General features: G+C 47.9%; 1 protein-coding gene across 2 annotated transcripts; it reads left to right on the plus strand.

The window, feature by feature from the left end:
- The first annotated feature begins 17,162 nt into the window (after positions 1-17,162).
- On the plus strand, positions 17,163-80,526 carry MAP3K9 (mitogen-activated protein kinase kinase kinase 9). 2 transcript variants are annotated; one of them, XM_060175541.1, is made up of 12 exons: positions 17,163-17,581; positions 29,213-29,626; positions 56,554-56,734; positions 59,159-59,307; positions 59,665-59,840; positions 63,295-63,535; positions 65,344-65,466; positions 66,995-67,148; positions 70,770-70,838; positions 72,241-72,353; positions 75,236-76,039; positions 78,929-80,526. In XM_060175541.1, exons 1-12 carry the CDS (start codon positions 17,245-17,247, stop codon positions 79,414-79,416), a joined length of 3,249 nt encoding a protein of 1,082 aa, XP_060031524.1. In that variant the 5' UTR covers positions 17,163-17,244; the 3' UTR covers positions 79,417-80,526. The 2 variants fall into 2 exon arrangements, with proteins under 2 accessions (XP_060031524.1, XP_060031525.1); XM_060175542.1 differs by lacking the exon at positions 70,770-70,838.
- The last annotated feature ends 38,758 nt before the right edge of the window (positions 80,527-119,284 follow it).

Genomic DNA, 119,284 nt, shown 5'->3' on the forward strand with positions numbered 1-119,284 from the left:
TGACCTAGAAGTCTCTCCCATCATTAAACAAACGGTAAAACTAACAGGGAAAGTCCTTCTAAACAAAATCCCAGCAAAGTGTGCACTACTTTTCATCCATGCTAAACATTTCAAATGGTCTTTTCAAGTTAAAACAAATTTTGAAGAATGGAAGAAGTTAGGAAGGCTGGGAGAGAAGGGGTTACAAAGGAAAACAAACTCCAAGGAAGCACTGAAGGGAGCCGCCTCAGGTTGGGCTCTCGCCATGCCCACTGTGAGTAATCCCAGGCTTCCTCTCGGCTGGGGAAAAAGCACAGCTGCAGAGCATAGAACTTGCAAGCGTGTGGTCCTGCGTTTGGTCTTTGGCACTGCGTATGTCAGTCATGCTCTGGTCTCTCTCATGCTCAGAGTCATACTCTGGTTCTCTCTCTATCTCTCTCTCAATAAAATATTTAAGAAAAATACAGAAGCCAGGGAGTCTAGCGCAGCAGGTTAAGCGCACGTGGTGCAAAGCGCAAGGACCAGAGTAAGGATCCCGGTTCCAGCCCCTGGCTCCCCACCTGCAGGGGAGTCGCTTCACGGGCGGTGAAGCAGGAGTTCTCTGTCCCCCGGTGTCAGCGCAGGGCCCCCCTGCCACTACTCCGGATTCTGAGGGCAGTAGCAATGGAGACTCACAGTTGCATTTGGTGGGTCTCCGGGGGAGTCCTCTCCTCCCTTCAGCCGCCCCCTTGTTGGTGAAACAGACTGGAGGTGGTGTCCTAAGTGGTAGGTTGCCGGACTGTTGCCAGCAGCTTGGTCTCTGCCTGGGCTCCTCTTTGTCCACAGGCCACACGTGTTTGCACTCACAGGTGATTTGGTGGGTTCCTGGAGTAGTTCTGGTCCGGTCCTGTTGCGGTCCGGGTGGTCGGTCTCCTTTGGTATTCCTAGTTTACCCAGGAGAGGAGAGAAACCCAGCTGCTACTGCTCTGTAGCCCCACCTCTGGAAGTCCTCTTTCTTCAGTTCTCTGCACAACTTGAATTTTCTTCAAATCTCTGTAGTGGAGGAAATCTTGGCATTTTGGACATGGGTGTTGTGCAGTAACACAAGTTCTGAAGTGGATCCTTATCAATAAGTAGTTCGGTAAGACAATGTTACCTAAGTATTTGCAATATTAAAAATAAAACTTTGCTCAAAAGAAAAAAAAAAGCAAGTGGTGAAACAGGTCTGCAGGTGTCTGTCTTTCTCTCCCCCCTCTGTCTTCTCCTCCTCTCTCCATTTCTCTCTGTCCTATCCAACAATGACGACATCAATAACAACAATAATAACTACAACAATAAAACAACAAGGGCAACAAAAGGGAATAAATAAAAAAAAAAGAAAAATACAGAAGCTGCTTAGTAACACAGAGAGCAGGCAACCATGATCCTAAAGGTCTAACCAGCTTCAGGAGACTCCTCTTGTCTGTGAGCAAATTGTTATCAGACTTCAACAATTCAGGGCAGAGTAGTTTACCTGGGCTAGTGGTAGGAGTGGTGTACGGACAGACACCTGCTGGAAACGGGGAATCTGAACAAAAAGCCATGACACCAAACGTGCAAGAAAACAGAGTGTGTTGGCACCAGCCCAGAATTAGCTCTTGCTACAAGTTCTGGGTGGGCCCCGAATCTCAGCAGTTTCTTTCTCTCTCTCTCTTTTTTTTTTTTACTTTTATCTTCTTTTTTATTATCTTCACTTATTTGATAGAAACAGCCAGAAATCAAAGAGGGAGAGAGACAGAGAGAGATACCTGCAACACTGCTTCGCCACTAGCAAAGCTTTCCCCCTGCAGGTGGGGACCAGGGGCTCAAATCTGGGTCCTTGAGCATTGCAGCATGTGTGGTTAACCAAGTGTGCCACCACCCAGCCCCAAGAGTTTCTTTTTTATAGTTTTAAAAAAAAAAGTTCCAGTTGGGTGAGGACCAGGGCAGAGGCAGTAAAAGGCTTCAAGCTCTCGAGGCCATACAAACACCAGAAGATGGAGGGTGATTAAGCTTGGAATATTTCGATGTCCTGAAATGCTAGTACAGATAATTGCAATTGTTTTACACACTACTTCTCTACCACAGGGAGAAAAAAACAACTGTACTCATGTATCAATACATGGCATGACTGGAGGTGCTTATGATTAGCAAAATAAATGTTGAAGAAATGAAGGGCCAGGGGCCTTTGAACCCTAGTTACACAGGGGACTACCTGAGACTATGGCTCTTTTGTTTTTGCTGTCTGTTTCTCCTAAGAGACGAAGGAGCATTTTATTTTATTTTTTTTAATATTTATTTATTCCCTTTTGTTGCCCTTGTTTTATTGTTATAGTTATTATTGTTGTTGTTGTTGATGTCATCATTGTTGGACAGGACAGAGAGAAATGGAGAGAGGAGTGGAAGACAAAGAGGGAGAGAGAAAGCTAGACACCTGCAGACCTGCTTCACCACTTGTGAAGTGACTCCCCTGCAGGTGGGGAGCTAGGGGCTCAAACTGGGATCGAGCTGGTCCTTGAGCTTTGCGCCACCTGCACTTAACCCGCTGCACTACTGCCCGACTCCCGGAAAGAGCATTTTAAGAGAGCACCAGGAAGGGATAATCATTATAGGAAAGACTTTAGAGGAAGCACTCACACCTGGCAAACAGAAGGTGATCGTGATAGACCAATGAAAAATTGACTTCAGGTGGGATTAAGACAGGTCATAAATTAGGGAAGAAAACTCAAGGAAGGGACACACTTTCCATGATCCCAACACAGCTATTTGTACTTCACTGGTAAGATCTGTTCCTGCACACAGTCTACCTCGCTTCTTGGAAATAAAGTTTGCAAGCCAGATCCTTGGAGTCATTCATGATTCCTCCAAAGTGATATCTGTGAATGGACCAGAAAACTCAGGCCATCCCCTATCTGGATATATATATATATATATATATATGGAATTAAAAAAGAAACTCTGGCTAGAAAACATGCCCCATGCCCAAGGATCCACGTTCAGCCCCCTGCCCCCAAACTTGGGGGGCCTCACCAGCAGTGACACAGTGCTGAGGCTTGTTCTCTCTCTCCTCCTCCCCTACTCTATCTATGCCTCTCAGCTTCTGTCCCATCAGAACAAACAAAGCAAATAAACAGAAAAATAATAACTCAAAAAAAGTAAATTTTTAAAAAAGAACTCAAAAGGAGTTGTGGATACATTAGGATGTTGTTTGTGCCCTTGAGGTTTTGGGTTCTTTGGAGATTAAATCAAGTGTTAGCAGTAGACAGTTCCTTTTTTAAAGCATATTTTTATTTAATATATATTTTTTTAATTTATTTTTTATTTAAGAAAGGATTAATTAACAAAACCATAGGGTAGGAGGGGTACAACTCCACACAATTCCCACCACCCAATCTCCATATCCCACCCCCTCCCCTGACAGCTTTCCCACTCTTTATCCCTCTGGGAGTATGGACCCAAGGTCATTGAGGGTTGCAGAAGGTAGAAGGTCTGGCTTCTGTAATTGCTTCCCCGCTGAACATGGACGTTGACTGGTCGGTCCATACTCCCAGCCTGCCTCTCTCTTTCCCTAGTAGGGTGTGTCTCTGGGGAAGCAGAGGTCCAGGACACATTGGTGGGGTCTTCAGTCCAGGGAAGCCTGGCCGGCATCCTGATGGCATCTGGAACCTGGTGGCTGAAAAGAGAGTTAACATACAAAGCCAAACAAATTGTTGAGCAATCATGGACCCAAAGCTTGGAATAGTGGAGAGGAAGTGTTAGGTGGGTACTCACTGCAAACTCTAGTGTACTTCTGCTTTCAGGTATATATTTTGCACTTGTTTATGGATATGTGTGAACATATGCTCTCTCTCACAGAATCTCACAGATTCCTGGTGTATATCTAGGTTTGGGGACTTTGTTAGAAAGTGATCGAACTGGGATGGAATTAGAGAATACTATGAAAGGAAAGGTCTCACCTGAGTAATGAAGCTGAAGGGTTGTCATTCCACACGTGAAGTCTCTGGACACAGTCTGAAGTGAAGCATGTTGAGGTGGCAATCATTGTGTTGATTAGGTTGCGATTGGCAGATGCGATATTATTTGATATGGATTGGGAGAGGCATGCGGGAAAGTGGGCCCTATCCTAAGGTTCCAGGACTGGGGGAAGTAGAGGCTCCATAGTGGAGATGTGAGGTTCCTGCTGTCTTAGGGTTCAAAAAGGCAATCGATAGTTAATGCTATCATCACATTATTTTGTAATTAGGTTAACTTTGAAAAGTCCTTTTGTTAGGGTTTGCTGTACAGTACCCAGTATCTTGTATATAGCTGTGCTATTGCTTGCTTCTGATCTACTTGGTCTAGGCTTTTGAGAGAGTCCGCATATCAAATACACAGCCTATATATTAAAAAGACTCAGTCTGTGTTTTAAAAACTTTGAGACATACACTTAATTTTCCCCTCTCATATTAATTAACTAGTGATTTATATGACTACACTTTACTAGGAGTGTACATAAACACCATTCCCACCACCAAAAGACTGTGTCCCATCCCTCCCACCCCCACCCCCCACCGGCCCAGGAAGCCGCATGTCTACCCCTCACCACAGGGTTTTTACTTTGGTGCTCTACTTTCAATTTGGTCAGATTCTGCTTTTAGTTTCCCTTTCAGATCTTCTTTCTCAGCTTCTGTTGATGAGTGGGCACAATTCATAATAGCTAAAACCTGGAAGGAACCCAGGTGCCCAACAACAGATGAGTGGCTGAGAAAGCTGTGGTATATATACACAATGGAATACTATGCAGCTATCAAGAACAATGAACCCACCTTCTCTGACCCATCTTGGACAGAGCTAGAAGGAATTATGTTAAGTGAGCTAAATCAGAAAGATAAATGTTTATATATATTTTAAAATTTTTATTATCTTTATTTACTTATTGGATAGAGACAGTCAGAAATCAAGAGGGATAGAGAGGGTGTGAGACAGGGAGACACCTACAGCACTGCTTCACCACTTGTGACGCTTTCCCCCTGCAGGTGGGGACTGGGGCTCGAACCTGAGTCCTTGTGCATTGTAACATGTGTGCTCAACCAGGTGCACCACCACCCGGCCCCTATTTATTTATTATTTTTTAAAGGAAGTCTTTTTTTATATTTTATTTTTATTTTATTTTTGAGAGAAATGCAGAGAGAGAGAGAGAACCGCCAGAGCACTGCTCAGCTCTGGCTTATGGTGGTGCAAGGGATTGAACCTGGGACTTTGGAGCCTCAGGCAAGAGAGTCTCTTTACATAACCATTATGCTATCTACCCTTGCCCTTTATTTTTTTTAATATAACATTTATTAATGAGAAAGATAGGAGGAGAGAAAGAATCAGACATCACTCTGGTACATGTGCAGCCAGGGATCAAACTCAGGACCTCCTGCTTGAGAATTCACTGCTTTATCCACTGTGCCACCTGCCGGACCACAGCACTAGACAGTTCTAACTTTTCCTGGAGCGGACAAGCAGACATCCTTGAGTTAATCTGCAGACCTGGAAGTGTGGCAGAAAGACTGAAGATTTGGATTCTAGCTCAAACTCTAGCACCAGTAGGGGATTAGTTTTTACAAGTTGAAAGAGTGCCACCTAGCGACCACTATGGTTACTTACAGCACGACAGAGAGAATGGTGTATTTATTCCTCGATGCCACATGGTAGCGCAATTCGGCTACTCTTGTCTGTAAGAGGACATTGCAGGGCCAAATCATGAACTAAAAGCAATAAAATAGCTCTGGCTATTGTGAACCCCCCTCCCCCGACAACTGTAGGGTTGTCATTAAGCAGGTCTTCTTGGGTTGTTTAAATAACAAAAAAAAATATTTTACTTCTCCAGGGTTATCACTGCGCTTGACGTCTCGTCACCCAATCTGGTCCCCTACGCCTACACTGAACTTCTCTGTTCCAGTCTCTTGGAAACAGAGTTGGCAGTCAGCTGAGGTCAAGAACAAACACCTCATCACAGACCCCTGCGAGCGTCCACCCGGCTTTGACCTAGCACGTTATGATCGGGCCCTCCTCAATCGCTATGGAACAGGCCATGGCCGGTGCGCTGCTATGTTCCATCGCTGGGGAGCCAGAGACGACCCGAACTGCCCCTGCGGCTCCAGACAGACTATGACCCACATAGTCAACGACTGCCACCTCTCCAGATTCAAAGGAGGTCTCGAAACTTGACATCAGGCTCAACCTGACGCTGTTGACTGGCTACGGAAGAAGGGCAAACGCTAGAAGAAGAAGTGCCTGCACTATGAATCCACTGCCCCTAGCAGCCTTTTTTTTTCTTTCATTTTATTGGATAGGACAGAGAGAAATTGAGAGAGGAGGGAGAGCTAGAGAGTGAGAGAGAAAGATAAACACTTGAGGGGCTAGGTGGTGGTGCACCTGGTTAAGCTCATATATCGCAGTGTGCAAAGACCCAGGTGATGGTTCTTCATTCTCATCACAAACGCATCAGGGAGTCATTTTTCAGCCATGTGGAAATAAAGAAAAGTAAAATGAAGGCAGTACAAATTGCCCATACTCTGTCAGATTTGGATGTGCACAATTCATCATCATAATGCATAAAGGTTTTCTCACTACTTTTTTCATTGTGATATGAGCATCATTAAAAAAGCTCGTGATGGGGCCGGGTGGTGGTGCACCTGGTTGAGCACACGTGTTACAGTGCGCAAGGACCTGAATTCCAGCTCCCGGTCCCCACCTGCAGGGGAAAGTTTCACAAGTGAAGCAGTGCTGTGGGTGTCTCTCTGTCTCCTCTATCTCCCTCCTTCCTCTCAATTTCTGGCTGTCTTTATCAAATAAATAAAGATTTTTAAAAATTTTGTGATATCTGCTACCAGGATGCAGATGCTATGAGGATTCCATCCTGACTTCCCTAGGCAGGTGACCTCACCAATGTGTCCTGGAACCTCACCTCTCCAAAGCCCTGCCCCACTAAGGAAAGATAGAAATAGGCTGGACCCAACCACCAACACCCATGTTCAGCAGAGAAGCAATTACAGAAGCTAGAACTCCCACCTTCGGCACCCCATAAAGAATTTTGGTCCATCCTCCCAGAGGGATAAAGAATAGGAAGCTTCCGGGGCCGGGTGGTGGCACACCTGGTTGAGTGCACATGTTATAGTGCGCAGGGACCCAGGTTGGAGTCCCTGGTCCCCACCTGTAGGGGAAAAGCTTTGCAAGTGGTGAAGCAGGGCTGCAGGTGTCTCTGTCTCTCTCCCTCTCAAACTCCCCCTTCTTTCTCGGTTTCTGGCTGTCTCGAATAAATAAATAAAGATAATTTTAAAAATAGGGACGTTTCCAATGGAGGGCATGGGACACGGAACTCTGGGGGTGGGAATTGTGTGGAATTATACCCTTATTGTCTTACAATCTTGTAAATCTGGTTTATGGTGGGGCTGGGGATTGAACCTGTGACTAATGAGTCCCAGGCATGAAAGTCATTTGCATCACCTATATGCTATCTCCCCAGCCCTCTCCTTTTCTTTATTTAGTTGAAGAAACCATGAGTGGGGGGAGAGATGGAGAAAAGAGGACATAGTAGCATGGCTTCACCTCTCAGAAGCTTCCCCCCTTGCAGATGAGGAGTAGGGAGTTGACACCGTCTTTGCACATGGTAAGTGTGCACCAATGCCTGGCGTTTATTTATTTTATATATAGAGAGATCAAGAGGGAAGAGGGAGACAGAGAGGGAGGAACGCCTGTAGTATGTGAATGTGAAGCGTTCTCTCTGCAGGTAAGGACTGGGGGCTTGAACCTGAGTCCTTGTGCAGTGGAACACATGCACTTTAAGAGGGGCACTACTGGATGTTCCCACTCCCCCAATGTGTGAATTGTAGGGTTTGTCCTGCTGTTGCATTTATTTACAAGTGAAGAATTGAGGTGAACCAGGTACCTTGCCCAAAGTCACCCGGTTTTTAAAGCACTGCATGCCAAGTTGCATCATGGGTGGATATTTCCTTGTCACGTGAGATGGGCTTCGCCAGGGTGGCAGGCTCATTGGCAGTTACACCTTTTCAGTGTGGTAGAGAATTTTTTTTTTTTTTTTAAAGCAGAGCACTTCTCAGCTCTGGCATATTGTGGTGCAGGGGGTTGAACCTGGGAGCTTGGAGCCTCAGGCATGAGCGTCTTTTTGCATCACCATTGTTTCTCCCCCACCTGAGAAAATATTTCTTTTCCCGTGACATTCTAAAATGCCTGCTCAGGAATGAAATTAGGGTGGAGTCTTGGTAAATTTACCTGGCTTTCAAAAGTCTTTCATAATCTGCCTTTTTTTTTTTTTCTTTGTTAATTTTATCTCTCATCGCTCCCTTTTTGCATCCTCTCCTCTTCTCAGGCTGGTATTTCCAGTATTGCTGTTCGCCGCATTAATCTTCATGTCGGGGCTTTCTGTTCTCCACCAGTCAAGCTGTATGTGCCCTCCATCACCTCACTTTGTTCTTGTGTCCTTATGCATTCCTCAAGTACTCGGAAGTCTCCCTACAAGCTGAAGTTTTATTTACCTTCACAGAAGAGGGAAAAAATAATGTCACTTAATGATCTCTCCAGAAATAACATTAAAAACTATTTTATTAATGATAGAGATGAAAGGAGACAGAGAAAGAAAGAGGGGGGGAGGAGAGTGGAAGGAAGGGAGGGAAGGAGGGAGGGAGGGAGGGAGAGAAAGGAGGTATTCGAGTATCATTCTGGTACTTGCACTGTCTGGGATAGAACTCAGGACCTCCCTGGGGCCCCGTCTCCCCAGAGCCCCGCCCCACTAGGGAAAGAGAGAGACAGGCTGGGAGTATGGATCCACCTGTCAACGCCCATGTTCAGCGGGGAAGCAATTACAGAAGCTAGACCTTCCACCTTCTGCATCCCACAATGACCCTGGGTCCATGCTCCCAGAGGGATAGAGAATAGGAAAGCTATCAGGGGAGGGGATGGGATACGGAGTTCTGGTGGTGGGAGTTGTATCCCTCTTATCCTAGGGTCTTGTCAATATTTCCATAAAACAAATAAATATATGAAGAAATTTACTCCACAGCAACAGAACAAAACAAAACAAACAAAAAATTCAGGACCTCCTGTTTGAGAGTCCAAAACTTTAACTACTGCACTACCTCCCAGGTCACCAAAAATAACCTTTTAATTGGAAAAATTGATCTAGATTTCAGGGCAAACAAAATTACAAAGAAAATCTGGTCTGTGAGTTCCTTCTCTTCCTTCTTGAAGCCCCAAATACCTGTTCCATTTCTTAGGTCAGGAGACAAGTCGTACCTCTGCCCCACTCCCTCTTTTTTAAAAAAATTTCTTTATTGGGAATTAATGTTTTAATTCAACAGTAAAAACAATAGTTTGTACATGCATAGCATTCCCCAGTTTCCCATATAACAATACAACCCCCACCAGGTCCTCTGTCATCCTTCTTGAACCTGTATTCTCTCCACCCACCCACCCCACCCCCTCTTTTAATCATTTTCAATTATTTTATTTTAAAAGAGTGTTTAGTTGAAGTGATGCTGCATTATAAGAGCACATACATTTCACATGTGTGTACCACTGATGACCAACATGGGGTCATGCTAGGTTACGTCCACAACTGAAAGGCCAGTGCGATTCCTCCCGACAGACTCCCATCTCGGTTCTCTGTACGTGTGTATCAATTTGTCCCTCATCCCACCTCGATCTAGCTGAATGTAATGTGGTTATTCCACCAGACTGAGGGGAAAACACAGATATAGATGAAAATTTCTGCTGTGTCTCTACATGTTCTACTTCTTTAAGATTGTAACATGTGATCCCTTGGAAGTCCTGCTCCAAAATCTTCAATGATAACATTTTACTGGTTCAACAACAAAAAGGATCTGAAATGGCCCAGACCGTGAGGTGTGTTTGGCTCTGGGTCCCGTCCCTGATCCTGCACATAACAGCAGTGCACAGATGATGATTCTTTCTCCTCCTTCTCTTTCCTCCTCCCCTTCTTTCTCTTCTCCTTTTTCATCTTCTTCTCCTCATTAAAATGTTAACTCTCTTTTCAGTCACCAGCTTCCAGATGTCATCAGGATGCCGGCCAGGCTTCCCTGGACTGAAGACCCCACCAATATGTCCTGGAGCTCAGCTTCCCCAGAGACCCACCCTACTAGGGAAAGAGAGAGGCAGACTGGGAGTATGGACCGACCAGTCAATGCCCATGTTCAGCGGGGAAGCAATTACAGAAGCCAGACCTTCCACCTTCTGCATCCCACAATGACCCTGGGTCCATGCTCCCAGAGGGATAGAGAGTGGGAAAGCTGTCAGGGGAGGGGGTGGGATATGGAGATTGGGTGGTGGGAATTGTGTGGAGTTGTACCCCTCCTATCCTATGGTTTTGTTAATTTATCCTTTCTTAAATAAAAAAAAAATCAGTTTCCCACAACAACCCTGGATCCATACTCCCAGAGAGAGAGAGAGAATGGGAAGGCTATCAGGGAAGGGGATGGGATATGGAGATCAGGTTATGGGAATTGTGCGGAATTGTACCCCTCTTATTCTATGGTTTGGTTAATGTCTCCTTCCTTAAATAAACAAAAAAATTTTTAAAAATCTATTTCTTTTTTTTAAAAATCTTTATTTATTGGATAAGGACAGCCAGAAATCAAGAGGGAAGGGAGTGATAGAGAGGGAGAGAGACAGAGAGACACCTGCAGCCCTGCTTCACCACTCACAAAGCTTCCCCCCTGCAGGTGGAGACTGGGGGCTCGAACCCAGGCCCTTGTACATTGTAATACATGCACTCAACCAGATGCCCTACCACCCGGCCCCATATTTCTTCTTTAAAGACTTATTTATTGGGGCCAGGTGCTGGCACACCTGGTTGAGCCCACACATGACAGTGCTCGAGGTCCAGAGTTTAAGCCTCTGGTCCACACCTGAAGGGGAAAAGCTTCATGAGTTTTGAAGCATTGTTGTAGGTGTCTGTCTGTCTCTCTCCCTCTCTGTCTTCCCCTTTTCTCTCAATTTCTGTCTCCATCCAATAATAAATAAATTAAATTTAAAAAATAAAGACTTATTTATTAATAACTTGGGCTGGGGGCAAGAACCAGAGCATTACCCTGGCGTATGTGATGCTGGGGATCAACCTTGGGGCCTCGTGGTGCTTGTGAGTCAATCAACTGATGAACACAAAAATAAAAGAATCTTGGGGGCAGGGCGGTAGTGCACATGGCGCAAAGCGCAAGTACTGGTGTAAGGATCCCTGTTTGAGCGCCCGGCTCCCCACTTGCAAGGGAGTTGCTTCACAAGAGGTGAAGCAGGTCTGCAGGTGTCTGTCTTTCTCTCCCCTCTCTGTCTTCCCCTCCTCTCTCGATTTCTTTCTGTCCTAACAACAGCAATGCGCCACCCCGTCACGAACGTCAGGGAGCCTGACATGGTCATCTCCTCTAGACCTGCATTCAGACTTCAAGGAAGCTGGGCAGGAGGACGGGAATGGGACGACACATTTTCTCCCCGTTATTGTTACAAATAATTATACTGTCACAATTGATTAATAATGCTTTGGCAGTGCCTGGTAGGAATGGAGAGTCAGAAGCACCCCCTCTTCCTTACACAGGGGCATATTTGAAAGTTACATTATGAAAGTGGGGAAGGTGGGTCAGCATAGACGGACAAAAGAAGTCATGTTATGACCTGCCCCTCAAAGAAAGAATACAGAGATTGAGGCCTCCCAGGTACAAGTTGACGTATTGAAACAAAGAAAGATTAATAGTTAAACTGTACCAGACCTAGATGAGCAGTGGTCCATGACTAGGCAAAGATCCGTGTGCCCCCCATAGAAGATTAATGATAGAAATAGCCCTCAGCAAAAGTCAAAAACAATTCTGGCTATGACCTCCCCTGAGAACAGGGTGATACTAAGTATTGTACCCATTCTTTACAGTAAAAGGGGAGTAACATATAGCCTGCCAAAGCCACAAGACTATGATGCTTATTGCTACTTCCTTATGAGCTGGTTGTTTAGGCAACCTGAATGTAACCTGAAAAAAGTATAAAAGCTACTGCAGTTTCACTATTAAAATGAGTCCAGATTCACCCTCCAATAGAGTGTGGTGTCTATCTGTTCTCCCTCACGCCGACTCCTGACCCACCGGGGAGGTCGCCTTCGAGACCCCTGACCCTCCTGCTGCTCATCCACTGTGGTGGTCCGCGGCACAACAAGGACAACAAAAATGGGGAAAATGGCCTCTGGGAGTAGTGGATTGGTAGTGCAGGCACCGAACCCCAGCAACAATCCTGGAGGCAAAATAAATAAATAAATAAATAAATAAATAAATAGAATCTTTAAAAACTTAAGGAAACTGTTAAGTAATACCCCAACTTCTTAGCCCGGTATTCATGCCAGCTATCTAATCCCAAATATGTCCCTGGATCCTGGGCACCAGCTAGGAGCTGGGAGAACATTGAACCAGACAGACAGGTACCTTTCCTTGTGTGAGCAAACTGGACATTAAATAATTATAAACACTCAATTCATTATGAGTGTGAATCAGGTAATTATCAGATCTCTCAGAGCTGTGGCTCAACCTTTCTATTCTGAGTTCTTTCTCAGCCTTTTATTCCACCTCATTTCAACCAGGTGTCCATACAACAAACACCTCCTCTCCCAGCTCTGCGCTCACGGGCTCACTGCTCCCTACTCCCACACCCCAACTTTGGCGCCTCTTCCTGGACGCCGGGATGGACAGCTTTAGCCTAAAGGAGCTTCCCTTCTCTTCTGAATTCCTGGCACCTGCCCATCCAACAAGTAATTACGGGATGACTTCTTGGAGTGACTCTTTAGGAGGGTCTGAACACGTGCTAGGGCACTAAAGATCTAGGTCATGTGAGCAGTGTTGGCTTTTCTTAACAGAGAAGGATCGAGGGTTGTTTCCCACTACATCTTGTTCTCCCCTCCTCCCCCCACAAAACTCTATGATGAAACTTCAGAATTTCTTTGGAGGACAGAGACTATCAAAATTGGCCCATCACTTAGAATCGTGCCACTTCAGAGAGAGAGAGAGAGAGAGAGAGAGAGAGAGAGAGAGGCTACTTCTTCTAGTGTTTGCCCTTCTTCCGTAGCCAGTCCACAGCGTCAGGTTGAGCCTGATGTCAAGTTTCGAGACCTCCTTTGAATCTGGAGAGGTGGCAGTCGTTGACTATGTGGGTCATAGTCTGTCTGGAGCCGCAGGGGCAGTTCGGGTCGTCTCTGGCTCCCCAGCGATGGAACATAGCGGCGCACCGGCCATGGCCTGTTCGATAGCGATGGAGGAGGGCCCGATCATAACTAGGTCATGCTAGGTCAAAGCCGGGTTGATGCTCGCAGGGGTCTGTGATGAGGTGTTTGTTCTTGATCTCAGCTGACTGCCAACTCTGTTTCCAAGAGTCTGGAACAGAGAAGTTCAGTGTAGGCGTAGGGGACCAGATTGGGTGACGAGACGTCAAGCGTTGGACAGGGTGGGCGAAGATCTCCGCGTATATTGGCAGGTCCGGTCGAGCGTAGACGTGGGAAATGAACTTAGATGATGCCGCATCCCGACGAGTATCTGGCGGGGCGATGTGGCTGAGAACTGGCAGCCATGGGACCGGGGTGGAACGGAGGGTTCCAGAGGCTACTGATGTGTGTCACTATCACTTCCTAACATTTTATTTTCTATAAGTCTCTCCCTGTATGTACCCTGTAAATTTTCTGCCTTCAAATTAAGATTTTTTTTAATCAAAAATAATCTTATAATAATTTTAAATGAATTCTTTTTTCCCTTTCTCTCTCTCTCTTTTTTCCTCCTCTTCCTCCTTCATTCTCTCCTTCTTCCAATAGGGCTGTCAACGGGATCCCTGACTACACAATCCACCCCTCCCACTGGTCCTTTTCTTTTCTTTCTATTTTCTTTTGATATGGATAGAGAGAAATAGAGGGGGAAGGGGCATGAGAGAGGGAGAGAGGCACCCCTGAAACACTGCTCCACAGCTTGAACCTGGGCTCCTGTCCTACCAAGTGTACCACTGCCCAGTCCTTCTTACAGGTTTTTGGTATTGCCATTAGTATTATTACTGTGGTTGGTGTCCGGATGACAAATCCACCATTCCTGGAGGCCAATCCTATACCCCCCACCTTTGAAAATTCTTTATTTGATAAGACAGGTAGAAATTGAGAGCGGAGGGGAAGATAGAGAGGGAGACACCTACAGCATTTGTTTCACTGCTTATGAAGTTGCCCTACATGTTGAGACTGGGGGTTTGAACCTGGAACTTTGCACATGGTAGAGTGTGTGCTCTGGTGTGCCATCACCTGGACCCCTTACAGTTGTCTGTTTTAACACAGAATATCTCTTCCTCCACTGTTCTGATCTCTCTCTTAAAGAAGGGGAAGGAGGAAGAAGAGAAGGAGATGTATCTCCTTTTTTTTCTTAATTTTCTATCATCTTTATTTATTTATTGGATAGAAACAGCCAGAAATTGAGAGGAAGAGAGAGACAGAGAGACACCTGCAGCCCTGCTTCACCATTTGTGAAGCTTTCCCCCTGCAGGTGGGGACCAGGGGCTTGAACCTGAGCCCTTGTGCACTTATAACAAATGAGCTCAGTCTGGTGCATCACCACTTGTACCCCATTCTGATCTCTTTTGCTTGTAGTTTTGTCTTAAATCAACTTTAGAGAACAGACTGAAACACTTAGTCATAGATTTTCCAGTTCACTGACCCTATATTCGATAAGAATACGAACATTGATTTAGGGCATTTGCTCAGAAGTCCTCTTCCAAAACCTAGTCTGGAAACTTGTCAGAACATTAGCCTCATCTTTCACAGAAGTTTAGTGGCAGGAGTGGTGTGGAATTATACTCGTATTGTCCTATAGTTTTGTCAGTCACTATTAAATCAATAATAAAAACACAATAAACAAGAGAGAAAAAAGAAAAGGTCGGAATGCTTGGTAGAGATGGAGCTATCACAAGAAATATCAGCACTGACATGTTTTTGAAACATTGAAGAGTTTTCTCAATGGAAATGCACTTTACTAAGATCAGAATAAAGCACAGAAGGAAGGGTAGGGGCCACCTGTCTCATTCTTTCTGCATGTTTAAGAAATGGTAGCTAGCAAACACCTCTAGGCAAAAGGTCAGGTCTCACTCAGGAGCTTGTCAGTACATTCTGCTCTGGTTCTTAAGCTGATTTTTAGTTGTTTCCAAGATTCAAGGTGAATTCCATCCAACCTAGGTTGGTCTGTCTCTCCAGGGTGATCAAGCCCATTTTACTGAGTGCTTTCCCATCCTCAGTGGAAAGATCTTATTAGTGAGCAAGCACTGTGTTTTCTCTCTCTATCATATAACTTCTCACTCCTCTCTGTCCATTTTACTTTGTTCCTTGACATCAAGGAATGTTACACTAAGAGCTGTATAGACATCTGGGGTAAAGGTAAGGCTTAAGGACATGTTTCTTAGTTTTACAAGGAACAGATCACCAGGTTCCAGTGATTCAGTCCGGGACAGAACCGCTTCCAGTGGGAGTCCCAGACTGGAAGCAACACATCAGCTAGATGACTGCAGGACAGGTCCCCTTTCCCCTAAAATAAGCCCTAGCTTAAGATATATATATATATATATTTTTAGGCACGATTCTGCCATCTTAGGTTGTTTGCACCTGATTCGATTTCTGGCACCAACTCTTGTTTCATTGGCCTTCTGAGAGGCGAGCAATTCGAATTTTCAATTTGCTAACAGCAAAATCTCATCTTTCTGAATTCTAAAGACTTCTTTTCAAGAAGCCAGGAAAGGGCGAGTAGCGCTGGTCTTCATAAAGGTGAGACTGGAGGCTTTAGGAGTTCTTCTAAGGAGTATTCCAGTGGGTTAGAAACCTTAAAAAGGAGGCGAGAGGACACAGGAATGCAGGCTTGCTTATTCCGCTGGGAGGGGAAGCTGATCCACCTGGTTGGACTGGGGGCAAAAGCAGATCCAAGAGGGGATAATCCAGCCAGAGAGGGATCTAGAGGAGAAACCGCTTCCCCGTAGGCGGCGTGCATGCTTGCGAGGACGTGTGTGTAACTCAACTCGCTTCTCTGCTCTCAGAAGTTCAATTTAGGATCAAGAACACAGATGCTGCCATGTTGGTGGTGGGTGCAGTGTGGAACTCTAACTTGGTAATTTTGGAAACCACGATTAAATCAAAGAAAGAAAGGGAGGGAGGGAGGAAGGAAGGAAAGAAGGGAGGGAGAAAGAGAGAGAGGGAGAGAGGAAGAGAGGAAGAGAGGAAGGAAGGAAGGAAGGAAGGAAGCAAGCAAGGAAGGAAACAGGTGCTCTGCAACAGAGCTCCAAGCTACCTCTGCAGGCAAACAAAGAGAACAGCCAACCTCCAGCCTTCTTGGGACTGAATGAAGGCTTTGCTTTACCTTTCAAGACCCACCCTCCGCATGTCAGTTATCCAATGAGACCGCAGCCTCCTCCAGCCTGGAGGTGCAGAACTCTTCCAGAAAACAGACAGGTAACTCCCACCCAAAGGTTAGCGCCGCGGTGGACCAATGGGAAAAAGAAAAGGGTCGACTTGGGGTTTGAGAATGAGAGGCTGCAAAAGGGGGGCAAAGACCCGAGCCGCAGGGCCGGGGGTGGAAATGGGCGGGGCCTACGGGGCGGAGCTCCGGAGTCGTCCAATGGGAAGACGGGCGGTGCAGGGGGCGTGGCGCGCGGCAGGAGGCAGGCCTGGGGCTCTGACAGCGGCCAATGGGAGGGCGGGCGGGCGCAGGGGGCGGGGCGTGCGGCGGGAGACAGGTGGGCGGGGCTCCGACAGCTCCCAATGGGAAGGCGGCGAGCGCAGGGGGCGTGGCGCGCGGCGGGAGTCCCGCCCCCTCGGGTCCGCAGGGCTGGGGCGGAGCCAGGCCCGCGTCAGGTGGCCCCGGGCGAGCGGCGGCGCCGGGGGCGGGGCGCGGCGCGCTGAGGGGAGCGGCGGCCGGCGGGCGGCGGCGGACATCGGCCGCGGGCAGGTACGGGCGGCGGAGGTGCTGGGGTCGCCCCCGGGCAGCGCCACCGCCGGGCTCGGGCCCGCCGCGCCCCCATGCCGCGGTGAGCGGCCGCGCCCGGCGCCGCAGCGTCCGTCCGTCCGTCCGCCCTCCCGCCCGCCGGCCGGCCGGCACCCCCGGCCCCGCCAGCCCGGGCCCTACCTGCGGCCGCGCCGGGAAGCCGGGCCCCGCTCCGCGGGCCGCATGAACAATAGGCGGCGGCGGCTCGCGCGGGCGGCGGCGGCCCCGCACCCTATGGGTCGGCCGCTCCATGGAGCCCCCCAGCGCGCTGCTCGGCTGCCCGGCGGGGGCCGCGGCCGACGACGACGAGGACGACGAGGAGGAGGCGGCGCCCGCCGAGCCGCCCTTCTGGACGGCCGTGTTCGAGTACGAGGCGGCGGGCGACGACGAGCTGACCCTGCGGCCGGGCGACGTGGTGGAGGTGCTGTCCAAGGACTCGCAGGTGTCGGGCGACGAGGGCTGGTGGACCGGGCAGCTGCGCCGGCGGGTGGGCATCTTCCCCAGCAACTACGTGACCCCGCGCAGCGCCTTCTCCGGCCGCTGCCCGCCCGGCGGCGACGACCCCGGCTGCTACCCGCCCATCCAGCGTAAGGCGACGGGCTGGGGCTGGGGGACATGGGGGGGGTGGGGGACATGGGGGTGGGGGACATGGGGGTGGGGGACATGGGGGTGGGGGACATGGGGGGTGGGGGACATGGGGGGGTGGGGGACATGGGCGATGGGGGACATGGGGGGATGGGGGACATGGGGGGGGTGGGGGACATGGGGGGGATGGGGGACATGGGGGGGTGGGGGACATGGGCGATGGGGGACATGGGGGGATGGGGGACATGGGGGGGATGGGGGACATGGGGGGGTGGGGGACATGGGGGGATGGGGGACATGGGCGATGGGGGACATGGGGAGTTGGAAGACATGGGGGGATGGGGGATATGGGATGGGGACATGGGGGACATGGGATGGGGACATGGGGGGATGGGGGACTTGGGGGGTGGAGACCTGGGGGGGTGGGGGGCCTGGGGGGATGGGGGACATGGGCGATGGGGGACATGGGGGGATGGGGGACATGGGGGAATGGGGGACATGGGAGGATGGGGGACATGGGGGGATGGGGGACATGGGAGGATGGGGGACATGGGGGGATGGGGGACATGGGGGGATGGGGGACATGGGGGGATGGGGGACATGGGGGACATGGGGGGTGGAGACCTGGGGGGATGGGGGACATGGGGGGTTGGTAGACATGGGGGGATGGGAGACCTGGGAGGATGGGGGACCTGGGGGGATGGGGGACATGGGGGGGTGGGGGACATGGGGGGTGGAGACCTGGGGGGCTGGGAGACATGGGGGGATGGGGGACATGGGGGGATGGGAGACCTGGGAGGATGGGGGACCTGGGGGGATGGGGGACATGGGGGGGTGGGGGACATGGGGGGTGGAGACCTGGGGGGCTGGGAGACATGGGGGGATGGGGGACATGGGGGGATGGGAGACCTGGGAGGATGGGGGACCTGGGGGGATGGGGGACATGGGGGGGTGGGGGACATGGGGGGTGGAGACCTGGGGGGATGGGGGACATGGGGGGGTGGGGAACATGGGGGGTGGAGACCTGGGGGGCTGGGAGACATGGGGGGATGGAGACCTGGGGGGATGGAGACCTGGGGGGGATGGATACCTGGGGGGATGGAGATCTGAGGGGATGGAGACCTGAGGGGGTTGGGTCCTGGGGGGGCGTGGAGACCTGGGGGCTGAGGGAGATGAGGGCTTGGGAGGTATGGGGGTCTGGGAGCTGGTTGGGTCTGTGTTTTGGGGAAGGAGGCCTGGGGGGGCTGGGGTGATGGGGCCCTGGTGGGGCTGGGGGCTAGGGCATGTGGGATGGAGTCTTGGGGGGTATAGGGGACCTGCGGGGTTGATGGGGACCTAGGAGAGTGTGTGTGAGAGAGAGACAGAGAGAGCTGGAGACCTTGGCGGTGGGGTTTTGGGGGATGTGTGTGTGTGTGTGTGTGTGTGTGTGTGTGAGAGAGGAGAGAGACCTGGGGGGAGAGAGTCTGTGTGTGTGTGGTCTCCGAGGGAGGGAGCCCTCCTGGAGGGTTAGGTGGGCTGGGGAAGTGCCTGCTCTGGGGGTGTCTGAGTGCCTGGCCACTGGCCTTGCCCGCCTTGCCCGCCTTGCCCGCCTTGCCCGCCTTGCCCGCCTTGCCACTGGCCTTGCCCGCCTGCACCGGGCTTTCTAACCTTCATCTTCACCTCAGCTGCAGCTCCTGAAGCCCCATTGCACACTCTCCCCAGCGCCCCCACCCTTCCAAACCCCCAAACCCTGGGGGGTTGCAGGCTGGCTGGTGTCATCTGCCTTAACCTTAGTCACCAAATCAGAGCCCTTGCCCGACCTCTTCTGCCACCTGCCTCCGCCCCTTAAAGGCATTTGCTTTGGAGGAGATACGGGGTGTCTCCTGGGCTGGGCAGGTTCTCAAGTCCTGGAAGCTAAGGTGCCTTTGAAACGTGTTGGTTTCTTGGATCCTAATCTTGTATTTCGGGAGTTGTGTCTTTTGGAACCCACTGAATAGTGTACCAGGAAGGGTCTTGGTGGGTCTCTCCCCCCTTCCCTCTGGCCCTGGGTGGAGAGGTAATTAGGGAGAAGTATGTCATTCACCCATGAGCCATCAGGAGCACACGCACAGTTGCAAAATCCCAGTCCTTGACGCTCAGGCTGCTCAGACAATACACGTCCCTCCTTCTCACCTTAAAACTTTGCCTACATTTGGTATTTACCAAATCTCACTGGGATCATACCCAGGGTTTTTCTTCCACTGTCCTGATTTTCACCATTTTCCCAGGAGTCCTCTGTTTCCACACTCTTTAACGAAATACCCAGTTTTCTTCAAAGGAGTTGAGCTACTGCAGATATTTCCCTGTGCAGTTTACACTGCTCTGCACTTTAGGAGGTCCGTAGTTTCTTGCCTATTGGAGTGGTATTAGTAGTAAATACTTACGCCATATTTTTTATGGTTTTCATCTTTGACATTTAGTTTTAAAATTTCACTTATTCCAGTTACCTTTTGGACCCTATAACTTATTTTCACCTGCACAGTTATGACATTTTAATTTAAGATTTTTCAAAGTACTGCTACTTAATGTCAAAATCATTACATCTTTCTTGTTTTCCTACTCTCCTTTTTAAAAAATTGCTGCTTTGACTGTGAAATTCATGCTTGAATCTCTAGCTCTTTCTCTTGCCCTCTTGTTCTGTTTCAAACTGGTTGTTTCTACACTTTGATCATCATAATACCAGGAGCTGACAAAATCCTTGAAATCTTTTTGAGGGGCTATGTCTGGCACTGGTGTAGGGAGATGAAGGTTAGTGATTGTAGCATAATATGTGAATTAGTGTTAAAGATGAACTTGGTCACAAATTGGAAGAATGGCTGGATGTGTTGAAAAAAAAAAGCAATGTTGTTATAAACATGTCAGATTTCAAGATTCTTTATGGGTGAAGCTTTGTGATTTCCCCCCCACCCCCACACCTCATATCAGAGTAGAAGAGTTATGTGAAGTTGTTGAACACCTGTATTCCTGTGATGGCTTTACTAGCCGCCGTCAGTGAGTATGAAGTACTCTGAAGAATGCACCTGCAGAAAATCCGACTCCGGAACAGTCTGCTACGTTATAAACTCCTTCATGACTTGCTGTGACTTACTCTTTTTTCCCCCTTGCTTTAATTTTTTGTTTTTTAAGATTTATTATATCTGAGAAAGAGTTAGAGAGAGAATGCCAGAGTATCACCCCAGCACATGTGATGCCGGAGATTGAACAAGAAACCTCAGGCATGGAAGCCTGGTCTTCTACCAGTTGAGCCATCCATCTCCCCAGCCACTGTTGTCTTCATTTATACTGGAGAAATGCCCTACAAGACAGGTCCCCAAATATGTGCCGACACACCTCATTCACCATCAGAGCGCCGCCTCCCTCCACCACAGGGTGCCCCCAACTCCCTTGTAACCCTCTGGCCTCTGACCATTAGTGTCCTTCAGTCTGCTGATACAGGGCAAAGGTTTACTGATGCTTCAGCCAGCCTTTGCCTGCTTTGTTTCTTAGTCCCGCGCCCAGATCTCATTTTCACCTTCAGCTGAGTTACATCCCATGGTGTTCACGGAGCCCTCTTCTTACCCACATCTCTGCTGTTGGGCACTTGAGTCATTTCCAAATGTTGGCTCGTGCGGTGAGCGCAGGCGCACATGTATCTTCTCTTCTGGTAGGCGCCTTTGGATAGACACCTAGGAGAAGACTGGTTGGATGGCGAGGAAGCTCTGGTCTTGATATTTTGAGCAGCCTCTGTACTGTTTCCCATAGGGACTGGAGCAATTCACATTCTTCCGACAGTCTAGACAGTCTAGCAGAGCCCCCTTCTCCCTACCGCTTGGGCACTATTTGTTGTTTCTGTGCTTTGGATAGTGCGGGCTGTTCTCACAGGTGTGAGGTGGTATTTCATTGTTGTCTAATTTGCATTTCTCTGATAACAAGACGTGCCATCTGTTTATCTTCTCTAGTGAAGTGTCAGTTTACATCCTCACTTCATTTTTGGACGGTGGTGTCCGTAGTTTGATGGTGACTTTGTACTACATGTGATGTATAAATACTGTTCTTCATTAGTAAGAGGGCTATTTCTTTTGGTGATTTTTTTTCTGTGCAGAACCTTTTCAGTTTGATGTCATCCTCTTGGTTTATTTTTACATTTGTTTTTCTTCCTGTTGGACTCAAGTCTGCAAATACATCTCTCAGTCTAATATTACGGAGTGTTCTGCTGATGTCTTTTACAGATTTTTATGACTTCCAGTTGGATATCCACCTCCTTAGCCCATTTTGTATATGTATATTGAGATAAGTGGTTCTGTTTCATTTTTCTGCACCAACAACCCAATTTTTCCAGCATCATTTATTGAAAAAAACAAACAAACAAACAAACACACTCCCTTATCCGTTTTGATGCTGTGGGCGGCTTTCTCATACATTTTATTGTAGCGAAAACTGCTTTAGATAGATTCTTATCATCTAGAGGTTTCATAATGAAAAGGTAGGGATAACTGTGCTGACTGAGAGAACTGACTTGAAGAACATGATATTGGATGGCCATGCTATGTTGTTGTATTTAATCTTAACAAGAGTTCTGAGCTAACTCAGTAAATTCAGTTCTAGTCAAAATTCATCAGAAGATCTAGTGAAAGACAGCCCCTGAAAGCTGGGCAGAGATAGCTTTCTAGGTAGGGTGCATACCTTGCTCTGCACTTGACTCACATGAGAGAGCCCAGGCACCACCTGGGGGTGTGGTAGCACCTGTGGTGTCACTCTGAAATAAAGGCGGGAGTCGGGCGGTAGCGCAGCAGGCTCAGCACATGTGGCGCAGAGTACAAGGACCAGTGTAAGGATCCCGGTTTGAGCCCCCGGCTCCCCACCTGCAGGGGAGTCGCTTCACAGGTGGTGAAGCAAGTCTGCAGGTGTCTGTCTTTCTCTCCCCCTCTCTGTCTTCCCCTCCTCTCTCCATTCCTCTCTGTCCTATCCAACAACGAACGACATCAATAATAACACTGATAACCACAACAAGGCTACAACAACAAGGGCAACAAAAGGGAATAAATAATAATAATAATAATAGAAAATAAAGGCAACCGATTCTCTTGTCTCTAAATATTCAGAATGAAATTGACCCACTGAAAATACTTCCTGTTGCCCATATGAAGTTTGGGTCATGTACTGGGACATCAGATCTTGAACAGGAGGTAGCAGGCTCTGAAGACAGCATAAGGCTTTTATGCAAAAAACTTTCATACCTGAGACTGCAAGGCCCCAGGTTCAGTCGCTAGCACCACCATAAACCAGAGCTGAGTAGTGCTCTGGTTAAAGAAAAAAAAAAAAAAAACAGAAAAGAAAAATGAATAGGAGATAGTAGTAATGGTGTTACTTGGTTTTCTTTTTTTTTTTTTTAATTTTTTATATTTATTTTCCCTTTTGTTGCCCTTGTTTTTTATTGTTGTAGTTATTTTTGTTGTTATTATTGATGTCATCATTGTTGGATAGGACAGAAAGAAATGGAGAGAGGAGGGGAAGACAGAGAGGAGGAGAGAAAGACACCTGCAGACCTGCTTCACCGCCTGGGAAGCGACTCCCCTGCAGGTGGGGAGCCAGGGGCTCGAACCGGGATCCTTGTCATTTGTTTTTCTCTCAGGGTTATTGAGGGGCCTCGGCACCATCATTCCTGGAAGCCATTTAAAGATTTAGTTAGTTATTAGCATAGGAGAGAAGCATAGTTTCAGTCTGGCACATAGGCTACCGGGCCAAACTCAGAACCTTACATTCTTCAGTCCAACACACTAACTGCTGTGCCATTTCCCTCCCAGCTTTAAATATTGCTTTTCAAGGTGAAAAATTCATTTCAAATGCCGTTCAAGACAGGGAAGGGAGAGAGTACTAAGTGTTGTAACAATGAAAAGGTTTCAGAGCAATAGTAAAAGTCCCATAACATTTGTATAAAGAGCAAATAGTGCTATTTAAAGTCTTCTAGCATTTATACAGTGCTTTCATCACCTGCAGTGTAGGGATTCGTCTTTAGCTCGCTTGAAGCTGATAGGTATAAATAACTCAGGAGCTCTCTCATCTCCCTCTGCTAGTGAAAGATGAAAAATATACAGTTCCAAACTTACCATCTTGGGAGATACATAGACATCTCCTGGGCATTAAAAAGTTTCTGGCAATGGAGAGTTGTGTTTTTTTTTTTTTTTTAATCTGTTTATTTACTGGATAGAGACCACCAGAAATCGAGAGGGAAGGGATGATAGAGAAGGAGAGAGACAGAGAGACACCTGCAGCCCTGCTTCACCACTTGCAAAGCTTTCCCCCTGCAGGTGGGGACCAGGGGCTCCAACCCAGGTCCTTGAGCACTGTAACTTGTGCGCTCAACCAGGTGCGGCACCACCTGGCTCCAAGTTGTGTCTGTTTTTAAGCAGGTAAACATGAAGGTTATTACTTATTTACACTCTTTTTGTTGTACCTACTATAAATACAAAGATGTATTTGCATTTGCACTTAAGATTTTTAAATGAGTGATCTATGTACTGTTCACTTGTCCAAAATTCCCCAGAATATGCCAATAATATGTTTGGTTTCCAAGGACACCATAGAGAGGTAATTATATTGTGATTTAAATGAAATGAATAAGGTTTTCTTTCTTTTTTTAATTTTTTTTTTTTTATTTTTTGTGGAAGACAGAGAGGTGGAAAGAGAGAAACCAGAGCACTGCTCAGCTCTGACACATGGCAAGTTCTTCATTTTATTTTATTTTAGCTTCCAGACTGACTACATTGCTTCTGGCAGCCATCTTTTTCCATTGTTGTTGTTGTTGTTGGCTAGGACAGAGAGAAATGGAGAGAGGAGGCGAAGACAGAGAGGGAGAGAAAGACAGACACCTGCAGACCTTTGTGATGTGACCCCCCACCCCCCACAGGTGGGGAGCCGGGGCCTCGAACTGGTATCCTTGTACGATCCTTGCGCTTTGTGCTTAACCTGCTGCGCTACCATCCCAGCTGCCAACACGTGGCATGTTCTGTGCTCAATTGTGGAGCTATCTCCCCAGCGCAGGAATCACGTTTTGTTCTTGTTATTCCTGGAAATATCCTCCTACAGAAGCTGAAAAGTGTGAGAGTCTAACCTGACCTGATTCTTACTTAAAACCAGGTCTTGATAGAATCAGGGAAGGGCAGAAGAGCCCCAGAACCTCTCAGCTGCAGCTGAAGGCCTCATTTCTTACCCAAGGGGAATTCTTAGCAAGAAAGGAAAGAGCGAGCACCTTAGCCCCCACTGTTCTGCACTTTTCTTGAAGGCTGATGATGATATTTCCTTCTGTAAACAGCAAGAACTTGCAAATTTATATTTCATTACGGGAAAGGCTGCTGGCACTTGAGCTTCCTCACAGAGGTTTTTGTCACATGTGAAATGCCATCTGAGGAGCTGTTCTTTCAGCACTCATCCTTGAGTTGCATCTTCTGAATCCTTATGCACCTAAGTAAATTTTCACACCTATTGTGTGTTTACAGCCACTCGTAAGACCCAGGGAAGTGAGAGAATACAGCAGTTCGTGCCATTAAGGAGAATTCATAAATTCAGTTGAAGAAATAAGATGTGCAAAAAAAAAAAAAGAAAGAAGATGTGCACATAGAAATAGGTACATACTTTTGCCCAGTGTTACAACTGGTAGGGGGGAAAAAGAGTCTTTCTAGTGAGGAGACTTCTGATATAACTTAGATGCTCGTCCAAGAAAGATTCTAATATCTCCTTAACATAGGCATATTTTTCTCATTCAGGAAAGAATTGGTAATCACTCACTTTAGAGCCCAGAAACACTCAAGCTATTTTAAGCAGAAAGTGATTTAGCACAGGAAATTAGGATCTTTCAAGGGGCTGGAAGGGCAGGGAGAAGGGACTCTCAGCTGGAACAGTATCTAGAACATTGCAGACCTGACCCACCAGGTGAGTAGCTGCTTCTCTGACTGGGAGGACAAAGAGTCAGGGGTTGCCATGGAAACTGTTGACTTCTAGAACACCCTCTTGTAACTAGAGGCAACCACTTGGTCATGCGCATTCCTCCCTACATCCCTGGAGCTTAACCTTGGGTTTTGACACACCATTGCCGAAAACCCTATTACAGCTGTAATTGTAGAAAAGGCAGCAAGAATATGGTCTCCATTTAAAAATCTACCTTCCAAATCGTGTGCTTTTTCTTGTGCCTTATCTGCATCTAGCGCTCTGGTTGATAGGGCATCTGGGAGATGTAGGCATTTTAAAGTGAATGCTGATTGCCAGGCTGCAGGGTCTGAGGAAGAGTGTTGGGTGAGGTGACAAGCTTGCACAGGCCAGATGGACTGATTTTTGTATAGTCCAGCTGCCTTTTTATTTTCTATTTAGAGGGAGAGGGAGAGGAGAGAGGAAGAGGGAGAATGAGAGAGAGACGAGAATCACAGCACTGAAGCACCCTTCAGCGTGCAGGAGGCTGGACTTGAACTTGGTTTGCACACATGACTGTCCAAATGAGCTCCTTGGCTGGTCCGGTCCAGGCATCTTTTTCTAAAAATTTTCTTTTTGGAGACTTCCAGTCACACTACAAAACTACAAACTAATATTAACACCCCCTCCCCCCCCCCCCATAAAAGCACTACAGTTAGGTACAAGCCTTGTTTTGACTCCCGCCCGTATCTGAGTGGAGCTGACTGAGTGAGGATAGGCAGAGGCAGCTGTGGGCAGTTCCACTTTAGGTCCTGGCAAAAGTTGAGAAGTTACATCTTTGTTTTCTTCATGTTTAGAAAAAAAAAATGTGATTGCTCTCTGTATTTGTTTCAGGAGGTCCAGTTGATTCTTTTTCTTTTTTTTTTTCTTCCATATCTGAGTTTGGTTTATTTCCTCCGACCCTCCCCCCCACCATTGAATCACCTCTCTCTGTTGGTCACTTACTGGCTGAAGGTTTGTCGTGATGAGTGTGGTGGTGAGTAAGGCAAGCAGAATCCGCCCTTTGTCAGCTTGACAAGCACTGAGCAAGTAAATTACAACCTTAATGTGTCTTACTAAGTAGAGACTGCCATGGAAGTGTTTGATGGAGGCCTGACCTCATTTAGTCAGGGGTTAGGAAAAGTTGCTGTAGGACACTGATGTTTAAAATGAGACCCAAGGAGTGAGTCTGAGTCATCTAGGTCAAGACAAAGAAACTGAACAGATGTGAGAATCTGGGTTTTAATGAGCGATATATAGCCGTACCACACTATCCATGGAAAACTTTCCCAGCAGAGTTAACTGTATAATCAAGAGCCTGGGGGGGGGGGGGATGGGCGGTGGTGGCTCCCTTGGTAAGACAGATATGCTACTGTGTATGAGGACCCAGGTTCGAGACCCCATCCTCACCTGCAGCGGGAGGCTTCAGAGTGGTGGAGCAATGCTGCAGGTGTCTTTCTTTTCCTCTCTGTCTCTTGTTCACACACAATGGCTGTTGTTAACAATGGAGTCATGCAGGTATGAGCCCCAGTGATAACTCTGGTGAACAAATAATAATAATAATGGAAACTAGAAATGTGGGTTTTGTTTGTTTACGAATTTTAAGTTCAAATGAAGGGAAACTTGTGAAAGTGAATGAGTGCTTGGCTGTTACACTGGGAGCATGGGTGATGGCAGCTGTGGCCCAGATGCCTGCCGGAGTAACATGTCTTGTGCATGTATCTTGGCTACAAGGATATAATTCCTGCCTCCCTCCCTCCCTTCCTTCTTTCTTTCCTTCCTTCTTTACTTCTTTTATTCCTTCCTTCCTTTCCCTCCAGGGTCATCACAGGGCTCAGTGCTGGCACTATGAATCCACCGCTTCTGGCAGCCATTTTTCACCTTCATTTTATTAGGTAGGACAGAGAGACATTGAGAAAAGAGGCGACAGAGAGGGAGAGAGAAAGACAGACACCTGCAGACCTACTTCACCGCGTGTGAAGCGTTCCCTCTGCAGGTGGGGAGCCGGGGCTAGAACCCAGATCCTTGCACAGGTCCTTGTATTTCATACTGTGTGCACCTAACTGGGTGCGCCACCACCCGGCCCTCTACAAGGAGAGAATTCCAAAACCAAACTTCCAGTCTTCTGCCTTTGGCCATCCCACCTGCCTTCGCTGTTGCTGAGGTGCAGACCTCACACTCATGTGCTCGGGCAGCTGTAGCAGCTTCCTTTGAGGGTCCTTTGGCTGCAGACACTGCCCTCCAGCTTTCACTACACAGAGCTGCCAGAACTGGCCTGACAACGTGCCTCTTCTGAAAGATACACAGCCCCTATTCCGTGTAAAATGCAGTTCAAACAGAATGGCTTTGAAAGCATTTACAGGGCTGGGCAGTGGATGTGTTATGATGCTCAAGAGCCCAGATTCAAACCCTAGTCCCCACATGCAGGGAGCAAGCTTCACCAGCTAGGAAGCAGTGTGGCAGCTATTTCTCTCTCTCTAGAATTCTAGATTTCTCTCTGTCTCTAGCCAATATATAAATAATAGAATGCTTACTAATAAGCAGGTGACGGGGCCGGGGAGAGAGTGCAGTGGTAGTGCATCTGACTTGCCTGTCTCAGCCCCAGAAGGCCCAGGATTGGCCTCCTACCACCACCACCACATACCAGCACTGAGCAGTGCTTTGGTGTCTACTGTTTCTCTCATGAAAACAGGGCATTTTAATTTTATTTTTATTTATTTTTACCAGACTTCGGATGGTGCCAGGGATTGAACCTGTGCTTCATTCGCGATTTAATAATGATCAACAAGACTGTAAGATAACTAACAGAGGTACAATTCCACACAGTTCCCACCACCAGAGTTCTGTGTCCCATCCCCTCCATTGGAAGCTTCCCTATTTGTTACTCCTCTTGGGGGGTATGGGGAGCAGCAGAAGGTGGGAGTTCTGGCTTCTGTAACTGCTTCTCCACTGGACATGGGTGTGGGCAGGTGGATCCATCCCCCACCCTGTTTGCGTCTTTCCCCAGTGGGGCAGTGAGCCTCATCTTCTGCCCCACTGCGTCTGTTCTCCTTTAACTCCCTGGAGTTCTTAGTACGCCATAGAAGTCTCCTGCCCCAGGCTCTTGCTCATGGTCTTCTCTCTGCCTGAGTTCTCCTTCTCTGCTCTGGTCTTCATCGCCTGATTGTTCTTCTACTCATTCCTGAGGGCCTGTTCTCTGAGAACGCTCTTCTCACCATTGTAGAACCTGTCTTGTGGTGGGAGTTACCGACTGCCCTAGTCCTCTGCTCAGGGCGCCTCAAAAGGCTCTTCACACTCTGGCTTGACTGCTGTGTCTGCCCTGGCTCTGGACCACATGTTTCCCATCAGGTAGCACAGGGTAGAGACTTAAGTCTCATCAAATAGCATCTCCCCAGCTTTCCATTTACAGAAAACAATTGAACTTGGTGTAAGATTCAGTGCTATTCCAAATGGAATTTGTTCCCCCATGGATATTTGTTGGGTATCTACTCATGAAGGACAAGTAACATGAAACAAGATAATCACTTTTCCTGCCCTTACAGAGTTTTACTATGTCATGGGGGAAGCAGAAACCCCAGTGAGTAGACAGCTTGCGGTGTTTGCCACTTAATCACCCAGTTTGTAGATGGGTGATTAAGTGGCATTTTCAAAATGTGTGCTGACTTACCGCTTTCTTTTTCCCTTCTCTTTCTCAGTGTTAGAGATTGACTTTGCTGAGCTAACACTGGAAGAGATCATTGGCATAGGGGGCTTTGGGAAGGTCTACCGCGCTTTCTGGATAGGAGACGAAGTCGCCGTGAAAGCAGCCCGCCACGACCCCGATGAGGACATCAGCCAGACCATAGAGAACGTTCGTCAGGAAGCCAAACTCTTTGCCATGCTGAAGCACCCCAACATCATTGCCCTCAGGGGGGTGTGCCTGAAGGAACCCAATTTCTGCTTGGTGATGGAGTTTGCTCGCGGAGGGCCTTTGAATAGAGTGTTATCTGGGAAAAGGGTTCCCCCAGACATCCTGGTCAGCTGGGCTGTGCAGATTGCCAGAGGGATGAACTACTTACACGATGAGGCCATTGTCCCCATCATCCATCGTGACCTGAAGTCCAGCAACAGTGAGTATGAGGTGCTGGGAGTGGAAGGGCTCCAGACACTCACACGCAGTCCATGGCTCGGCTGGGAGTGCATTTCTCGTGGGCTCTTAGCGGGCAGCGGAACTATGGAGAGCCAGTCCACCCTCAAGCTGAGGTGTGGGAGTGGGGTACATTCTAGGAACACTGGCTTAGGAAGAGAGAAATGAGAAACATGAGGGGGTGTAGATTAGTCCTGAGCTCATACTAACAGACGAGGCGACATGTTTCTTAAGTTAGTGATTTAGTAGTGGCTTGCAAAATCGTAAGTTTTCAGGGGGTATAGTTTCACACTCACACGTGTGTGTAAGTCGTTGAACCAAGATTCTATGCCCCCCCTCACACACCTCTGATAACCACCATAATTCTCACAAACTCTGAGACCGTTTGGCCTCCTATATTTTGGTAGGTGCATGTGCTCTGAATATCTATACTCCAGATAAGAGTGAAACCACCCTGGAGTTGTCTTTCATCTCTTTACTTATTTCACTTAGCATGATCACCTCCAGCCCCACCCACCTGGTCCAGAATAATACAATCTCTCTCTTTTTTTTAAAAAAAAAAAATTGCAGGGCAGTATTGTATGGCGTATACATCCCATGCCTTACCCAGTCATCTGCCAGTGGGCGTTTAGGTGGCTTTCACATTTTGCCTACCGTGAATGATGCAGCTATGCACCTAGGGGTGCATCCATGTTTTCATGTCCTTTGGATATGTGCCTACGAGAGAGATGGCTGGATCACAGGATATTTTCTCTTTTTTTTTAAAAATATTTTATTTTATTTATTTATTCCCTTTTGTTGCCCTTGTTGTCTTATTGTTGTAGTTATTATTGTTGTTGTCATCGTTGTTGGATAGGACAGAGAGAAACGGAGAGAGGAGGGGAAGACAGAGAGGGGGAGAGAAAGATAGACACCTGCAGACCTGCTTCACCACCTGTGAAGCAACTCCCCTGCAGGTGGGGAGCCGGGGTTCGAACTGGGATCCTTATGCCGGTCCTTGTGCTTTGCGCCACCTGCGCTTAACCCGCTGCGCTACAGCCCGACTCCCCCACAGGATATTTTCATTCTTATTTGCTCAAGGCCTCTCTGTACTGTTTTCCATAAAGGGCTACACAAGGCTGCTTTCCCACCAACAGTAGACTAGAGTTCCGTTTTCTCTACATCCTCATTAATGCTTCTTATGTCCTGTTGTGTTGATGTGAGTAATATTCAGAGCTGTGAGGTAGACTCTCAGTGGTCTTAATGTGCATTCTCTGCTAATGATACGGACCGTGGTGTGTGTGTGTGTGTGTGTGTGTGTGTGTGTGTGTGTATGTGTGTGTATCTGTGGGCATTCTGTATGTCTCCTTTAGTGGAAAAGTCTATTCAAATCTTTTGCCCACTGTTAGTTGGGTTGTTTTCTTCAATGTGTAATCTAATAACTCTGCAAAAACATGTAAATTATTACTTCCTTTTGAAGGAAGTGTATCTGTAATTGCAAAAGGGGTCTTACTCTTAGGTGTGGCTACAGGTAAGGCGAGTATTCACAACTGGTGTGAACTTCTACCTTAATGTCACAGTTTGAGGCACCCACCCAAGATGGCGCTGTATGAAAAGGAGGAAGGTGTTTACACTGTGAGGTAATTCAGGGAACAATTCGATGCAGAAAGCGTGACTTGGTTGCCAGTGTTACAGCCTCCTGGTAGCCTAGGGGTGGTTGGTATTAATTCATTAATTGCTTTAACTGCTTAGTGTTTAATGACAGGAAACTGAGAAGTAAATGTTCATTAAGTATCCAAAGTCCATAAACTAGACTGTAAAATAAGTGTTAAGATATAATTAAATGGTATGTTGGGGAAACCTCAGTCTCTTTCCTTGGCTGAATCAGCAGGGACTTGGAATGTATTGCTTTGTTCTGTTTTCTGTGAAGATTTGCGCCCCTTCCTGCTTCAAAGGAGTAATAGAGTGGAGAGAGTTTGCTAAATGGTATATGCCTATGGTTACTCTGACGACCTTATCCAGAGAGTAAGGTGTAAGGATTCCCAGGGTGTTGTGGCTTCCAGGAACTTGACTCTCCCTGCATCCTTCCTCCCTGAGCAGTCTTGCAGACTGTGTTCAGAGCAGTTGTGAATCTGTTTACTAAATGTCAGATGTACATCTAAGGACTGGGAGGACAGCTCGCCTGGATAGGGCACCTGCTTCATCCTGCACCTGGTCCAGGACAGAGCCTGGGCCCACTGCAGTGGACTTCATGACTGTGGTGTTTTCCTCTGACTCTGTCTCTATCTCTTTCTAAAAATGTCTGTTCAGAGTGGTAAAGTCCTATAAATACATTTAAAATTATTTAAGTAGTATTTTGTTGTTCCACAAAAACTAGAACATATAGATAAACAGAGAGAGCCCATGGTGTTTTCCTTTGAAAAGTGCAGATGTTAAAATTGGCATCTCTTTCCTGATAATTATTATTTTAAAAAAAATTTTATTTATAAAATGGAAACAATGACAAGACCACAGAATAAGAGGGATACAATTCCCACCAGCAGAACTCCATATCCCACCCCCTCCCCTGATAGCTTTCCTATTCTTTATCCCTCTGGGAGCATGGACCCAGGGTCATTGTGGGGTGCAGAAGGTGGAAGGTCTGGCTTCTGTAATTGCTTCCCTGCTGAACATGGGTGTTGGCAGGTGGATCCATACTCCCAGCCTGTCTCTCTCTTTCCCTAGTGGGGCAGAGCTTCGGGGAAGCTGGGCTCCAGGACACATTGGTGGGGTCGTCTGCCCAGGGAAGTCCAGTTGGCATCATGCTAGCATCTGGGACCTGGTGGCTGAAAGAGAATTAAGATATAAAGCCGAACAGATTGTTGGCTAATCATGAACCTAAAGGCTGGAATATTGCAAATGAAGATTTGGGGGTCTCTGTTTTGGAAAAAGCTGGTAGGTCTATTTTAGGTATATTCCAAAGGGCCTATGACTTTACTAACTTTTGCCTGAGCCTGACATCTAATAAGCAGTAGTGGACCCAGGTTATTGTTAATTGTTAAAAATATTTTATTTATTTGTTATTGGATAGAGACAGAAATTGAGAAGGGGAGGGGGCATATAGAGACAGAGAAACACCTGCAGCCCTGCTTCACCACTTATGAAGCTTTCCCCCTCCCTCTCTCCAGATTATTAATTATTATTATTTTATTTATTTATTTTTAGATAGAGGCAGATAGAGAGAGATTGGAAGAGACCACTGCACTGAAGCCTTGCCTCAGAAGAAATGGAGAGACAGAGTCCTGCATCTAGATGCTGTTCTGGCCTGGTCGGTTCCCACCAGCCTCCCTGAGGGACGCTGTAGGGAGCCTCATAAATTCACATAGCTGCAGGGGGCTGGGAAGCTAGAGCATTTTATTTTGGGTGGCAGAATTAGCAGCAAAAGGGTCTATTACCAAGCTCAAGGGAGCATGGTGTTGGTAGGAGACAGATTGTATCTTAGCAGAGTCTTAATGCAGAGCAGATGTCACCAGGAAGCGTAGTCTCAGTATGTAGTGTGTCGCCAAGAAAGTTAGCTGGTTCCTTAGGTAGATGAGTGGCTTACACCCTTCATTTAACTAATGGTCTCCACTGCTTTACCCCACCGCAGAGTTCATTTAAGCACCGCATCTTAAACACTTGTTGAGAAAACAAAGGAAACACAGCCACCCTGGTTGTGAAAACCTGGACTGATATTTCACAGGGTTGCGGAAAATCACCCGTGTGGTTAATGAGGTGTTAGTGCAAAGATCACCTGTGGCAAGGTAGCTGGAATTCAGCACTTCATGTAGTTGACTGCTTGGATCATGGCTTTGGGCAGAATAGTGGTTTAGCATTGACCTTTAATAGTCATTAATAGCAGTGGCGGCCAGGACTTGGTGCAGTCAGTGGTGTTAGGCATGAGGCCATGAGTCTGATCCCTGGCCACACATGCCAGAGAGATGCTCTAGTTCTCTCCTCTCTCTCTCTCTCTCTCATATTTGTAAATTGGTAAATGTTTCTTAAAGACTTCAATTTTGGGGCTGCACGGTAGCGGTTAAGCGCACATGGTGCAAATTGCAAAGACCGGCGTAAGGATCCCTGTTCAAGCCCCAAGTTCCACACCTGCGGGGGTAGAGGGTTGTTTTGCAAGTGGTGAAGCAGGTCTGCAGGTGTCTATCTTTCTCTCCCCTTCTCTGTCTTCCCCTCCTTCTATTTCTCTCTGCCCTTTCCAACAACAACAACAGCTATAACAACAACAACCACAACAAGGACAACAACAAAAAATGGGAAAAATAGCCACTCCAGGAGCAGTGGATTTGTAGTGCTGGCACCGAGTCCCAGCGATAACCCTGGAGGCAAAAAAAAAACAAAAAAAAAACAATTTTTATTTATTTTTATAGAGACAGGGAAATTGGGAGGGAAGAGAAAATAGAGCAGAGAGAAAGACACATATCTACAGCCCTGTTTCACCACTCGTGAAGCTTCCCCCCTGCAATGAACCAAGGTCCATGCACATAGTAACATGTATGCTCTCCTGGGGCTACTCCCACCCAACCCCTAAATAGATAGATCTTTCAAAAAATATTACTTTATTTATTATTACTATTATTTGGGGGGCCATTTTTGAAGTGCATTCAAAACCCCACCTTTTTTTTTTTTTGAATTATCTTTATTTATTGGATAGGAGCAGCTAGAAATCTAGAGAGAAAAGGATTAAAGAGAAGGAGACAAACACTTGCAGCCCTGCTTCACCACTCACAAAGATTTCCACCTGCAGGTGGGGCGTGGGGACTTGAACCTGGGCCCTTGTGCACTGTAACGTGTGCTCAGCCAAGTCCGCCACCACCCAGCCCTCCTACTTTGCTTCCCTGCACTGTCCCAGAAGCCAGCCCTGTTGACACATTCATTGGCCCCATGCCAGCTACCGCTGGGTGGTCTGTCTGATCCCCCTGCCTCTGCTCCTGCCGTCTCTCCCCTGTGAGTTCCCTGTCGTGCTGCGTCACAGTGCCTGCCCCTGTTCTGCTGAGTTGCTGTCGCTTCTCTCGTGCCCGGAGCCCCAAGCAGACACCCTCCTCTCCCTGCTGTGCCCCCAGGTGCCTCAAACACACCCACCGTTCTGCTTTCCTGGCTGCCTGTTGGGCCGCACTGGACCTATGCCAGGCAGAACTTTTCATTCTTCGTATTTTACGTAGGGAGAGGAAGAGAGACAGGGAGAGACACGATCGAGCACTGCTGCACCACCACTGGAGCCTGGCCCGGCCTGGAGCTGCCATGTGGCCATGGGGCTCGAAGCCCTTGGCCTCATGCAGGCTACACACTGTACCGAGTGAGATGTCTTCTGGGACCTCGGGTGCCGAGGTGAGACGGGGGAAGCCGGGCTCAGGTGGAGTGTGACCTGACCCCCGCCTATCCTGTGCTCTACCAAGACTCACCTCCCTGGTCACTGAGATTTTTCCCAGCAGAGACACACAAGTACACTCCGTACACTGAATTTCTTCTCTGTTTGCAGGTCGGTATGCTTAGACCCTCCCCAGAATATTGGATTCAGTGGGCACATCCCGTGATTTCTTTGGGCATCAGCTTCTTGGTCTGTCAAAGGAGAGGTTTGGTGAGAGCCTTTGAGGCCCCTCAGTGACTGACATTACGTGAACCGGAGTGTGAATATGTGTGTCTGGGCATCAGGTGACAACTGCACAGTCTCCCTGAAGCCGTGTCAAACCCCAGCATGCCTAGAGCTCCTGGTGGGAGCAGTTAATGGAGGACAGTTGACAGGAAGCTGCAGGTGCATCGTCCCCCTCTTTGCTGCTCAGGGCATGACAGATGGCCTTTTGGAGAGAGCTGGTCTGGTCACTTGAGTCGTGAGGGGGAGTCACAGTGAACCAAGGGCAGCCTTCACCCACCAAGTAGGACACAGTCAAATGCCCCTTGTGTCCTTAGAGCTGAGCAAGGGGCATCTTAGTGTCTCAGAACTTGGCTGCTGGCTTTGTACTCACTTCAGACTGCAATTCACTAGACACTGATCGCGAGGCATAGAAACCCGGCAGACGGGCCAGCAGGCCGCTACCTGGTGAGGCACCTGTGTGACTGCGCTCAAGGACCCTGCCAGCCACCGCACGGGAGCCCTCAGCTGTTGGAGCAGTGCTGCCGCGTCTTTCCTTCTCTCTCGCCTCTCTCTTCCTCTTTGTTTCTCTGTGTCTCTTACTTTATGGTGGGGAAAGACTGCTGGAAGTGGTGGAACTCCACAGGCACTGAGCCCCAGCGACAGCCCTACTGGCAAGGAAAAAAACCATAAAATACAGGCCAGGTGGTGGGGCACCTGACTGAGCACACGTCATAATGTGCAGGGACCAGGTTCAAACCCACCGATCCCCACCTGCAGGGGGAAAGTTTTGCGAGTGGTGAAGCAGGGCTGCAGGTGTCTCTCTCCCTCTCAATTTCTGGCTGTCTCTATCCAAAAAATAAAGATAACTTTAAAAATAAATAAAATGCAAAAGAATGAGGCTCAGCAGGGCTGCACAGGCCCTATTTGCCCGTCTTCCCTAGGACTTCTGCCTTCTGTAGGGAACGGGGATGTTTCATTCAAGAGGGAAGTATTTCTCCTTTAAGCTCGGTTTAGAAAGTTACTGTGGTCTAGTGGAAAGAACTTTAGATTCGAAGTCACAGAGACTTGGGTTTAAGTGACAGGAAGCACTTAATGCTAGTAGCTGCTTGGAATCTTTTTTAAGTGAAGCATTGACTAACAAAGCAAGTGTTTGAAGGGCACCTTATTCACAGTTAATCTACTATGTCCCTCATCCATGTTAGAGTAGATCGCTACTCAAGCCTCACTGTCCTTGAGTCCTTGACATTGGGCACGGGGTTCCTCTCGAAGCTTCAGGAGTCTCTGCAGTGATATTGGACAGTACAGAGAAGAGCGGTGTTGTCTTAGACTGGCAGGTAACTAGAATGACCACACACCAGAAGGAAGCACAGTCAGTAACAGAGACGGAGAGAGAGAGAGAGAGAGGAGTATGAGAAACTACTTTTAAAAAGAAAAAGATATATCTATATTTCAGATCACATACAGATTCCAATTTAATTCAATAAACATTAACTGAGCATTGATTATGTGACTATCAATATTCAGTCGCCTATACAAATGATTATAAAATGAATCAGTGCATTGAGCCTTCATGTTAACGTCACTGGGTAGGAAAGTCATACAGATGTGAAGCTGTGATATAACAGTGTGAGATGTCGGGTCTAAGAGCCACGCAGGCGTTTTCTTTCTGTATACACATGTACATGGGGGTTGCACAGGGAGGCTCAGCCGCATAAGGCCTGCATTGTGCCATGTGAGCTATTTCCTCGGCCAAACTAAAGAAGTCAAGCTCATTCTGTTCCTTGTTATTTTAGGCACATAGTGTGTAGCTGTGTCTCCCTTCTAAAAGCAGAAGAGGTGGTCTAGTGAAGCACTGGGCTCCCCAGCATGAGGCCTGAGTTGGATGCTCAGCGTCACATGTGCCAAAGCGATGCCGTGTGTGTGTGTCTGTCTGTGTGTGTGTCTGGTGTTCACTGGTAAGCAAAATATATCTTCTAAAATTTTTTTTACATTTATTCCTTTTGTTGCCCTTGTTGTTTTATTGTTGTTATTGATGTCGTTGTTGTTGGATAGGACAGAGAGAAATGGAGGGAGGAGGGGAAGACAGAGAGGGGGAGAGAAAGACAGACACCTGCAGACCTGCTTCACCACCTGTGAAGTGACTCCCCTGCAGGTGGGAAATCGGGGGCTCGAACCGGGATCCTCACGCCGGTCCTTGCGCTTTGTGCCACGTGCGCTTAACCCGCTGCGCTACCGCCTGACTCCCGTATCTTTTTTTTTTTTCTTTTTTTATTGACGTGAGGCTTATTGCTGGGACTTGGTTCCAGCACTATGAATCCACCGCACCCACCAACTCCTCTCCTCTCCTCTCCTTTCCTTTTTCTTTTTTCCTTCCCTCTCTTTCTTTTCCTTCCCTCTCTTTCTTTCTTTCTTTCTTTCTTTCTTTCTTTCTTTCTTTCTTTCTTTCTTTCTTTCTGTCTCCAGGGTTATCTCTGGGTCTCAGTGCAGCCAGTAAGAATCCACTGCTCCTTGTGGCCATTTTCCCCATCTTTTTTATTGGATAGGGCAAAGAGAAATTGAGAAGGCCGGGGAAGAGAGAGAAAGGGAGGGAGGGAGGGAGAGAAAGGGACACACTTGCAGATCTGCTTTGCCGCTTGTGAAGCATTCTCCTGCAGGTGGGGAGCCAGAAGTTCGAACCTCAATCCTTGCACTTAATACTATGTGCTTTTAGCCAGGTGTACTGCTGCCTGCCCCCCTTTTTTCTTTCTAATTTTTTTATTGGATAGAATAGAGAGAAATTGAAGGGAGTGGAAGACAGAGAGCGAGAAAGGAAGACACCTGCAGACCTGCTTCACCATTCGTGAAGTGGACCCCCTGAAGGTGGGGAGCGGGGGCTTGAACCTGGGTCTTTGCTCTTGGTAATATATGTGTTTAACTGGGTGCGCTACTGCATGGCCCCCATAAAAATAAACCTTAAAAAGCTTTTAAAGAATAAGACGAGAATTTCACACAGCCTCAGGCTGACTTCCCTGAAGTCAGCCAGGCTCACTTTACAACTTCTGCTGTAATGGGCAGAGTTATTTCAGCCGAAGCCACAGAAGAGGCTTGTCCCTGCCAGGCCCTTATGCCTGTGCCTGGGCCTCCTGCGGGAAGGGCCTGAGTCTCCCCCTGCCTCGGAGCCTGGCCTTTCTCTCAGTTCTTAGCCCCCTGAGACAAGCGGCCTGGTGTTGTCATGGCCTTTGCCCTGATCGGATGGGACAGCTGGCCACCCCGCTGACAGCCCACGTGCTCTAGGAGCAAGGCAGACTAGCTCCCCTCCCCTCTCATGCTGCACGGGTCTGCTGCTGAGGTCAGAGGGAACCCCACTCTCATCTCCACCTCCTGGCTTCCCCAGATCAAGGGAGCATTCTTGTTCCATGGTATTCAGAACTCTGGGATGTTCAAGGTGGACAGAAGAGATTTTGTCTTGAGGACTGCAGCTTTGTTTTGGACAAAAAAAATGGAGCATGGTGGGACCTCCCCTCCCGCATTTTACATGGTAACTTTATTTCCTATAGCTGTTCCAGATCTGGTTGCACTTAGTAGGTCCTGAGGAAAAAGTTGCAGCTGGGTTCATCACAGATTCAGGCACTATGCCTCTGCCTGTGCGCTGACGCCTCCTCCGCTCCCCCAAGACGGTCTCCAGACAGTGAGTGCCCCAGTCTTCTTTCGAATTCGCACTTAGGATGTGAGTCCTCTTTCCATCGGTGAAACATGAGAGTCCTGAGAACCCATCCACCTCATTCTGCAGAGCAGAAGTGAGCACGGAAAAGCCCGCTAGGGTTCTCAGCAGTGGGCACATAGTAGGCCTCCCTGTGGTGAGAGTTATTTAAGTGACCAACTTTAGCTCATCTATTTATAGTCTTGCACTTTTATTTTTCAATTTAATATCTTTATTATTAATTTATCTATTTATTGGGTAGAGAAACCGAGGGGGGAAGGAGAGCTAGAGACACCTGCAGCCCTACTTCACCACTTTTGCCGTTTGCCCCTGCAGGTGGGGACCAGGGGATTGAACTTGTGTCCTTGTGCACTGTAATGCGTGCACTTAACCAGGTGTGCCGCTGCCTGGCCCCACCTTGCACTTCTAAGTGTGTTATCTTATACTTTCGTTCCCAGTATTCTAGTTTTATTCTCCCTCATTAAGCTGTAGAGTTTTAAAATTCAAAATATGATGCACAAAGTAGAAGCAGGACAAAATGGAAATGTAGGAAAAACTCCTTCCTGCCCTGCCCCTAAATTTCTATCCTAGAAGCAAGTGAAGTCTGGCTCTTTCTCCCTTTCTTTCATTTTTTTTCTTCTTTTTTCTTCTTTTTTCCCCCTATTTCCTTTGATATATATATATATATATTTTTTCCTATGGGAGCCCAAGAGGGGTGGCAAGATAGCTCAGCCAGGAGGGCGTCTGCTTTGTCCTGCACAAGACCCTGGCCTAGCCTGGCTCCCGCGTCACTGAGGTAATTCTGGTGGTGTGGTATCGTCCCATTCTTCCCTCTCTTATTCTATCTGAAAATGTCAACCTGGAATGGTAAAGCCCTGGCAATACCCTAAAATAAAATAAAATAAAATAAAATAAAATAAAATAAAATAAAATAAAATAAAACAAAACGGAGGAGGAAGAGGAGGAGGAGGACCCTGAGAGAGGGATTCCTGACCACAGAGGTGGCTGTGTGTCTCCTGCTCCGAGCGCCCTGCTCCCATGTCCCCTTCCTTCTGGCCAGGCACCGTTGGGGCCTTGACGCGCAGTAGCTCAGGTATTTGGCAGAAGTTCCAGTGCGGCTGTGAAATCATCTCCTTCGGTCCCTAGAATCTTCTCTTGGTTTTCATGGTTTTCCCCCACCCCCCTCCTTCCTTTTAAATTGAGAAAGGGAGGGAGAAAGACCAAAGCACCTCTCTGCCATTTTTACATGGTCCAGGGACTGAAGCCAGAGCCTCATGCTGGCAGGACATGTCCTCTGCCTCTGTGCTGTCCCCTGGTCCCCCAGCCCCTTTGCCCCTTTTTGGATGGACTGAAACTCTTATTTATATGTCAGTTTCATAGACTTTTTAGCTGACTGTCGCCCTATATAACTCCCCTCCTTTCCCAGCTGGCCCTTGCCAGAGGGCAGGATTGGGGGGTGAGGCTTCTTACTGTACCAGCAGGGCTGCAGGGCCTTGCCAGTCACTGACTTTGGTTTGTTGATGTGTGTGTGTGTGTGTGTGTGTGTGTGTGTGTGTGTGTGTCTCTCACTGGGACCTCACACTGGCTATCTCTCCATTCAGATAGAGCCAGAGATGGAGAGACATCTCAGTTCTAGAGCCTCCCCCAGTGCCATGGCACTTTGCATTTAGTACAGAGGCTTGAATCTGGGCCACACTCTTGACAAGGCAGGCGCCCTACGCAGCGAGCTGTTTCTTGGCCAGTCACTGATCTTTTGATTCCAGGACCTTTCTCTGCAAACCCTTGTGAGTAGGAAAAGGTAGCATTGGAAAAAGGAAAATTATCGTAGATTTCGCCACTCAGATGTGACTGCTTCTTATTTTCTTTTCTTTTTTTTTATTATTTTATTTATTTATTTATTCCCTTTTGTTGCCCTTGTTGTTTTATTGTTGTAGTTATTATTGTTGTTGTCGTTGGATAGGACAGAGAGAAATGGAGAGAGGAGGGGAAGACAGAGAGGGGGAGAGAAAGACAGACACCTGCAGACCTGCTTCACCGCCTGTGAAGCGACTCCCCTGCAGGTGGGGAGCCGGGGTTCGAACCGGGATCCTTATGCCGGTCCTTGTGCTTTGCGCCACCTGCGCTTAACCCGCTGCGCTACAGCCCGACTCCCTTCTTATTTTCATGTGTGTTTTACTTATTCTTCTCTCTCTCTCTCTCTTTCCTTACTGATTTAATAATGATTGACAAAGAGGGGTACAATTCCACACAATTCCCACCGCCAGAGTTCTGTATCCCATCCCTTACATAGGAAGCTTTCTTAGTCTTTATCCCTCTGGGAGCATGGACCCAGGGTCATTGTGGGGTGCAGAAGGTGGAAGGTCTGGCTTCTGTCATTGTTTCTCTGCTGAACATGGGTGTTGGCAGGTGTATCCATACTCCCAGCCTGTCTCTCTCTTTCCCTTGTGGGGCAGGATTCTGGAGAGAGAGGGTTCCAGGACACATTGGTGAGGTTTTCTGCCCAGGGAAGTCAGGTTGGTTTCATGGTAGCATCTGCAACTTGGTGGCTGAAAAGCATTAAGATATAAAGCAGAACAGATGTGTTAGTAATTTGGAACCTAGAGGCAAGAATAGAGCAGATGAGATTTGGGGTCTCCTTTTTGGAAAAAGCTAGGAAGTCTATTTTAGGTATGTTCCAAGGGGTCCATGACTTTACTAAGTTTTGCCTGAGCCCAACAGCTAGCATACAGGTGGGCTAAAGGTGTTGTCTGGGGTGATGGTGTCAGAGTTAGAGAGAAACTTCCAAATATGGGGAAAGTATATAGTGTTGACTGTAAGCCCCGTCGATCGGATCTGGGGTCCATATTCAGGAGCCTGTGTAACCTCTGCATCCCTGTAGGTCTGAGCTCACATTCACAGCTGGAATATTCTAGGCTGTGCTCATTTCAGGACCCGTCTTCCTCGAGAGTATGTTGACCCAGCCTCCTTTCAGGGAGTGGGGCAGTTCCTACATTGTTGTTCCACATTGGGCAATGTCCTGTGGAGGCCCACAGGAGGGTCCGCAATGCCGTTCTTGATGCAGATGAGCAGTGATGGTGGCGAGAGGGGTCTGATAGAGGTCTAGGGTTTGTCTCTTCTTGTCTGGACCCCTCAGCCCTGCCACTGAGTCATAGAGTAGACGCCATCTGTATACCTTTGTGTATTTTCTTGTTTCCCCATTCTGTCAGCCTTCAGAATTCAGGAGGAGAGAGAAGAGCCATCTGTAACAAAGATGGTGCTGGTCTCCAGCTTCCCTTCATCCTTAACTTTATTTTGTGTTTTGCAATGAAACGGGAGCCCTGCGACTGGGTGCTGGCTCAGCTGGTAGAGCACACAGGTTACCACGAGTAGAGACCTGGGTTCAAGTCCCCCAGCCCCCAACTACAGGAACAGTGGAGCTGTGCTGCATGTGTCTCTCCTTGTATCTGTCTCCCCCTTTCTCTTCCTCTCTTTCTTTGTCTCTTGTTCCCTGTCTCTCACCCTATATTATATACTTTTAAAAAAGACCAACAACAACAGTGGAGTTGTTATTGTAGGCACCAGGCCCCAGCCCCCCCCCCCCAAAAAAAAAAAAAAACCTGGAGCTTAAAGAACCTATCTGCTCTGTCAAGTAAAAAGAAAAAGAAAGAAAAAAGAGGAAAAATATGGCCACTGGGAGGGGTGGATTCTTAGTGTAGTAGTGTAGACACCGAGCCCCAGAGATAACCCTGGTAGCAATTAAAAACAAAAACAACATAAAAAGCAAACCAGAAATGCAACCTGCTGTGCTTCCTGAGGGCACTCAAGCGGCAGGACTTGGGCACACAGGCTCTTGGTGGCAGCAGAAGGCGCACATGTCAAGAAAGACCTGCCTTCTGTTGATAGTCTCTGAATGCCGATGCACGGCCCCCTCTTCCTGACTATCCAGTTTGCAGCTGGTTGCCTCCCAGCATGACAGAGGCCTGGGGCTCTTCTCAGTCCTGGATGAAAACATGGGGGTAAATTCAGTGCAGGTGGCCAGTTGGCCAGTGCTTTGGCTAATAAAGTGACTGCACAGAAGCTCTGCCTCCCTCTGCCTTCCTGTTTCCTGCTGGTGACATCTGTGTTCGACTGAGCTTAGGGCCAGAGTCCCACATGTGTCACCTGGGCTTAATTTGTACAAGATGACAGTGGCGGCTGGTGTCCATACTGACTTTTTTTTTTTTTTTTTTTACGTCTTTAAAGTTACCGTATTTTAAGATGTTGGTGAGAGAGCAAGGTGTCCTGTGAACATTGGGAAGCTTGGCCAGGGTGAATAGCACCCATCTTTCTATTTTAATGACAAGAAGTTTAACCAGAAGGAAAAGGAAAAACAAACATACAAACACACACACAAACCTCTACTCAGTAGCATTAAAGAGGTGGTGGAAAGAGGAGATAACATCCAAAGAAGAGATGAAAGTTAAGTTCTCATGAAAGCCGGGACTGGTGGGAGGGGCCGCTGAAGACGCTGCTGAGTCGCCCTGTGTGGATTGGAGACCAGCCTCTGTTGGTCTGGACCTGCCTCCATTCTGTGCCATGTTCCCTTCTGTCCTCTGACTGTTCCTTGTGCTTCAGTACTCAACTCAGTGTACCCTGAACACTGCATTAAAATAAATAAATTGTTAAATTTTACTCGTTTTTTGATAGGACAGAAATTGAGGCGGGGGAGGTAGAGAGGGGAAGAGAGAGACATCTGCAGTACTGCTTCACCACTAGTGAGCTCCCCTGCAGGTGGGGGTTACCGGGGGTTTGAACCCAGGTCCTTGCACACTGTAGTGTGTGTGCTGTCAGGTGCACCACCACCTGACCCCAGCCTGACCACTTTAAACAGCATCGAACAGTGATGCAGCAAGGGTGGTCTTCCTCAGTACCTTTACCCTCTCCTGTTTTTAATGTAAAGAATGCTTCTTCCGGGGCTGAATGGCTAATAGCGTCTTTCCCTGGCCAACTACGGCTGTTGGTGACCAGTGGGGCCCTGAGATGCAGGGGTTTGGTGTTGCCACATTGTGTGTGTGTCTTTTCAGTATATGGTCCTGTGTTTGTTTGTTTTGTGCCACTGGGGTTATTGCTGGGTCTGTTGCCAGTGACTGTTATACCCTTCTGGCCTTCCTTCCTTTCCTCCTCCCTTCCTCTTTCCTTATTTGTTCTTTTTCTTTTTGATAGAGGGTGATTTAGAAAGGGAGAGAAAAACACAGGAAGAGATTCCTGCAGCACTGCTCCACTGCTCATGAACCCCCCCCCCCCCCCCGGGAGAATTGGGAGCTTACATGGTAACCTGTGCACTCTGCCAGGTGCACTACCACCCTGGCCCCTCTCTGCCCTTCTCACCACTCTCTGGAGACCTTTCTTCTGGAATGGGAACGAATCACCGGGTGGGGCACAGATTTTAGAAAAGGAAAAATAAATGGTGACTCTGTATGAGTATGACTTTGTATGAGGACAGACCCAGAGTCTTGGGAAGAGAGTAGTGAGACGGAGTGAACCAGGCAATGCGGCCCTAGAGGTGGATGGAAAGTTAGCAGTTCGTTGCTCATGGGTGTTTTCTAGCTATTACAGCCTAGTGTCAAGAGCGCCGAAGTGGAGACCAGATCCTGGACTGTGAACTTTCACTTTAGACTCCAGTGAGCAGCTGTATGGGGTCAACCTACTACGCTCAGCACCAAATACAAACCTGCCTGAGGATGAAGGTCCTGACATTCCTCTGCTTCATATTCCTTTTTGTTGTTGTTGTTATTTGTTTTTTATTCCTTTATGGGGGTAATGTTTTACAGTCGACAGTCAATACAATAGTTTGTACGTGCATGACATTTCTCAGTTGGAATTCCACATAACAGTTCAAACCCCACTAGGTCCTCCTCTGCCATCCTGTTCCAGGACCTGAAACCAGTCCCCACCCCAGAATCTTTTACTTTTTTTTTTTCTTAATTTCTTTTTTATATTTATTCCCTTTTATTGCCCTTTTCTTTTTTCTTTTATTGTTGTAGTTATTGATATTGTCATTGTTGGATAGGACAGAAAGAAATGGGGAGAGGAAGGGCAGACAGAGAAGGGGAGACAAAGATAGATACTGGGAGTTGGGCAGTAGGGCAGCGGGGTAAGCGCACGTGACACAAAGCACAGGGACCAGCGCAAGGATCCTGGTTCGAGCCCCCGGCTCCCCACCTGCAGGGGAGTCACTTCACAAGTGGTGAAGAAAGTCTGCAGGTGTCTTTCTCTCCCCCTCTCTGTCTTCCCCTCCTCTCTCCATTTCTCTCTGTCTTATCCAACAACAACATCAATAACTACAACAATAAAACAACAAGGGCAACAAAAGGAAATAAATAAATATTTAAAAAGAAAAAAGGGAGTCGGGCGGTAGTGCAGCAGGTTAAGCGCAGGTGGTGCAAAGCGCAAGGACCGGCACAAGGATTCCGGTTCAAGCCCCCGGCTCCCCACCTGCAGGTGGGGAAGCAGGTCTGCAGGTGTCTGTCTTTCTCTTCCCCTCCTCTCTTCATTTCTCTCTGTCCTATCTAACAACGACAACAACAACGAAAAAACAACAAGGGCAACAGAAGGGAAAATAAATAAATATATTTTTAAAAAGAAGAAGAAAGAAAGATACCTGGAGACCTGCTTCACTGCTTGTGAAGTGTAATGACAGGATCATTACACCCGTCCTTGTGCTTTGTGCCACCTGTGCTTAACCCGCTGCTCTGCTGCCTGACTCCCTTTTTCTTAATTTCTTTCTTTTCCTTTTCTTTTTTTTCCTCCAAGGTTATTGCTGGGGCGCAGTGCCTGCACTACGAATCCACTGCTCCTGGAGGCTATTTTTTCCCCATTTTGTTACCCTTGTTTATTATTGTTGTTGTTATTATTGTTGTTGTTGCCTTCACTGTTGTTGGCTAGAACAGAGAGAAATCAAGAGAGGACGGGAAGACAAGGGGAGAGAAAGACAGACACCTGCAGGCCTGCTTCACCGCCTGTGAAGCGACTCCCCTGCAGGGGGGGAACCGGGGGCTGGAACCACAATCCTTACACTGGTCCTTGTGCTTTGTGCCATGTGTGCTTAACCCACTGCGCTACCGCCCGGCCCCCCATGCATATATTTCTTATCCTCATACTTTAGGAGTTTTTATCTTCCCAGTTCTCCCACTGACCTCTGATAATTGCCACCTTGAGGGTGTGCTCTGGAGCTGACCAGTACGACTCCAGCTGAAACTCTGCGCTAACTGGCGGCACCCTCGTAGTGGAAGGTGCTGCTGGTCTTGCCCGCAGGCGCTTGCCCCGGCCCACGGTGTGACTGACGTGCTGTTTCCACCATGGTGTTTTGGTTTTTGTCTCTTTGCCACTAGGGTTATCACCAGAGTTTGGTGGCCTGGCGCTTTTCAAACACATCTGCCCTAAACTAGACTCATGGTAAGCTGTGACTACTGCACCTTGCAAAAATAACCCAGCTTGAGAGTCTTCCTCAATAAAATATCTGTGCCCCAGATATTTTCAGTCTTTCCTTCTGAGGCCTTCTCATTGAAATATTGAGGCTGGTTCCCACCCCTGGCAGTGTCTGGATCAGTGCACAGGCGGTTTGGTCTTAGTCAAAGACCCCCTGGGTTCTATCTAGTGGAGATGGCAGTGGGCCTAGAGGAGCAAGTAGATTTGACTTCTTGTTCTAATGGTCTCTCTTCCAACTCTCTTCTGTTTTCACATGGAGTCATCTCTCCTCCTTCCCACAAGGAAGTAGCCATCAGCTTGACAGTGTTTTGAGAAACCGCTCCTAGCGGCAGTGTCTGTGTTCACTGAAGACACGGGACTTTGTGAAGCTCCTGCTCAATTAATTTGTTATCTGAGCCTGGCACAAGACAAAAAAAAAAAAAAAAGGGAATATGCGTCGTTCTCTGTGGCATAGGAGAGACCAGCGCTGTAGAGGTGTCCAAGTTTGCAGAGACGTAGTTACGAAGTGTCTGAACCCTGAGTGGAGAAGGCAGCGCGGTATGCTAGAGGGTGCAGAGACGTAGAGATAAAAGGAGGACCTGCTGCCGGCTCTTGTCCTCCCTCCACGAAGCCTCCTCTGGGCCCCAGCTTTATCACCTACAGAACCGGGTAGCCACTCACCAAGTCGTGTTGTCAGGGGGACTGGCAGGGGATGGCGTAGGCATGCCAGAAGTGCCGGCTGATCCTGTTATCAGTGGACTCCGTTTTTTATAGTCATCAAAAATGCATGCCAGTTGCAAATTATCTTGAAAGTATAAATGAGTATAACAAAAGCTGTCGTCCCATATCCCAGTGCCCACCGTACGCCTGAGCTGGGCAGTGCACTCATCTCTTCCTACCTCTCTCTCATGAAAACAAATAAATTTTACAGACAGAAATCTGGTAGCGGTGTACCTGTACCTGTTACTTCAGTCAGGTGAGGTATGGGTAGCTGTCACTCAGAGTAGCAGAGGCTGAAATAAGACAACTGGTTCTGTTTTTACAAAAGCTCGCTGGGACACAGTTTATGGTTAATAGAACTCTTCTGTCTGTGAGCTCTAGACTCTTCCCCATCCATGCTTCTGCCAGTCTTGCAGGATCTTATTCTCATGGCCCAAGGTGGCAGGTGGACTTCTGGGCAGTACAGTGGATGCAGGAAAGGATTCAGGAAGGCCACAGACCCAGAGTTGATGCCTTTCTAGACCATGTTACAGAAGCCAGTCATATGATGCTTGCTAACCCCCTGGTTCTCCCTTGAAAAAAGGAGAATGACTGGGAACCATGGTGCATTTGCTGAGTGGCCAGGCACCCCTCTGAAAATCAGGAGTTGTATCATTGTCAACTCTGGGAGGAGAGAAGGTTGAAGGGCGACTCTCCTGTCAAGACCGCCTTGGTAGTGTTGTCAGGACTGTAATGCAGCTCTCTGTTTCTGCTGTGTCTGCTGGTCTCTTTCTCACCCCTGCTGCTGCCTCTCACCTCTGATGGGAGATGGTTCTCTCAGGCACCCCTCTGTAGTCAGGGACTTTGAGAGACTCCTCCTTGGCTGTGGAGGAGGGTAGGCAGAGCCAGCCAGTTGCGGGCTGGGCAAGGGGCCGTCACAAGGTGTTGGGGGAAGCACGTGTATTTGTGCGAAGTGTAGGTGTTCAAGTCTCTTTGGAAAGAATAGGCTGGGTCCTGTTGTGTTGATGGAATACACATTGCCTGAAAGGAATTTTCTCAGGGGTGTTCACCTTGGCATGGTCGTCTGGGCCTAGGGCCCGTCCTGCTCTGCCCCCCCCCCCCCCCCCCCCGTGGGCCAGCCTCTCTGAATCTCATTCTCCATCTTCTCTCCAGCTGGTCAGAGTCCAGTAGGATGAGATCAATACATATGTATCACTTAGCTCAGTGGGAAGTGGTGAAGCAGGGCTGCAGGTGTCTCTCTGGCTCCCCCTTCCCTCTTGATTTCTGGCTGTCCCTACCCAGTAAATAAAGATAATTAATTTAAAAAAATTCTTTAAAGTAAAAAAACAGACTGAGTGGTGGCGCACCTGGTTAAGCGCTCACATTACAGTGCGCAAGGACCGAGGTTCAAGCCCCTTCTCCCCACCTGCAGGGGGAAAGCTTCATGAGTGGTGAAGCAGGGCTGCAGGGTCTCTGTCTCTCTCCCTATCTCCCCCTCCCCTCTCAATTTCTCTGTCTCCATTCAATAATAAATAAATAAATACATATTTTTTTAAAAAATGAAGATAAAAAAGCAGAGCTGAGGGGGGTGCTCGCTGGCTGCGCCCTCCCTGCGCGTAGTCAGAACTCCCCCTTGTGGTCCCTGCTGAGTCAGCAAGGAGCCTGCTGTGAGAGCCGCTGGCTCATTGCACTCAGGGCGGCTGGGTGGGGCTGGCGCCTGGGAGAGCTGCTTCCTTCCTTGGCTGGAGACAGGAGCTGCAGGAAGCAGACTTGTGTGCTGACTCAGGCACAGCCCTAGGACCTGGCTGTGGAGTGAATGGAGCTCTTTCCTGGCTTGGAATCATCTCGCACAAATCCACTTTGCCCTTGGGCCTAGCTGCCTTCAGCTGAGATGGGTGTTGGGGCTTGGCCGGCTTCGGGAAAGATCGACACAGCTTACAGTGCCTTACAGACTCAGAGGTAGGGCGGTAGGGTCCTGGTGAAGTTCATTTGTTGTTTTTTTTTCTCTCTTGCTTCCTTATTGTAGTCTAGCTTGTTCTTGTTAAGGTGACACACATCTGGTGCTTGAAGTCTGTGCTTTGGCAGGAACCAGTAGTTCAAACTTGTGTATCTTCCTGGGAGAGATACAAGAGCCAAGTCAGAGCTGCAAATCCCCACAGCAAGTATTTGGGATATGATACTGGTACCTTTCTCCCTGCCCTAGCAAGCAAAATGGAAGTTAGGATCCTGAGCTGGGGCAGTGGGTTGAACACTTACACGCGCTGTATTGACCTTTGGCCTTCCTTGACAGTCAGCTTAAACTCCAGGAAGAACATGAGTGGTGGAGCAGTGCTGTGATGTCTTTGCCACTCCAGCTCTGGCTCTTGCTCCGTCTGGGTGGGGAGAGTGGTGGTCCACTGCAGTGGTGGGGTTGTGCTTGAGTGAAGCCTTGGCAGAGGTCCTAGCAGCAGAAAACAAAACAAAAACACAATACCACCAACAGCCCCAGAGGAACTCACAAGACTAGCAGAGGAGGAAACAGCAGTTACTAAGCTTGGAAGCTGAAAAACGGATCGATAAGTGATAACTGCCCTTCTTCTTCTTCGAGCGTTTGTCCTTCTTCCGTAGCCAGTCAACAGCGTCAGGTTGAAAGCTGTCAGGAGCTGCTTGTTGCTGGCTTTGAAAGTGACTGGGATCCATGTGGATTCAGTCGGCTAGGAAGGATCGTCAGTTTCCCCAATGAATGGGTACTCACGGGATGCACCACGAGAAGGTCGATCCAATGCATCCCATAACTGACCTAAATTGTGTGAGAAACTTTCTTAGCTAACTATGGGTGAAACAATTCCCTGATCAATTTTGGGGGGGGGTAGGAAAAAATCCTACACTGAGAACTGGCAGCCCCAGATCCCTCTGTAATAGGGATGGAGGAGGCTGCGATGGGGTGATAGAATAGAAGCGACTGGTAGAGCACTTAGACGGAACCCATGGGCGCCCGCCCCCTCCACTGCCTGCAGCCTCTGTTGCTTTTCCTTCTGGAAGCCATAACATAGTGTCTGCACTGGGGGCCTCTAAGCTCCCTGGAGGATGAGGCTAGTTTGTAGAAAGGAGGAGAGAGACGAGGGAAACTTAAACTGACCATCACTGACTGGCTGAACCCGAGATTGACTGTTCTGGGGGAGGGGGAGGGGAGGCCTTGTCCAGATTTGTTCTCATACCAGTAAGGTTCCTGCTCACCTCTGTGCCCTCGCTGACCAACGAGAGTGTTTCCATTGCCCAGTGGAGAAGCTGAGCTAGACTAAAGGGAGTGTAGAAATACAGAACACAGGGGACCCTGCAACCCAACCCTGTTCCTGACAGGTGACCAGTATCTGCACCTCCCAGGTGTCCCCACTCTGATCACCCAGCCAGTTTTTTCCCACGACTCTCTCTCTCTTGCTTACTGGCATCACCAGAAAGAGCTGTTGGTCAGATGTCTGGGCTTACTCCTTTCTAGGAATCTTCATCTGGCAAAACTGTTGTTTTTACTGTTGTTTTATATTATGGTTAGAAGTCTTTCCCCCTTAAATAAATAAATAAATAAATAAATAAAAAGATGCTGCGACCTGGAGCTATGCATGTGGCCTTATTTGAAAACAGGGTCTTGGTAGGTATGATAAAGTTGACCCGAGGTCTTACTAGATGACAACTACTGATATTCTTCAGAAAAGGAGGCTTTGGATGCGGGCACAGAGGGCTGAGAATGCCACATGAAGACACAGAGGCTGCTGTCTAAGATTGGAGCCACGCTGCCCTAGACCAAGGGACACACGTGGTGCTTAGAACGGCCACAAGCAAAAAGAGACAAGGAATCGGTTCTCCCAGGGGCCCAGTGGTGGCGTGCCTAGTCAAGTGCTCACATCAGTCAGTGCACAAGAGCGAGAAATGCTTCTTCCCTAGAGGCTTTCTTGGGAAGAGCCCTGCTGACACTTTGGTTTTGATGTTTCTTTAGCTTTCAGAATTGAGAGACAATGAATCTCTATTTTTCTCAACCACCACATTTGCATTAATTTGCTGTGGTAACCCTAGAAAACTAGTTCACACAGCTCTACTTGTGTTTGTCTCGCCCTCCTTCAAAGCTAAACTCAACTTTCAGGATGGGCGGTGGTGCACCAGTTGAGTGCACACATTTCTGTGCACAAGGACCCCGCCTGGGTTCGGGTCCAGGCCCCCAGTCTCCACCTGCAGGGAGGAAGCTTCACCTGTGGTGAGGCAGTGCTTCAGGTGTCTCTGCTTCTCTCCCTTTCTACCTCTCCCTCCTCTGTCAAGTCACAAGAAAAGGAAGACAGAGTGAGGAAGAAAAGAAAATGCTTGCCTGGGGTTCATAGTCTCGGCACTGAACCTCAGCGATAACTGGCGACGACAAAGCAACACCTAGAGCTGACGGCGTCCATCTGCACGCACGGATAGGGAGGGTGTGCGTGTGTAAAGGCCTCACGGAACTTGTTGGGATCACAAGGGTGTGATCTTCTCGTTAAATCATGTTTTATGTACCTGTCTATGTATTTATTTATATATAACTGACAGTAAGCTTTTAAAACAGGTTAAAGCCAAGCAAAATACACCCCTCAAGGCAGAGTTAGCGCAGTTGCTTCATCTTGGAGATGATACTGCCATATCTGAGCCGAGTGAAGGCCCAGGGATGGAGCCCTGGTGCCAAGGTGAGCATCCATCCAGCCGGTGCCCTGGAGATGATGGAGATGAGTGATGAATGAGCCTTCCTTTCTTTTAAAAAAATATTTATTTATTTATTCCCTTTTGTTGCCCTTGTTTTCTTGTTGTGGTGATTGATGTCTTCGTTGTTGGATAGGACAGAGAGAAATGGAGAGAGGAGGGGAAGACAGAGAGGGGGAGAGAAAGACAGACACCTGCAGATCTGCTTCACCGCCTGTGAAGCGACTTCCCTGCAGGTGGGGAGCCGGGGGCTCAAACCCGGATCCTTACGCAGGTCCTTGCGCTTTGCGCCACGTGCACTTAACCCGCTGCGCTACCGCCCGACTCCCATGAATGAGCCTTTCTTAATGAGCAGTCCTCAGTGAAAGCCACCTCTACCATCAGGACGTAATGGGAGGCTGTCATTAGTCATGCCAGGTTTTGAGAGTCTGCTGACCATCTAAATGATACTGGATCAGATTGACAGAGTCCTCAGTGGCCCCACTCCCCACCCCCACTCATTTCTCCCACTTAGATTGCAGCAGATGATGGACGGCCTGTGGCCCTTTCAGGTGATTGGGATCAAACACCTCTGGGTTGCGTTGCACAGCATGCTGGGAAGATGACTCAGCCGGTAGGGCTCAAGACTCACTGCATGAGGCCCTAGTCTGATCCCTGGCACAGCATTTGCCAGTGCAGTGGCTCTGGGGTCTCCCCCCCCCCCTCAAAGTCATTGAGTTTGTATATTCATGGAGGACCAACTTTTGCTTTGGTGTCACTGCCTTTATTCTCCCCTCACGCTTCTAACGCTGGTCTGGTGCGCTGTCTCCCTGGCCCTTGTTTTGTTTCTAACAGGAAAGTACCTTGGGCTCAGAACTCTGACCAGTAGTAGGACCTGTGGAAATGGATTCACACCTGTGTGTGTTCTTCTGTGTTTGTTTAGGCTGCTAGATACTAAGAGAGATTTTAATTTTACAATAACAATGGAAAAAGATTATTTTTAATGTACATTGAAGTAAATGGTATACAGGAGGTATCTTAATCTCAAAGTAATTCAGAATAATGATGCCCTCGAGTTACTGATACGGTGAGGGAGAAGGAAATCAGTAAGTGATGCACTTACTGATTATAATGAGTTACTGGCCTTTCCCCTCCATTTTCTCACCAGATTTTTTTCCACTGAGGCTTCATGCCTCCATGTGTCTACCACTCCTAGAAGACTCCCCTCCCCCCTTTTTTGGATAGGACAGAGAAATTGAGAGTGGAGAGGGAGAGAAAGTGACACCTGCAGACCTGCTTCCCTGCTTGTCCCCCTCTGCAGATGGTAAAGGTGATGCTTCATTTCAGGGGTAGAGAGAACCAAACGTGTGCGTGTGCGCGTGTGCATGCGCGTGTGTTTAGGGGTTTAACCCAGATGGTAAAGGTGATGCTTCATTTCAGGGGTAGAGAGAACCAAACGTGTGCGTGTGCGCGTGTGCATGCGCGTGTGTTTAGGGGTTTAACCCAGATGGTAAAGGTGATGCTTCATTTCAGGGGTAGAGAGAACAAAACGTGTGTGTGTGCGCGTGTGCATGCGCGTGTGTGCATAGGGGTGTAACCCAGCACACTGAGGGCTTTGCACTAATCTGTGTTTTCTCACAGCTTATCTAGATAAAACTGGCTTGGTGGTGTGGAGTCAATGTTTTTCTAATTGTTGTTCTGTCTTTTTTCATTTATTTATTTATTGAGACACTAATCGAGAGGGGAGGGGGAGATAGGGAGATAGACAGACACCTGCAGCCCTGCTTCACCACTTGTGAAACTTCCCCGTGCAGGTGGGGACCGAGGGCTTGAACACAGGTCCTTGTGTACTGTGATGTGTGCGGTTAACCAGGTGCACCACGGTCTGGCTGTCATTCAGTCTTTAGTAGATTCCTTTCCCCCACGCTCCCCACTGGAGCTTGAATGCCAGGGGTGGGGAGAGACGGTTCCTCCACTGAAACCCAGCGAGCAGACCTCGGGAGTCCGAGCTGCCCTCCAGTGGCCGCGCTCGTCCAGGACCCCCTGGAGCCATGCCACTTGGAGAACAGGCACTCGCTCACTAGCCGCCACTACACAGAGCCCCTTGGCTCAGCTTGCAGCACCTCCATGAGCATTTATGATCACAAGCCCACTTGAGGGAGCTTGGCTTCCATGAGGGAACCCCAACTGCTGAACTAACAAGATGAGGCAACTGACTCAGCTGCTGCCTCAGAGAACCTGGGGACGAGCCCTGGCGTCAGAGCTCAGGAGACCAGGCCCAGACAGCAGTGACTCAGTACGCTGGTTCCTCCTTCCTGGGCTGTGCAGAGAGTCCTGCCTGTGCACACAGATGCCTTCTCAATCCCCCAGCTTGTCAGTGGGCGGAGGTGAGTCCTTGGATTAAAGGGAAACCTCTGTACCTGAAAGACACTCTCCCTTAAGAGCTTCGTTCACTTGGAGAGGTTTGTGGAAGCTGTCCGGACACAGGCTTAGCTATCCGGTGGAGATTTGTATGTCTTATGTCTGAGAGTCTGAACACTCAGCACAGTAGTGGTCCAGAATCCCAGGTCACCACGCCTCAGAAGAGCCAGCTGTTTCCATAGAGTGTCAGGGACCTAAAGACTTGAGTCAGACCACCTGGGTTTTAGTCTGTGCTGACTGTTTGAGTAGGTACCTCGGACATTTTACTCTCGTGGTACTGTTTGTCAGTTTCCTTACCTGGAAAATGGAACTGAAAATAGTTCCCACATCACAAGTTTGCTGTGAGAGCTAAAGATTTCGGCTCTGGGAAATGCAGACTGGTGGAGAGTAAAGTCCACAACAAGTAAAATGGAGACACTGTGATCCACTCTTAGGCCTTTATCCAAAAGACATAACTACACTAATCTGAAGGGACATACGCACCCCATGTTCACAGCTACGTTATTCACAGTATCCAAAGGGAGGAAGCAGCCTGAATGCCCGTCAGCTGAGGACATGATGAAGAAATCACGGGACATAGACTTCGTGGAACACTGTTCTGCGGTCAAAAAAGATGACACTGTGTCCTTTGGGACTAAACGGATGGAACTGGAGGAGATTATTCTTAGCGAAGTTATAAGTAAAGAGGGGAAAGACAACTACTTTATGTCTCCACTCAGATGTGGGACCTAGAGAGCTGAGGTGGTGCAGACACTTGCAGCGAAACAGGCACCCTCTGAAGTAAACAAACTGTGTCTAGGACTGCGGGTGCTCTGGTGGCTGTCACGGTGGGGTAGAGACACAGAGCCGAGGCGGTGGGTGTGGTGTGAAACTACACCCCGTAATCTTATAATCTTGAAAATCACTGTTAATCACACATTTTTAAAAACGGTGTAAGTGAAAAATCACCCCACATGTGTATAGCTTTGAAATTATTTGACTTTGTTATCTAACACTTTTCCTTGTGCATATACATGACCAAGTATGTACACTAGTACCCGGGGAAACTTCCATTCCTACTGGCTAGAAAATAAGAGCATTGGTGGGGGAGACAGCAGAATGGTTATGCAGAGACTCTCATGCCTGAGGCTCCAAAGTCCCGGGTTCAATCTCTTGCACTGCCATAAGCCAGAGCTGAGCAGTGTTCTGGTGGGGAGGGAGAGGGAGAGGGAGAGGGAGAGGGAGAGGGAGAAAAGAAAATAGAAAATAATGGGGGAGTCAGGTGGTGGCGCAGTGGGTTAAGCACACGTGGCACAAAGCGCAAGGACCTGAGTAAGGATCCTGGTTCGAGCCCCCGGATCCCCACGTGCAGAAGAGTCACAAGCGGTGAAGCAGGTCTGCAGATGTCTTTCTCTCCCCCTCTGTCTTCCCCTCCTCTCTCCATTTCTCTCTGTCCTATCCAACAACAACAACATCAATAACAATAACAACTACAACAATAAAACAATAAGGGCAACAAAAGGAAAGAAATATTTAAAAAAGGAAAGAAAAGAAAATAGAAAATAAGAGCATAATTGTACATTATTTTAGAAAATGGGCAAATCGATCTTGGATGAACCTTGAAAAATTCATGTTAAGTGGAATAAGTTAGAAACAGAAGGATGAATATGGGATGATCTCACTCTCAGGCAGAAGTTGAAAAATAAGATCAGAAGAGAAAACACAAGTAGAACCTGAACTGGAGTTGTTGTATTGCACCAAAGTAAAAGTCTCTGGGGTGGGTTGGGGGGAGAGTACAGGTCCAAAAAGGATTGAGAGGACATAATGGGGGTTGTATTGTTATATGGAAAACTGGGAAATGTTATGCATGTATAAACTATTGTATTTACTGTTGACTGTAAAACATTAATTCCCCAATGAAGAAAAAATTAATTAATTAAAATAAAATTTTAAAAGAATGGGGAAGTTATCAAGGGAGGGGATTGGAGACAATGCTCTGGGAGTGGGCACTGTGTGGAATTGCACCCCTCCTGTAATCTTGTCAGTCTTTCCATTTTATACGTAAAAATTAAGAAAAAGAAAGAAAACGGGCAAATATGTGTAGGGTTTATCCATTAAGAAAGACTGTGCCTATAATATAATTGGCATGAAAAAAGGATGCATTGTACATTTGTAAGAAGATGTTTCTGGGCTGAGGAGATAGCATAATAGTTATGCAAAACCCATTTTATGCTCCAGGTATCATATACCCCACGTTCAGTCTCCAGCACCCCCATCAGCCAGAGCTGAGTAGTGCTCTGGTTAAAAAAACAAATAAATAAGATGTGTCTGCTACCAGTCTGTGCTAGCTGCCTGAGGGGCGCTCAGGACAGGTTGAGAGGGCAGCAGGAGGCTGCCGTCTTCCATGTTTTGTTTTCCCGGGACTGATTTCTCCCACATTCTCTTCCCTGCTCAGTACTGATCCTCCAGAAGGTGGAGAATGGAGATCTGAGCGACAAGGTCCTGAAGATCACCGACTTTGGCCTGGCTCGGGAGTGGCACCGGACCACCAAGATGAGTGCAGCGGGCACCTATGCTTGGATGGCGCCTGAAGTCATCCGCGCCTCCATGTTCTCCAAAGGCAGCGACGTGTGGAGGTAAAGGCGCACAGGTGCTGGCTCTGCGGTCCCTCGGCGATCCTGACTTTGTAGCCCGACACCTCACTATTTCCAAGAGCTTCCTGCTGGATTCTTTGGGTTTTTCTATGTTTACTACCAGTCATCTGCAAATAGGGAGAGTTTGACTTCTTCTCTTCCAACCTGTATCCCTTTAATGCCTTCCTCTAGCCTGACTGGTATGGCAAGAACTTGCGACAGCACGTTGACTATGGTGATAGTAGGCAGCCCTGCCTGGTCCCTGGTCTGAGGGGGAATGCTTCCAGCTTTTGCCCATTGAGTCTGATGTTGGCTGTAGATTTGCTGTACGTGAACTCCACTATCTTGAAGAATTGCCCATCTATTTCCATTTTTTGTAGTGCTTTGATTATCAAAGGGTGTTGGATTTTGTCAAAAGCTTTCTCTGCATCTATTGAGACAATCATGTGGGTTTTGTTTTTTCTTTTATTGATGGGGTGGATCACGTTGAGTGGTTTACATGTACTGAGCCAGCCTTGCATCCCTGGGATGCACCTGGTCGTGATGCAGAACCTTCTTAATACACTGCTGGATCTGGCTGGCTAGGATCCTTGAGGGATTTTGACCTCACACGTGCTTCAGGATTTGAAGAAATGAGGTTGCAGGGATTCCCAGACAGCTCAAGTAGGGTCTAAGTGAGCCCAGAGCAATGTGTACACTAATTCCCGCCTTGCCAGGGGAAAGCCTCCAGTGGCCGCATCGACCCACAATCCCTCCAGTGTTGTGGGAAGTGCCACCTCTTTCCAGCCCCTTTATCTGGTGATTACACTCTACGAAAGACCAGTGGATTCTAGGAGCACCGTGTACTATCACTCTGACCCGCAGCATGCTGGGAGTGCTCAGTGACTCCTGGATGCCTTCCTCCGGGTCATCCTGCCTGGTTCAGCAAAAGCACTATTACTGTCACACTGTATGTCCTTGAGCTGATGAGTATTTTTGTGCTGAACCTATTTTCTGGTGGGTTGGACTTTTTTTTTTTTTTTACCAGAGCACTGTTCAGCTCTGGTTTTATGGTGGTATGGGGGATTGAACCTGGGACTTTGGAGCCTCAGGCATGAGTCTGTTTGCATAACCATTATACTATCTACCCTCCACCCTGGACATTATGTTTTCTAGTCATCTCTACCTGTTGGACCATATGGAAAAAGATGATCCCAAGCAAGTCACAGTTTAGATTTACTGCCACTCTGGCAAATGAATGTCACAGTCACCAGGGCACAGAACTAAAGATTTTCCCACTGAGAGGAGGAAGAATGAGTGTCTGCAGGTGTACACCCTCATGGGCATGGAAGGGCAGCATTAGCTTGGTATATGGAAGACAGGACTATAGGTGATTCTTGTACCTCAGTCTGCAAAGATATTGCTTCCTGCTGTGTCGTAAAGTGAGCTACTGGATGTAGGTGTGTGTGTGTGTGTGTGTGTGAATAGCAGCTTTATTGAGCTATGAGTCATATGACAGAGTTCATCCTTTAAAATGCATATCAGTGATTTTTGGTAAATTTACAAAGTTGTATTACAATTTCCATGCTGTTAGAATAAAGGGAAAAGAGAGAAAGGAAGAATAAAAGAAAGGAAGGAGAGAAAGAAAGGAAGAATGAAAGAAAAGAGGAAAGAAAAGAAAATCCCACTAGGAGTGGTGGATTCATGGTGCAGGCACCTAGCCCCAGTGATAACTCTGGTCGCAATAAAAACAGTCAAAATAAATAAGTAATGATAATATAATCTGAAATTATTTTAAAGACAAGGGAATTTTTTCGTAGAAGCAAAATCTGTTTACCTGATATAACCAGCCCTCTGTCTTCTAAAGTTTTGAAAATGTGTTTGTGAAGTTTGTGTTTTTAAGAAAACGAATGTATTTTGGAGGAAGCTGCCTTTTCTCTCAGCTCACATTGTCGCGTTAGCAATAGAAATGGCCATGTAGCCCTGGCTAACGCACACTGGCTTACATACTACTGTAATATCATGATAGCCTTGTGAGAGTCATAGTGTTTGTATTTAATAGATGAGGAAAACAGCTTTTTCTTTCTTTTTTCTTAATGGAGGTAGAGAAGGCAGAGAGTGAAAGAGCCCACAGCATCCAAGCTCTCTCCAGTGCAGTGGGGGCCCAGGCTTGAACCTGGGTCTTAAAGTGTAGGAAACAGCACACTGTCCAGCTGAGCTACTTTGCTAATCCTGTACATAGAAACGTACGGAATATAACTCTGAAACCAGATGTGCCTGACACCAGAGGTTTTCCTCTGGCTGAGTATGCCTCGTGGCCTCCCTTCCCCTGTCACATTAGCACGTCTAGTTAGTCTCCCTGCATGGGGAGGGCTCTCGGGGTGCTCGACAAGGCCTCAGGAGCGGTCTCACTAAGGTTGCACTGTGACTTCTGTCGTCTTTTCTTAGCTACGGGGTGCTGCTTTGGGAACTGCTGACTGGTGAGGTGCCTTTCCGAGGAATCGATGGCTTAGCAGTCGCTTACGGAGTAGCCATGAACAAACTCGCCCTTCCCATTCCTTCTACATGCCCTGAGCCTTTTGCCAAACTCATGGAAGGTAAGTGACTGGCCTGGAGACTTTACTTTTCTACCAGAACTTGGTAGATGTTGGCCGATTCTGTAGAATCTGTTACAGTGACAGGTAATTAAGTATCATTTGCTCAAGAAGGAATCTTTTTTTTTTTTTCCTCATTTTATTTATTTATTTTTTATTATCGGATAGAGGTTGAGAGGGAAAGGAGAGAGAGACAGAGACAACTGCAGCTCTACTTCACCGTTTGTTAAGTTTGCCCCCTGTGGGCGAGGAGCAGGGTTTGAACCTGGGTCCTCCCGCACTGTAGTGTGTGTCCTTAGCCAGGCCATGGCACGTCTTCAGCCTCTTCACACTTTACGCCTCCTTGTGCGTTTCCTGCAGATTGCTGGAACCCTGACCCGCACGCCCGACCCTCTTTCACGAACATCCTGGACCAGCTGACTACCATTGAGGAGTCAGGTTTCTTTGAAATGCCCAAGGATTCCTTCCACTGCCTGCAGGATGACTGGAAGCATGAAATTCAGGAAATGTTTGACCAACTCAGGGCCAAAGAAAAGGTAATTAAAAAAAAAAAACAAGAAGAAGAACAAGGATGCACTGAACCAGGGAACCTTTTCCACAGTGGCCCCTGGTTACAATAATGGCAGTATTTTCTTTTCATACCCCGTCTCAGCTGCCATCAGAAGTGGGATCAGCATTCTTTTTGTGGGGTGTCCGAGGAATAAGGAGGGGTCCTTTGTCCAAAGCTCCCACACGTCCCAGTGGGGAGGAAGAGCACCTTTGGCATGCAGTTTCTACCAGGGTATCTCATCCTGCCCACTGCAAAGACTGTAGGGCTCTAGACAGGCTTCTGAAGGGGAGCGACTTGACATAAGGAGACTTCAGCATTCACAGGGATTATCACAACTTCCTGCCAGCTTCTCTTGGCATCAGAACCAGAAATATAGTATATAAGATAGAAATACCACGGATCTAAACTGCTTTGGCAGTTTTGGGGGGAGTTGCAAGGCTCTCGGCCTGCTAGAGCTCTGTTTTGTGGCTTTAGTGTTTCTCCCCTAAGCTGACGGACTCTACACCCTCAGGGTGTGTCTAGCCGTCAGTGTCCAACAGCAGTATTTGTGTTGTGTACACTGCAGGAGCAGGACTGGTCAGCTGTAGCGGGGTGCTCTGGCGTTGTCTGTAGACCTAGTTTCTCTCCCTCTCCCCAATCTTCCTCTCTCCCCACAGTGGAAACTTGGAAACTTGTGGTGCTGACAGCAGCTGAAACTGTTCATGCCTGTATGTATTCCCAGTTCTTCCCCTTGAAAGGTCTAGAGAGATCTTTTTACCTAGGAGTCAGGTCTCATGGGCCCCGCTACAAGCGTGCATGGCAGGTGGTGTTACTTTTCATCCAAAAGCCCAGGAGCCACGGCTGTGTCACTTGGCAGCAGAACCTTGAATTTGAGTCTTTGCAATTTCAAGGTCGTCTTCTTTCCAGTTTCGCTGTTGTTCCCCCAAAGAAAAGACTTAAAAATCAGTCTCAGAGCTTTACAAATGCATCCCCAAGTGTAGGTCTGTTTGGCCAGTCTGCAGACCCTGCAGGGGAATGTAGTGAGCTTACGAGAAGTCACGAGGGGCCCTGGAGGCAGGTGATGGACCTTAGCAACCACTGAAGAAGAGGATTAAAGGACGCTTCTTATTAGAAGGGCCATGGGGCATGCTTGTCTTCTTTAAAATCACTCAGTCACTGACTCCTGCTTACCTTTCTGTTGACTGATGAAATTATAAAGGTACCGGCCCTGAGAAAAATGAAAGTTGATTTTTGTCAATAAGTAGTTGCCAGAAAAAAAGCCTCAATCCATTCTCATAATAACTAATATTTTTATTATACTATCTCTTTCAAAAAATTTAATAGTGGTTTAATAATGATTAACAAGATTATAAGATAACAGGGATATGATTCCACATAGTTCCCACCACCAGGGTTCCGTGTCCCATTCCCTCCATTGGAAGCTTCCCTATTCTTCATCCCACTGAGAGTATGGGCCAAAGATCTTTATGGGGAGCAGAAGGTGTGGGAGGTCTGGCTTCTGTCATTGCTTCTCTACTGGGCATGGGCGTTGGCAGGTGGATCCATACTCCCAGTTTGTCTCTTATCTTTTCCTAGTGGGACAGGGCTCTGGGGAAGTGAGACTTCACTACACATTGGTAAGGTCGTCTGCCCAGGTTATTTATGTGAATTCTTATATAATCCAACATAATAGGATTATAATTATCTTACAAAATATGACCCCGTGATGTCAGTACTCAGGCTGCATTACATCTGATGTCCCTGTTAGCCATCGTACTGTGATGCTGCCCATCCCAGTGTTCATAGTTGGCCAAGTAAGGGCAAGATGGGTAGATGATAAACCTTCCCTCTGGAGGGTTCCTCTTCAGTGACCATATGTGGAAGATGTGACACCTGTTCTAAGAAGTTGTTCCCCAGTAGGTGTTTCACAAGAAGGACATGTATTTTGTCGGAGGGTCTTCCAGATACATGATGTATTCTACAAATATCTGGGTTTCCCAGATGATTACACTCCTCAGATAGTTTCACGCAGCTGTGTTGAGGTGTCTGAGGCTGGACTGGTGTCTGGGCTGGGTGGTGTTCAGGGTCCATGAGAGGAAGGGTCTTAGACCCAAATATCCCTTAGACATGAGTTTACAGGAGAAGAGCTACTATTTCACCTTGCTGTTTCATCCCTTTCTTTTTTAAATTACCTTATTTTATTTATTGGATAGAGACAGCCAAAAATCAAGAGGGAAAGGAGAGAGAGACAGAGAGACATCTGCAGCCCTGCTTCACCATTTATGAAGATTTTCCCCTACAGGTGGGGACCAGGGGCTTGAACCCGGGTCCTTGCACACTGTCGTGTGTGTGCTTAACCAGGCACACCACTGCCTGGCCCCGGATTCAGAATTCTAGATGAGACCTTGCCACACCACTATCCACCCAACTTTCAGGCTTTAGCTTTCCCAGTGGGATGGCTTAGAGGCTTGTCTTGCTCTAAGCTGACTGTGCTTAGTGCAGAGTTTCAAGTGTTTGTGGGGGGGTCAGTAGTCATGCCAGCAAAGGCTTCAGGACAGAGCCTCTCTTCTCCTCGCTGTGCCACTATGTTCCTTCCTGAGCAAGAAACTATCCTTTCAGAGAGAATATGGGTTCAGACCACATACCCTAGCAGATTCACTTGTCAGGGAGACAGATCTAGGTGACATGCCTTACGTGCCTTTTGCACAACAACCCTAGAAATAATTTTTCATTTGAATGCTATAGACAAGTCACCCAGAGGTTTCCTGGGTGGCTTGTCTATAGCAGATCTTCTCTAACTAGAACTCATTAAATTGGTTTGTTTTAAAAAAAAAAACTTATTTTATATAGTGAAAAATTATAAAACCAAGCTCATCCAAATTTTTCCTTCCTTCCTCCCTTCCTTTCTTTTTTAGATTTTATTTATCTTGTTTCAGTGAAAGTGATATGGAAAGAGAAATAAGTGAAAAACAGACAGAGAAAGAGAGAAAGATACAGAAAGGGAGACAGAGAGAGAGCACTGCTCAGCTCTAGTGTATTGTTGTGCTGGGGATTGAACCTGGGACCTCAGAGCCTCAGGCATAAAAGTCTTTTGCAGAACCATTATGTTGCCCCCTCAGCTCACGTGTGTGTGTGTGTGTGTGTGTGTGTGTGTGTGTGTGTGTAACCCAGACCTCCATTTTTCCCCAGTCATAGACAATTATAATTAACAGTCAAGGCCCCTCCCTGTCTCCAGTTTAGACTGAGCTTTATCTAGTTACAACCTCACTGACTCTCTGAGCCACCTGATGAGGCAGGTGAGACCTACACTTACCAGCGGAGCCTCCCCATCCACCGAGGACTTGATGCACGGGGCATCAGAGGAGAGCTGTCCGGGTCGGCGTGGGTAGTAGCCCCTCCACCTGGCCTCTGCGTACCGCACACCCTGCTCTTTTGTTTCTGACGGCCCCGCCCACCCTCAGGAGCTCCACACCTGGGAGGAGGAGCTGACACGCGCCGCACTCCAGCAGAAGAACCAGGAGGAGCTGCTGCGGCGCCGGGAGCAGGAGCTGGCCGAGCGGGAAATCGACATCCTGGAGCGGGAACTCAACATCATCATCCACCAGCTGTGCCAGGAGAAGCCCCGGGTGAAGAAGCGCAAGGGCAAGTTCAGGAAGAGTCGGCTGAAGCTCAAGGACGGGAACCGCATCAGCCTCCCTTCTGGTCAGTGACGGGGCCAGGCGGGAAGATCGGGCAGCAGGGCAAGGGGCTGTGGGCCCGAGACTCCTGGTCAGTGACGGGGCCAGGCGGGAAGACCAGGCAGCAGGGGCAAGGGGTTGTAGGCCCGAGACTCCTGGGGCCAGGAACTGAGCTTAGAACGTGGGGCCCTGCATTTCAGAACAGAGGTGACTGTTCAACTCCAGCTTGTGATAGTGTAGGGGGTTGAACCTGGGACTTTGGAGCCTCAGGCATGAGCATCTCTCTGCATAACCATTAAGCTGTCTACCTCTGCCCACATACCCCCCATTTTTTTTTCCAATAGAAAGACTGACCCGGTTAAAAGTGACTTCACTCTGGCCAGCAAAATAGTTCACCTGGATAGTGCACTTACTCTGCCACTGACCCAGGGCACATATATTCAGCACAGGAGCCCGTGTCCCCTCCGTGTCCCTGTCAGCCTGAGCTCACGGTCCACAGTCACAGCTGGGAACATTCTAGGCTTCTCTCATTTCAGGACCTGTCTTCCTCGAGTGGCAAAGCAGGGTGTTCTACAGAGACAGAAACTGAGAGGGAAGAAGAAGATAGGGAGAGAGAAAGAGAGGCACCTGCAGCCTTCCACTCATGAAGCTTCTCCCTTCAGGTGGGGACCCAGAGCTTGAACCCGGGTCTCTGTGCATGGTGACATGTGCTCTGTACCAGAAGTGCCACCACCCAGTCTCAACATGAAGTCTTTGAGCATTTCTTGTGTACACTAGGGAAACAAAATAGAAGAGAGAGTTCCCACTTGGGGGACTCGTGCTAGTTCAGAGACTTTGTTGGCAACAAGCAGTAACTCAGTGCCTGTGTCTGGCGCGGGAGGGGCGGCACTCAGATACCCGAGAGCTGTGTGTTGTGTCTTCCTCACGCACAGTCACCCTGGGTTGTATGTGTGTATTGAACCATCAGCCTCACCTCTTCCACTTTTTTTTTTTTTTGGGGGGGGGGTGGGGAATTAATGTTTTACAGTTGACAGTAAATACAATAGTTTGCACAAGTGTAACATTTCCCAGTTTTCCACGTAACAATACAACCCCCACTGGGTCCTCTGCCATCCTGTCCAGAACCTGAACCCTCCCCCCCCAGCCACCCCAGAGTCTTTGACTTTGGTGCAAGACACCAGCTCCAGTCCAGGTTCTGCTGAGTGTTTTCTCTTCTCATCTTGTTTTTCAGCTTCTGCCTGACCTTCACTTTCTTAGCTTCCCTTCCAGGCTTGGTTTTTATTACCCTGACCTGCCTGCATTTGGTGAGAAGCCCAAATCTCCCTGCATCAGTCCATGAGGAAATCAGACATGCACAAATATGCTGCATTAAATAGAATTTCTAATTCTTAGTATTTTAATATGCCTTTATTAGTGACTTTCAAGAGCATAGATAACAGGGCCATGGCTCCACATTGCTCCCCCATCAGAGTACTGTGTCCCCTTCCTGAACCACTTCTCCCCATCACCACCACAGTTGGGGAGTTCTGTGTGAAATAGAATTTTAAATTATTTTTCTTAATCTTGTGCTGAACTCTTTCAAATATGTAATCGCTACACCGGTAGATATCCTAGACAGTGTTACTCTGTCTCTGATGTTATTCGTCCAGATAGTGGATTCTTCCTTCTCCTCCTCTTAATACTTTTGTCTTGAGATGCCCCTTGAGCATAAAGAGGAGATTCTGAGAGAGACAGTTTCCTAGGTAGACAAGGAGCTCCCAGACCTGCCAGAGAATGTCAGCTTTGTCACATAAATATCGCTAATGCACATGTGCGTCTGTCTTTTCTGAGCAGATTTCCAGCACAAGTTCACGGTGCAGGCCTCCCCGACCATGGATAAAAGGAAGAGTCTCCTCAACAGCCGCTCCAGTCCTCCTGCAAGCCCTACCATCATCCCTCGCCTGCGAGCCATCCAGTGTGAGACTGTTTCCCAAATTAATTGGGGCCAGAACACATCAGGGGCACCTGTCCCCTGCTCTGTCCAGCCACCGACTGGCCCAGGCTTGCTCCATCCATAACTTCTGCCACCTCTCCTCGACAATGTGTCTATACATGCACATATGTACGCAAAACCTTAGCCCCCCCCCCCCTTGTCTCTCTAAAGCTGCCTCCTGTACCCTTTACCCCCAGCCACATACCAACAAAGGGGTGTGGGGGTATTGACAGCTCTTGTGGATTCCAGAGCAGTGTAGAAACTAGTGTGTGTGCTGTAGGTGCAGCTTGGTAGCCTGCTCAAGGGACCTTTGTGCTCTTCGCCATATTTGGGTATCTTTGATCTTCTTTTGTCCATACTTCCTATAGGAAACTACTTTGTCTTCCCCCTTTTGGATAGAGACAGAGGTTGAGAGAAGAAGGAGATAGAGAGGGAGACACAAAGACACCTGCTTTACCCTATGAAGCCTCCTCTTGCAAGTGAGGACTTGGGACTTGAACCCTGGCCCTTGCACATGCTAAAAATTGTACTCAACTAGGTACACCACTGTCTGGCCCCCAAAAAATACTTTTTCAAAGTGTAGAAGCCGGGGAACCTTCTTGATAGGTCAAGTCCGGACCAACTTTACTTTTACTGCAGTGCTTGTTAAGTAATAATAGTAATAATTTATACCAACCAACACATATATACACAGACAAAAATATGTGGTTATACGCATATTGTGTACGTGCCTGCTGTGTGTAAATGGGCTCGTTTCTCTAATTTAAAGATAGATTTCACTGGGAGAAAAAAAAAAAAAAAAAAAGACTAACTGGGTTTCTGGCTTTCCCTGAAAAGTGAAATCAGTGAGGCTCTCTTTCTTGTTGCCTCAGCTGATTGTCTGAAACTGAGGGCAGCTTCCACATTTTGCCAGGACTCCTCAGCTCCCCGCCATTCATGATAACACCTGAAGCTTGCTACTTCCCCCCTTGGGCTTTGGGTACTAATGTGAGAAGCAAGTTCCTCCCCTCGTCTCTGTTCTCTTCCTCTAGGTCCATTCCTTCTTTCCTCCTCTCCTGCTCCTGAACCCCTTCTCCATCTTCTTCCTTTTGAGCGTTTCCTAACTGAGATTTCTCAGTCACATCTTCCTAACTGCTGGTCTTTTTCCCTCTCCCGTCTACTCCTTCACCTGTCACCCACACCCCCCACCCAGTCTGGGGCCACACAGCTTAACAAGCTCACGTGGGCCACAGTTTGATAGTGGACTCGAGGGCAGCTAGGCCGCTCATTCATGTTGAGGACTTTGAGAGTGCTCTGTGGGTGGTGGCTGGGAGCCCCATTCTTCTGGAAGCTTCTCCCAGTCCCAGTTTTTTAAGAGACCTGATTTCTTCTCTGCAGTTCCAAAGTGTGTGTATCTGTGTATGTTTGGCGAGATACAAGCTAGTTTTTTGTTTGTTTGTTTGTTTGTTTGGGAAGGGGGGAACCTGCTTTTCTGTTTTCCAGATCCCATTGAATCTTTTTTTTTATTCATAGTGACACCAGGAGAAAACAGCAAAACCTGGGGCTGGAACTCAGTTATCCCAAAGGAGGAAGGGGAGGAGGAGGAGAAGCAGGCCCCCAAGAAGAAGGGGCGGACGTGGGGACCAGGTACACTTGGTCAGAAGGAGGTTGCCTCAGGAGACGAAGGGTAAGACCCAGATGATGAAGCTCCTCTTCTTTTCGAAGTGGTTGGGTGCACACCTTTAAAAATGTGTCTGAATTCTGTGAATCAACTTTTCTTCTGTTGTTTCACTGCTTTCTGGGAAATCAGGAACTTCTTGATCTCTCCAGAGGAGTTTTCTAGTCTCCTTGTAGGAGAAGGACTTGGCATGCCTTTCCTATAAAGAGCCCAGTATCACTGATTTTGGCTTTGTGGGCCATGCGGCCTCTTGGTGTAACTGCGTAACTTCACTGTTGTAACAGTGGCAGAGCATGGCCCGTATGTAAATGAATGGGCACGGCCCTAGTCCATGAAGACATCATAAAAAAGATAAAAACGGTTCAATTTTTTCCAACCCCTGAAGGTTATGAGCAGCTCAAGTCCTGTTTAAGTCCTGTTTGAGTTTTCTACTTAGAACAGAGTGAAGAACAGGGATTTTTTCAGAGTCCTCTTGAGTGGTGACTCCTCCCACAGTAAGGGCAGGTAAAACAATTCCTCTCCAGTTGTGCAGACAGACATAAACCCATAGCCATGGGTACTTCTTTCCTGTCCCACACATAGTACCCCTCCTGGGCAAAGTAAAGGCCTTGAATGTGCCTGTGTTCTGGCTGTGAGCTTATCGCCTTTGAACCAAATTCTCTTGAGTCCACAGACCAGTGACTCCTATCTAGTGATGAAGACTTTGAAGACTAACCCCTGATTACTGAAGTCTGAATCCTGGCTTCCCCCAGGCCTGAACTGTGTGGCCTTGCTTTCCCACTTACTACCTGGGGGTTCCCTCAGTTCCTGTCTCCAGGAATATCAGTCAGTTGATAGAGGCTTACATGAATTCATGTTTGTGAAGCACATAGTGTAGCAGCGGGCTCATGGGTAAGCATATGCAAGCATTTCCCATGATGATCTTCACATATTTTATGTGAATTCCGTTTTATCCCTGAAGAGTAAGCATAATGGGGTTGCACTCCTTCTTCCTGGAGTCAGAATCCATAATTGTGTCTTAACTGTTTCTTTCCAAAGTCTTAAACCATCCTCATCTCCCTTTCTGGTGGCTCACTTTCTTTTTTTCTTCCTTTCTTCTCTTTCTTTCTGTCTGTCTGTCTGTCTTTCTTTTTAATTTATTTATAAAATGGAAATATAGACAAGGTCATAGGATAGGAGGGGTACAACTCCACACAATTCCCATCACCAGATCTCCGTGTCCCACCCCCTCCCCTGATAGCTTTCCTATTCTTTATCCCTCTGGGAGCATGGACCCAGGGTCATTATGGGGTGCAGAAGGTGGAAGGTCTGGCTTCTGTAATTGCTTCTCTGCTGGACATGGGTGTTGACAGGTGGATCCATACTCCCAGCCTGTCTCTCTCTTTCCCTAGTGGGGCAGGGCTCTGGGGAGGCGGGGCTCCAGGATACATTGGTGGGTTTTTTTTTTTTTAATTATTTATTTATTAGATAGATATAGCCAGAAATTGAGAGGAAAGGGGGAATTAGAGATGGAGAGAGAGAGAGAGTCCTGCAACCCTGCTTTATCACTCACAAAGCTTTCCCCCTACAGGTGGAGCTGGGGGCTTGAACCTAGGTCTTTGCACATTGTAGCATGTGTGCTCAACCAGGTGTGCCACCACCCAGCCCTTCTAGTGGCTTTCCAATAAGCTTCTGAGGTTGACTGTCAGGGAAATAGATACCCTGGATCTGTGATTGGCTTTGGTAGTCCTCAAATTCTAAGCTTTCACATCTAAATTTTATTACCCCACGGAAAGTGAAAATAACAGTTTAGCTCATAAAAGATGGCCTTTAAAAAAATTTGGGGGTTGAGGGTAGGTAGCATATGGTTATACAAAGAGACTCTCATGCCTGAGCTTCCAGAGTCCCAGGTTCAGTCCCTCGCACCACAATAAGCCAGAGCTGTGCAGTGCTCTGGTGTTTCTCTCTGTATCTTTCTCTCACTGCATCTCTCTCAAAAATAAAATGAAATATTTGAAAAAAAATTTTTTGATTAAAGATTTAATAATGATTAACAACATCTTAAGATAACGGGTACAATTCCACACAGTTCCCACCACTAGAGTTCCGTGTCCCATCCCCTCTATTGGAAGCTTCCCTATTCTTTATCCCTCTGGGAGTTTGGACCAAAATTCTTTACAGGGTGCAGAAGGTGGGAGGTCTGGCTTCTGTAATTGCTTCTCCAGTGGACATGGCAAGTCGATCCATACCCCCAGCCTGTTTCTAAAAAGATGGACTCTTTGAAGCCAGACTTTGGAAATCACTGGGCGTCTTAGAATATAGAGATTTAGACATATGAGGCATGCTAACTAGATTATTATACAAGTATTCAGTGTTGAACTATCTAGGAATAGAAAGTTGCTCTGCCATGCTAAGCTCTCTAAGAATATGGAGTATTTCTTTTTATTCCTGGGCTAAAATGGGAGTTGAGAAACCTGGTCACCCTGAGCCCCTTGGTATTTCTGACATCAGTATGATTCTGAATAGAATTTACCACTGAAAAAAATTAATTAAATAAATTTTTTTTAAAAAAGAATTTACACAGGTTTCATTGGTCTCTACGGTGCTGCTTCGCTTAAAGATACTATTAACTTTTCTAGAAAACTTAACTTTGTTTCCTACTACCAAGTATTAGCTTTAGAGTCGTCTTACTCTCTTTTATAGACGTGACTTCACAAACTTTTGAAAAAATATTTGGAATATGCTACTTAATTTTAAAGAATTATATATTGGATAGAGACAGAGTGACCAGAGATAGAGTGGGAGAGAGACATGCATGTCACTGCTTCAATGCTCGCCCACTCTGGGGGCAACCAGGGGCTTGAATCTGGGTCCTTGCACATTTGTGATGTGTGCTCAACTAGGTGTACCAGCTCCTGGACACAACTACTTAGCTTTTTATGATTCTCAATTCCTATCGAAGAATTTAAAATATATATATATTATATGTAGTCTCTCCAGTGCAGTCAGCCTTGATGTCATAAATTTTTAAAAGCTTCTATATGTGATTAGTTCTGATGTTAGTCCCAGTCAGCTAGAGAAAGTATATAATGACAAAAGACTAGAGTGAATCCAGTCATGTGAAATGAATTTGTATCTTCACTCTTTTTTTTTTAATCTTCTTATTTATTCTTGTATAGAGACAGAGAGAAATTGAGAGGGGGAGAGGGAGATAGGGAGGGAGAGACACCTGCAGCCCTATTTCACCACTTGTGAAGCTCCCTCCCTGCAGGTGGAGACCAGGGGCTTGAACCTGGGTCCTTGTGCACTGTTGTGTGTGCACTTAACCAGGGGCACCACCGCCTGGCCCTGCCTCTTCACTCTTTAGAGGGCAGAAGCTTGCACTGGTCCATAGACTGGGTACCAGCAGGTGTCAGGCCACTGTGACTTTGCTGCGCTTACCCATGGTCCTTCAGCTCACATGTCGGGAGGCCCTGCACCTGGAGCAGCTCAGGCACCTGACTCAGATCCTCTAGTGGTGTGGGCTCTGCTGGCCAGATGGGGTGGGCGACTGGTGATGTAACTGCAGTCTAGCCTTGGGGTTCCGAGTGGGTGAGACTGAGCTGCATGTACCTACTGTTACCTGCTACTGACGCTCTTTATTCATTGAAGATCCCCTCAGAGACGAGAGAAAGCTAATGGTTTAAGTATCCCATCAGAGTCTCCGCATTTCCACTTGGGGTGAGTCTAACTTTCACCCTTGCATCAGATCTGTTGGTAACGACTCCCCTTCCATGTCCTTCTTCTCCCTGTGTACCACGTAGAATCAAACCTCATCATCACTAGGGCTGTGCTGATGTGTTTTGTGTTGTTTTAAACAATATCCTCGTGCACCTTGGGAAAATTCCTGTGTTAGTCTGACTTTCCTTTCTCGCTCCCAACACCTTGGATAACCTTATGATGATGATACTTGGCTGTCCTTTTGTCTTCAGCACTTGACCTGATGTTGCAAACCTGCATTTCCTTGGGTGCAGAGCTGTGCTAAGATTGATTCTCAGTAAGAAGTCCCAGGCTACGGATTGAACCTCCTGCTTATCTTGAACCCTTTCTGTATTTGGGTTGAAACCAGCCGAGACTGGAATGTTCTTTAATTTCTTAGCATTTCTGACAGCACTCAAAATGCCAGTGTCAGGTCAGGAGAAAAATTTGTTCTCCAACAAGGGCAAAGACGCTAGAAAGAGTGAGTTTTAGTTGAATGACTCTGGCCTCAAAGTGAGAGCTTCCATTGGTTATAATCTGCAAACTTCCAAAGCAGTGGGAGCCCATAGAGTCCTTAGATGAAGTCCCCTCTCGTTAGGCTTCAGAGAAGAGGCCAGTGCTTCTGGGCCTCTCACTCCCTCATCCTCTAAGGAGCTAATGGAGGTTCTTGAGATGTTATCTTCTGAGTTACACTGGCTTCCTGGTAGGAGATGACTCCAGGACTCTGGCACCCCGCTCCTGTCCATTCCTCTCTGCTCCCAGTCAAACTGGGGGGAGGGCGGCTTGGATGCAGTACTCTGTACTGCCCACAGAAGTCTGTCCCAAAGTGCACTGGGTTGCTACCCCATCGTTAATTGGTGTCTGTTTTTGACAAGAGGATGGACTTGTGTGTTGCCTACGCATGATGTGAGCTTAGAAGGAGACACTGGGAAATGATGGGGATGGAGTCGCATGGCCTGGAGTTGCTGGCTCATCTGCCTGTTGCTTGCCTGGCATGTGCAAGTCCTTGCATTACAGTGTGACTACTGTCACTGGGGTGTTGTGATTGGCATTTGATGGTTTGCTTCAAGACAGAACCAGGCAAGACCCTGGCCAGTACCGCACAGTCCTTCTACCTTCTGCCAGCCTGTCCACCAGCTCTTTCCATAGTTCTCTATCTGCATGTTAATGATGGGGATGGGGGGTGGGGTCTTGCCCAGCCTAGAGCACGTGCACTTTGGCTTGCGACATAGATGGATATTGTGAGGTCTGCTGCCCATACTCAGGTCTCTAGGGCTCTGGTGGAATTAAGCAGACAAGGAGAGACATTTTCACAGGTCGTTGGAGCAGAGGAGAGTAAGAGAATCAGCCGGTTGGAGCAGTGACCTCGTTCCCTCTTATTCAGCCTCAGGTCCCTGGTAGATGGATACAAACAATGGTCGTCCAGTGCCCCCAACCTGGGGAGAGGCCCGAGGAGCAGCCCAGCTCTGCCAGGGTTCACCAGCCTTATGGAGATAGGTAAGCCTTGGCCTGGTTTCTGTGGTTCTCTTTCCCTAACACAATGCTTAACCAACCCTCCCGGACAGATTAGGGGTCCTGGGCACTACTTCGCAGTGATTGTCACCTCTCTCACTCAACTCCAGGACCCTCACACCACTCCCTGTTTGTTTGCCTTCCTCTCATTTCACTGACATCCCCCAAGCGCTGCTATGGCAGGGAGCCTGCCTTGGGCCTCTGATCCCCCAAGGCCTTAGAGCAGTGGAGAGGGTAGAGCCTTCAATCAGTCATTTCCATCTTCTGGGTCTTGTCCCTTGCATCTTAACTTGGGGATCCACAAATGAAAGAGTGTGGTTGAAGAGAAGAAAGCTTTTCAGTATTGCCCAATGATGGGTGAACAGGAAAGGTTTTCCCTGGGTGATACTCTTCATGTATTTTCAGGGTCAAGTAGGTCATTCAATATAGTGTAGAGGATTCTGTGCCAGAGAGGAATGTTTCATGACTTAAATCTGATTTTTATTTTATTTGAGACACCAAATGGTCACTATGTCATATGTGGTACCATGAATCAGGCCTACGACCTCACAGGTGCAAAACATGCATTCTGCTGCTCAGTCACCTCCCTGGTCCCTGCAGGAAACTAGTCCTCCACGGTCAGTATGACCACAGACAGGAGACTGAGCTTGAGACAAATAACTAAAGCAGGGGAGATAACATCGTGGTTATGCAAATGACTTATACCAGAAGCTCTGAGGTCCCTAGGTTCAGTCTTCAGCACAGCTACAAGCTGGAGCTGAGCAGAGCTCTAGAATATACACGTGCGCGCGCGCGCGCGCGCACACACACACACACACACACACACACACACACACACATATTTTTCTTCTAGCCCAAAATTTCTCCCCATTTTCTATTTGTGAGTATTAGGGGTTACATGACAAAGATCAAAGCATATAGTCTCACACCACACCCATCACCAGACTCTGTGTCCCCACCTCCCACCTCCCAAAGATAACCACTGTAGTTCTCACAAAGCTTTAGAAATAGTTTGCTTGCTTCTGTTTTGTTTTTTTTCTTCCAAGTTCATGTGTTTCAGTTCTTATTTTTGCATTTAAATATTTATAAATTTTAATATATATTTTTATATTTATTACATATTACTTGTTAAGTAATTAACATTAATTGAATATTTGTAAATCCAACAGTAAAGTTTTTTTTCTTTTTTTCCTTATTTTTCTTCTTTTTTTTATTTATTTATAAAATGGAAAAACTGACAAGACCATAGGATAAGAGGTGTACAGTTCCCACCACCAGAGCTCTGTATCCCATCCCCTCCCCTGATAGCTCTGTTCTTTAGCCCTCTGGCAGTATGGACCCAGGGTCATTATGGGATGCAGAAGGTGGAAGGTCTGTCTTCTGTAATTGCTTCCCCACTGAACATGGGTATTGACAAGTCGATCCATACTCCCAGCCTGCTTTTCTCTTTCCCTAGTGGGGTGGGGCTCTGAGGAAGCGGGGTTCCAGGACACATTGGTGGGGTTGTCTGCCCAGGGAAGTCTGGTTGGTATCATGGTGTCATCTGGAACCTGGTGGCTGAAGAAGAGAGTTAACATTTAAAGTCATACAAGTTGTTGATTAATTATGAACCTAAATGCTAGAACATTGCAGATGAATATTTGGGGTCTCCATTTTGGAAATAGCTAGTAAATAAATCTATTTCAAGTATATTTCCAAAGGGCCCATGACTTTATTAGTTTTGCCTGAACCTGACATCTGATAATGCAGTTAGACCCAGGTTATTGTCTGGGGAGATGGTGTCATGGCTGGAAAAAGGACTAGAAAGCTGGATCAGGGAAGAGAGTAGCTCCCAAATATGGGAAAAGAGTATAAATATTGTTGGCTGTAAACCCCATCGATTTGATCTGGGGCCCATAGTCAGCACAGGAGCCTATGTGACCTCTACACCCCTGTAGGTCCAAACTTGATTTCTGTGGTCATCGGTAGGAACATTCCGAGTTGCACCAGTTTCAGGACCCGTGTGTCTCAGTTCTCTAGATTCCACATATGAGTGAAGCCATTCAGTAGTTGTCTTGCTGAGTGTAATCTCCTCCAGCTCCATCCATTTTGTCCCAAAGGCCACAATATCACCTTTTCTGCTTACAGAGTATAAAGTGTATATCACATTACAACTACTACTACTACTACTACTACTACTACTACTACTACTACTACTACTACTTTTTTGTAGAGCCAGGGCCTTGAGCGTGTTCGATTTCACTGCTCAAGGTCTTCCCCCCCCACCCCCCACCCTCACCGAGAATGTCAGCTCCAGCTTACACTTGTACAGGGGATTGAACCTAGGACTTTGGAGCCTCAAGCATGAGAGGCTCTTTGCATAACCATTATGCTATCTCCTCCAACACTATATCCCGGACCTTCCTTCGCCAGTCAACTATGGATGGGCATTTAGGCTGCTTCCATTCTTTGGCTATTGTGAATAATGCAGCTATGAACTTAAGGGTGTATATGCCCCTTTGAATTAGTCTTTGAGTGTCCACTGGATAAATTCTAACCAATATTCTAAGAAACTGGACTTCTTATGTTGATAGTCCCAATTCAACAGAGGAGGCAAATGATCAGAGCCCTTGTGTGCAAACAAAAGAGCAGATGCTGGCTTTAGAATGGGCACTGAGCTCCACGACGTTGCTCCCAGCGCAGTGAGGAAAGGAGAAGCCGTATGGATTCACTGCCCCGGTCTGTGTCCTGCCTCCCAGATTCTGACCCCTCTGTCCCTAACACTGAGCCAGGTTTTCTGGGGTTGGGAGGAAAAACCAGACTCCTGTTCCTGCTGCTTCATTTCTCTCTCTCTCTCTCTCTCTGTGTGTGTCTCTCTCTCCCCACAGATGATGAGGACAGTGAAGGCCCAGGGAGTGGGGAGAACCGCCTACAGCATTCACCCAACCAGTCCTACCTCTGTATCCCATTCCCTCGTGGAGAGGATGGGGATGGCCCCTCGAGTGATGGAGCCCACGAGGAGCCCACCCCGGTCAACTCAGCCACCAGTACCCCTCAGCTGACACCAACCAACAGCCTCAAGCGGGGAGGCGCCCCCCACCGCCGCTGTGAGGTGGCCCTGCTTGGCTGCGCGGCTGTCCTGGCAGCCACAGGACTAGGGTTTGACCTGTTGGAGGCCGGAAAGTGTCAGCTGCCTCCCTCTGAGGAGCCTGAGCCACCAGCCCGGGAGGAGAAGAAGAGGCGTGAGGGTCTCTTTCAGAGGGCCAGCCGTCCTCGCCGGAGCACCAGCCCCCCATCCCGGAAGCTCTTCAAGAAGGAAGAGCCTGTGCCGTTGCTCAGAGACCCCTCTGCCTCCCTGACACTCCTCTCCCTCTCCTCCATCTCTGAGTGCAACTCTACCCGCTCCCTGCTGCGTTCCGACAGTGACGAGCTCGTGGTGTACGAGATGCCCGCCAGCCCGGCCGAGGCCCCAGCCCTCGCCCCCTGCACCCACAATCCCCTTGTCAACGTCCGCGTGGAGCGCTTCAAGCTAGACCCCAAACAGTCCTTGACTCCCACCCACGTCACCCTCACGGCCCCCTCGCAGCCAAGTGGTCACCGACGGACCCCTTCTGATGGCGCCCTCAAGCCAGCCGCAGTGCGAGCCAGCAGGAGCCCCTCCGGCAACGGGATGAGTCCCAGCCCTGGGCCAGGTACGTCCTGGCCAGGCCTCAGGCCCCTTCCTGTCAGTGCCCCTTCCCCGGGGAGGGCGCCGCCACGGCAAGCTCCATGCCCCCTCCGGCTTTGCCAGTGAGGACGTGCTTTGGGGGCCATGGGCAGCTCGCCTGGTGGAGCCCACAGCTCGTGTTAACTGCGGTGTGCAAGGACGCCGTCCAGGCCCCCTGGCCCCCGTGGGCAGGAGAGAATCTTCACGACAGTGAGGCGGTGCTTGCAGTGTCTCTTTCTCTCTCCCTCTCTATCCTCCCTCTCCTGTTTCTCTCTGGCCTCTCAAATAAAAGAAAGCATCTTAAACTGTATTTAATTAGATAGGACAGAGAGAGATTGAAAGGGAAGGGGAGTAGAGAGGAAGAGAAAGAGAAGCCCTGCGTAACCACTTGTGAGGTTTTCCCCTGCAGGTGGGAACCGGGGGCTTGAACCCTGGTCCTTGCGCATGGTAACAGGTGCACTTAATTAGTGTACCACTGCCTGGCCCCCCAAAGCAAAATTTTTAAAGGAAAAAATGGCCACTGGTAATAGTGGATTTGCTTGCAGGTACTGAGCCCCAACAATAATCCTGGTGGCAACTATAAAAAAAAAATTAACACTCAGGATTGGGGACATAGCCAAATGTTATGTAAAAGGCTCTCATACCTGAGGCTTCAAGGTTGCAGATTCAGTCCCCAGCCAGAGCTGAGTAGTGCTATGGTGTTTCCTCCCCCCCCACCTCCCCTTCTCCCCCCACCTCTCAATTTCTCTCTGTCTCTATCCAAAATAAATGGATAATTATTTTTCAAGAAAGTTTTTTTTAAAAAAGTCAAAATAAAAAAAAATAAAGACATGCTCTGGGGAAGGGGGTGTCTCTGTCTCCAGTGGGTCTCCGCTGAGGAGTGAAGAAGGTGAGCAGTTTCCTTAAGATCCAGGCCTGTGGGTGAGGGCTGCCGTGGGACATGGGACCTGGGGTCTTGCTGGGCAGGAGGCAGTGCTGCTGGGTGCAGGAGGGGCTGGAGTCTAGCTCTGCCTGTACTCTGCAGGGGAGACGGAGGGAGAGGAGGGAGGAACCCTTGCCAGCACCTGGGAGGTGCTTCTGATGCACGGCTGGGCTCCTGTCTCTCATGGCAGCGTAAGTGCAGACACTCTTGAGGCCGACTTCTCCTGAGCCTCACACCGTCATTCCTCCTCCCTGACTCAGGCCCGACTGCCCACGCAGAGATGTGTCCCTTTCTCCAGGGAGTGGCGGTGCTGGTGACGTGGCTTGGGCCCGCGGTCGCCACCTGATGCCTGAGGTGCCCGGGCACGCACACTCCCGTCCCAGGTTGTTCCCACTGCTGCCTCTTGCTCCCAACACCTGGATCTGACCAGGCAAGTGCTTCTCAGCCAGGAGAAGAGGGGAGCAGTGCTGAGAGCTGCACTGGAATTTTGAATGAGAAATGGAAATTACCTTTCAGCTTTGCTCATCTTGAGATCTCCTTTAGAAGATTTTGTTTCAATTTATCATTGGAAAAAGCAGATAGAGTTTGAGAGGGAGAGAGAGAAACAGAGAGTCCGACCTGCAGCCTTACTTCACCACTCGTGAAGCTTTCCCTGCAGGTGGGGACCAGGGGCTTGAACCCAGGTCCCTGCGCGCGGTAATGTGTGCACTTAACCAGGCGCACCACCTCCTGGCCCCATGTTGATTTCTCTGTGCTCAGATGTGTGGCTCCTTTGGGGATAAAGACCCTGTCAGACATCTTTCAATTCCTGAGTTCTGTTCTTGTCACATGTTCATCAAATAAAAGAACCACGAGTGAACAGATATTTCCTCAAGTTATTTGGTTACAGTTGTGACCCCTGTATGTATTACTGTCATGATTATCATTGTCGTTGTTACTGTCACCGTCACCAGATAACTAGGACTGTGTGTCGTCTTCTGTTGCATCCCCAGAACCTCCTAACACACTGCATGGTGCACACAAGTGCTCACTAAGTATTTGTTCCTGTGCAGCTTGAGAGGTGGTGCTGTGGGGAAAGTGGGGACTGTCAAGCGTGAGGTCCCGTGTCCAGGCCCCGGCGCTGCCTGCGCCGCAGCGATGCTCTCGCTCACATGTTCTCTCTTCCTCTCTTACTAAGAAACAAATAACTGAGTCTTTTCAAAAAAAAAAAAAATACTGTCTTCATTGGATAAAGACAGCCAGAAATCAAGAGAAAGGGGGAGATAGAAAGGGAGAGAGACACCTTCAGACCTGCTTCACCACTCGTGAAGCTTTCCTCTTGCAGGTGGGGACTGGGGGCTTGAACCAGGTCCTTGAACACTGTAATGTGAGCGCTCCACCAGGTGCGCCCCCCCCCAGCCCCAGTAAATGAGTCATATACACATACATAAACATATACACATACACAAACATATACACATACACAAACATATACACATACATAAACATATACACATGCACAAACATACACACACATACATATACACATACATGTACATATACACATACATAAACATACACATACACAAACATATACATCTGTGTGTATAATGAGGCTGGGTGGTGGCTCACTTGGTGGAGTGCTCACATTATGTTGCACAGGGACCAAGGTTCAAGCCCCTGGTCCCTACCTGCTAGTGGGAAGCTTCACCAGCCATGAAACAGTGTCTCTCTCTCTCTCTCTCTCTCCTTCTCTCTCTCCCTCTCCTTCTCTCTCTCTCTCTCCCTCCCCTCCCTCTCCCTCTCCCTCTCTCTCCTTCTCTCTCCCCAAAATAAAATAATTTTTAAAAATTTGTCCATCTTATCCCAAGTAAGTTAGAAACATGACAAGGTGGGAAGGGAGCAGCGTCTGTCTGTCTGTCTCTGAAATGCAGAGCCATGATCTGATGCCTCTCCCTTTGTGTCTTTGACCAGGACTGTTGAAAACCCCTAGCCCCAGCAGAGACCCAGGTGAATTCCCCCGTCTTCCTGACCCCAACGTGGTCTTCCCGCCTACCCCAAGGCGCTGGAACACGCAGCAGCAAGACTCGGCCTTGGAGAGACCCAAGACCCTGGAGTTTCTGCCTCGGCCCCGGCCTTCTGCCAACCGGCACCGGCTGGACCCTTGGTGGTTCGTGTCCCCCAGCCACGCCCGTAGCGCCTCCCCAGCCAATAGCTCCAGCACGGAAACGCCCAGCAACCTGGACTCCTGCTTTGCCAGCAGCAGCAGCACTGTGGAGGAGCGGCCTGGACTCCCAGCCCTGCTCCCGTTCCAGGTGGGGCCGCTGCCCCCCGCCGAGCGGACGCTTCTGGACCTGGACGCGGAGGGCCAGAGTCAGGACAGCACCATGCCGCTGTGCCGAGCTGAGCTGAACACTCACAGGCCTGCCCCTTATGAGATCCAGCAAGAGTTCTGGTCTTAGCATGAGAGGGGTTGGGGACAGGTGAGGGGGAAACAGGAGGAGATGGGGGAGCTGGCTGGCACAGCCCTTTCTCAGAGTTGGGACCCCCTGAGACCCAGCCCTACTTCTTGCACTGATAATGCACTTTGAAGATGCAAGGGGATGGAAGCAGAGCCACTTCCGAGGACCTCCTGCCTGCAGGGCCTGTCTGCTGGAAGAGCTGCGGCTGTCAGCTCTGGCTGTGTGAGGAGGATGGGTGCGTGCATGTCCCCTGCCCTCCACGGCCTTCCTCGCCTTTAAGAGGGTGACCTGCTAAGTCACTCAGCCAAATCTCCCTGCTGCTTCCTCTCCTCGGCCCCCTGGGTCTGCTTAGAGCCTGTCTGGGCCTCTGTTAGCTGTCAGCTCAGCCTTCCCAAACACCAGTATTGGATGTTCTGTGATTGATTTTCCTCCTTTCCCTGACGCCCGTGAATCAGAATCCCACTTGGGGGTGTGAGATGAGCTTTTCTGTACCCCAGGTCCATTCACACCAGTTGGAGGGCTGAAGACCAGGCACCCCAGTGTGGAACACAGCATTCCATAGGCCTGGTCCCTCCCTGCTCGACCAGGCACCCGCTTCCCTGAGTGGATTGGCATGAGAGTACCTGTCTCGTGAGAACTAGGGGAGGGGAAGGAGTTAGGAAAAAACACAGCCCGATGGCAGTGAAGAGGAACTGAGTCTGGGGGGGGGGTATGCAATATTCAAAATTCAAGAATAGAGACCAGCGCCTGTTGAAGGCACCTGGGCCTACACAAGAGCAAACCCAATTCCGGTAGGAACACTCGCTCATCTCAGCACAGCTTCTTGGGAGACTCACTTGCTGGTGGTGCCAGTCCTGAAGCCAGTGTCAAAGTTCCTGTGTTGTCCCTTTCATGGTCTGGTCCCTGTGTGTTAGTCCCTTCCCTTGGCCTTCCCTCCAGCCCCTGGGATGAGTGGACTTTGGGGTATGTTTGGTTGGTGGCTATCTCTGTACTGTACCAGAACAGCTTACGGGGTGTGGCCTGAACGCTGAGCCCTGGGGCTGTGAGAGTCCCTCCTCAGCCAGGCTGTCCCCTCTGTGATGCCCTCGAAATAAAAAGGAGCCATTTTTAGTACCGTTTGTGATTGGATGTGGGGAGGTGACGGTGTGTATAAGGTGGTGCCTCATTCGGCGCTGGTGTTGAGCCCCACGCACCGGGGACTGACCCAGGCAGCTGCCCCTGTCTGTGCTCGGCAGTGGACCGTGAGTGGGTCAGAAGTCCAGCAGAGGCCAACCCTGGCTTGGCTCCAAGTTGCTTCCTTGACTTGAGTGTTGAGCTTCCCTGGAGCGTTGAGTCTTCTCTGTTCTGTTTACTCCGAGGCGACCCGTGTCAAGTGTGGACGGTAGTCTTGTAGGGTCATGTTTGTCTTCCCCCAGGACTCCTGGAAGCTGCCCAGTCTTTTCCACCAGAGAGTGTATCTCTGGAGATTCAGGCGGGAGCAGGGGTGACTGCTGCACGCGCCTTGTGTTTGCTGCCTGGGTGCCCAGCTGGGGACTGGTGAATCACTGCGCTCCGCACGACTAACTGTGACGTAACGGATGAACTTGGTTTTCAAACTGGTCCTTTCTGAGCCCACCAGCTCTTTAATTGAGGGTCCCACTGCAGAGAGGCGCTTTGTTCCCCCAAGCTTCTGTTACTCCCGTTCATCTCACCCTTTGTTCAGAGAAGACAGCATGTGAGAGATTTAATTTTGCTCTTAACGTCCTTTAGTTACCAGAGGGACTCGGTGGTGGTGGTGGTGGTGGTGGTGGTGGTGGATGATTCTCTCTTACATGATTTTTTTTTTCATTAGATTTTATTGACTACTAACGAGGGAGAGAGAACCACAGTGTCACAGGGATCAACTTTGGGACCTTTTGCTTAAAAGTTCATGCTCTAGTCACCTTCCAGATCAACTCATCTTACACTCAGACAACTCAGGACGGTGCTAATCTTTTCCCCTGACCTTAACAAAATGTCATCACTTTCCATCTCATGCTCACTGACAAAGCAGAGGAATTGGTTTTTTAAAAAAGGCAGGTTCCAGCAAAGAGGTTGAAAAGCTGCTCTCCGAGCCGATTGCCGAGTCAGGCACGAGGCCCGGAGGCCTGGACAGGTGGGCTTCTGCTCCAGTTCTGCTTCTGTTGTCTGACCTCGGGCTCCTGTCTGAGCCCTTCTCAGATTTCCTTGCCGCACAAGCCGTCGCCACCTGCTTCCCTCGAAGGGCCGGTGGGAATAGCTAGCTGAGCCGCCAGCTAGAAAGTGACTGGCCCTCACCACCTCTGCCTCCCGGGCAGGGCCGTCTCTTTCTCCCCTGGCTGCTGGCAGAGGAGCGAGTCGGGATTGGCCGAGTGTGACTAGGGACGCAGGGTGGCGTACCTCCTTGTCTTCTGCTCTCCTGTCGCACCTGGTGTCTGCCCGCGGCCTCCTCGGGTCCCCCACTTGACTTTTCAGGCTCCTCATGTACCATTAATGTCTCACAGAGGACAGGTGGGGACACGAGAGGCAGTTTCTGAATCATGATATGGGGGCCTCTGGTTTCTTGGAGTGCTTTTTTTTTTTTTTTTTGATTGTATTTATTTATTTATTTATTTATTCTTGGGCATAGACAGAAGCAGACAGGAGGGGGAGAGAAAGACACCTGCAGCCCTGTTTCCCCACTTGTGAAGCTTTCCCCCTGCAAGTAGGGACCAGGGGCTTGAACCCGGGTCCTTGCGCACTATAAGGTATGCCCTTCACCAGGTGCGCCATCGCCTGGCCCCTCTTGGAGTCTTCTCCAGAGTGATTTGTTTAGAGACTTGGATCAGGCCCACTCGGAAAAGTCTCCAGCGGTATGGGGTTCAGGGGGGAGGGTGCACACAGTACTAAGCGCAAGGATCTGGGTTCAAGCCCCCAGCTCCCCACCTGCAGGGGGGACGTTTGACAGGCGGTGAGGCGGATCTGCAAGTGTCTCTCTTTCTCTCTCCCTCTATCTCCCCCCTCAATTTCTCTCTGTCCTCTCCAATTAAATGGAAAAAATGGCCGCCAGGAGCAGTGGATTTGTGATGCTGGCACCGAGCCCCAGTGATAACCATGGAGGAAAAAAAAAAAAAAAGAAAGAAACAAAAAGAAGGGTCTTTGGGAGAGCATCTGCTGACGCTTAAACGCGTGTCACTGCGCGGCGCCCTCACCAAGCCCTGCTCCCTCACAGCAAGACTCAGGTGCACACAGCCTGGCTTGTCAGCCCCCGTGATCCCTCCATGGCCCCCAGGCTGGAGGCGAGGCCCTCCCTGGGCAGTCCAAGATGGTGATCCATATCGCAGGGCCGCGGACCAGGCGGTGATGACTCCGGGACAGAGGATGTTTCCCCTCAGGGTTGAAATCCCCCTCCAGCTAGTCCTCTGGCAATGCGGAACCTCCACCTCTTCCTATCCGCTTTCCCTGCGCCTTTGACTCAGCTGTTTGTCAGGCCCAGTCGGCCTTCTCGGGAGCATTTGGGGCCGGAGCAGGTGTCGCCGCTTCTGGAGTCCCATCATCTTTCTCAGGGCTGTGCTGGAAAGCGTGGGCCTGGGGCAGAAGTGACAGCAGCCCACTGAGCTCGAAGGCTGAGCGGACGGACAGGACTGTAGGAGCGGCAGGAGTCGAGTCACCTGAGCAGCCCACTTGCGTTTATAAACAGTCTTCCCTTCTCTGGACCTCAGAACCCAGCTGTAAGGGAGGATGCTGCCACCTTCCCCACCCGAAACTTGAAGCTTTTGTGACCTTCCCAGGCCAGCTGTGGTAAGCTCACCTTGCTGGACTGCTTTCTTTTGTTAGAGGAAGGTGGTGCCACGTGAGTGCCTGTGGTTCTAGGTGAGAAAGACTTGAATATCTGCGACTCCATAGGACCCAGCCTAGCAGACCACCTGCCCTTCTCCTTGGCTTCAGGCCTGGGGATGTACAAGTTACAGTTGTCGTTAGGACGTCCCCAGATGCCTCTCTTCCACTCAAACAGTTCCCCCAGACCTGCTGTTTCTGGGGCATCCTCAGCCCTAGATTTCTCTCCCACCTGGGAACTTACCACCTCAGGCACTGGTCTGAGGCAGAAACTGGAGTCTTGGCCCATTAAGGCTCATTAACTGGGCTGAGGTGCCTGCTCAGCCTGTCCCAGCTCTGGGGGATCTTGGTTGGCTCTGCAGACTGACTTCCTCCCAGACTGGTGACTAGATTCCTTCCATTCCTGAGACCTTGCTAAGCCCCACCTTCCTTCCCTCCTTCATCCATTTCCAGTCTTGGGCCCTGGGAGGATTCTGTCCTCCCTGGGCTGTTCAGGGCATTGTGCCCCCTCTTCTACAGAATGTTGAACTGGCTTCTGGATGCAGAGCCAGTAAGACTGGTCCTTCCTGATTCTCCCTGTGAAGTTCCTGTTACCTGCCCCCCACCCCAAAAGTCCTGTGAAGTCCTGTGGCTCCTTAGCCCAACTAGCTAAAAATGGAGAAATGTGGGCACAGTTAGTTTCCAGAGTTAAGTTTTTTTCTCTTCCCTTCTCTTCCCTTCTCTTCTTTTCTTTCTCTTTCTTTCTTTCTTTCTTTCTTTCTTTCTTTCTTTCTTTCTTTCTTTCTCTCTTTCTTCTTGCCTCCAGGGTTATTGCAGGGGCTCAGTGCCTGCACTACGAATCCACTGTTCCCAGCAGCCACATTTTCCATTTTGTTGTTGTTGTTGTTGTTGTTGTTGGATAGGACAGAAAGAAATGGAGAGAGATGGGGAAGATAGGGGGAGAGAAAGACAGACACCTGCAGACCGCTTGTCAATCGACCCCCCCCCCCCAGCAGGTGGGGAGCTGGGGGTTCGAAGCACCATAATTAAGACTCTTTCCCAAACTGCTCTTTGTTTCTGTCAGAAATGAAACCCACCTTTTCCCCCTGGCCCTTCTCTCCCAGCTGGTCTGATCCTCCTTCCCTGTAAACACTCACAATCTAGTTTTTTTTTTTACTAAACTGACGGACAGGTATGCCCCCCTCAACTTGATCTCAGGACAGGGTACCAGGATATAGTCACAGAGGTTCAGAAACAGCCTTTCCCACTGGCCACGTGTCGTGAGCAGCTGGGAGTCATGAACCAAGAGGTAGGCTGACTTAGGGAGCTGGAGCCAGTGAGCGAGGGCCTTGTGTATTAGTGCACATCTCTTGCTCTGCGTTTGCTGCAGTCCAAGCTCTCAGAAGTAATCGATTTTCCCATATTCCTGGATACCTGCCCTCCCAGATCTAGGTTTTTATTTAAATGTTTGATATTGTGTCCATCCTGGCTTTATTATTTTTTTTTCATATTATTTTTAATACTGCACTGAAGTATGAGTTGTTTTGATTACTGTTATTATTATTTACTATTACTATTATTATTATTGCCAGTAGGGCTATTGCTAGGGCTCGGTGCCAGCACTATGAGTCCACTGCTCCTTGCAGCCTTTTTTTTTTTTTTCCTGTTGTATTGTATAGGACAGAGAGAAATTGAGAGAGGAGGGGGAGAGAGAAAAAGACAGACACCTGCAAACCAGCTTCACCACTTGTGAAGCCTCCCCCCTGCAGGTGGAGAGCGAGGACTCAAACCTGGGTCCTGCGCCGGCCTTTGTACATAGTATGATGTGCCCTTAACTGGGTGTACCACCGCCCAGCCCCCAATTACTGAATTTTCTTTCAGTGCTGCCTTAAAGCTTGTTTGCATCAAGATGTCTCTGCCCTCACCTCCCCCCCCCCCCCCCACACACACACACGCCTGTCTTGATCTGTTTGACCCTCGGCTTCATCTGTGAATGTGCTTAGGCAGAGTTGTGAAGCAGGTCACGGGTCTGCTTTTCTGTTTGCCTGTCAGGACGGGAGAGGGGTCGTGACTGTCTTCAACTTTGGAGCTTCAGCTGGGGGTGTCTTTTCCGGGACATCTTTCCCTTCCCTTCGGGCTCTCTCAACTCAGAGAGATGAAGAGAGAGAGAAAGAGAGAATTAGGGGAGAGAAAATGATGGCAGTAGAGGCTCCTCCAGAGTCTCATATTTGGGGCACTTCTGAATCCCCCCAGCTGTAGCCCTGTCTCACTCATGTCTTCTCCCGAACTCCAGAAACATTGGCGTGGCTGCAGCATCCGTGGCCCTGTGCCTGGCTTCCCGCCATCATCAGCACTGTGAGTCCCGGCACTCCTCGTGCCCTGCCATCTCTGTTTGGCTCTCGTCTCGCTCCCCCTCCAGCTCCACAAGTCAGCCATGCTGGCTGTGGCTCTTCCTCATCCCTGTGAGTGAGCACAGGCCGGGCCCAGCCTAGGTGCGGGAATGCACGCTCCACGTCAAGAAGCCGTCGCTTCCATGCAGGGGCCACTGACGCAGAGTCTGTCTTCTCTGCACCAGCGTGGCAGCAGCATCAGCCTTCTGAGGGGCTCCAGCACCATCTCTTCTTTGCTGCCGGGCACATTTCAGGCCACAGTTCAGAAGCTCTGGAGGGAAACTGAGCCTAGGTTAGGTCCTGCACACAGTGGTGTGCCGTGTGGCTAAGCCGTCATCTGCCTCCTTGACTGGAGACTCCCAACGGGACTTGCAGCTTCCCCAGAGCTCAGCTGACTTCTCTGTCCTGCTGGCTTCCTCCTCCATTTTCTTTCCTTGGTTTTTCAGGAATGTGTCCTATGTGGGGCTTGAATGTGTCAGTTACGTAGCTCTCCCCCTCCCGTCCCCCCACCGTGAAGGCCTGTGGGTCTCTTTCCTGCTCCCAGCCCTTGCTGGCCTCATGACTGCTCTTTGCCACAGTTTGAACCCTGTATCCTTCCCCGTCTCTGCATTTGGAAGAACTTATTGTAGATTCTCCTTGGGAACTTGAAACTGGGCTTTTGCCTTTTTCTTGTATCGAAGCACACATCCTTAGTACCTGATATAGCAAAAAAAAAAAAAAGAAAGAAAGAAAGAAAGAAAGAAAGAAAGAAAGAAAGAAAGAAAGAAAGAAAGAAAAAAGGGAGGTAGGTGATGGTCTTACCAACTCCCTGTAGTTTCCTCACTAATGCTACATGCTTGTGCTACACACACTCGCCTGCTCACTCATTCACACTTAGACTGAGTCTAGTATATATCCTATAGTCTTTAAGATTAAGGAAAGGAGTTGGAGATGGGGTTTTAACTTAGTTTGCAGAGAAGTTTTCCTTGAGATTCCCCTCCCTGTTAGAATCTTTGCGTCCAGAGACAGTGGAAGGTTCCTCTGTGTTCAGCTTATCCCTCGGTAGTTAAGTCACTAGTTTTTGTCCCTAGACCTTCCTTGCTCCAATGTCTTATCCATGTGTTTTCACCCCATATCCTTGAATTCCCATTTTGCCTTGGGATTAAGTTATTGTAATTTGTCAACAATATTTAAAAGAAAAATAGAAAAGTCCTGCAGGAAACTTGTCAGGTTCTTTTCTTTGGCTGTTGTTTGTTGGTTCTGTTTTGTTTTCAAGGTACTAGAAAGTGTTAACTAGGGGATGCCAAGCAGGCTTGGTTCAATGGCTAAAGCTCTTATCTTATTACAGTGTAATGTTGATCTTAGCCTGGTTTCAACACCGGAGCACACACAGACTTGAATAAAACTGTTGTAACAATGACTTTTGGTTTGCAGTGGTCCTTTGTGAACTTGCCCCTTCCCTTCTTTTCCTTTTAATGAGACAAGAAGTCCATGTCACAGACTTTTCTGGGTAAAAATTCCAAACACAAGAAAAATAAAAACTCTACCAAGAGAAACGGATTTGCTGCCAGAAAGAGGTGTGAGAGGAGCCTCTCTATGAAAGCCCTACAACCCCTGCTGGACCACAGGGATCTTTCTGAAATTTGGCACTAAATGGGACCTGTCCAGACGGTGTCATCTCTTCTTACAGCACACTTTGCAAGGACATGCATCTTGGTTGTCAGAGTCCCTAGTGAGTGTGCTGTCTCCTCATTCCTCTCGCCCACCCTGATATTCCTGTTGACGTTGTGAGTGAGTGCGGCTGAAAGAACAGACACCGAAGGTGTTGTAGACAAGACTTGGCGGCCATGGAGTCATGGATTCCTTGTGATCCAGATACTCTTAATGACACATGTCAGCTGTGACCTTGGGCAAGGCCCTTAGCCCGGTGGTACCTCTTCTGAAGCAAATTGATGACCACAGCAGCCTTTGTGCTTTCATGTTCCATCATGATACGTGTCGGGTACAGATGAAGGGGGAAGAAGAACCATGCTTGGATCCATTTCTCACCATTTTAGTCCCCGATTGCATCACTGAGCTGCCTATAGAAAAATGGCTTCTGGGGTCGGGCGGTAGCGCAGCGGGTTAAGCGCAGGTGGCGCAAAGCGCAAGGACTTGTGTAAGGATCCTGGTTCGAGCCCCCGACTCCCCACCTGCAGGGGAGTCGCTTCACAGGCGGTGAAGCAGGTCTGCAGGTGTCTGTCTTTCTTTCCCCCTCTCTTCTCCTCCTCTCTCCATTTCTCTCTGTCCTATCCAACAACACGATGACATCAATAACAACAATAAAAAACAAGGGCAACAAAAGGGAAAATAAATATTTAAAAATTTTTAAAAAAGAAAAGAAAAATAGCTTCTGTAGACCTCTAGTAGATCCCTCTCTGCACCATCACTAGTCACTTCCAGGAACATCATTGTACCCTCAGGGGCCTCCAGGACCTCGCCCTCACTGTACAGCCACACGGTAGGGATGGCCCCACTCTCTGAAGGGAGGCTGGGTCAGCCTACTCTGGCCCTCGAGGAAATGAGTGCAGTCCAGAATATTCCCAGCTGTGACCAGGGACTGTGAGCTCAGACTTGACAGGGACACAGAGGTCACACAGGCTCCTGTGCTGAATATGAGTAGATGTGAGCCCTGGGTCAGATTGATGGGGTGAACAGTTAATGGTATTTCTACACTTGCCTTGTATTTGGGAACTACTTTCAACCCTAATCCTGCTTTCTAGCCCTTTCTCAACTCTGACACCATCTTCCCAGACAATACTTTTAGTCCACCCAATACTTTTAGTCTACCTGTATGTTAGCTATTAGACTCAAGCAGAAATGGCTTAAAGTCATGGGCCATGTGAAATATACCTAAACAGATTTACTAGCTTCTTTCTAGAACCTTGCCTCTCCAGATCCCTACCCCACGAAGGAAAGATAGAAACAGGCTGGGGGTATGGATCCACCCGCCAACACCCATGTCCTGCAGAGAAGCAATTACAGAAGCCAGACCTTCCTTCTGCACCTTTGCAGATACATCTCTGGATAGAGACAGCCAGCGATCTTTGGTCCATATTCCCAGAGGGATAAAGAATAAGGAAACTTCCAATGGAGGGGATGGGACAGGGAACTCTGGTGGTGGGAACTGTGTGAAATTGGTACCCCGGTTACCTTATAATCTTAATCATTATTAAAACACTAATTAAAAAATAAAAAATGGCTTCTGAACAGTAATGGGCACTGTCATATTTTAAATGCCATGACCTTTCATTTCACTCCAAACTTCTTAGCCCCCCCTTTAAAAATTTTAATTATCTTTATTTATTTATTTATTTATTGGAGAGAGACAGCCAGAAATTGAGAGGAACCATGACATATATAGGGAGAGAGAGAAGAGAGAGAGAGAGAGACACATCTGCAACACTGCTTCACCATTTACAAAGCTCTCCCTTTGCAGGTGAGGACTGGAGGCTTGAACCAGGGTCTTTGTGCATTGCAACATGTGTGCTCAACCAAGTGTACCACCACCGGGCCCCAGCCCCTTTCTCTACCACCCTGGGAGAGGTGACTGTGAGATGATGGAGCTCTCTCTGGGGTGCATAGACTTGGAGGGAAAACATAACCTTTTGCTGAACTCCACATAGGTTTGGCCAGGATTCCCATAATTCTTTTTGGATAAAGCAGATTTGGCAGTGATTAAGAACTGGCCGAACTCTGCAATGAAAGAGATGTCTTGGAAGGCACTTGTAGGTATGTGAACTGTTCCATGTTGGTGCGAAGCAGTTTGGCCATGTGACACTTAATTCTGTTCACATGAGCCCAGATAGCACTTAGTAATAAAAACTGGCCACAGTGTGTTACGCACAACCTGCACTGTCTCTTTAATAGGCTCTCAGCAGCCTTGAGAATAAGTCCTGTGTAGTAAGTGTCCCTTCCTGGAAAGGGGTGCAGTGGGCAAAGTGTCGGGCTCTCAGCATTCGCTCCAGAGTTTGAGAGAACTAGGCCACTTGCCTCAGCTCTGCCCCCCGGCCCTGAGCTGGACACGAGATGACTCCGGAAGCACTGTGCTTGGAAGACAGAATTGAGAGGGGAACCAGGAACCTCTCTTCCCTCCTTCCTCTCTCTCCTCCTCCCCTTTGAGACACGGTGCCCGGAATGGGCAAGTCACCACGTGAGGAATGTAAGGAGAACCTAGTGAGGACAGAGAATCAGAGTGTCCTCAGAAAGAAGGCACCAGCGAAGGGCCCTGGAGGGCACTGCTGGTTGCAGTGTCAGGCGCTAGCTGGGCGTGCAGTGTGTAAGTCACATGTCCTGTGACAGGAGCTGGGCTGGGGCTGGCAACACCACACCCCTGCTGATTTGACTATGGAATGTGCTTCATTCAGGACTGGGTCTGACGTGTTAATCCTCTGAGCCCTCTGGTCCCACCAATCTGGTCTAACGAAGCTGAGAAGAACATGTTCAGGATCAGGGAGTGGGGTGGTGGTGAAGGGTGGGTGTCTGCTGGCCTGCCCTGTCTCTCTCCCCAGACATCATCCACCCAGCAGCCACCCAGTCACGAAGGCCTTAAGTGCAGGCTGAGTGAAAGACCCTGGAGACTAACTTCTTTGTTATTCGGTGGATAGAAAGTTTGGGATGGGGGGACAGGCGGTAGTGCAGTGGGTTAAGCACACATGGCACAAAGCATGAGGACCAGCTTAAGGGTCCCGGCTCGAGCTCCCGGCTCCCCACCTGCAGGGGAGTCACTTCACGGGCGACGAAACAAGTCTGCAGGTGTCTGTCTTTCTCTCCTCCTCTGTGTCTTCGCTTCCTCTCTCCATTTCTCTCTGTCCTATCCAGCAACAACAACAGCAATGGCAACAATAACAATAATAACAACAGGGGCAGCAAAATGGGAAAAAAAGGCCTCTAGGAGCAGTGGATTCATAGTGTAGGCACCAAACCCCAGCGATAACCCTGAGGCAAAAAAAGAAAGAAAGAAAGAAAGAAAGAAAGAAAGAAAGAAAGAAAGAAAGAAAGAAAGAAAGAAAGGGATAAGGGAGGGGCTACCCTAGGAAGTATGCTGTGTGACATGAGCACCTGAACGTCTATAGAAAAACACACTTTTTTTAAAAAAAATTTATTAGTGACTTAATATTGATTCACAAAATTATAATAGGGGTGTGATTCTGCCCCGTTCCCACCGCCAGAGTTCTGTGTCCCCATTCCTTCTATTGGAAACTGCAATGATTTTCCCCAAGGTCACAGTAAAAGGATGTATTTTTTAAACAAGATTTTAAAAAATATTTATTTATTTATAGAGACAGAAATTGAGAGGGGAGGGGAATATAATCCCCCCCCAGTAAAACATTCACTAGAGCATGCAGAAAGGAATGGATGCACAGCTTAAAGAAATCACCACAAAATTCTAAGTGTATATTTATTTTTATAAATAAAGCAGAGGGAGACTGAGTGGTGCTTTACTGGATTAAGCGCACTTAGTACTAAACACAAGGATCCGCTCAAGGATCCGGGTTCAAGCTCCCGGCTCCCCACCTGCAGGGGGTCACTTCACAGGCGGTGAAGCAGGTCTGCAGGTGTCTGTCTTTCTCTCCCCCTCTCTGTCTTCCCCTCCTCTCTCCATTTCTCTCTGTCCTATCCAATAAAATGGCAAAAATGACTGCCAGGAGCAGTGGATTCATAGTGCTGGCACCAAGCCCCCTACACACACATTTTTTTTAAACAAGGTAGAACAAAAATCATCAATTATTTCAGCTAAGGATTTTGCTACCCCTGTGGTAAGTTAAATAAAGCACACTGGTGTGGCCTAGGAGGTGACACAGTAGATAAAGGCCTGGACCTTCAAATGGGACATCCCAATTTGACCCTCACTATTGCATATGCCAAAGTGATGTTTTCATTTTCTTCTCTCTCCCCATCTTCTAGCTTTCACAAGTAAATGAATCTTTAAACAAATACAGTGGGATAGAAGATGCTTTAAAAACTATTGTTGGGGGAGTTGGGTGGTAACGCAGCAGGTTAAGCGCACCTGGCGCAAGGTGCAAGGACAGGCATAAGGGTCCCTATTCGAGCCCCAGGCTTCCCACCTGCAGGGGAGTCGCTTCGAAAGCGGTGAAGCAGGTCTGCAGGTGTCTGTCTTTCTCTCCCTCTCTGTCTTCCCCTCCTCTCTCCATTTCTCTCTGTCCTATCCAACAATGACGACATCAATAACAACTACAACAATAAGCAACAAAGGCAACAAAAGGGAATAAGTAAATTAAAAAAAAATTTAATAAAAAACTATTGTTGGGTTTTATTTTATTTTATTTTATTGGGTTTTTTAATATTTTTATTTATTTCCTTTTGTTGCCCTTGTTTTATTGTTGTAGTTACTGTTGTTGTTATTGATGTCGTCGTTGTTGGATAGGACAGAGAGAAATGGAGAGAGGAGGGGAAGACAGAGAGGCGGAGAGAAAGACAGACACCTGCAGACCTGCTTCACCACCTGTGAAGCGACTCCCCTGCAGGTGGGGATCCGGGGGCTCGAACCAGCATCCTTACATCAGTCCTTGCGCTTTGCACCACGTGCGCTTAACCCACTGTGCTACCACCCGACTCCCTTTATTTTTTATTTTAAATTGAGCAGTACTTCAGAACTGAAGCAATCCAGGAATTATTTTCTGAATTATCTTTTCCCCTTCAATAATTTTTGAGGTCTTGAGTTGCCACCAGGTGGCAGTGATGAGAACAAAGAGCAGGTTGGGGGTGGTGGTGTGCGTGAGTGTGAGCAGGAGATGGAGGAGAGGAGAGGAAAGGCCCAAATTGAGGAAGAAAGTAGGATTTGCAGTAGTGAGTTTTATGACAATGGCAGAGTTCCTAGTAGCAATGTTATGTGTAGACTCTACAGGGGAAAAAAAAAAGACAGGTTCAAATGCATGTCAAATAGTATCTTGGGCATGTTGTTTGTTTTAGTTCCTCTAACAAAAGCCAAGCACATTCCTAGGAGGCTTAAAAAGTGAGCAGATTAAACTGAAAGAGGCCAGTCTTTTCCATTTTGTGTTGTTAATGAGATAACAGCAATCTTCAGGGTTTAAACTGCTGTCTGGTGGCACAGTAAGCTAAACCCTACACACCAGTCTTGCACAGAGAGGAAATTTGCTTTATCACGCAGTCAGAGGTTCAGGGTACTTTTTTTTTTTTTGCCTCCAGGGTTATCTCTGGTGTCAGAGTTGGAAGCAGGACTAGAAACTTAAAAAACTGACACCAGGGTGGGGGTATGTGGGACTATGTGAAAGCTTAGTAGAGCTTAGGGAAGCTCTCCCATCCTTGGATGGAGGTCTGGAAAGACACCCCACTTGTTAGCCTCTCTCCTTATGGAAGTCTCCCAGACTCGGTTTCTCCTTCTTAATCTCTCAAGCTCACAGGAAGCCTACAGGCCTCTCACACTTAGTTTCTCCCTGCTAACAGGCCAAATGGCTGCCTGCTTTAGGGTTCACTCAAAGTTCACACATCCACTTCACCTTTTGATCACAAAGGAGAACACACTCTATCATACACCTCCCCAACACCAGACAGTGAAAAGCCCCAAATCCTATGTTCTTGTGCTCTTTGATATCTATGATTTACATCAATTTTAGTTTTTCTTTTCTCTACCTCACCTTACTGGTTTAACCCCTATGCTTCTCTCAAATGCCTTTGGATAATTAACTTGCTTGCATCATGGAGAATAGTTGTTTTGACCTTTCTGTATTGCATCAATTCTTGTCATACCAGCCCCCTACCATAGGGGCAAGCTGACCTTTAAGAAACCTGTAATTTCCAACATATGTGGAAAATGTTCTTTATTTAAGTCTCTATATACACCTGTACCCATCTCCAAATAAATGAGTGTTCATACCAGAGTACTCCCAGACTCCTCCTTTCTGTATCACGCAGTCACTAGAACTGGTGAGGGAGGATCGGAGACTTACCCCCTGGCTGGAGCCACTCCACGTGAGTGCCGGAGAGGAAATTTGCTTTATCACGCAGTCAGATGTTCAGGGTACTTTTGTTTTGTTTTGTTTTGCCTCCAGGGTTATCTCTGGTGTCAGAGTTGGAAACAGGACTAGAAAGCTGAAAAGACTGCCACCAGGATGGGGGCATAGCATAATGCTTATGCAAAGAGACTTTCATGCCTGAGGCTCTCAAGTCCCAGGTTCAATCCCCCACACTGCCAAAAGCCAGAACTGAGCAGTGCTCTGGTAAAAAAAAAAAAACCTGCCACCAGTGTTATCACTGGGGCTCATGCCTGCACAACAGTCCACCACGACTCCTGGCAGCCTTCCTTTATTGATTTACTTATTTTAAATAAATACAGAAATCAAGAGGAAACAGTTACCAAGGGAGAAAGAGAGACACCCACAGCACTGCTTCACCACTCATGAAGCCCCCTCCCCAGTCCCCACAGGTGGGAGAAGCTTGAACTTGGGTCCTTGCACATGGTAATGTAGGCACTGCATCAGGTACACCATGACCCAGTCTCCTGGGCCCACAGAGGCTGCAGCAGATTTACAGCCTGTGTCTTATTCCCACAGGTCCTTGGGAGTCCTGTAGGAATGGTGGGGGGTGGGCGGAGTGGTATTTGGAATGGGCATCATTGGTTTAGGGGCAAGAGGTTACCTTTGGGAGTTGGGTGGTAGCGCAGCAGGTTAACCGCAGGTGGCGCCAAGCGCAAGGATCCATGTGAGGATCCTGGTTCTAGGCCCCGGCTCCCTACCTGCAGGGGAGTCGCTTCACAGGCGGTGAAGCAGGTCTGCAGGTGTCTGTATTTCTCTCCCCCTCTCTGTCTTCCCCTCCTCTCTCCATTTCTCTCTGCTTATCCAACAATGACTACAATAATAACTACACAATAAAACAGCAAGGGCAACAAAAGGGAATAAATAAATAGATAAAAATAACCTTCTTTTTTTAAAAATGAGGTTACCTTTGAGAGAGTTAGTTGAGCCTCTGGATGACAAAACAGTATATAAGCCTAAGCTTTGCTTAGGTGTGACAAACTGTAAATGGGCACTGGGAAATACTAAAGCCAAAATAATTTTAAAAATATTTTATTTATTTTTTTAATGAGAAAGATACATAAGAATCATACAGAGAGAGAAAGACCAGGGCACTGCTCAGCTCTGGCTTATGGTGGTGCTGGGGATTGAACTTGGGACCTCAGAACCTCAGTCTTCTGCATAATCATTATGCTATTTCCCCAGCCTAAACCAAAATAATTTTTCTTTCCAAGGCAGTCTGGCATAGCTGACAAATCAGAGAATCTCTAGAAGTGTTTGTCTGTTTGTATATACAGGCAGGCAATGCTTTCTCAAGGGTTGCCACTGAAAGGAACTCAAGCCTCTACTGGGGCTGAGCATCCAGAATGGGCTTATGCACTGCTGTCACAACAGACATGGCCGTGACACAGTACTAACTCTGCCTCCACTCACAGCTGGGCTCTGCCAGGCGGCTCCCTCTGACATTTCCTGACACATCCATAAACCTTGGTATTCCACCATCTCTGTCCTGCTAGGCACTGTGCTCGCACAGAGTGCAATAGACCTTGTAGGTAGACTTGAGAACAACACATCAATACAGGGGGAAAAAGAAAGAAAGATCTAGACATCTTCAAGCCACTCCAGCCTCATAGAATTTTAAAATGCGGGAGTTGGGCGGTAGCGCAGCGGGTTATGTGCACATGGTGCAAAGCACAAGGACCCTGGAAAAGATCTTTGTTTGAGCCCCCCTGGCTCCCCGCCTGCAGGGGAGTCGCTTCACAGGCGGTGAAGCAGGTCTGCAGGTGTCTGTCTTTCTCTCCCCCTCTCTGTCTGCCCCTCCTCTCTCCATTTCTCTCTGTCCTATCCAACAACGACAACATCAGTAACAACAACAATAATAACGACAACAATAAAAACCACAAGGACAACAAAAGGGAATAAATAAATATTTTAAAAAATAAAATTAAAAAAAAGAATTGTAAAATGCTTTAATGTCCACTCACTTTAATCTCTAGTAAGACTATGAGTCCAGATGACTGGATTAAATGGAAGCCTTTACACAGCCAAGAAAGGTGGGCAAGAGCCTCAGGGAAAATGAATGGCTAGGGACGCTGTTGAACTTGACGGCCCTTTCCCCTTCCTTTCTTCATTTCTCTCTTTCGTTCCATCCACAAGCAGTCACCTGCTTCACCGCCTGTGAAGCGACTCCCCTGCAGGTGGGGAGCCAGGGGCTCAAACCGGGATCCTTACACCGGTCCTTGCGCTTTGCGCCACGTGCGCTTAACCCACTGCGCCACTGCTGGGTTCCCACAAAACTTTTTGGTTTTTACCAGAGCACTGTTCAGCTCTGGTTTATGGTGGTGTGGGAGATGGGACCTTAGAGCCTCAGGCATGAGAGTCTGTGAGATATCAGTGTTAAGCAATCTCCCCAAAGGTCTATGTGACAGTGTCCTGGGACCCCTCCACTGGCCTGGCATTCACTTTTTCCACCCATCTGTGACTGGACCTCGTTTATGACTAACCGCACAGTGAGTAAGAGCAGGCTCATATGGTAAGAGACAGACATAAGGACGACCCCAGGAAGATTGTGAGAGAAGGGCGGCCTTTCCTGTCTGCTCACTGACACGCTGGCCTCTGTCCACTAGAGGCCAGTCACTCCCTCTAGTCACAGTCCTGACCATCAGAAATGTCTCCAGATGCCGTTAAATGTCCACTCGGGACCCAAATTGCTCCCATCTGGGAACTACTGGTTTAAGCTCTGACCTAAAAGATGAGGGAGGCCATCAGGAGAGGGTTGTGCCAGGGTCCTTTTAAGGAGTAGGAAAGAGTTTGGCTTTTATTCCAAGTACAGAGAAATTAGTCTCTCTCTCTCTCTCTTTTTTTTTAGATACAGGGGAAAGAATGATAAAGACAGAGAGATAGCACTATCCCTCACTTGTTAAGCTTCCCCCATGCAGATATTCCCATATGGTGGTAACTGGAGGCTCAGACCTAGGTCCTATCACACAGTCAAGTGTGACTCTACCAGTTGAGCCATCTCCTGGTCCATCATGCAGGTTATTTAAAAAAAATTATTAGTGACTTAATAATGAGAACAAGATTGTAAAATAAGAGGGGTACAATTCCATACAGTTCCCACCCCCAGAGTTCCATGTCCCATCTCCTCCACTGGAAGCTTCCTTATTCTTTTTACCTCTGAGAGTATGGACCCAGGGTCATTATGGGGTGCAGAAGGTGGGAGTTCTGGCTTCTGTAATTGCTTCTCTGCTGGACATGGGCTTTGGCAGGTGGATCCATACTCCCAGCCTGTTTCTGCCTTTCCCTAGTGGGGTAGGGCTCTGGAGAGGTGAGACTTTGGGACACACTGGTGGGGTCATTTGCCCAGGGAAGTCAGGATGGAATCTTAGTAGCATCTGCAACTTGGCTGAAAGGTGGTAAGATATAAAGCAGGACAACTGTTTAATAAACAGGAACCCAAAGGTAGACACAGAGCAGATGAAATTAGGAATCTGTGTGGAAAGGAACTAGGAAGTCTGTTTTAGGTATGCTCCAAGGGCCTACGACTTTAGTAATTTTTTCCTGAGCCTGATAGCTAATACATAGATGGACTAAAAATGTATTGTTTGGGAAGATGGTGTCAGAGTTGAGAACAGGGATAGAAAGCTGGATTAGGACAGAGAGTAGCTTATTTTCAGCTACATATGGAGACCCAGGATTCTCTTTTCTTCCCCTTGGTAAAGTGAGCAGTGCTTTCACAGTCTTTTTTTACTTCTTCTTCTCCTTCTTCTCTCTCCTTCTCCTTCTCCTCCTCCTCCTCCTCCTCCTCCTCCTCCTCCTCCTCCTCCTCCTCCTTCTCCTTCTCCTTCTCCTTCACCTTCACCTTCTTCTTCTTCCCAAAAGAGAAGCGATCTTTAATTCCTTACCCCTTCTCTGTCTGTCACTCTCATCGTCTTCCCCTGCTCCTCTAAGTCTTGGAAATCACAGTTTTCAATATAAAAGCTTTCACTCCACTAGTAATGTGGGAGCCTTCACTGTAACACCCTCTTGGAATGTTATTAACTAAAAGTTGATCCTCTCCCCAAGATTTGCTAACCTGTCTCACATTATACGGATTAATCATTCTGTCCAAGAAAAGAAAAGACCCCCAAGACCCCAGCAGGGACTAATGCTTGTTTCTAAATTGTGCAGAAGCGAGTTCTCTGTCCCGTGGGACACCAGCTGGTAGTGGGATCTCTGAGGTACTGGTTTCTGCTTGTCAACCTGGGAAGGCAGAGAAAGCACAGCTGGTCAATGAATGAGGCAAATCGAGATTTCATCAGGAAAATCTAGGCTGAATGCCAAGATTTCACTTTCAACTTTTTTTTAAGATTTAACTACTAGGGCCCTAGTGATGGAGCATTCGGCTAGGCACACACATCACCGTGAGCTAGGACCCGGGTTCCAGCCCCTGCTGCCCACCTGCAGGGGGGATGCTTCATGAGTGGTGAAGCAGGTCTGCAGGTGTCTGTCTTCCCCTTCTTCTCAATTTCTCTTTCTTTCTTTCTTTCTTTCTTTCTTTCTTTCTTTCTTTCTTTCTTCCTTTCTTTCTGTTTGCTTTAATTTTTTTTTGTTTTTTGCCTCCAGGGTTATTGCTGGGGCTTGGTGCCAGCACTATATGAATCCACTGCTCCTGGAAGCCACGCTTTCTATTTTGTTGCCCTTGTTATTGTTGTTATTGTTGCCATTGCTGCTGTTGTTGTGGGAGAGGACAGAGAGAAATGGAGAGAGGAGGAGAAGACAGAGAAGGAGAAAGACAGACACCTGCAGACCTGCTTCACCGCCTCTTGCAGGTGGGGAGTCGCCAGGGGCTTGAACTGGGATCCTTGAGCTGATCCTTGCACTTAACCCGCTATACCTACTACCTGGCCCCCTTTCTCTCAATTTCTTTCTGTCTGCCAAATAAAAATAGTAAGAAAAAAAAGGGGGAATGGCCTCCAGGAGCAGTGAATTTCTAGTGCAGGCACCAAGCCCCAGTAATAACCCTGCTGGGGAAAAAAGAAAAAAAGAAAAAAGATTTAGTTACTTATGAGAGAGAAGCAACCAGAGAATCACTCCAGGACATGTCATGCCGCAGTCAAATGCAGGATCTCATACTTGCAAGTCCAACAAGCTACCTACTACACCCCCTCATCCCCTCAGAAAGCTCACTTGCAACATTAACCCCACCTGGGTTAACTTGTTGTCTACACAATGACTCCACCATTCCCCAGATTCCTCCCCCTCTTTTTTTTTTTTCTAATAGAAACAGAGAAACAGACCCAGGCCTTCTGCATGGCAACATGTATACTCTACCTGCTGGGCTACTGCTTGGCACCTTACCATTAAGATCATCGGTGCTATGAAATCCGCTCAACGTCCCCACTTCAGTCCAGGAATCAGGCGTTGTTATTTGGTTGTGGAAAACAGAAGCACAGTTACCTGGAAGCAGAGTTCCAAGGAAGCACAGCCTTTGATTTGAAAGGCATCTGAGGTGAGTCTCTTGGCTGAATGGGTCACTGACACAGGTCACAGGGGAGAAGGCTGTTTGGTGAAGGCCACCAAGGATTACCTTGGAAGCGGAAGACCATCGGGGCCAGGCTTTGACAAAATATTAGGAATGTTAAGAAGAGCTGTTTGCTAGCTTGTTATTTGCATAAACATGGCTGCCAGGGTTTTCAACTGTAGTCTGCAGGTGTGTAATTAAGTGAGAGGGCTTGGCTTAATTGGCACCAACTGGGAGACTAAGTTGTTGATGCAGCGTATGATAGTAATCACCAGCTATTAAAATCTGGCGTGTGTGCGTGTGTGCGTGTGTGCGTGTGTGCGTGTGTGCGTGTGTGCGTGTGTGTGTTCCCGCATTCCAACTGTGTGGCTTGCCTTTGGGTCTCCAAACTCTGGGTAAAAAAAAAGACCTAGTGCCACATTGTTACTATGTGTTATTGTTGTTGTTGTTTTAATTAATTTTTTTATTATCTTCATTTATTAATTAGATGGGGACATCCAGAAATTGAGAGAGAAGGGGGTGATAGAGAAGGAGGGAGACAGAGAGACACCTGCAGCACTGCTTCACCACTCACAAAGCTTTCCCCCCTTGCAGGTAGGGACCAGGGGCTCAAACCCAGGTCCTTGTGCATTGTAACATGTGAGCTCCACCAGGTGCGCCACTACCCGGCCTCTCTTCACTGTGTTCTTGTGTTTTGTTTTGTTTTTTGCTGCCTGCATGAAAATTCTAGTCTGGCTTGTGGCAGTGGTACTCAGCTAAAGGAGGCTCTAGTCCTGAAGCAAAAATCAAAGAAAAAATTTAAAACAAGCAGACCAAAAACACACAATCATCTCAACCCAATCACAAGCCACTGCAGACATCTCATTACAAATGCCCACACACTGTCCCTTGTGATGCTTAGTGTCACAGAACCTGGGGGCTTAATGTGAACATAGCAGTTATTGTATGCTTTACATTGGGTTCTAGTTCTTCCCCGCCAAGAGAATTGCATCAGTCCTGTTAATTTCGCGGGCCCACTTGGCCCCGCCCCAAGGGACCCCGGGAGAGGGTTCCTGAGTTCGAGAGTGCGAGAGTTTTCAGAGGGTTCCCCAGTAAGAGAGTTCCAGAGTTCCAGAGTTGGAGAGTTTCAGGGTTACAGAGTAAGAGAGAGTTCCATAGTGGAAGAGTTTCAGAGTTAAGAGAGTTCCTGAGTTCCAGAGTAAGAGAGAGGTTGCTTGCGCCGCCGCAAAGAGACAGCAGAGTTCTGTTTGGTGATTAGTTTGTCTTAGTTTATGAATCGTGGTTCCTGAATAAACAAATACAGCTTCCCTGCCCAGCCGTTGTCTCCGCGTCTCTGTTACCCGCCGTGAAGCTAGCCCAGCCAGCCCGGCAAGAGCTTCCGAAATTTTTAACAACAGCAGTGACTCTGTCTCCTCCTGTCCTGGCTGAGATCTCTGAGGGTCAGGGTTATGAACTGGCATGTCACCCAGCTGAGAGCTGGCACTGGGGAATGAGTGGCAGTGGCACCCAGGTAATGTGCCCTCCCTGGTTTGAGCCTGAGATCCTCCTTAGGTAGCTCCAGGGCCATCTTTTCTACAACCCTTTCTGCCTCCCCTCCTCCCCTGCATATGTATCTCCTTCCACAAGAATCTCTACCCTCAGTGACGGACATGCTTGCTTTTCTAGTCTTTTCACTAGAAAAAAAAACAAAACACAGAAAAGACTAGAAGTGTGGCTACCCTGCCACAGAGGCTTCGTGGAGAGAGGAGGACAGTTGCTGCAGGTAACTGAAATGCGAAATGGCGGAAGACAGTTCCCTTTTCAAGTCATGAGGGAGCCACTTCACCTTGGCAAAGGTGATCTACTGAGTAGAGACCATAAAGGTGTGGCAGAGCTCCTGCCCTCCCAGAGTGAGCCATTTCCTGCATTCTGCCAGCACAGGCCCATTACATCACGAAGATGCTGTGTTTACCTGGCAATGATCTCAAGTAGGAGGCGGTCCTTTCAAAAAGTTCTCTTTGATCCTTGCAGGCAGTGTCCTGAGAGGTGAGGTGAGGGAGGGCAGGGGAGGTCCTCTACCTATGGGAGGGGAAGGGAAGGCACACAGAGAGTGACAGCTGTCAGGTCCCCAGGCTCCTGGTCTCCCTTCCAGTACTCAGTCCATTTGAATCTCGCCTCTACTTCTCCAGCAGATGGAGGCTCTGAAAGGGCCTTCATTTGCCTTCCCACAGGCCAATGCTGGGTGTGTGTGTCTGTGGGCGGGGGAGTTCTCAGGTGTTCCTAAGAGGAGAGTAAAACTGAGGTCCTGGAGGTGGTGCACTGGATAATCTCAAGCATGAGGGCCAGAGTGTGATCTCTGACCCCCAGTCTGCCATGGCAATGCTCTGGTTCTCCCTTTCTCTCCCTAAAGTTCCTAAAACTCCTAAACTGAGACCCTCCCTAAAGAAAGGGACGGGGTGGCAGGAATACTGCTAATCATGCACCAAGCACAGCCCAGGGCCCCACAATGGCTCCTGACGTCAGTAGTGTTTGAAGCCTGTTCTTGTGTAAGGCTGAGAACCTTTGAGGTCTATTCTGTGACAAGCTAGTGGTCATTCCAAACTGAAGAGTTGAGTTGACAGTGGGTTACAAAAAAAAAAAGACCATATAGGAGAGGAATAATAGACTGAAAAGCTATTTAGGCCAGTAAACCTAGAGTGAAAAGATGAGCTGGACTTTGGAGGCACTTGTGCAAAAAAGACTAAGGGTAGGAGAGACAGCATAGAGGTTATGCAAAAAGACTTCCGTGCCCTCGGCTCTGTACCTCAGCCCTGTACCTCAGCCACCAGAAGCCAGAACTGAACAGTTCTCTGGTAAAAACAAAACACTCGTGGAAACCATTTACAGCATTTAGGTGATGGACAGGAAGCACCTGGAGGGGCGGGTGGTGGGGCCAGTAAAGAGAATTTAAGGTCAGGGGCTAGAATCTGCTGACTTGGAGAGGATGGGAAGGGCAGAGAGGTGGAGACAGACTCATCAGTTCCCATCTTCTCCTCCCTCTTCTCTATTCCCACCTCCACCCTCCCCCCTTCTCTCTGCTCCTCCCCCCTTCTCTTCCTCATCTTCCTCTGTCTGTCTTCTGCTGTGCACTGTTCCCAATCTCCACCTCCAGCTCAAGGCTGTGGGTCTAAGTTCCCAGCCCCATAGAGCACAACAAGGAAAAATCTGTTTCCTCAGTTTTACGCCCTGAGCTCAGCAAGAACCAGCAAGCTCCTTCAGCTATGGAGATAGACTCTGACTCATCTATTCCCCTCTTAAACTCCTCTCCATTTCCTGTTGGAAGACTGGATGAAAAACTTCCGACCAGTAGGTTGTCAGACAGGCACAAATCTCCCCGAAAGAACCCCGAGGGAATTTCTGTCAGGTCAGAGGAGGAAGGAAATTCTTTGTCTTACATCTGCATTCTCGGTGGTGGTGGCCTTCCTCCCTGTCCTCAGGCCCTGGAGCTGTGGCTGCCAGGTTTGCCCTGAGCCCTGATGGACAGACCCATGCATGTTTGGTCACCGTCCCTGTGTGCCCCGTCCCTCTCTTCTCTGGGGCCCAGGTTGCTGGTGTCTTGTGTTTTTAGACACACACTTCGAGAAGGTTATCATGAACTGATTACCTTAGGCCTTACAACTAAAGTCTGACTGCTGCCGTTGGCCCTGAAGTAGAAAATCAGAAGAAGCCTGCATGTCTTCAGAGTCACTGCTGTTTCCCCAGCTGCTCTGTCTGGCTGCCTGAAAACCCTGCTGAAAGTGAACCACGATAAGCCAATAACAAAACATAATGGAGAACATAGGAGCCTCCTCTCCATACTAGAGAGTTAGCCTGGGGACGCCAAACAGGCTGGGCCCCATCCCCAGGTAAGCATAGTTGGCTTAGACTGGAGGGCACTGTAAGAAAAGAGGAGCTGGGGTGGGGGGGCTGGGTTGTGATGTAACATGGTGCCAAGCATAAGGACCGGCGTAAGGATCCCGGTTCGAGCCCCCGGCTCCCCACCTGCAGGGGAGTCGCTTCACAGGTGGTGAAGCAGGTCTGCAGGTGTCTCTCTTTCTCTCCCCCCTCTGTCTTCCCCTCCTCTCTCCATTTCTCTCTGTCCTGTCCAACAACAATAACAACAATAATGAAAAACAAGAACAACAAAAATGGGAAAAAAATTAATGGCCACCAGGAGCAGTGGATTCTCCTAGTGCAGGCACTGAGTCCCAGTGCTGAGTCCCTGGAGGCAAAAAAAAAAAGATAAAGAAAAGAAGACCTCACAAAACACTGAATAAATCAAAGCACTACAAATGTTTTTGATTACTTATAAACCTGGTCATTTATGTATGCCCACTCAATCTCTATGTAATTGATGTCAGCAGTACTATTAGCAGAATTTTTATCGTTGCTTTCCCACTGCCAAAGTTTGAAGAATGGTAATAAATTTAGTTCATTCTTGTGAGTGTTATTAAAAAAACAAACAGGAAGAAAAGAAAAGAGGCGCTAGGGGTTAGGTAGTGGCTTACCTGGTTGAGGTATACATCACCATGTGCAAGGACCTGGGTTCAAGGTCCCAGTCCCCACCTGCATGGAGGAAGCTTCACCAGAGTTGAGGCAGGGCTGTACAATGTCTCTCTCCCTCTCTGTCTCCCCACCCCCTCTCAATTTATTACTATCCTCTCAAATAATCTTATTTTTATGTTTGGTTAATGGTGGGTTACAAGATGGTAAGATTCCATTGTACAATTCCCCCCACCACCAAAGTTGTGAGTCCGCACTGTCCCACCTCCCAGCGATGACCACCCGACTTCTCACAACATCTTAGAAATGGCTTGGTTGCTTCTGCTTTGTTGTTATTTATTTTTTTACAGGTATAGCAAATGTATTTTACAGATATGAGTGAAGCCATCCAGTTATCAGTCATCTTTTTATTTCACTAAGGACAATCACCTCCAGTTACATCCATTTTGTCCCAAGGGACACAATGTCATTTTTTTTTTAAATTACGGGGTAGTAAACCATGGAATATATATCCCATACCTTCTTCAGTCAGCCATCCATTGATGGGCATGTAGGCTGCTTCCACTCCTTCGCTACTGTGAATAATGCAGCTGTCAGCACAGGGGTGCATGTGTCCCTTTAAGTCAGAGTTTCAGCGTCATTTAGAGAAATGCCTAAGAGCAGGCAGTATTGCTGGATCACAGGGTAGTTTTATTTGTATTTAAGGACTCTACGTACAGCCTTCCAAAGGGGGCTTCCACAGTTTGAATTCCCACCCGCAGTTCCTTTTCCTCCGCAACCTCTCCAACACCTGTGTTTTCCTGATTTGTTGATGTAAGCCGTTCTGACAGGTGTGACATAGAATCTCGGTGTGGTCTTGATTTGCATCTCTTTAATGATAGGTGGAGTGGAGCATTTCTTCATATGTCTGCCATGTTCCTATCTCTTTTTAGAAAACTGCTTAGTTCTTTGGTGCGTTTTTTTAGTGGACACATCTGGTCGAGTGCATGCATCCCAGTGTGTGAGAACCTTACTTAGCTCAAGTTCCTGGTTCTCACAGCTGGGTAACAGGGCTGCAGGAGTCCTTCTTCTTTCTTTCTTTCTTTCTTTCTCTCTCTCTCCCCTCTCAATTTATCTCTGTGTAAGAGATAGTTAGGCCTTCTCTTCAAAGGAACATGAACAGAACAATTATTTAGTACAAAAAAAAAATTTTTTTTTATAAATTGTTATCTATAACCACCTGTGCTCAAAAAACATTATTTACAACATCTGTCGCTATCAAAAAAATAGGTAAATATTGAAAAAAAAATAAATCAAGAATGAACATGTGGTCTGGAAGGTGGCGCAGTAGATAAGGCAGAGGACTCTCAAGCATGAGGTCCTGAGTTCAGTCCCCGGCAGCACATGTACCAGAGGGATGTCTGGCTCTTTCTCTCTCCTCCTATGTTTCTCATTAACAAATAAATAAAATCTTTAAAAAAAAAAAAAAAGAAAAAGCTGGACCAGGGCGGTCACTCAACAGTGGTATCTCCAGTTGCCTTCAGTAGAAAAAGAGAGAGAAAGGGAGAAACTCTTCACGGAGCAGGAGGGCAGAGGCTGGAGGGTCAGGTGTCCTCGCTGTTGCTCCCGGGCCCCAGTGGGGAGCAGCACTGGCAGCCGGGTACATAATCACCGTTCAGATTGGGGCACCACTCATAAGTGTTGCCCTTTGGATGGATACCAACCTAACTTGGGACTTGGCCTCAGAATTCCTTCTTCTTGCTGTTCCACAGGACCTAGGCAGCTGCTTCCTCTCTTCCCTCCTCTCTGCCCTGCTACAGAGGAAGCTGTGCTGTTTTTTTTTTTTTTATTGTTTATTTATAAAAAGGAAACTGACAAAACCATAGGAGAAGAGGGGTACAGCTTTGCACAATTCCCACCACCAGAACTCTGTACCCCCTCCTCTCCCCTGACAGCTTTCCTATTCTTTATCCCTCTGGGAGTATGGATACAAGGTCACTGTGGGATGCAGAAGGTGGGAGGTCTGGCTTCTGTCATTGCTTCCCCGCTGAACATGGGTGTTGGCAGGTGGATCCATACTCCCAGCCTGTCTCTCTCTTTCCCTAGTGGGGCAGGGCTCTGAGCAAGCAGAGCTCCAGGACACATTGGTGGGGTTGTCTGTCCAGGGAAGTCTGGTCGGCATCCTGGTAGCATCTGGAACCTGGTGGTTGACAAGAGAGTTAACATACAAAGCCAAACAAATTGTTGAGCAATCATGGACCTAAGGGCTGAAATAGTGCAGATGAAGAGTTGGGGGTGTCCTCCATTTTGTAGATAGCTAGTAGGCATATTTTAGTTAAATTCCAAAGGGCCTGTGGCTATACTATTTTGTTTGTTTGTTTGTTTGTTTCCTTTTTCTTTTTGTTCCTGATCTGAAATCTGATATGCCAGTGGATCCAAGTTATTGTCTGGGGAGATGATGTCATGGCTGGAAAAAGGACCAGAAAACTGGATCAGGGAAGATAGTAGATCCCTAGTATGGGAAAGGGGTATAAATATTGTTGACTTGTAAACCCCATTGATTTGATGTGATCCAGGGCCCATATTCAGCTTAGGAGCCTGTGTGACCTCTGCATCCCTCTAGATCTGAACTCATATTCTGTGGTCATGTGTAGGGACATTCCAGGCTGCCCCAATATCAGCTGTTTTACAGCTGAGGAGTCAGAAACTAGACCAGGAGGGCCAGAGCAACAAGAGACCCAGATTTCCACTGGTTCATCTGGAAGATAAATGTCAGAATCAAAGCTGCTGAAAACCACCTCTTTAGAGACCTTCTCCTCTTCGTCCTCCTCCCACTCCTCCTTCTTCATGGCCTCCTCCTCTTCCTCACTTTTTACAGCAGTGAAAGCAAGAGAGATGTCTAATGCTAGAAACACCAGGAGGAAATGGTGGGCCAGGAGGTGGAGCAAGGACCCAGGCTCAAGACCCCCAGTCTCCACCTGCAGGGGGAAGTTTGATGAGTGGTGAAGCCAGTGCTATAGATGTCTCTCCTCTCTCCTCTCTATCTCACCCTCCTCTTTCAATCCCCTTAGTTCTCTATTAAAGCAAAGAGAGGAAGGAGGAGGAGGAAAGAAGAGGCCAGGCAGTGGCATACATGGCTAAGCGCACACATTACATACAGTGCACAAGGACCCAGGTTCAAGCCCCTGGTCCTGACTTGCAGGGGGAAAGCTTCACAAGTGGTGAAGCAGGGCTACAGGTGTCTCTCTGTCTCTCTATCTCTCTCACTATCTCCCTCCCTCAATTTCCCTCTACCCGATAATAAATTAAATTAAATTTTTAAAAAAAGGAAAGAACAAAAGAGAAACAGAAGCCCATGAGATGAACAGCTAGCTGTGTGCCTGCTGTGGTGGCCGTGCTCTGTGTCCTAACGCAAAGGGTGCGGCTTCCCTGAACTCGGGAAGGAGCCCTCCCTGGGCCCTGCACTCCAGACCACCGAAGAACAGGGCTGGTTGCACGGCTGGGCAGGGCAGGCACAGGCACCCGGTGACTCAGCAGGAAGACAGTCTCCGGCTCCACCAAGTCTACTTTGTGAGGCTCTCACAGGAGGAATCGCGGAGACCAGAGTGTAGAGGTTGTGTCTGTTTGCTTTGTCAATACTCTTCTGCACCTACCCTGCTGCTGCCTCCTCCAGTCATTGAAGTGACTTGTATTTTTCCATCTTAAAAACAAAATTCCGTGCAAGGGTCTGGACATTGCTGTGCTTGAGGACCCAGGTTCAAGCCCCTATCCCCACCTGCAGGAGGGGTGTTTCAGAAGCAGTAAAGCAGTGCTGCTGCTGGTGTCTTTCTCTTTCTCTCCCCCTCATTTCCCCTCCTTCCTTCTTCCTTCCTTCCTTTCTTTCTTTCTTTCCTTCTTTCTCTCTTCCTTCCTTCCTTCCTTCCTTCCTTCCTTCCTTCCTTCCTTTCTTTGTCTCTCTCTCTTTCTTTCCTTCTTCCTTTTGTTGGATAGGACAGCCAGAAATTGAGAGAGGACGGGGAGATACAAAGAAGGAGAGAAAGATAAGACACCTGCAGACCTGCTTCACCTCTCATGAAGCAGACTCCCTGGCAGGTGGGGAGCAGGGCATTGAACCCTGGTCCTTATACTTGGTAAACCACTGTCTTACCTGGGTGGTTAACTGGGTAAACCACCGACCACTCCCCCCTACCCCAGCCCCATCTGTCACCCCCTTTCCTTTCAATTTCTCTGCCTCTATCCAAAATAAATAAATAAACAAGCAAATAAGTAAATAAAAATGTAAGATCATTAGAAAGATTTACTGGGCTGGAGACAATATATCACTTACACTTGAGAGTTTGGTGCCTTAGTCACTGGTCCTCCACCCCGCCCCCATTTTAGCCAACTCTAAGAGCACAATTTAGCTGTGTAAAGTAGATCTACGTTGCTGTTCTATACTTCTGTTCCCCTGTGGTGCTAGAACTCTTACTCAACACCTTCTCTTAGCCCTTGGCAAGCCCCCTTCTACTTCCTGTGTTTATGGTTTTGATTGTTTTAGATACTTCCCGTGAGTGGAGTCACACAACGTTTGTTCTTAGACATTTTTTTTTTTTTCGGCTTAGCATAAGGTTCTCAAATTTCAAAGCATCTTAATATTTCATCAACCTATATGTCTGCACGTATGTTAGCTGAGTGTCAAACGTGCCCAACTCCTCCCTCAGCTAGAAACTCTGTTGCATAAAAGTTCTGGTTGCTACCCTGGCACTACTCACCCCCCAAATCCTTACTTCTTTCCTCAGTGTGAGATTTAGGAGAGCCCCTCCTTCTTGGGGGTGGGTGGTGGCGGTTAACACTTTACAGTCTAGTCTTGAACACCCAGGCACAAACCGTCTTCTCCCCTTGACTGGCGTCAGGAAGACTCACAGGGCTCCAGGGCCCTTGATTCAGCCCCTGCTCCGCCTTCCCCAGAATCTTTTTCTTTGGTGCAACATGCCACAGCCAGTCCAAAGTATCATCCTATATCCTCCCTGACTGCCCTTTATTCTTAAGTTCCACCTTTAAGTGAGAGCTTTCAGTGCTGGTCTTTATCTTTCTGGCTTGTCTCACTCAACATCGTGCTCTCAAGTTCTGACCATGATATTGTAAGGAGATAGCCTTATCATTTTAACAGCTGCATAGTACTCCATTGTGTTTATGTACCACAACTCTCTTAGCCATTCACCTGTTGCTGAGTGTCTGGGTTGCTTGTAAGTTTGTGCTATTACGAACTATGCTGCTAAGAACAATGGTGAACATAGGCCTTTTCAGTTAGGTGTGTTTTTTTTTACCCACCCTGGGTAAATCCCTAGGAGAATTAATGCTGGGTTATAAGGTACGTCTGTGTCTACAGTTCTGATGAAATGAAGTTCAGAAGATTCTTGGGAAATAAGAATTCCCTCTGTTTTGGCCAGGTTTTGTTGTTTTGTTAAGCCTTATTAATCAATACACCCCTTCTATCTCATTTTTAATTTTTTTCTTTCAACATAGCACTTCTTGCTATTATGATTGCTTTAAAAACTCTTCAAACCTTCCTACCTCACCAAGTTTTTTTCTATTTATTTATTTAAAAATTTTATTTATTTATTTTCCCTTTTGTTCCCTTTTTTATTGTTGTTGTAGTTATTGTTGTTGTCGTTGTTGGATAGGACGGAGAGAACTGGAGAGAGGAGGGGAAGACAAAGAGGGGGAGAGACAGATAGACACCTGCAGACCTGCTTCACCGCCTGTGAAGCGACTTCCCTGCAGGTGGGGACCCGGGGGCTCGAGGGATCCTCACACCGGTCCTTGCGCTTTGCAACACGTGCGCTTAACCCGCTGGGCTACTGCCGGACTCCCTTCTCTCTTCTATGTCCAGTTCACACCCACTGCAATGACCTTCACCATCAATGCCACTTTCAACTGTTCTTTTGTTCACAGATGATTTCTCTGAGCTGGGGCAAGTGCATATTGGAATTGAACTCTCTTTCCATTATTAGCTCTGGGACTTTGAGTATTTCTTTAGCCTCTCTAACATTTACCTTTCTGGTTTGTAGAGCACAGATGACAGTTCTGGGTCTCACTGTATCCAAGAGAATTGGGTGTTCGTATGCCATGAAATAATAGAATAACTAGGAGTTACTGAATGCTTATCATGTATTGGCCGGTGCTCCAAGTACTTTTGCTGTATTTCCTCATTTAATAATGTATGATCTTTATGTCTGTTGTTAAGTCCTGTAACAGCCCTGTGAGGTAAATTTACAGGTGCAGGATCTAATGAAAGATTTAAGCAAACAAAAATAGTAGGCGTGAGAGTCAGCATAAAGACTGTAGTGTCCTGGCTCACTGCCTAGAGTCATTACCTATAACTGAGGCTGCAGCTAGTATTTGCACAACTCGGAGCACGGCAGGCAGAGCACATGCCGCCTCAGTGAAGTCTGTCATTCCCAGCCCCGTTCATACTGTTGAGAGCCGGGCCTGGCCTGCCCACAGAATTCACAGCAGTAAGTTCTTTCACTTATTCCCTATTTTCCTTTTTTCTTTTGCATTTTCTCTATTATCTTTATTGATTGGATAGAGACAGCCAGAAACCAAGAGGGAAGGGGATGATAGAGAGGGAGAGAGACAGAGGAGATACCTGCAACACTGCTTCACCACTCACAAAGCTTTCCTCCTGCAGGTGGGGACCGGGGCCTTGAACCCCAGTCCTTGTGCACGGTAGTATATGCACTCAACCGGGTGTGGCGCCACCCAGCTCCCATTTGCCAGGAACGGTGGTGCAATTAACACAAGAGCAATGCAGTTAATGAAGGGGACACACCCCTGAGCAACAGGCCAAAGCTGTCTGGAAAGAAGGATGGTCTCCGCCAGGCTGTGTCTCCAGCTGGATGAGGGGATATGGTGACCGAGGAGAGACCTCTCTGAGCCCCGGGCTCAGGACAGCATTCCTGTGTTTTCATGAGTGACGGGAAAGATGGAGTGCAGCGCATGCTAACCAGACTGTGTGAGGCCCCTGAGGCGGGCTAGAGCTTGCAGATAGGACTTGACGAATTAGAGGAATAAGCAGAGTCATTAGGTGAAGCTGCGGGAGCTGCCGGCTTCAAGTGGCTCTGAGAAGCAGCCGCCTCTCCTGTGCCTGCCCAGAGAAGCCGCTCGCCCACTTGTCTTAGGATTTCACCAAGTTTGGCTGCATCTTTTTTCCCCCCTTAGGGGCAGGGGGCAAGTCTGAAAGTAGTTTCTGTGATGAGAGAGGGATTTGGATCCTGTGATGAGACAGGGCTTTTGGCACTCATGGGGGGGGGGGGGGCGGTCAGGTGGTGGTGCACCTGCTTAAGTGCACACATAAGAGTGTGCAAGGACCCGGGTTCAAGCCCCTGGCCCCCACCTGCAGGGGGAAGGCTTCATGAGTGCCTTCATGAAGAGGGCTGCAGGTGTCTCTCTGTCTCTTTCTCTCGATCTCTCTCCCTCCCCCTCAATTTCTCTCTTTCTATCCAATAATGTTAATATTATAATGATGATATAATAACAATGATGATCATGACAGAAGGCCTCATGGGGCCAATTCTTGCTCCACAATCAAGCTCTCCACATATTCCTCACTGGCTCTGTCTCGGGAGGAGAGTCCTACCAGAGGGTAGGGGAGAATGTCAGTTTGCCTCTTGATGCCCCTTTCCTAGTCCCCTGCCTCTTCTTCCTTCACATCCGCACCAGTAAGTGACTTCTCTATTTGAGGCTGCCCTGACCTCACTTACTCCTCCAGAAACTGCACGGACTGGAAGGGAGGGACAGACAAGAGGCCTGCAGAGCTGATAGAGAGTGCCCCTCACCTGCCGGGCCAGCTGCGTGGCTGGGTGTCTGCGTGGTTCCAGAAATTAGAGAAACGGGAGGAATCTGAAGCTCGAGTTGTTAGCCTCTGGGGCCAACGAGTTGCTTCATTTATCGGAGTCTAACCACTTACCTTGATCCAAATGGAGTAACTAATGGCAAGAATTGAAGGGAACGTTGAGAGTTCAGAACAGCCTGGGAGCTGGTGGAGAGCCACAGTGGAGTGTCACTTGACTCCCTCCCTTCCTCCCTCCCTTTTTTGTCTCAGCACTGGGGGTGGGGTGGGGGACAGCAGGGCTGGGCTTGAACCAGGGGCATGCACCCCTCCAGGTGACCTACCTTGCCAGGCTCCAGTGGTCTCTTTCTTCACATTAGTTTCTCTCTCTCTCTCTCTCTCTCTCTCTCTCCCTTCCTTCTTTTCTTTCCTTCTTTCTTCCTTTTGCATCCAGGTTTATTGCTGGGGCTTGGTACTTGTACTACAGTTCCACTGCTCCTGGAGGCCATTTTTCCCATTTTGTTGTAGTCGTTGTTGTTGTTGGATAGGACAGAGAGAAATGGAGAGAGGAGGGGAAGACAGAGAGGGGCTGAGAAAGACAGACACCTGCAGACCTGCTTCACGGCTTGTGAAGCGAACCCCCCTGCAGGTGGGGAGCCAGGGGTTCGAACAGGGATCCTTGTCCTGGTCCTTTTGCTTTGTGCCATGTGTGTTTAACCCACTGCCCTACCGCCTGACCCCTTTACACGACTTTCAGCTTCTGCCACACACAACATGACTGATTCTTTCTCAGCCATCCTTTTTCTTCTTAAAGATTATCTATTATTTTAATCTTTATTTACTGAGTAGAGACAGCCTGAAATCAAAAGTGTAGGGAAGATAGAGATACCCACAGCCCTGCCTCACCACTTGCAAAGCTTTCCCCCTGCAGGTGGGGACTGGGGGCCTTGAACCCAGGCCCTTGTGCACTGTAACACGTGCGCTCAACCAGGTGCGCCACAACCTGGCCTTTCTCAGTCAGTCTTTCCTGTGCCTAAGACTATACACTGGTGTTTCAGCCCTGCTTTGTGAAGGGCCTAACAATGTCTTATAGGATCTAAGATCAAACACATGACACTAGAGCCCAGTCTACACTTGGAAAAAAAAAAAAAACACCTGACCTTTCCCTCCCTCCCCCATGCAACATACCATGCCTTTGTGGGTAGGTGATCACTCCTATATCTGCAAGATCAGTGATTGTACTAAAGTGTGTGCGTGTGTTTCCTATTAACTGAGGCTCAGTGCCTGTACTCCACCACTCCAGGTAGCCATCTTTTTTCTTCCCTCTAGATAGAAGGGGAGAGACAGATATATAGACGTCAAGACAGACGGGGTAGGGACACACCGGAGTAGCACTCCACTACCAGTGAAGCTTCCCGCTTGCAGCCCCTCCCACATGGCAGCCCTGAACTTCAACCTGGAAAGGTATACACTAGCCACTGGGTGAGCCACCTGCCAGCCCCGTCCTGAGCTTCCATATTCCTTCCTGCCTTACTAATCTGTGAGGTGCTGAAAACAGGGCCAAGCTGGCTTCTAAATGCAGATTCGTTTCCAGGAAAGCAAATTCCATAGAACAGCTGAGGTCCCCAACATTTTACAGAGCCCTCTGCCTTCTCCCTCTTCTCTGGGTCTTGGCAAATCCAATTAGGCTCCACTGAGAGTGTCTCAGTTCATTTAGAGAGGGTTTTTCATGCTGACTGGGTAATTTGAACTCTGCTATACCTGGTGGACTGAACACATGTTCCTTGTCTGGAGGCAGAGGGAGCAGGCATGGTAGGGCTGGGCGGTGGCACACCTGGTTGAGTGTACATGTTACAGTGCACAAGGACCCAGGTTCAAGCCCCCAGTCCCCAACTGCAGGGGGAAAGCTTTGTGAATGGTGAAGCAGTGTCTGTGTGTGTGTGTGTGTGTGTGTGTGTGTGCATGTGTGTGTCTTTCTGTGTGTGTCTATGCGTGTGTGTGTGTGTGTGTGTGTGTGTGTGTGTGTGTCGGGGGAGGGGAATGAATGTTTATTCCATGTATATCCTGCACTAGTGGCCAAGGTAGGAGACAGGTGTTTCTTAACCCTTCCGACACCCTCATTAAGAACTGTAGCATCATTCACATGTGTGGAAGAGGCACACGAATACCTGCCCCAAGGCCACACAGCTAGTAGGATTCTAAGCTGGTGTTAAAGTAAATGTCCCTGTGTTCCTCCAGAAGGCCACATGGGTTCAAGAGGTGCACTGGTGTGTCTGCTAGTCTACCTCCATGCCGGCTCCTTTACCTGGCAGGTTATCAACCATTTGAAGATATTAAAAACAAACTACAGTATGTTGGACACTGTCCTTATGAGTCTGGTTCAATGCTTTTTAAAAAACATTTGCTTTAAATATTTTTTTATATATTTTTTATTTATTTATTCCCTTTTGTTGCCCTTGTTGTTTTATTGTTGTAGTTATTATTGTTGTCGTTGTTGGATAGGACAGAGAGAAATGGAGAGAGGAGGGGAAGACAGAGAGGAGGAGAGAAAGACAGACACCTGCAGACCTGCTTCACTGCCTGTGAAGTGACTCCCCTGCAGGTGGGGAGCTGGGGTTCGAACCGGGATCCTTATGCCAGTCCTTGTGCTTTGCGCCACCTGCGCTTAACCCGCTGCGCTACAGCCCGACTCCCTGCTTTAAATATTTTTATTTACTTATTATTGGATAGAGACAGAGAGGAATTGAGAGGAGGAGATAGAGAGCCAGAGATACAGAGAGACACCCACAGCTCTGCTTTGCCACTCCTGAAATGTCCCCCCTGCAGGTGGGGACCAGGGGTTTGAATCCAGGTCCTTGCACACTGTAATGTGCGTGCTTAACCAGGTGTGCCACCACCTGGTCCCTTTTTAATCTCGAGAGGGAAGGGAATACTAGAGAGGGAGAGAGACAGAGACACCTGTAGACCTGCTTCACCACTCGTGAAGCTTTCCACCTGCAGGTGGGGACCAGGGGCTGGAACCTGGGTCCTTGTTCACTGTAATGTGTGCGTTTAACCCGCTGTGCCACCCCCTGCCCCCTGATTCAGTGATTCTAAGTCAGAACCTGGAATTAACTTCTTTTTTTTTTTTTTTTTACCTCCAGACTGAGAGAGAGGCAGAGGGAGTAAAAGAGACCACAGTTCTAAGCTGGCACAGTGTGGTGGGGGCTACACTCTAGCCTGGGTAGAGCACATGGCAGAGCAGCACACTATCTAAGTGAGCTATTTTCCTGGCCCCAGTGATCACCATTTTCAAAACCACTTCTAGGGATTTTGATGTCTCAAAATACACTAAGCTTCCATGGCCACTCTTCTACAAATTGCCTGCGATTTCTCCAGTTCCCAGACTCATTGCAATCCTGCATTTCTTTCAAGTACCACTTGCTGTCAACCTGTCACTAATCATTCATTCTGGATCTTGTGCTCAGTGTTTACTGAGTCCTCAGTATGTGTCAGGGGCTTCGCTAGAAATTCTGACTGCAAATATGACTAAACCACACGCCTATCCCGAGGTGTGTGAAAGGAGTGGAGGAGAGAACTAGAAATAGGAAGGAGACTCTAGTTCGTTGTAGTGAACACTAGACAGAAGGAGGTGCCTGTTTCCTTAGGACTGCAGATTCCTAAGAGGTCAGGAAAGATGTTCAAGGAAGTTCCATAGGGTTCAGCAAGGTTGGGGTTGGGAGATGTTGGAAGGGTGATGAGTGGTCAGGTAGATGGAGGGAACAGCGTGGCGACCCAGGACAGCTGACTCCAGGGATCCCAAGAATGTGAACTGGGGCACGGGAGGTGAAGTGGTGGATCAGGCCTTGAACTCTCAGGCATGAGATCCCGAGTTCAGTTCCTGCCATCTCAGTGTCAGAAGGAGGCTCTTGTTTTTCTCTCTCCTCTTCCTCCTCACCTCTCTCTTACAAATAAATAAATACCTTTGCTAAGAACTTAAACATCTGGGGCCAGGTGGTGGTGCACCTGGTTAAGTGCACATGTTCCAACGCATAAGTACCTGAGTTCAAGCCCCTGGTCCCCACATGTAGGGCGAAAGCTTTGTGAATGGTGAAGCTGGGCTGCAGGTGTCTCTGTTTCTGCCTCTCCACCTCCCCCTACCTTCTCATTTTCTGGCTGTCTCTATCCAATAAGTAAAGATAATAAAAATTTAAATAAATTATTAAAAACAAAAAGAACATGTAGAATACTTTGTAGAGAACTTTGATGAAAGGACTAGAACCTTCTGGTCTGGAACACTGAGGACAGAGATCACATAAAAGATCTGTACGTGATGGTAGAAGTTTGACCTTGACCCTAGATATGAGATGTTTGAAATGTAGAGAGGTAGGATCTGGCTTTGTCACCCCAAGATGTGTTCATCTCTGATAGATATGAGAGAATAAACCATGAGCAGAAAAAGCTGACAACAGAGAAGTTAACTGCAGAATTAAGAATTTATGAATGTCCAACAGCACCATGAACAAAATTTGAAAGCAAAGCACTTGGAAAGCTTATCTTCAATGTATCTGGACAAAAATACTGTTCTTAATTACAGATTGTGAATACACGTAAACACACCAATAACCATAAAATTCACAAAGGAAGAAGTACATGTGGTCAACCAACATATGCAAATGTTATTCATTAATAGTCAACGAGGAGGGGCAAGTCCACATAATAGTGATAGACCATTAACCTTCGTATCAAATGGGCAAAAGATGTGATCAGTGCTCACTGTGTTCACTGTTTCCTGAAGTGTCAGGACCAGAGCACTCTCAAGGGTGCAGGGCAGAGAGGGCTTTGGGATAAGCTTTCTGGAAGGCATCTGGTAATAGACCCACATTCTCAAAGTTAGCCAAGCCATCTCCTTTTGTAAAATACTGTTTTTCTAAGGAAGCAATTATAGATGTATGTAACGTTTGTCATTTGAAATGTCTGTTGCAACAAGTGAAGCAATGACTAGATTCAGTTACCAAATGAAGTTGTGTCCATCATATATTGAGGATATTGCTGAAGAAAATTGAGACACAGGCACTGCATTTGTGCTTTAGTGAGTGAAGCAGCATGAGGTGCAAAAAAAAAAGTGTGCCCGATTGTGTTTGACAAAAGGATATATAAACACATAGGTTTGACCTCCCTTCCTTCCATCCATCCATCCATCCATCCATCCATCCATCCATCCATCCATCTTTCCTTCCTTCCTTCCGTCTTTCCTTCCTTCCTTCCTTCCTTCCTTCCTTCCTTCCTTCCTTCCTTCCTTCCTTCCTTCCTTCCTATCACTAGAGTACTGCTCAGCTCAGGCTTATGGTGGTGCAGGGGATTGAACCTGGGACATTTGGTGCCTTAGGCATGAGAGTCTTTTTGCATAAAAAAAATTATGCTGTCTCCATTATGCTGTCTCCCCAGCCCAACACATAGGATTGAAAATGTGTCTCTTGGAGGAGACAATAGATGCTGGCAGACAGGGCGTGTGTTTTAAGTTTTACTTTTTTATTACAAAGCATCTTAACTTTGTATCTGTACATGTACTACATGTTTTAAAATATAATAAACATTTTGAAAATTAAATTATTAGAGTATATGCACTATGTGCACATGCACAATTATATGTGTACAAGATGACAGATATATTGAAAAGGGTAACAACATCTTGAGTAGTAAGATTATGAGTTGAAATTTGGGTCTTTTTTCCCTAGCATTTCAGTGATACACACACAGGATCTTTATATTAATTAAAATAGAAGTATAATTTCCCCCAAAGTCCATGCAAGAGCCAATAAAGGAGGTCAGACCCAGAGTGAATAGCTCCAGGTAAAAGTCAGCAGAGACATCTGCAAACAGATTGTTAAGGACTCTCCCTATTTGGGGAAGGGATGTGGGAAAGGGAAGAGTTGAAGAGTTTGTTAAAAGTGAGCAGACCTAATTTTGCCCAAGAGTTTTCTAAAGTCTCTTTTAGATTAAATGTACAGAAAATTCAGCCCCAATATTAAAAAAAAAGAAAAACTCTACTTATAGGGAAGGGGAGATAGCATAATAGTTCTGCAAAAAACTTCCATGCTTGAGGCTCCAAAGTCCCAGGTTCAATCCCCAGCACTACCATCAGCCAGAACTGAGCAGTGCTGTGGTAGCTCTCTCTGTATCTTTCTCTCTGTGTCTCTCTTTCATTAAAAATAAGTAAATAAAATATTTTTAAAAAACCAGAAAATTCAGTCCCACTGTCTCCAAAACCAACCAATACCCCTTGCCCCCACCCATAACTATTCCCTTTTTTTTTAAAGATTTAATTTATTTATTCATGAGAAATGATAGGAGAGAGAGAACCAGACATCACTCTGGTACATGTGCTACCGGGAATTGAACTCAGGACCTCATGCTTGAGAGTCCAAAGCCTTATCCACTGCGCCACCTCCTAGACCACACTACTCCCTTCTTGATTATGTAACTCTGGAGCACAGCAAGGGTGCTCCAGTAGACATGTGCTGTCCAAGTCACTAGAGAGGCAGACAGCCGACATACCTGTCTGTGCTGTGCTATGAGATTGTGCTCACTTATTCTGTTCTGTTACCCTTGTCACGGCCACACCCTATCAATCCAACTTGGATGCCCCACACACCAGGGAGGCAAGACCTCTCTCTCCTGCCTGTTCCCCTCCCCCCACCATTAGGGAGAATTACCCCGAGTCCTTCTTGACAGCATGGGGATCAAAGGAGATCCTGCCAGTGTGAACTGGCTCTGCAGGTCATCTTTGACCTCATCTTCATCCTAACAAGACATTTGCCACCTGAACTGGGGCTCAGGAGCAGGGGGATGTGCACAGTTGTCTCTGATGTTTGTTGCAGGGTGGTTTTGAGCTGAGGGCCATGTGAAGTCATTTTGGAAGAAGACAACAGAGAGGAGATATGACAAGGGGCAAAGGAGAAGGTAGCAGAGCTAGATCAGCTATAAACAAACAACTGTCTGCCCATGGATATTTCTAGTGCTTCCTTGCAGCCCCCGTTGGGACTCTGAGGAGCTAATCACTATAACTTGTGCTGCTGGCTTCTGCGTCACTTAGCAGTGACTGGATTGTGCAGTGAGGAAGCCTCTGATTAAATAAATAACCTACAATTGACTTTGTGTTTCCTTCCCATCTCTACCTGTAATTGTGACTTTTTCCTGATGCTGGGGATGGGGTGAGGAATGGTAAGTAGATTGTTTGAATATATGTCAGCTCTGCCAGCAAATGGACTGAAGAGGCAGGAATAAGCTGTGTCTCAGCTCTTTGCCCAGCCTGTCACCACTTTGACCATTACGGAATCTGGTATGAGGGATCTTTTATTTTTACCCCACTCTGGGCTAACAAGCAGAAGCACATAGCAAAATGTACTATCATTGACATAATCAAGGCTTTCAACTTAAGACACTGTCCTGCTCTTGAGTGATTGTATAGTACTTTGTAGAAATAAAAGTGAAAATATATTATGCTCTAGCAACGCCACTCCTAGGTATATATGCACAGGACATGAAGACACTAATTCAAATGGACACGTGCACCCCTATGTTCATAGCTACATTATTCACAATAGTCAAGGAGCAGAAACTACTCAAATGTCCACCAACAGATGACTGAGTAAAGAAGCTATGAGATATATATTCAGTGGACTACAACTCTGCAGTCAGAAAAAAATAAAAAAGAGAGACGATATTGTGTCCTTCAGAAAAAAGAAATAGAACTAGAAGTGACTACGCATTGTGAAATAAGTAAGGAGGTAAGAGAAAACCACCAGATGATTTTGCTCCTATCTGTTCAACATTGATAACTGAAACACATGAACTTGCAAAAAATTTTCCAAAAGTAGCCAAACTGTGAGAAGTACGG

The sequence above is a fragment of the Erinaceus europaeus genome, chromosome 16 (assembly GCF_950295315.1).
Source record: "Erinaceus europaeus chromosome 16, mEriEur2.1, whole genome shotgun sequence".
Lineage (NCBI taxonomy): Eukaryota > Metazoa > Chordata > Mammalia > Eulipotyphla > Erinaceidae > Erinaceus > Erinaceus europaeus.

Bases quoted from the DNA above. Each gene is read 5' to 3' on its own strand.
- MAP3K9 (XM_060175541.1), top strand. From the start codon at position 17,245: ATGGAGCCCCCCAGCGCGCTGCTCGGCTGCCCGGCGGGGGCCGCGGCC. The intron at 59,841-63,294 runs GTAATTAAAAAA...GCCCACCCTCAG, and splicing joins AACTCAGGGCCAAAGAAAAG to GAGCTCCACACCTGGGAGGA. The intron at 63,536-65,343 runs GTCAGTGACGGG...TTTTCTGAGCAG, and splicing joins CCGCATCAGCCTCCCTTCTG to ATTTCCAGCACAAGTTCACG.